We start from the raw sequence: 123,678 nt of genomic DNA on the forward strand, positions 1-123,678 counted from the left end.
AGACCGAAAGCACGGTGCTTACCTCCCGCGCCTAGCATGTCGCTAGACGATGCCGTCGCCGCCGGTGTCATCCGGCGCGAGCACGTGCTCCTGGTCAGGAGGCGCCTTGTCGCCGCCACGCTTCTCAGCCGGAACTTTTGGGCGCGGTCTCAGACCGGCCCGTCGTGCTTGGGGCGTCTTTGCCGGCGGTTCCCCGACGCTGGGCTCCGCTGCCTTCTCCCCGTCGGCCTTGGTCTCGGCGTGTGGCCGCTTCGCAGGTGTAGTCACGCCGACGTTCATGCGGGAGTCGTCCTTTTCGTCGTGGCTCTCGCTGGCGGCCTCCCGTTCCACGTGCACGGACGAGCTCGCTCCATCTTTGGGCGTTTCCACAGGCGTCGAAGATGGGTCAGTAGCTGACGACCCGCTCTCCTGAGCCACAGCCGTGTCGGTGTTGCTACTCGCAACAGCTGGCTGCACCGGCACCCCCTCCGCTTTTCCCGTGTCGTCGGCACCGCTCGCTGCCTCCTCTGCTTCGACGACGTCCATCAGTTCTGCGGAGACGCTCGCTGCTACATGCCCGGTGGCCGACGCGTAGGTACGAACGCAGTCAGCCTCCGAGTGTCCATAGCGCCGGCATTTCGAACACCTGGGCACCTTGCAATCGCGGCGAACGTGCCCCGTGCCGCCGCAACGAAGGCACTGCATCGGCCGCCCGGGAACCACCACGAGAGCCAACTCGCCAGCGACTCGTACCTGGTGGGGCAGGTCGTCCACCTTCACACCTGGCTTCAGTTTCAGAAGCACGGTCCTCGTGGTGGACCCCTTCTCCTTCATGCCGGCGACGCGCCAACGCTCCCGGGTGACCTCGGTCACGTTGCCGAACGCCGCGAATGCCGTACGGATGTCCTCGTCGGCGACGCCGTGAAGCATCCAGTGGAGGCGCAGCTTTACCTGGTGGTCTTCTGGATCGAAAACAATGCAGCGGCGTCCCTTGACTTCCAGCTCCTTCGTGGCGGCCAGTTTCTTTGCGGCGTCAGCGGTGCTGAAGGTCACCGCCCACACGTGGTTTATCTGGTACGCCCCCAACGCCACGACGTCGGGGAGCGCACCAGCGTTGGCGAGGGCGTCCCTGAAGTCTTCGACCCTGTAGGGTCTCGCACGCACGTCCCCGTGCAGAGAAACCGTGTTTAAAACCCCACGTCCGGTAGGCAGGGTAGGCAGGACGATCTCGTAATCCTTATCAGCGTCGCTGGCAAACCTGTTTCCGCAGCCGGCAACGGCCGCTATCGCCGCTCCGTGGGAGCTCATGATCCTGCGTCCGTCACGCTCGGTGGCCGGAAGTAGAATGCACTGAGCCACGGCGACGGCAGTCCAATCTGCAGCTCTCGTGGGTATTTATGTTGATTGTGTGTAAGCGAACCTTGAGAGTGTTCACCAGCGCCACCCTCGACCATAGCAGTGGACGTAGCACGTCCTGTAATACCGCGAGCGTAACGTGGAACTTTATCTAACGGCGAGGGCGGAAACTGTGCGAGAGCCCTCTTAAGCTACCTATGGCATCAAGACTGCCAGAACCGAGACCCTCGTTAAGCTATTAGCAGGAAAGTTAAAGGAAATGAGGGGCCCGTTTGCCAAACCTCTGAAGGGAGCCAACTGTCACCGAAACCAAGGTGCATAGGGGAATGTTTTTTTATAGTTGTGCTTACCAGTGGGATATTGTAGTAGTTAGATTAATAAATCGCTTAAAGAAAATTACTTATAAAGCAGCAGAAAAAACAACCATGCCGCCGGTGTTATCCGAACCCACCACCTCCGAATATCGCGTTCGGTGCTCTTACCAACTGAGCTACGGCAACGGCTCTCCAATCTGCTGCTCTCGTGGGTATTTATGTTCATTGGGTGTAAGCGAACCTTGAGAGTGTTCACCAGCGCCATCCTCGACCATAGCGGCGGACGTAGCACGTCCTGTAACACCGCGAGCGTGATGTGGAACGTCATCTAACGGCGAGGGCGGAAACTGTGCGAGAGCCCTCTTAAGCTACCTACGGCATCAAGACTCCCAGAGCCGAGACCCTCGTTAAGCTATTAGCAGATAAGTTAAAGGAAATGAGGGGCCCGTTTGACAAACCTATGAAGGGAGCCAACAGACACCGAAACCAGGGTGCATAGGGGAATGTTTTTTATGTGTTGTGCTTATCAGTGGGATATTACAGTACTTAGATTAATAAATCACTTAAAGAAAATGACTTATAAAGCAGCAGAAAAAATAACCATGCCGCAGGTGGGATCCGAACCCACGACCTCCGAATATCGCGTCCGGTGCTCTTACCAACTGAGCTACGGCGACGGCTGTACAATCTGCTGCTCTCGTGGGTATTTATGTTCATTGGGTCTAAGCGAACCTTGAGAGTTTTCGCCAGCACCACCCTCGACCATAGCGGCGGACGTAGCACGTCCTGTAATACCGCGAGCGTGACGTGGAACCTCATCTAAGGACGAGGGCGGCAACTGTGCGAGAGCCCTCTTAAGCTACCTATGCTATCAAGACTGCCACAAAAGAGACCCTCGTTAAGCTATTAGAAGGTACGTTAAAGGAAATGAAGGGCCCGTTTGACAAACCTATGAAGGGAGCCAATAGTCACCGAAAACAGGGTGCATAGGGGAATGTTTTTTATGTGTTGTGCTTATCAGTGGGATAATATAGTACTTAGATTAATAAATCGCTTAAAGAAAATGACTTATAAAGCAGCATAAAAAATAACCATGCCGCCGGTGGGATCCGAAACCACGACCTCCGAATATCGCGTCCGGTGCTCTTACCAACTGAGCTACGGCGACGGCTGTCCAATCTGCTGCTCTCGTGGGTATTTATGTTCATTGGGTGTAAGCGAACCTTGAGAGTGTTCACCAGCGCCACCCTCGACCTTAGCGGTGGACGTAGCACGTCCTGTAATACCGCGAGCATGACGTGGAACGTCATCTAACGGCGAGGGCGGAAACTGTGCGAGAGCCCTCATAAGATACCTATGGCATCAAGACAGCCAGAACCGAGACCCTCGTTAAGCTATTAGTAGGTAAGTTAAAGGAAATGAGGGGCCCGTTTGACAAACCTATGAAGGGAGCCAACAGTCACCGAAACCAAGGTGCATAGGGGAATGTTTTTTTTATGTGTTGTGCCTATCAGTGGGATATTATAGTACATAGATTGATAAATCGCTTAACGAAAATTACATTTAAAGCAGCAAAAAAAACAACCATGCCGCCTTTGGGATCCGAACCCACGACCTCCGAATATCGCGTCCGGTGCTCTTACCAACTGAGCTACGGCGACGGCAGTCCAATCTGCAGCTCTCGTGGGTATTTATGTTGATTGTGTGTAAGCGAACCTTGAGAGTGTTCACCAGCGCCACCCTCGACCATAGCACTGGACGTAGCACGTCCTGTAATACCGCGAGCGTGACGTGGAACGTTATTTAACGGCGAGGGCGGAAACTGTGCGAGAGCCCTCTTAAGCTACCTATGGCATCAAGACTGCCAGAACCGAGACCCTCGTTAAGCTATCAGCAGGAAAGTTAAAGGAAGTAGGGGGCCCGTTTGACAAACCTATGAAGGGAGCCAACAGTCACCGAAACCAAGGTGCATATGGGAATGTTTTTTTATGTGTTGTGCTTATCAGTGGGATATTGTAGTACTTAGATTATTAAATCGCTTAAAGAAAATTACTTATAAAGCAGCAGAAAAAACAACCATGCCGCCGGTGTGATCCGAACCCACGACCTCCGAATATCGCGTTCGGTGCTCTTACCAACTGAGCTACGGCAACGGCTCTCCAATCTGCTGCTCTCGTGGGTATTTATGTTGATTGTGTGTAAGCGAACCTTGAGAGTGTTCACCAGCGCCACCCTCGACCATAGCAGTGGACGTAGCACGTCCTGTAATACCGCGAGCGTGACGTGGAACTTTATCTAACGGCGAGGGCGGAAACTGTGCGAGAGCCCTCTTAAGCTACCTATGGCATCAAGACTGCCAGAACCGAGACCCTCGTTAAGCTATTAGCAGGAAAGTTAAAGGAAATGAGGGGCCCGTTTGCCAAACCTCTGAAGGGAGCCAACTGTCACCGAAACCAAGGTGCATAGGGGAATGTTTTTTTATAGTTGTGCTTACCAGTGGGATATTGTAGTAGTTAGAATAATAAATCGCTTAAAGAAAATTACTTATAAAGCAGCAGAAAAAACAACCATGCCGCCGGTGTTATCCGAACCCACCACCTCCGAATATCGCGTTCGGTGCTCTTACCAACTGAGCTACGGCAACGGCTCTCCAATCTGCTGCTCTCGTGGGTATTTATGTTCATTGGGTGTAAGCGAACCTTGAGAGTGTTCACCAGCGCCATCCTCGACCATAGCGGCGGACGTAGCACGTCCTGTAACACCGCGAGCGTGATGTGGAACGTCATCTAACGGCGAGGGCGGAAACTGTGCGAGAGCCCTCTTAAGCTACCTACGGCATCAAGACTCCCAGAGCCGAGACCCTCGTTAAGCTATTAGCAGATAAGTTAAAGGAAATGAGGGGCCCGTTTGACAAACCTATGAAGGGAGCCAACAGACACCGAAACCAGGGTGCATAGGGGAATGTTTTTTATGTGTTGTGCTTATCAGTGGGATATTACAGTACTTAGATTAATAAATCACTTAAAGAAAATGACTTATAAAGCAGCAGAAAAAATAACCATGCCGCAGGTGGGATCCGAACCCACGACCTCCGAATATCGCGTCCGGTGCTCTTACCAACTGAGCTACGGCGACGGCTGTACAATCTGCTGCTCTCGTGGGTATTTATGTTCATTGGGTCTAAGCGAACCTTGAGAGTTTTCGCCAGCACCACCCTCGACCATAGCGGCGGACGTAGCACGTCCTGTAATACCGCGAGCGTGACGTGGAACCTCATCTAAGGACGAGGGCGGCAACTGTGCGAGAGCCCTCTTAAGCTACCTATGCTATCAAGACTGCCAGAAAAGAGACCCTCGTTAAGCTATTAGAAGGTACGTTAAAGGAAATGAAGGGCCCGTTTGACAAACCTATGAAGGGAGCCAATAGTCACCGAAAACAGGGTGCATAGGGGAATGTTTTTTATGTGTTGTGCTTATCAGTGGGATATTAAAGTACTTAGATTAATAAATCGCCTAAAGAAAATGACTTATAAAGCAGCATAAAAAATAACCATTCCGCCGGTGGGATCCGAAACCACGACCTCCGAATATCGCGTCCGGTGCTCTTACCAACTGAGCTACGGCGACGGCTGTCCAATCTGCTGCTCTCGTGGGTATTTATGTTCATTGGGTGTAAGCGAACCTTGAGAGTGTTCACCAGCGCCACCCTCGACCTTAGCGGTGGACGTAGCACGTCCTGTAATACCGCGAGCATGACGTGGAACGTCATCTAACGGCGAGGGCGGAAACTGTGCGAGAGCCCTCATAAGATACCTATGGCATCAAGACAGCCAGAACCGAGACCCTCGTTAAGCTATTAGTAGGTAAGTTAAAGGAAATGAGGGGCCCGTTTGACAAACCTATGAAGGGAGCCAACAGTCACCGAAACCAAGGTGCATAGGGGAATGTTTTTTTTATGTGTTGTGCCTATCAGTGGGATATTATAGTACATAGATTGATAAATCGCTTAACGAAAATTACATTTAAAGCAGCAAAAAAAACAACCATGCCGCCTTTGGGATCCGAACCCACGACCTCCGAATATCGCGTCCGGTGCTCTTACCAACTGAGCTACGGCGACGGCAGTCCAATCTGCAGCTCTCGTGGGTATTTATGTTGATTGTGTGTAAGCGAACCTTGAGAGTGTTCACCAGCGCCACCCTCGACCATAGCACTGGACGTAGCACGTCCTGTAATACCGCGAGCGTGACGTGGAACGTTATTTAACGGCGAGGGCGGAAACTGTGCGAGAGCCCTCTTAAGCTACCTATGGCATCAAGACTGCCAGAACCGAGACCCTCGTTAAGCTATCAGCAGGAAAGTTAAAGGAAGTAGGGGGCCCGTTTGACAAACCTATGAAGGGAGCCAACAGTCACCGAAACCAAGGTGCATATGGGAATGTTTTTTTATGTGTTGTGCTTATCAGTGGGATATTGTAGTACTTAGATTATTAAATCGCTTAAAGAAAATTACTTATAAAGCAGCAGAAAAAACAACCATGCCGCCGGTGTGATCCGAACCCACGACCTCCGAATATCGCGTTCGGTGCTCTTACCAACTGAGCTACGGCAACGGCTCTCCAATCTGCTGCTCTCGTGGGTATTTATGTTCATTGGGTGTAAGCGAACCTTGAGAGTGTTCACCAGCACCACCCTCGACCATAGCGTCGGACGTAGCACATCCTGTAATACCGCGAGCGTGACGTGGAACGTCATCTAACGGCGATGGCGGAAACAGTGCGAGAGCCCTCTTAAGCTACCTATGGCATCAAGACTGCCAGAACCGAGACCCTCGTTAAGCTATTAGCAGGAAAGTTAAAGGAAATGAGGGGCCCGTTTGACAAACCTATGAAGGGAGCCAACAGTCACCGAAACCAAGGTGCATAGGGGAATGTTTTTTTATGTGTTGTGCTTATCAGTGGGATATTGTAGTACTTAGATTATTAAATCGCTTAAAGAAAATTACTTATAAAGCAGCAGAAAAAGCAACCATACCGCCGGTGTTATCCGAACCCACGACCTCCGAATATCGCGTTCGGTGCTCTTACCAACTGAGCTACGGCAACGGCTCTCCAATCTGCTGCTCTCGTGGGTATTTATGTTCATTGGGTGTAAGCGAACCTTGAGAGTGTTCACCAGCGCCATCCTCGACCATTGCGGCGGACGTAGCACGTCCTGTAATACCGCGAGCGTGATGTGGAACGTCATCTAACGGCGAGGGCGGAAACTGTGCGAGAGCCCTCTTAAGCTACCTACGGCATCAAGACTCCCAGAACCGATACCCTAGTTAAGCTATTAGCAGGTAAGTTAAAAGAAATGAGGGGCCCGTTTGACAAACCTATGAAGGGAGCCAACAGTCACCGAAACCAGGGTGCATAGGGGAATGTTTTTTATGTGTTGTGCTTATCAGTGGGATATTACAGTACTTCGATTAATAAATCGCTTAAAGAAAATTACATATAAAGCAGTAGAAAAATCAACCATGCCGCCTGTGGGATCCGAACCCACGACCTCCGAATATCGCGTCCGGTGCTCTTACCAACTGAGCTACGGCGACGGCTTTCCAATCTGCTGCTCTCGTGGGTATTTATGTTCATTGGGTGTAAGCGAACCTTGAGAGTGTTCACCAGCACCACCCTCGACCATAGCGTCGGACGTAGCACGTCCTGTAATACCGCGAGCGTGACGTGGAACGTCATCTAACGGCGATGGCGGAAACTGTGCGAGAGCCCTCTTAAGCTACCTATGGCATCAAGACTGCCAGAACCGAGACCCTCGTTAAGCTATCAGCAGGAAAGTTAAAGGAAATAGGGGGCCCGTTTGACAAACCTATGAAGGGAGCCAACAGTCACCGAAACCAAGGTGCATATGGGAATGTTTTTTTATGTGTTGTGCTTATCAGTGGGATATTGTAGTACTTAGATTAATAAATCGCTTAAAGAAAATTACTTATAAAGCAGCAGAAAAAACAACCATGCCGCCGGTGTGATCCGAACCCACGACCTCCGAATATCGCGTTCGGTGCTCTTACCAACTGAGCTACGGCAACGGCTCTCCAATCTGCTGCTCTCGTGGGTATTTATGTTCATTGGGTGTAAGCGAACCTTGAGAGTGTTCACCAGCACCACCCTCGACCATAGCGTCGGACGTAGCACATCCTGTAATACCGCGAGCGTGACGTGGAACGTCATCTAACGGCGATGGTGGAAACAGTGCGAGAGCCCTCTTAAGCTACCTATGGCATCAAGACTGCCAGAACCGAGACCCTCGTTAAGCTATTAGCAGGAAAGTTAAAGGAAATGAGGGGCCCGTTTGACAAACCTATGAAGGGAGCCAACAGTCACCGATACCAAGGTGCATAGGGGAATGTTTTTTTATGTGTTGTGCTTATCAGTGGGATATTGTAGTACTTAGATTAATAAATCGCTTAAAGAAAATTACTTATAAAGCAGCAGAAAAAGCAACCATACCGCCGGTGTTATCCGAACCCACGACCTCCGAATATCGCGTTCGGTGCTCTTACCAACTGAGCTACGGCAACGGCTCTCCAATCTGCTGCTCTCGTGGGTATTTATGTTCATTGGGTGTAAGCGAACCTTGAGAGTGTTCACCAGCGCCATCCTCGACCATTGCGGCGGACGTAGCACGTCCTGTAATACCGCGAGCGTGATGTGGAACGTCATCTAACGGCGAGGGCGGAAACTGTGCGAGAGCCCTCTTAAGCTACCTACGGCATCAAGACTCCCAGAACCGATACCCTAGTTAAGCTATTAGCAGGTAAGTTAAAAGAAATGAGGGGCCCGTTTGACAAACCTATGAAGGGAGCCAACAGTCACCGAAACCAGGGTGCATAGGGGAATGTTTTTTATGTGTTGTGCTTATCAGTGGGATATTACAGTACTTCGATTAATAAATCGCTTAAAGAAAATTACATATAAAGCAGTAGAAAAATCAACCATGCCGCCTGTGGGATCCGAACCCACGACCTCCGAATATCGCGTCCGGTGCTCTTACCAACTGAGCTACGGCGACGGCTTTCCAATCTGCTGCTCTCGTGGGTATTTATGTTCATTGGGTGTAAGCGAACCTTGAGAGTGTTCACCAGCACCACCCTCGACCATAGCGTCGGACGTAGCACGTCCTGTAATACCGCGAGCGTGACGTGGAACGTCATCTAACGGCGATGGCGGAAACTGTGCGAGAGCCCTCTTAAGCTACCTATGGCATCAAGACTGCCAGAACCGAGACCCTCGTTAAGCTATTAGCAGGAAAGTTAAAGGAAATGAGGGGCCCGTTTGACAAACCTATGAAGGGAGCCAACAGTCACCGAAACCAAGGTGCATAGGGGAATGTTTTTTTATGTGTTGTGCTTATCAGTGGGATATTGTAGTACTTAGATTAATAAATCGCTTAAAGAAAATTACTTATAAAGCAGCAGAAAAAACAACCATACCGCCGGTGTTATCCGAACCCACGACCTCCGAATATCGCGTTCGGTGCTCTTACCAACTGAGCTACGGCAACGGCTCTCCAATCTGCTGCTCTCGTGGGTATTTATGTTCATTGGGTGTAAGCGAACCTTGAGAGTGTTCACCAGCGCCATCCTCGACCATAGCGGCGGACGTAGCACGTCCTGTAGTACCGCGAGCGTGATGTGAAACGTCTTCTAACGGCGAGGGCGGAAACTGTGCGAGAGCCCTCTTAAGATACCTATGGCATCAAGACTGCCAGAACCGAGACCCTCGTTAAGCTATTAGCAGGTAAGTTAAAGGAAATGAGGGGCCCGTTTGACAAACCTATGAAGGGAGCCAACAGTCACCGAAACCAAGGTGCATAGGGGAATGTTTTTTTATGTGTTATGCTTATCAGTGAGATATTATAGTATTTAGATTAATAAATCGAATAAAGAAAGTTACTTATAAAGCAGCAGAAAAACAACCATGCAGCCGGTGGGATCCGAACCCACGACCTCCGAATATCGCATCCGGTGCTCTTACCAACTGAGCTACGGCGACGGCTGTCCAATCTGCTGCTCTCGTGGGTATTTATGTTCTTTGGGTGTAAGCGAACCTTGATAGTGTTCACCAGCGCCACCCTCGACCATAGCGGCGGACGTAGCACGTCCTGTAATTCCGCGAGTGTGACCTGGAATGTCATCTAACGGCGAGGGCGGAAACTGTGCAAGAGCCCTCTTAAGCTACCTATGGCATCAAGACTGCCTGAACCGAGACCCTCGTTAAGCTATTAGCAGGTTAGTTAAAGGAAATGAGGGGCCCGTTTGACAAACCTATGAAGGGAGCCAACAGTCACCGAAACCAAGGTGCATAGGGGAATGTTTTTTTTATGTGTTGTGCCTATCAGTGGGATATTATAGTACTTAGATTAATAAATCGCTTAAAGAAAATTACATTTAAACCAGCAAAAAAACAACCATGCCGCCGGTGTGATCCGAACCCACGACCTCCGAATATCGCGTCTGGTGCTCTTACCAACTAAGCCACGGCGACTTTTTTTTTCTTTATTGCCTGGCTTTGACACAGAAAATTGCACATAACAAACAATCAACAAAAGACAAACGCTATGTACACCCGACTCGAAGTCAGCCAGCATGAGTCTGGCTTCGTCGACTTAAAATTCACGTAGTGTACAGAGTGGCTCTAGTCTTGAGAGCCACTCCGGAGGCTCCGCTGCGGCCTTCTGAATGGCCAGAAACATGTCCATACTTTCTCGAAAGTAGATTCGGGCAGGTCTTGCGTCTCTGTCACAGTGAAAGCCTGCCATTCTCGAGCGCCATATACAGTGGAGGCCTGTCAGCATTATTAAATCATAAGGCACCCCATCCTCATTTTCAACACATAAGTAACGGATGCCATACGGGTCTAGTGGAAATTCTTTCTTTAAGGTTCGCTGTAATACATCCCAAAAATAAACCCCTTCCCAACAGTGTAAAAATACATGGTCTATTGTTTCAGGCTTTCTGCAAATTAAACAGTGAGAACCGCAGGGTAAAAATAATTCCTTTCCCTCTAAAAATTTTTTAACCGGTAAGGTTCCGGTGTGCAGCTTAAAAAAGAAGGTTTTGGTTCCTGATGGCACCTGCATGTTTTTAACTCTCTTTAAAACATCTTTGCCTTGGCCTCCACTGTACAAGGCCCTGTACAAGGGCACCGGGAATACTACATCGCACAAAGCACGGTACAGTTTCTTTCGTTTCACAGTCGACAGAAAGTCATTTGAAAACCACGCGGAAAGAAACCTTACACTGGATACGATTTCCCGGTAAAAACCGGTGACCCTACTGTAAACGTCAGCAGTTCCGACTATGTAATCTGGAAGCAGATGCCGCAGCCTAACTTGGCATACGGTACGCAAAAACGGGTCTCTTGTGTCCCGAAGAAACAAAAAACGATTGACCAGCTGTCTCAAAAACAAATGGCCCAGTCCCAGCCCGCCGTCTTGAACCCGTCGGAACAGGTTGGTCCGGCTGCAGCGCTCCCATTCAGACGACCAGACAAAGATGGCGAAAATTCGGTGTAGCTTTTGAATACTTAACCGGGAACAGTGCAACACCTGCATTACGTACCAGAGCCTGCTGATAAAGAACAAGTTGCAAACAGTGGCTCTGGCGAAAATGGACAAGGTCGTTCCTTTCCACTTATCAGCTCTTTCCCGTATCTCTTTAATCTGTCCTGTCCAATACTGTTCACTGTCACGGTAAGCAGCGAGTGGAACGCCCAAGTATTTATCTGGCGTCGTCGTCCAAGGCACGCTGGCAAACCGCTCCGGCGTAGATGCCCACCTTCCGTGCCAAAGTCCGAGGCACTTCGACCAGTTAACCCCGCTTCCAGTAGCTTGGCTGAAATCTCGTACACATTGAACGGCCTCGCTTATGCCTCCCTCGTCAACGGCAAACACAGCAATGTCATCAGCGTACGCCAGAACCTTTACTTCGGCTGCTTGTAAACTGAATCCGGTAATACTTCTGTTTTTCAGTAGCTTCAAGCAAAGGGTCTCCACATAAATACAAAATAAAAGGGGGCTGAGGGGACAGCCCTGGCGCACCGAACGCTGCACGCTAATGGGGGCCCCCAGACTCTTGTTAACGATCAATTTCGTCGTGCAGTTCCGGTACGCCAGGGCCACACCCTCGCGAATAACAGAACCAACGTTAACATGGCCCAATACTGCAAACAAAAGTTCATGGGCAACGCAGTCAAAAGCCTTTTCTAAATCGATCTGAAGAATAGCCACCTGACCATTTGTGTCATCACAGGTTTCTAAGACACTGCGCGCAACGTGAATATTTGTAAAAATAGACCGCCCTTTAATCCCGCAGGTCTGATGCGGACCAACTAAGTGATGAATCACGGTCTGCAGCCTTCGCGCCAAAATCTTCATAAAAATTTTGTACTCAACATTAGTGAGTGCTATCGGTCGGTATGCTGTCACCAGTCGTAATCTGTCTGTGTCGTCTGTTTTGGGAATCAGCACAGTATGGGACGACCCATAGGACGGAGGCCGTGCTTTGACTTTAAAGCCTTCGTTAAAGATTACCCTCAAGACCAGGAAAATTACATGTTTAAATTCTTTGTAGATTGCCGCGCTGAACCCGTCCGGTCCAGGCGACTTTCCTGGGTTTAAACTATCTATTGATTGCTCGACTTCCTCTTGATTTATCTGCTGTTCTAATCTGTCTTTAGTTTCGTCGTCCAGACGCGGCATCTCGGCTAGAAACGCCCCCTTAAATGTGATAACATCTACCGTGTGCGATGCGAAGAGCGCCTGGTAATGCTCGAAAAAGGCTCCTTTGATGTGATCGATGTACGTTTTTGAAACACCTCCCCATTCTATTTCGTTAATGTGATTTCTTTCGGCACGGGTTTTTTCCAAACCAAGTGCTCGTTTCGTTGGCGCTTCCCCTGCAGCCATGTTTTCTGCCCTTGCCCTCACCAACGCTCCCCGATAACGTTCTTCTTCGATTATCTCTAGCTTTTGTTTGGTTTTTCTTATGTCCTCCATCCATTTACTAGGCGCTCGGCATTCCTGTTTTAACATCTTCTGAAGCAGTGTCTTTAGCTCAATTTCCTGTTGTTTTGCTTGATGACGTATACAAGTGGCTCTTTCTATTGCTTTTAATTTTAAAGTTTCCTTAGTGAGCTCCCACTGCTGCCATATCCTCATGTTGCTACTTGGTTCTATTTTTGCTACTTCTTCCCTTACAGCTCGGTTATAAAATTCGTCCTGAAGTAGCTTGTCATTCAACTTCCACATTTCCCATGAAAAACCATTCCCCTTCTTAATGAATCCTATGCAGCATTGAACCAAACAGTGGTCAGAAAATGATACCGGCATAACTACATAACTATTGCATTTAGGTACAGTTTCCGCGGATGCATAAATGCGGTCTAGCCGTGCGTGACTTGTGCCCTCGAATCGTGTGTACCTTACAGCACGCGTTCCTTCAAGACACTCTGCTACATCCTCGAGGTTGCAGTTCACAATCATTCGTAACAACACTTCGGTGCTTTTGTCTCGGAAACCTCGGAGGCTTGTCTTGTCGCGCGCACTAAGGACACAGTTGTAATCGCCCATAACAATCAGCTGTCTGTCAGTGCGAAGCCGTTCTTCGACGCTTTCAAAAAACGCGGCTCGGTCATTAACCACATTAGGAGCGTAGAGGCAAACAATGCGCCAGTCTATGTTACTGAGCGAAAAATCGATGGACACGTGTCGACCCGACAAGCACGAATGATGACCGTGTACATCTATTCCCGGCAACTTCTTAACAAAAAGAATACAGCCTGCCGATGTGCCTACAGCATGGCTAACGACGGCAAAATACCTAGACGTGAAACGTCGCACCATGCTCCCGGTCTCTTCCTCACCATCGACTTTAGTCTCCTGCACTGCCAGTATATCAATATCTTGCTCCGTTATAAGTCTGTACAGCTGGCTTTCTTTTCTTTTACCTGCCAGGCCTCTGACGTTTAGGGTAGCGACTTTAAACGGAGTTGCAGAAGCCATTTTAACTTAGGAAGAAGAGACCGAAAGCACGGTGCTTACCTCCCGCGCCTAGCATGTCGCTAGACGATGCCGTCGCCGCCGGTGTCATCCGGCGCGAGCACGTGCTCCTGGTCAGGAGGCGCCTTGTCGCCGCCACGCTTCTCAGCCGGAACTTTTGGGCGCGGTCTCAGACCGGCCCGTCGTGCTTGGGGCGTCTTTGCCGGTGGTTCCCCGACGCTGGGCTCCGCTGCCTTCTCCCCGTCGGCCTTGGTCTCGGCGTGTGGCCGCTTCGCAGGTGTAGTCACGCCGACGTTCATGCGGGAGTCGTCCTTTTCGTCGTGGCTCTCGCTGGCGGCCTCCCGTTCCACGTGCACGGACGAGCTCGCTCCATCTTTGGGCGTTTCCACAGGCGTCGCAGATGGGTCAGTAGCTGACGACCCGCTCTCCTGAGCCACAGCCGTGTCGGTGTTGCTACTCGCAACAGCTGGCTGCACCGGCACCCCCTCGGCTTTTCCCGTGTCGTCGGCACCGCTCGCTGCCTCCTCTGCTTCGACGACGTCCATCAGTTCTGCGGAGACGCTCGCTGCTACATGCCCGGTGGCCGACGCGTAGGTACGAACGCAGTCAGCCTCCGAGTGTCCATAGCGCCGGCATTTCGAACACCTGGGCACCTTGCAATCGCGGCGAACGTGCCCCGTGCCGCCGCAACGAAGGCACTGCATCGGCCGCCCGGGAACCACCACGAGAGCCAACTCGCCAGCGACTCGTACCTGGTGGGGCAGGTCGTCCACCTTCACACCTGGCTTCAGTTTCAGAAGCACGGTCCTCGTGGTGGACCCCTTCTCCTTCATGCCGGCGACGCGCCAACGCTCCCGGGTGACCTCGGTCACGTTGCCGAACGCCGCGAATGCCGTACGGATGTCCTCGTCGGCGACGCCGTGAAGCATCCAGTGGAGGCGCAGCTTTACCTGGTGGTCTTCTGGATCGAAAACAATGCAGCGGCGTTTCTTGACTTCCAGCTCCTTCGTGGCGGCCAGTTTCTTTGCGGCGTCAGCGGTGCTGAAGGTCACCGCCCACACGTGGTTTATCTGGTACGCCCCCAACGCCACGACGTCGGGGAGCGCACCAGCGTTGGCGAGGGCGTCCCTGAAGTCTTCGACCCTGTAGGGTCTCGCACGCACGTCCCCGTGCAGAGAAACCGTGTTTAAAACCACACGTCCGGTAGGCAGGGTAGGCAGGACGATCTCGTAATCCTTATCAGCGTCGCTGGCAAACCTGTTTCCGCGGCCGGCAACGGCCGCTATCGCCGCTCCGTGGGAGCTCATGATCCTGCGTCCGTCACGCTCGGTGGCCGGAAGTAGAATGCACTGAGCCACGGCGACGGCAGTCCAATCTGCAGCTCTCGTGGGTATTTATGTTGATTGTGTGTAAGCGAACCTTGAGAGTGTTCACCAGCGCCACCCTCGACCATAGCAGTGGACGTAGCACGTCCTGTAATACCGCGAGCGTGACGTGGAACTTTATCTAACGGCGAGGGCGGAAACTGTGCGAGAGCCCTCTTAAGCTACCTATGGCATCAAGACTGCCAGAACCGAGACCCTCGTTAAGCTATTAGCAGGAAAGTTAAAGGAAATGAGGGGCCCGTTTGACAAACCTCTGAAGGGAGCCAACTGTCACCGAAACCAAGGTGCATAGGGGAATGTTTTTTTATAGTTGTGCTTACCAGTGGGATATTGTAGTAGTTAGATTAATAAATCGCTTAAAGAAAATTATTTATAAAGCAGCAGAAAAAACAACCATGCCGCCGGTGTTATCCGAACCCACCACCTCCGAATATCGCGTTCGGTGCTTCTACCAACTGAGCTACGGCAACGGCTCTCCAATCTGCTGCTCTCGTGGGTATTTTTGTTCATTGGGTGTAAGCGAACCTTGAGAGTGTTCACCAGCGCCATCCTCGACCATAGCGGCGGACGTAGCACGTCCTGTAACACCGCGAGCGTGATGTGGAACGTCATCTAACGGCGAGGGCGGAAACTGTGCGAGAGCCCTCTTAAGCTACCTACGGCATCAAGACTCCCAGAGCCGAGACCCTCGTTAAGCTATTAGCAGATAAGTTAAAGGAAATGAGGGGCCCGTTTGACAAACCTATGAAGGGAGCCAACAGACACCGAAACCAGGGTGCATAGGGGAATGTTTTTTATGTGTTGTGCTTATCAGTGGGATATTACAGTACTTAGATTAATAAATCACTTAAAGAAAATGACTTATAAAGCACCAGAAAAAATAACCATGCCGCAGGTGGGATCCGAACCCACGACCTCCGAATATCGCGTCCGGTGCTCTTACCAACTGAGCTACGGCGACGGCTGTCCAATCTGCTACTCTCGTGGGTATTTATGTTCATTGGGTCTAAGCGAACCTTGAGAGTTTTCGCCAGCACCACCCTCGACCATAGCGGCGGACGTAGCACGTCCTGTAATACCGCGAGCATGACGTGGAACGTCATCTAACGGCGAGGGCGGAAACTGTGCGAGAGCCCTCATAAGATACCTATGGCATCAAGACAGCCAGAACCGAGACCCTCGTTAAGCTATTAGTAGGTAAGTTAAAGGAAATGAGGGGCCCGTTTGACAAACCTATGAAGGGAGCCAACAGTCACCGAAACCAAGGTGCATAGGGGAATGTTTTTTTTATGTGTTGTGCCTATCAGTGGGATAATATAGTACATAGATTGATAAATCGCTTAACGAAAATTACATTTAAAGCAGCAAAAAAACAACCATGCCGCCTTTGGGATCCGAACCCACGACCTCCGAATGTCGCGTCCGGTGCTCTTACCAACTGAGCTACGGCGACGGCAGTCCAATCTGCAGCTCTCGTGGGTATTTATGTTGATTGTGTGTAAGCGAACCTTGAGAGTGTTCACCAGCGCCACCCTCGACCATAGCACTGGACGTAGCACGTCCTGTAATACCGCGAGCGTGACGTGGAACGTTATTTAACGGCGAGGGCGGAAACTGTGCGAGAGCCCTCTTAAGCTACCTATGGCATCAAGACTGCCAGAACCGAGACCCTCGTTAAGCTATCAGCAGGAAAGTTAAAGGAAATAGGGGGCCCGTTTGACAAACCTATGAAGGGAGCCAACAGTCACCGAAACCAAGGTGCATATGGGAATGTTTTTTTATGTGTTGTGCTTATCAGTGGGATATTGTAGTACTTAGAATAATAAATCGCTTAAAGAAAATTACTTATAAAGCAGCAGAAAAAACAACCATGCCGCCGGTGTGATCCGAACCCACGACCTCCGAATATCGCGTTCGGTGCTCTTACCAACTGAGCTACGGCAACGGCTCTCCAATCTGCTGCTCTCGAGGGTATTTATGTTCATTGGGTGTAAGCGAACCTTGAGAGTGTTCACCAGCACCACCCTCGACCATAGCGTCGGACGTAGCACATCCTGTAATACCGCGAGCGTGACGTGGAACGTCATCTAACGGCGATGGCGGAAACAGTGCGAGAGCCCTCTTAAGCTACCTATGGCATCAAGACTGCCAGAACCGAGACCCTCGTTAAGCTATTAGCAGGAAAGTTAAAGGAAATGAGGGGCCCGTTTGACAAACCTATGAAGGGAGCCAACAGTCACCGAAACCAAGGTGCATAGGGGAATGTTTTTTATGCGTTGTGCCTGTCAGTGGGATATTATAGTACTTAGATTAATAAATCGCCTAAAGAAAATTACTTATAAAGCAGCAGAAAAAACAACCATGCCGCCGGTGGGATCCGAACCCACGACCTCCGAATATCGCGTCCGGTGCTCTTACCAACTGAGCTACGGCGACGGCTGTCCAATCTGCTGCTCTCGAGGGTATTTATGTTCATTGGGTGTAAGCGAACCTTGATAGTGTTCACCAGCGCCACCCTCGACCATAGCGGCGGACGTAGCACGTCCTGTAATACCGCGAGCGTGACGTGGAACGTCATCTAACGGCGAGGGCGGAAACAGTGCGAGAGCCCTCTTAAGCTACCTATGGCATCAAGACTGCCAGAACCGAGACCCTCGTTAAGCTATTAGCAGGTAAGTTAAAGGAAATGAGGGGCCCGTTTGACAAATCTATGAAGGGAGCCAACAGTCACCGAAACCAGGGTGCATAGGGGAATGTTTTTATGTGTTGTGCTTATCAGTGGGATATTATTGTACTTAGATTAATAAATCGCTTAAAGAAAATGAGTTATAAAGCAGCAGAAAAATAACCATGCCGCCGGTGGGATCCGAAACCACGACCTCCGAATATCGCGTCCGGTGCTCTTACCAACTGAGCTACGGCGACGGCTGTCCAGTCTGCTGCTCTCGTGAGTATTTATGATCATTGGGTGTAAGCGAACCTTGACAGTGTTCACCAGCGCCACCCTCGACCATAGCAGTGGACGTAGCACGTCCTATAATACCGCGAGCGTGACGTGGAACGTCATCTAACGGCGAGGGCGGAAACTGTGCGAGAGCCCTCATAAGATACCTATGGCATCAAGACTGCCAGAACCGAGACCCTCGTTAAGCTATTAGTAGGTAAGTTAAAGGAAATGAGGGGCCCGTTTGACAAACCTATGAAGGGAGCCAACAGTCACCGAAACCAAGGTGCATAGGGGAATGTTTTTAATGTGTTGTGCTTATCAGTGTGATATTGTAGTACTTAGATTAATAAATCGCTTAAAGAAAATTACTTATAAAGCAGCAGAAAAAACAACCATGCCGCCGGTGGGATCCGAACCCACGACCTCCGAATATCGCGTTCGGTGCTCTTACCAACTGAGCTACGGCAACGGCTCTCCAATCTGCTGCTCTCGTGGGTCTTTATGTTCATTGGGTGTAAGCGAACCTTGAGAGTGTTCACCAGCGCCACCCTCGACCATAGCGGCGGACGTAGCACGTCCTGTAATACCGCGAGCGTAACGTGGAACGTCATTTAAGGACGAGGGCGGAAACTGTGCGAGAGCCCTCTTAAGCTACCTATGCCATCAAGACTGCCAGAACCAAGACCCTCGTTAAGCTATTAGCAGGTACGTTATAGGAAATGAAGGGCCTGTTTGACAAACCTATGAAGGGTGCCAACCGTCACCGAAACCATGGTGCATAGGGGAATATTTTTTATGTGTTGTGCTTATCAGTGGGATATTATAGTACTTAAATTAATAAAACGCTTAAAGAAAATTACTTATAAGGCAGCAGAAAAAACAACCATGCCGCCAGTGGGATCCGAACCCACGACCTCTGAATATCGCGTCCGGTGCTCTTACAACTGAGCTACAGGGACGGCTGTCCAATCTGCTGCTCTCGTGGGTATTTATGTTCATTGGGTGTAAGCGAATCTTGAGAGTGTTCACCAACGCCACCCTCGACCATAGCGGCGGACGTAGCACGTCCTGTAATACCGCGAGCGTGACGTGGAACGTCATCTAAGGACGAGGGCGGAAACTGTGCGAGAGCCCTCTTAAGCTACCTATGGCATCAAGACTGCCAGGACCGAGACCCTCGTTAAGCTATTAGCAGGTAAGTTAAAGGAAATGAGGGACCCGTTTGACAAACCTATGAAGGGAGCCAACAGTCACCGAAACCAAGGTGCATAGGGGAATGTTTTTTTTATGCGTTGTGCTGATCAGTGGGATAATATAGTACTTAGATTATTAAATCGCGTAAATAAAATTACATTTAAAGCAGCAGAAAAAATAACCATGCCGCCGGTGGGATCCGAACCCACGACCTCCGAATATCGCGTCCGGTGCTCTTACCAACTGAGCTACGGCGACGGCTGTCCAATCTGCTGCTCTCGTGGGTATTTATGTTCATTGGGTGTAAGCGAACCTTGAGAGTGTTCACCAGCGCCACCCTCGACCTTAGCGGTGGACGTAGCACGTCCTGTAATACCGCGAGCGTGACGTGGAACGTCATCTAACGGCGAGGGCGGAAACTGTGCGAGAGCCCTCTTAAGCTACCTATGGCATCAAGACTTCCAGAACAGAGACCCTCGTTAAGCTATTAGCAGGAAAGTTCAAGGAAATGAGGGGCCCGTTTGACAAACCTATGAAGGGAGCCAACAGTCACCGAAACCAAGGTGCATAGGGGAATGTTTTTTTATGTGTTGTGCTTATCAGTGTGACATTCTAGTACTTAGATTAATAAATCGCTTAAAGAAAATTACTTATAAAGCAGCAGAAAAAACAACCATGCCGCCGGTGTTATCCGAACCCACCACCTCCGAATATCGCGTTCGGTGCTCCTACCAACTGAGCTACGGCAACGGCTCTCCAATCTGCTGCTCTCGTGGGTATTTATGTTCATTGGGTGTAAGCGAACCTTGAGAGTGTTCACCAGCGCCACCCTCGACCTTAGCGGCGGACGTAGCACGTCCTGTAATACCGCGAACGTGACGTGGAACGTCATCCAAGGACGAGGGCGAAAACTGTGCGAGAGCCCTCTTAAGCTATCTATGGCATCAAGACTGCCAGAACCGAGGCCCTCGTTAAGCTATTAGCAGGTAAGTGAAAGGAAATGAGGGGCTCGTTTGACAAACCTATGAAGGGAGCCAACAGTCACCGAAACTGAGGTGCATAGGGGAATCTTTTTTTTGTGTTGTGCTTACCAGTGGGATACTATAAAACTTAGATTACTAAATCGCTTAAAGAAAATTACTTATAAAGCAACAGAAAAAACAACCAAGCTGCCGGTGGGATCCGAACCCACGACCTCCGAATATCGCGTCCGGTGCTCTTACCAACTGAGCTACGGCAACGGCTGTCCAATCTGCTTCTCTCGTGGGTATTTATGTTCATTGGGTGTAAGCGAACCTTGAGAGTGTTCACGAGCGCCACCCTCGACCATAGCGACGGACGTAGCACATCCTGTAATACCGAGAGCGTGATGTGGAACGTCATCTAACGGCGAGGGCGGAAACTGTGCGAGAGCACTCTTAAGCTACCTATGGCATCAAGACTCCCAGAACCCAGACCTTCGTTAAGCTATTAGCAGGTAAGTTAAAGGAAATGAGGGGCCCGTTTGACAAACCTATGAAGGGAGCCAACAGTCACCGAAACCAAGGTGCATAGGGGAATGTTTTTGTGTTGTGCTTATCAGTGGGATATTATAGTACTTAGATTAATAAATCGCTTAAAGAAAATTACTTATAAAGAAGCAGAAAAAACAACCATGCCGCCGGTGGGATACGAAACCCACGACCTCCGAATATCGCGTTCGGTGCTCTTACCAACTGAGCTACGGCGACGGCTGTCCAATCTGCTGCTCTGGAGGGTATTAATGTTCATTGGGTGTAAGCGAACCTTGAGAGTGTTCACCAGCATCACCCTCGACCTTAGCGGCGTACGTAACACGTCCTGTAATACCGCGAGCGTGACGTGGAACGTCACCTAACGGCGAGGGCGGAAACTCTGCGAGAGCCCTCATAAGCTACCTATGGCATCAAGACTGCCAGAACCGAGACCCTCGTTAAGCTATTAGTAGGTAAGTTAAAGGAAATGAGGGGCCCGTTTGACAAACCTATGAAGGGAGCCAATAGTCACCGAAACCAAGGTGCATAGGGGAATGTTTTTAATGTGTTGTGCTTACTAGTGTAATATTGTAGTACTTAGATTAAGAAATCGCTTAAAGAAAATTACTTATAAAGCAGCAGAAAAAACAACCATGCCGCCGGTGGGATCCGAACCCACGACCTCCGAATATCGCGTTCGGTGCTCTTACCAACTGAGCTACGGCAACGGCTCTCCAATCTGCTGCTCTCGTGGGTCTTTATGTTCATTGGGTGTAAGCGAACCTTGAGAGTGTTCACCAGCGCCACCCTCGACCATAGCGGCGGACGTAGCACGTCCTGTAATACCGCGAGCGTGACGTGGAACGTCATTTAAGGACGAGGGCGGAAACTGTGCGAGAGCCCTCTTAAGCTACCTATGCCATCAAGACTGCCAGAACCAAGACCCTCGTTAAGCTATAAGCAGGTAAGTTAAAGGAAATGAGGGGCCCGTTTGACAAACCTATGAAGGGAGCCAACAGTCACCGAAACCAAGGTGCATAGGGGAATGTTTTTTTATGTGTTGTGCTTATCAGTGTGATATTGTAGTACTTAGTATAATAAATCGCTTAAAGAAAATTACTTATAAAGCAGCAGAAAAAACCATGCCGCCGGTGGGATCCGAACCCACGACCTCCGAATATCGCCTTCGGTGCTCTTACCAACTGAGCTACGGCGACGGCAGTCCAATCTGCAGCTCTCGTGGGTATTTATGTTGATTGTGTGTAAGCGAACCTTGAGAGTGTTCACCAGCGCCACCCTCGACCATAGCAGCGGACGTAGCACGTCCTGTAATACCGCGAGCGTGACGTAAAACGTCATCTAACGGCGAGGGCGGAAACTGTGCGAGAGCCCTCTTAAGCTACCTATGGCATCAAGACTGCCAGAACAGAGACCCTCGTTAAGCTATTAGCAGGAAAGTTAAAGGAAATGAGGGGCCCGTTTGACAAACCTATGAAGGGAGCCAACAGTCACCGAAACCAAGGTGCATAGGGGAATGTTTTTTTATGTGTTGTGCTTATCAGTGTGATATTGTAGTACTTAGTATAATAAATCGCTTAAAGAAAATTACTTATAAAGCAGCAGAAAAAACCATGCCGCCGGTGGGATCCGAACCCACGACCTCCGAATATCGCCTTCGGTGCTCTTACCAACTGAGCTACGGCAACGGCTCTCCAATCTGCTGCTCTCGTGGGTATTTATGTTCATTGGGTGTAAGCGAACCTTGAGAGTGTTCACCAGCGCCACCCTCGACCATAGCGGCGGACGTAGCACGTCCTGTAATACCGCGAGCGTGACGTGGAACGTCATCTAACGGCGAGGGCGGAAACTGTGCGAGAGCCCTCCTAAGCTACCTATGGCATCAAGACTGCCAGAACCGAGACCCTCGTTAAGCTATTAGCAGGAAAGTTAAAGGAAATGAGGGGCCCGTTTGACAAACCTCTGAAGGGAGCCAACAGTCACCGAAACCAAGGTGCATAGGGGAATGTTTTTTTATAGTTGTGCTTATCAGTGGGATATTTTAGTAGTTAGATTAATAAATCGCTTAAAGAAAATTACTTATAAAGCAGCAGAAAAAACAACCATGCCGCCGGTGTTATCCGAACCCACCACCTCCGAATATCGCGTTCGGTGCTCCTACCAACTGAGCTACGGCAACGGCTCTCCAATCTGCTGCTCTCGTGGGTATTTATGTTCATTGGGTGTAAGCGAACCTTGAGAGTGTTCACCAGCGCCATCCTCGACCATAGCGGCGAACGTAGCACGTCCTGTAATACCGCGAGCGTGACGTGGAACGTCATCTAACGGCGAGGGTGGAAACTGTGCGAGAGCCCTCATAAGATACCTATGGCATCAAGACTGCCAGAACCGAGACCCTCGTTAAGCTATTAGTAGGTAAGTTAAAGGAAATGAGGGGCCCGTTTGACAAACCTTTGAAGGGAGCCAACAGTCACCGAAACCAAGGTGCATAGGGGAATGTTTTTTTATGTGTTGTGCCTCTCAGTGGGATATTATAGTACTTAGATTAATAAATCGCTTAAAGAAAATTACATTTAAAGCAGCAAAAAAACAACCATGCCGCCGGTGGGATCCGAACCCACGACCTCCAAATATCGCGTCCGGTGCTCTTACCAACTGAGCTACGGCGACGGCAGTCCAATCTGCAGCTCTCGTGGGTATTTATGTTGATTGTGTGTAAGCGAACCTTGAGAGTGTTCACCAGCGCCACCCTCGACCATAGCAGCGGACGTAGCACGTCCTGTAATACCGCGAGCGTGACGTGCAACGTCATCTAACGGCGAGGGCGGAAACTGTGCGAGAGCCCTTTTAAGCTACCTATGGCATCAAGACTGCCAGAACCGAGACCGTCGTTAAGCTATTAGCAGGAAAGTTAAAGGAAATGAGGGGCCCGTTTGACAAACCTATGAAGGGAGCCAACAGTCACCGAAACCAAGGTGCATAGGGGAATGTTTTTTATGTGTTGTGCTTATCAGTGTGATATTGTAGTACTTAGATTAATAAATCGCTTAAAGAAAATTACTTATAAAGCAGCAGAAAAAAACAACCATGCCGCCGGTGGGATCCGAACCCACGACCTCCGAATATCGCGTTCGGTGCTCTTACCAACTGAGCTACGGCGACGGCAGTCCAATCTGCAGCTCTCGTGGGTATTTATGTTGATTGTGTGTAAGCGAACCTTGAGAGTGTCCACCAGCGCCACCCTCGACCATAGCAGCGGACGTAGCACGTCCTGTAATACCGCGAGCTTGACGTAAAACGTCATCTAACGGCGAGGGCGGAAACTGTGCGAGAGCCCTCTTAAGCTACCTATGGCATCAAGACTGCCAGAACAGAGACCCTCGTTAAGCTATTAGCAGGAAAGTTAAAGGAAATGAGGGGCCCGTTTGACAAACCTATGAAGGGAGCCAACAGTCACCGAAACCAAGGTGCATAGGGGAATGTTTTTTTATGTGTTGTGCTTATCAGTGTGATATTGTAGTACTTAAATTATTAAATCGCTTAAAGAAAATTACTTATAAAGCAGCAGAAAAAACCATGCCGCCGGTGGGATCCGATTCCAGGACCTCCCAATATCGCCTTCGGTGCTCTTACCAACTGAGCTACGGCAACGGCTCTCCAATCTGCTGCTCTCGTGGGTATTTATGTTCATTGGGTGTAAGCGAACCTTGAGAGTGTTCACCAGCGCCACCCTCGACCATAGCGGCGGACGTAGCACGTCCTGTAATACCGCGAGCGTGACGTGGAACGTCATCTAACGGCGAGGGCGGAAACTGTGCGAGAGCCCTCCTAAGCTACCTATGGCATCAAGACTGCCAGAACCGAGACCCTCGTTAAGCTATTAGCAGGAAAGTTAAAGGAAATGAGGGGCCCGTTTGACAAACCTCTGAAGGGAGCCAACAGTCACCGAAACCAAGGTGCATAGGGGAATGTTTTTTTATAGTTGTGCTTATCAGTGGGATATTGTAGTAGTTAGATTAATAAATCGCTTAAAGAAAATTACTTATAAAGCAGCAGAAAAAACAACCATGCCGCCGGTGTTATCCGAACCCACCACCTCCGAATATCGCGTTCGGTGCTCCTACCAACTGAGCTACGGCAACGGCTCTCCAATCTGCTGCTCTCGTGGGTATTTATGTTCATTGGGTGTAAGCGAACCTTGAGAGTGTTCACCAGCGCCATCCTCGACCATAGCGGCGGACGTAGCACGTCCAGTAATACCGCGAGCGTGATGTGAAACGTCATCTAACGGTGAGGGCGGAAACTGTGCGAGAGCCCTCTTAAGCTACCTATAGTATCAAGACTGCCAGAACCGAGACCCTCGTTAAGCTATTAGCAGGTAAGTTAAAGGAAATGAGGGGCCCATTTGACAAACCTATGAAGGGAGCCAACAGTCACCGAAACGAAGGTGCATAGGGGAATGTTTTTTTATGTGTTATGCTTATCAGTGAGATATTATAGTACTTAGATTAAAATCGCTTAAAGAAAATTACTTATAAAGCAGGAGAAAAAACAACCATGCCGCCGGTGGGATCTGAACCCACGACCTCCGAATATCGCGTACGGTGCTCTTACCAACTGAGCTACGGCGACGGCTGTCCAATCTGCTGCTCTCGTGGGTATTTATGTTCATTGGGTGTAAGCGAACCTTGAGAGTGTTCACCAGCGCCACCCTCGACCTTAGCGGCGGACGTAGCACGTCCTGTAATACCGCGAGCGTGACGTGGAACGTCACCTAACGGCGAGGGCGGAAACTGTGCGAGAGCCCTCATAAGCTACCTATGGCATCAAGACTGCCAGAACCGAGACCCTCGCTAAGCTATTAGCAGGTAAGTTAAAGGAAATGAGGGGCCCCTTTGACAAACCTATGAAGGGAGCCAACAGTCACCGAAACAAAAGTGCACAGGGGAATGTTTTTTTATGTGTTGTGCTTACCAGTGGGATACTATAAAACTTAGATTAATAAATCGCTTAAAGAAAATTACTTATAAAGCAACAGAAAAAACAACCATGCTGCCGGTGGGATCCGAACCCACGACCTCCGAATATCGCGTCCGGTGCTCTTACCAACTGAGCTACGGCGACGGCTGTCCAATCTGCTGCTCTCGTGGGTATTTATGTTCATTGGGTGTAAGCGAACTTTGAGAGTGTTCATCAGCGCCACCCTCGACCTTAGCGGCGGACGTAGCACGTCCTGTAATACCGCGACCCTGACGTGGAACGTCATCTAACGGCGAGGGCGGAAACTGTGCGAGAGCCCTCAAAAGCTACCTATGGCATCAAGACCGCCAGAACCGAGACCCTCGCTAAGCTATTAGCAGGTAAGTTAAAGGAAATGAGGGGCCCGTTTGACAAACGTATGAAGGGAGCCAACAGTCACCGAAACCAAGGTGCATAGGGGAACGTTTTTTTGTGTTGTGCTTACCAGTGGGATATTATAGTACTTAGATTAATAAATCGCTTAAAGAAAATTACTTATAAGGCAGCAGAAAAAACAACCATGCCGCCAGTGGGATCCGAACCCACGACCTCTGAATATCGCGTCCGGTGCTCTTACAACTGAGCTACAGGGACGGCTGTCCAATCTGCTGCTCTCGTGGGTATTTATGTTCATTGGGTGTAAGCGAATCTTGAGAGTGTTCACCAGCGCCACCCTCGACCATAGCGGCGGACGTAGCACGTCCTGTAATACCGCGAGCGTGACGTGGAATGTCATCTAAGGACGAGGGCGGAAACTGTGCGAGAGCCCTCTTAAGCTACCTATGGCATCAAGACTGCCAGGACCGAGACCCTCGTTAAGCTATTAGCAGGTAAGTTAAAGGAAATGAGGGACCCGTTTGACAAACCTATGAAGGGAGCCAACAGTCACCGAAACCAAGGTGCATAGGGGAATGTTTTTTTATGCGTTGTGCTGATCAGTGGGATATTATAGTACTTAGAATAATAAATCGCTTGAATAAAATTACATTTAAAGCAGCAGAAAAAATAACCATGCCGCCGGTGGGATCCGAACCCACGACCTCCGAATATCGCGTCCGGTGCTCTTACCAACTGAGCTACGGCGACGGCTGTCCAATCTGCTGCTCTCGTGGGTATTTATGTTCATTGGGTGTAAGCGAACCTTGAGAGTGTTCACCAGCGCCACCCTCGACCTTAGCGGTGGACGTAGCACGTCCTGTAATACCGCGAGCGTGACGTGGAACGTCATCTAACGGCGAGGGCGGAAACTGTGCGAGAGCCCTCATAAGATACCTATGGCATCAAAACTGCCAGAACCGAGACCCTCGTTAAGCTATTAGTAGGTAAGTTAAAGGAAATGATGGGCCCGTTTGACAAACCTTTGAAGGGAGCCAACAGTCACCGAAACCAAGGTGCATAGGGGAATGTTTTTTTATGTGTTGTGCCTCTCAGTGGGATATTATAGTACTTAGATTTATAAATCGCTTAAAGAAAATTACGTTTAAAGCAGCAAAAAAACAACCATGCCGCCGGTGAGATCCGAACCCACGACCTCCGAATATCGCGTCCGGTGCTCTTACCAACTGAGCTACGGCAACGGCTCTCCAATCTGCTGCTCTCGTGGGTATTTATGTTCTTTGGTTGTAAGCGAACCTTGAGAGTGTTCACCAGCGCCACCCTCGACCATAGCGGCGAACGTAGCACGTCCTGTAATACCGCGAGCGTGACGTGGAACGTCATCTAATGACGAGGGCGGAAACTGTGCGAGAGCCCTCTTAAGCTACCTATGGCATCAAGACTGCCAGAACCGAGACCCTCGTTAAGCTATTAGCAGGAAAGTTAAAGGAAATGAGGGGCCCGTTTGACAAACCTATGAAGGGAGCCAACAGTCACCGAAACCAAGGTGCAAAGGGGAATGTTTTTTTATGTGTTGTGCTTATCAGTGTGATATTGTAGTACTTAGATTAATAAATCGCTTAAAGAAAATTACTTATAAAGCAGCAGAAAAAACAACCATGCCGCCGGTGGGATCCGAACCAACGACCTCCGAATATCGCGTTCGGTGCTCTTACCAACTGAGCTACGGCGACGGCAGTGCAATCTGCAGCTCTCGTGGGTATTTATGTTGATTGTGTGTAAGCGAACCTTGAGAGTGTTCACCAGCGCCACCCTCGACCATAGCAGCGGACGTAGCACGTCCTGTAATGCCGCGAGCGTGACGTAAAACGTCGTCTAACGGCGAGGGCGGAAACTGTGCGAGAGCCCTCTTAAGCTACCTATGGCATCAAGACTGCCAGAACAGAGACCCTCGTTAAGCTATTAGCAGGAAAGTTAAAGGAAATGAGGGGCCCGTTTGACAAACCTATGAAGGGAGCCCACAGTCACCGAAACCATGGTGCATAGGGGAATGTTTTTTTATGTGTTGTGCTTATCAGTGTGATATTGTAGTACTTAGATTAATAAATCGCTTAAAGAAAATTACTTATAAAGCAGCAGAAAAAACCATGCCGCCGGTGGGATCCGAACCCACGACCTCCGAATATCGCGTTCGGTGCTCTTACCAACTGAGCTACGGCAACGGCTGTCCAATCTGCTGCTCTCGTGGGTATTTATGTTCATTGGGTGTAAGCGAATCTTGAGAGTGTTCACCAGCGCCACCCTCGACCATAGCGGCGGACATAGCACGTCCTGTAATACCGCGAGCGTGACGTGGAACGTCATCTAAGGACGAGGGCGGAAACTGTGCGAGAGCCCTCTTAAGCTACCTATGGCATCAAGACTGCCAGGACCGAGACCCTCGTTAAGCTATTAGCAGGTAAGTTAAAGGAAATGAGGGGCCCATTCGACAAACCTATGAAGGGAGCCAACAGTCACCGAAACGAAGGTGCATAGGGGAATGTTTTTTTATGTGTTATGCTTATCAGTGAGATATTATAGTACTTAGATTAATAAATCGCCTAAAGAAAATTATAAAGCAGCAGAAAAACAACCATGCAGCCGGTGGGATCCGAACCCACGACCTCCGAATGTCGCGTCCGGTGCTCTTACCAACTGAGCTACGGCGACGGCTGTCCAATCTGCTGCTCTCGTTGGTATTTATGTTCATTGGGTGTAAGCGAACCTTGAGAGCGTTCACCAGCGCCACCCTCGACCTTAGCGGCGGACGTAGCACGTCCTGTAATACCGCGAACGTGACGTGGAACGTCATCTAAGGACGAGGGCGGAAACAGTGCGAGAGCCCTCTTAAGCTATCTATGGCATCAAGACTGCCAGAACCGAGGCCCTCGTTAAGCTATTAGCAGGTAAGTGAAAGGAAATGAGGGGCTCGTTTGACAAACCTATGAAGGGAGCCAACAGTCACCGAAACTGAGGTGCATAGGGGAATCTTTTTTTTGTGTTGTGCTTATCAGTGGGATATTATAGTACTTAAAATAATAAATCGCTTAAAGAAAATTACTTATAAAGCAGGAGAAAAAACAACCATGTCACCGGTGGGATCTGAACCCACGACCTCCGAATATCGCGTACGGTGCTCTTACCAACTGAGCTACGACGACGGCTGTCCAATCTGCTGCTCTCGTGGGTATTTATGTTCATTGGGTGTAAGCGAACCTTGAGAGTGTTCATCAGCGCCACCCTCGACATTAGCGGCGGACGTAGCACGTCCTGTAATAAAGCGACCCTGACGTGGAACGTCATCTAACGGCGAGGGCGGAAACTGTGCGAGAGCCCTCAAAAGCTACCTATGGCATCAAGACCGCCAGAACCGAGACCCTCGCTAAGCTATTAGCAGGTAAGTTAAAGGAAATGAGGGGCCCGTTTGACAAACGTATGAAGGGAGCCAACAGTCACCGAAACCAAGGTGCATAGGGGAATGTTTTTTTGTGTTGTGCTTACCAGTGGGATATTATAGTACTTAGATTAATAAATCGCTTAAAGAAAATTACTTATAAAGCAACAGAAAAAAACAACCATGCCGCCGGTGGGTTCTGAACCCACGACCTCCGAATATCAGGTCCGGTGCTCTCACCAACTGAGCTACGGCGACGTCTGTCCAATCTGCTGCTCTCGTGGGTATTTATGTTCATTGGGTGTAAGCGAACCTTGAGAGTGTTCACCAGCGCCACCCTCGACCATAGCGGCGGACGCAGCACGTCCTGTAATACCGCGAGCGTGACGTGGAACGTCATCTAACGGCGAGGGCGGAAACTTTGCGAGAGCCCTCTTAAGCTACCTATGGCATCAAGACTGCCAGAACCGAGACCCTCGCTAAGCTATTAGCAGGTAAGTTAAAGCAAATGAGGGGCCCGTTTGACAAACCTATGAAGGGAGCCAATAGTCACCGAAACCAAGGTGCATAGGGGAATGTCTTTTTTTGTGTTGTGCTTACCAGTGGGATATTATAGTACTTAGATGAATAAATCGCTTAAAGAAAATTACTTATAAAGCAACAGAAAAAACAACCATGCCACCGGTCGGATCCGAACCCACGACCTCCGAATATCGCGTCCGGTGCTCTTACCAACTGAGCTACAGCGACGGCTGTCCTATCTGCTGCTCACGTGGGTATTTATGTTCATTGGGTGTAAGCGAACCTTGAGAGTGTTCACCAGCGCCACCCTCGACCTTAGCGGCGGACGTAGCACGTCCTGTAATACCGCGAGCGTGACGTGGAACGTCACCTAACGGCGAGGGCGGAAACTGTGCGAGAGCCCTCATAAGCTACCTATGGCATCAAGACTGCCAGAACCGAGACCCTCGCTAAGCTATTAGCAGGTAAGTTAAAGGAAATGAGGGGCCCCTTTGACAAACCTATGAAGGGAGCCAACAGTCACCGAAACAAAGGTGCACAGGGGAATGTTTTTTTATGTGTTGTGCTTACCAGTGGGATACTATAAAACTTAGATTAATAAATCGCTTAAAGAAAATTACTTATAAAGCAACAGAAAAACAACCATGCTGCCGGTGGGATCCGAACCCACGACCTCCGAATATCGCGTCCGGTGCTCTTACCAACTGAGCTACGGCGACGGCTGTCCAATCTACTGCTCTCGTGGGTATTTATGTTCATTGGGTGTAAGCGAACCTTGAGAGTGTTCATCAGCGCCACCCTCGACCTTAGCGGCGGACGTAGCACGTCCTGTAATAAAGCGACCCTGACGTGGAACGTCATCTAACGGCGAGGGCGGAAACTGTGCGAGAGCGCTCAAAAGCTACCTATGGCATCAAGACCGCCAGAACCGAGACCCTCGCTAAGCTATTAGCAGGTAAGTTAAAGGAAATGAGGGGCCCGTTTGACAAACGTATGAAATGAGCCAACAGTCACCGAAACCAAGGTGCATAGGGGAATGTTTTTTTGTGTTGTGCTTACCAGTGGGATATTATAGTACTTAGATTAATAAATCGCTTAAAGAAAATTACTTATAAAGCAACAGAAAAAAACAACCATGCCGCCGGTGGGTTCCGAACCCACGACCTCCGAATATCAGGTCCGGTGCTCTCACCAACTGAGCTACGGCGACGTCTGTCCAATCTGCTGCTCTCGTGGGTATTTATGTTCATTGGGTGTAAGCGAACCTTGAGAGTGTTCACCAGCGCCACCCTCGACCATAGCGGCGGACGCAGCACGTCCTGTAATACCGCGAGCGTGACGTGGAACGTCATCTAACGGCGAGGGCGGAAACTTTGCGAGAGCCCTCTTAAGCTACCTATGGCATCAAGACTGCCAGAACCGAGACCCTCGCTAAGCTATTAGCAGGTAAGTTAAAGCAAATGAGGGGCCCGTTTGACAAACCTATGAAGGGAGCCAATAGTCACCGAAACCAAGGTGCATAGGGGAATGTCTTTTTTGTGTTGTGCTTACCAGTGGGATATTATAGTACTTAGAATATTAAATCGCCTAAAGAAAATTACTTATAAAGCAACAGAAAAAACAACCATGCCACCGGTCGGATCCGAACCCACGACCTCCGAATATCGCGTCCGGTGCTCTTACCAACTGAGCTACAGCGACGGCTGTCCTATCTGCTGCTCACGTGGGTATTTATGTTCATTGGTTGTAAGCGAACCTTGGGAGTGTTCACCAGCGCCACCCTCGACCATAGCGGCGAACGTAGCACGTCCTGTAATACCGCGAGCGTGACGTGGAACGTCATCTAACGACGAGGGCGGAAACTGTGCGAGAGCCCTCTTAAGCTACCTATGGCATCAAGACTGCCAGAACCGAGACCCTCGTTAAGCTATTAGTAGGTAAGTTAAAGGAAATGAGGGGCCCGTTTGACAAACCTATGAAGGGAGCCAACAGTCACCGAAACCAAGGTGCATAGGGGAATGTTTTTAATGTGTTGTGCTTATCAGTGTGATATTGTAGTACTTAGATTAATAAATCGCTTAAAGAAAATACTTATAAAGCAGCAGAAAAAACAACCATGCCGCCGGTGGGATCCGAACCCACGACCTCCGAATATCGCGTTCGGTGCTCTTACCAACTGAGCTGCGGCAACGGCTCTCCAATCTGCTGCTCTCGTGGGTCTTTATGTTCATTGGGTGTAAGCGAACCTTGAGAGTGTTCACCAGCGCCACCCTCGACCATAGCGGCGGACATAGCACGTCCTGTAATACCACGAGCGTGACGTGGAACGACGTCATTTAAGGACGAGGGCGGAAACTGTGCGAGAGCCCTCTTAAGCTACCTATGCCATCAAGACTGCCAGAACCAAGACCCTCGCTAAGCTATTAGCAGGTAAGTTAAAGCAAATGAGGGGCCCGTTTGACAAACCTATGAAGGGAGCCAATAGTCACCGAAACCAAGGTGCATAGGGGAATGTCTTTTTTTTGTGTTGTGCTTACCAGTGGGATATTATAGTACTTAGATTAATAAATCGCTTAAAGAAAATTACTTATAAAGCAACAGAAAAAACAACCATGCCACCGGTCGGATCCGAACCCACGACCTCCGAATATCGCGTCCGGTGCTCTTACCAACTGAGCTACAGCGACGGCTGTCCTATCTGCTGCTCACGTGGGTATTTATGTTCATTGGTTGTAAGCGAACCTTGAGAGTGTTCACCAGCGCCACCCTCGACCATAGCGGCGGACGTAGCACGTCCTGTAATACCGCGAGCGTGACGTGGAACGTCACCTAACGGCGAGGGCGGAAACTGTGCGAGAGCCCTCATAAACTACCTATGGCATCAAAACTGCCAGAACCGAGACCCTCGCTAAGCTATTAGCAGGTAAGTTAAAGGAAATGAGGGGCCCGTTTGACAAACCTATGAAGGGAGCCAACAGTCACCGAAACCAAGGTGCATAGGGGAATGTTTTTTTATGCGTTGTGCTGATCAGTGGGATATTATAGTACTTAGATTAATAAATCGCTTAAATAAAATTACATTTAAAGCAGCAGAAAAAATAACCATGCCGCCGGTGGGATCCGAACCCACGACCTCCGAATATCGCGTCCGGTGCTCTTACCAACTGAGCTACGGCGACGGCTGTCCAATCTGCTGCTCTCGTGGGTATTTATGTTCATTGGGTGTAAGCGTACCTTGAGAGTGTTCACCAGCGCCATCCTCGACCATAGCGGCGGACGTAGCACGTCCTGTAATACCGCGAGCGTGATGTGAAACGTCATCTAACGGTGAGGGCGGAAACTGTGCGAGAGCCCTCTTAAGCTACCTATAGTATCAAGACTGCCAGAACCGAGACCCTCGTTAAGCTATTAGCAGGTAAGTTAAAGGAAATGAGGGGCCCATTTGACAAACCTATGAAGGGAGCCAACAGTCACCGAAACGAAGGTGCATAGTGGAATGTTTTTTATGTGTTATGCTTATCAGTGAGATATTATAGTACTTAGATTATAAATAGCCTAAAGAAAATTATAAAGCAGCAGAAAAACAACCATGCAGCCGGTGGGATCCGAACCCACGACCTCCGAATATCGCGTCCGGTGCTCTTACCAACTGAGCTACGGCGACGGCTGTCCAATCTGCTGCTCTCTTTGGTATTTATGTTCATTGGGTGTAAGCGAACCTTGAGAGTGTTCACCAGCGCCACCCTCGACCTTAGCGGCGGACGTAGCACGTCCTGTAATACCGCGAACGTGACGTGGAACGTCATCTAAGGACGAGGGCGGAAACTGTGCGAGAGCCCTCTTAAGCTATCTATGGCATCAAGACTGCCAGAACCGAGGCCCTCGTTAAGCTATTAGCAGGTAAGTGAAAGGAAATGAGGGGCTCGTTTGACAAACCTATGAAGGGAGCCAACAGTCACCGAAACTGAGGTGCATAGGGGAATCTTTTTTTGTGTTGTGCTTATCAGTGGAATATTATAGTACTTAAAATAATAAATCGCTTAAAGAAAATTACTTATAAAGCAGGAGAAAAAACAACCATGCCGCCTGTGGGATCTGAACCCACGACCTCCGAATATCGCGTACGGTGCTCTTACCAACTGAGCTACGACGACGGCTGTCCAATCTGCTGATCTCGTGGGTATTTATGTTCATTGGGTGTAAGCGAACCTTGAGAGTGTTCACCAGCGCCACCCTCGACCTTAGCGGCGGACGTAGCACGTCCTGTATTACCGCGAGCGTGACGTGGAACGTCACCTAACGGCGAGGGCGGAAACTGTGCGAGAGCCCTCATAAGCTACCTATGGCATCAAGACTGCCAGAACCGAGACCCTCGCTAAGCTATTAGCAGGTAAGTTAAAGGAAATGAGGGGCCCCTTTGACAAACCTATGAAGGGAGCCAACAGTCACCGAAACAAAGGTGCACAGGGGAATGTTTTTTATGTGTTGTGCTTACCAGTGGGATACTATAAAACTTAGATTAATAAATCGCTTAAAGAAAATTACTTATAAAGCAACAGAAAAAACAACCATGCTGCCGGTGGGATCCGAACCCACGACCTCCGAATATCGCGTCCGGTGCTCTTACCAACTGAGCTACGGCGACGGCTGTCCAATCTGCTGCTCTCGTGGGTATTTATGTTCATTGGGTGTAAGCGAACCTTGAGAGTGTTCATCAGCGCCACCCTCGACCTTAGAGGCGGACGTAGCACGTCCTGTAATAAAGCGACCCTGACGTGGAACGCCATCTAACGGCGAGGGCGGAAACTGTGCGAGAGCCCTCAAAAGCTACCTATGGCATCAAGACCGCCAGAACCGAGACCCTCGCTAAGCTATTAGCAGGGAAGGTAAAGGAAATGAGGGGCCCGTTTGACAAACGTATGAAGGGAGCCAACAGTCACCGAAACCAAGGTGCATAGGGGAATGTTTTTTTTGTGTTGTGCTTACCAGTGGGATATTATAGTACTTAGATTAATAAATCGCTTAAAGAAAATTACTTATAAAGCAACAGAAAAAAACAACCATGCCGCCGGTGGGTTCCGAACCCACGACCTCCGAATATCAGGTCCGGTGCTCTTACCAACTGAGCTACGGCGACGTCTGTCCAATCTGCTGCTCTCGTGGGTATTTATGTTCATTGGGTGCAAGCGAACCTTGAGAGTGTTCACCAGCGCCACCCTCGACCATAGCGGCGGACGCAGCACGTCCTGTAATACCGCGAGCGTGACGTGGAACGTCATCTAACGGCGAGGGCGGAAACTTTGCGAGAGCCCTCTTAAGCTACCTATGGCATCAAGACTGCCAGAACCGAGACCCTCGCTAAGCTATTAGCAGGTAAGTTAAAGCAAATGAGGGGCCCGTTTGACAAACCTATGAAGGGAGCCAATAGTCACCGAAACCAAGGTGCATAGGGGAATGTCTTTTTTTGTGTTGTGCTTACCAGTGGGATATTATAGTACTTAGATTAATAAATCGCTTAAAGAAAATTACTTATAAATCAACAGAAAAAACAACCATGCCACCGGTCGGATCCGAACCCACGACCTCCGAAAATCGCGTCCGGTGCTCTTACCAACTCAGCTACAGCGACGGCTGTCCTATCTGCTGCTCACGTGGGTATTTATGTTCATTGGTTGTAAGCGAACCTTGAGAGTGTTCACCAGCGCCACCCTCGACCATAGCGGCGAACGTAGCACGTCCTGTAATACCGCGAGCGTGACGTGGAACGTCATCTAACGGCGAGGGCGGAAACTGTGCGAGAGCCCTCTTAAGCTACCTATGGCATCAAGACTGCCAGAACCGAGACCCTCGTTAAGCTATTAGTAGGTAAGTTAAAGGAAATGAGGGGCCCGTTTGACAAACCTATGAAGGGAGCCAACAGTCACCGAAACCAAGGTGCATAGGGGAATGTTTTTAATGTGTTGTGCTTATCAGTGTGATATTGTAGTACTTAGATTAATAAATCGCTTAAAGAAAATACTTATAAAGCAACAGAAAAAAACAACCATGCCGCCGGTGGGTTCCGAACCCACGACCTCCGAATATCAGGTCCGGTGCTCTTACCAACTGAGCTACGGCGACGTCTGTCCAATCTGCTGCTCTCGTGGGTATTTATGTTCATTGGGTGCAAGCGAACCTTGAGAGTGTTCACCAGCGCCACCCTCGACCATAGCGGCGGACGCAGCACGTCCTGTAATACCGCGAGCGTGACGTGGAACGTCATCTAACGGCGAGGGCGGAAACTGTGCGAGAGCCCTCTTAAGCTACCTATGCCATCAAGACTGCCAGAACCAAGACCCTCGTTAAGCTATTAGCAGGTACGTTAAAGGAAATGAAGGGCCCGTTTGACCAACCTATGAAGGGTGCCAACCGTCACCGAAACCAAGGTGCATAGGGGAATATTTTTTATGTGTTGTGCTTATCAGTGGGATATTATAGTACTTAAATTATTAAATCGCTTAAAGAAAATTACTTATAAGGCAGCAGAAAAAACAACCATGCCGCCAGTGGGATCCGAACCCACGACCTCTGAATATCGCGTCCGGTGCTCTTACCAACTGAGCTACAGGGACGGCTGTCCAATCTGCTGCTCTCGTGGGTATTTATGTTCATTGGGTGTAAGCGAATCTTGAGAGTGTTCACCAGCGCCACCCTCGACCATAGCGGCGGACGTAGCACGTCCTGTAATACCGCGAGCGTGACGTGGAACGTCATCTAAGGACGAGGGCGGAAACTGTGCGAGAGCCCTCTTAAGCTACCTATGGCATCAAGACTGCCAGAACCGAGACCCTCGTTAAGCTATTAGCAGGTAAGTTAAAGGAAATGAGGGACCCGTTTGACAAACCTATGAAGGGAGCCAACAGTCACCGAAACCAAGGTGCATAGGGGAATGTTTTTTTATGCGTTGTGCTGATCAGTGGGATATTATAGTACTTAGATTAATAAATCGCTTATAGAAAATTACTTATAAAGCAGCAGAAAAAACAACCATGCCGCCGGTGGGATCCGAACCCACGACCTCCGAATATCGCTTTCGGTGCTCTCACCAACTGAGCTACGGCTACGGCTGTCCAATCTGCTGCTCTCGTGGGTATTTATGTTCATTGGGTGTAAGCGAACCTTGTGAGTGTTCACCAGCGCCACCCTCGACCATAGCGGCGGACGTTGCACGTCCTGTAATACCGCGAGCGTGACCTGGAACGTCATCTAACGGCGAGGACGGAAACTGTGCGAGAGCCCTCTTAAGCTACCTTTGGCACCAAGACTGCCAGAACCGAGACCCTCGTTAAGCTATTAGCAGGTGAGTGAAAGGAAATGAGGGGCCCCTTTTGACAAACCTATGAAGGGAGCCAACCGTCACCGAAACCAAGGTGCATAGCAGAATGTTTTTTTACGTTTTGTGCTTATCAGTGGGATATTATAGTACTTAGATTAATAAATCGCTTAAAGAAAATTACTTATAAATCAGCAGAAAAAACAACCATGCCGGCGGTGGAATCCGAACCCACGACCTCCTAATATCGCGTCCGGTGCTCATACCAACTGAGCTACGGCGACGGCTGTCCAATGTGCTGCTCACGTGGGTATTTATGTTCATTGGTTGTAAGCGAACCTTGAGAGTGTTCACCAGCGCCACCCTCGACTATAGCGGCGAACGTAGCACGTCCTGTAATACCGCGAGCGTGACGTGGAACGTCATCTAACGGCGAGGGTGGAAACTGTGCGAGAGCCCTCATAAGATACCTATGGCATCAAGACTGCCAGAACCGAGACCCTCGTTAAGCTATTAGTAGGTAAGTTAAAGGAAATGAGGGGCCCGTTTGACAAACCTTTGAAGGGAGCCAACAGTCACCGAAACCAAGGTGCATAGGGGAATGTTTTTTTATGTGTTGTGCCTCTCAGTGGGATATTATAGTACTTAGATTAATAAATCGCTTAAAGAAAATTACATTTAAAGCAGCAAAAAAGCAACCATGCCGCCGTTGGGATCCGAACCCACGACCTCCGAATATCGCGTCCGGTGCTCTTACCAACTGAGCTACGGCGACGGCAGTCCAATCTGCAGCTCTCGTGGGTATTTATGTTGATTGTGTGTAAGCGAACCTTGAGAGTGTTCACCAGCGCCACCCTCGCCCATAGCAGCGGACGTAGCACGTCCTGTAATACCGCGAGCGTGACGTGCAACGTCATCTAACGGCGAGGGCGGAAACTGTGCGAGAGCCCTTTTAAGCTACCTATGGCATCAAGACTGCCAGAACCGAGACCGTCGTTAAGCTATTAGCAGGAAAGTTAAAGGAAATGAGGGGCCCGTTTGACAAACCTATGAAGGGAGCCAACAGTCACCGAAACCAAGGTGCATAGGGGAATGTTTTTTTATGTGTTGTGCTTATCAGTGTGATATTGTAGTACTTAGATTAATAAATCGCTGAAAGAAAATTACTTATAAAGCAGCAGAAAAAAACAACCATGCCGCCGGTGGGATCCGAACCCACGACCTCCGAATATCGCGTTCGGTGCTCTTACCAACTGAGCTACGGCGACGGCAGTCCAATCTGCAGCTCTCGTGGGTATTTATGTTGATTGTGTGTAAGCGAACCTTGAGAGTGTTCGCCAGCGCCACCCTCGACCATAGCAGCGGACGTAGCACGTCCTGTAATACCGCGAGCGTGACGTGGAACGTCATCTAACGGCGAGGGCGGAAACTGTGCGAGAGCCCTCCTAACCTACCTATGGCATCAAGACTGCCAGAACCGAGACCCTCGTTAAGCTATTAGCAGGAAAGTAAAGGAAATGAGGGGCCCGTTTGACAAACCTCTGAAGGGAGCCAACAGTCACCGAAACCAAGGTGCATAGGGGAATGTTTTTTTATAGTTGTGCTTATCAGTGGGATATTGTAGTAGTTAGATTAATAAATCGCTTAAAGAAAATTACTTATAAAGCAGCAGAAAAAACAACCATGCCGCCGGTGTTATCCGAACCCACCACCTCCGAATATCGCGTTCGGTGCTCCTACCAACTGAGCTACGGCAACGGCTCTCCAATCTGCTGCTCTCGTGGGTATTTATGTTCATTTGGTGTAAGCGAACCTTGAGAGTGTTCACCAGCGCCATCCTCGACCATAGCGGCGGACGTAGCACGTCCTGTAATACCGCGAGCGTGATGTGAAACGTCATCTAACGGTGAGGGCGGAAACTGTGCGAGAGCCCTCTTAAGCTACCTATAGTATCAAGACTGCCAGAATCGAGACCCTCGTTAAGCTATTAGCAGGTAAGTTAAAGGAAATGAGGGGCCCATTTGACAAACCTATGAAGGGAGCCAACAGTCACCGAAACGAAGGTGCATAGGGGAATGTTTTTTATGTGTTATGCTTATCAGTGAGATATTATAGTACTTAGATTAATAAATCGCTTAAAGAAAATTACTTATAAAGCAGCAGAAAAACAACCATGCAGCCGGTGGGATCCGAACCCACGACCTCCGAATATCGCGTCCGGTGCTCTTAACAACTGAGCTACGGCGACGGCTGTCCAATCTGCTGCTCTCGTTGGTATTTATGTTCATTGGGTGTAAGCGAACCTTGAGCGTGTTCACCAGCGCCACCCTCGACCTTAGCGGCGGACGTAGCACGTCCTGTAATACCGCGAACGTGACGTGGAACGTCATCTAAGGACGAGGGCGGAAACTGTGCGAGAGCCCTCTTAAGCTATCTATGGCATCAAGACTGCCAGAACCGAGGCCCTCGTTAAGCTATTAGCAGGTAAGTGAAAGGAAATGAGGGGCTCGTTTGACAAACCAATCAAGGGAGCCAACAGTCACCGAAACTGAGGTGCATAGGGGAATCTTTTTTTTGTGTTGTGCTTATCAGTGGGATATTAAAGTACTTAGATTAAAAAATCGCTTAAAGAAAATTACTTATAAAGCAGCAGAAAAAACAACCATGCCGCCGGTGGGATCCGAACCCACGACCGCCGAATATCGCGTCCGGTGCTCTTACCAACTGAGCTACGGCAACGGCTGTCCAATCTGCTTCTCTCGTGGGTATTTATGTTCATTGGGTGTAAGCGAACCTTGAGAGTGTTCACCAGCGTCACCCTCGACCTTAGCGGCGTACGTAACACGTCCTGTAATACCGCGCGCGTGACGTGGAACGTCACCTAACGGCGAGGGCGGAAACTGTGCGAGCGCCCTCATAAGCTACCTATGGCATCAAGACTGCCAGAACCGAGACCCTCGCTAAGCTATTAGAAGGTAAGTTAAAGGAAATGAGGGGCCCCTTTGACAAACCTATGAAGGGAGCCAACAGTCACCGAAACCAAGGTGCACAGGGGAATGTTTTTTATGTGTTGTGCTTACCAGTGGGATATTATAGTACTTAGATTAATAAATCGCTTAAAGAAAATTACTTATAAAGCAACAGAAAAAAACAACCATGCTGCCGGTGGGATCCGAACCCACGACCTCCGAATATCGCGTCCGGTGCTCTTACCAACTGAGCTACGGCGATGGCTGTCCAATCTGCTGCTCTCGTGGGTATTTATGTTCATTGGGTGTAAGCGAACCTTGAGAGTGTTCATCAGCGCCACCCTCGACCTTAGCGGCGGACGTAGCACGTCCTGTAATACCGCGACCCTGACGTGGAACGTCATCTAACGGCGAGGGCGGAAACTGTACGAGAGCCCTCATAAGCTACCTATGGCATCAAGGCTGCCTGAACCGAGACCCTCGCTAAGCTATTAGCAGGTAAGTTAAAGGAAATGAGGGGCCCCTTTGACAAACCTATGAAGGGAGCCAACAGTCACCGAAACCAAGGTGCACAGGGGAATTTTTTTATATGTGTTGTCTTACCAGTGGGATATTATAAAACTTAGAATAATAAATCGCTTAAAGAAAATTACTTATAAAGCAACAGAAAAACCAACCATGCTCCCGGTGGGATCCGAACCCACGACCTCCGAATATCGCGTCCGGTGCTCTTACCAACTGAGCTACGGCGACGGCTGTCCAATCTGCTGCTCTCGTGGGTATTTATGTTCATTGGGTGTAAGCGAACCTTGAGAGTGTTCATCAGCGCCACCCTCGACCTTAGCGGCGGACGTAGCACGTCCTGTAATACCGCGACCCTGACGTGGAGCGTCATCTAACGGCGAGGGCGGAAACTGTGCGAGAGCCCTCAAAACCTACCTATGGCATCAAGACCGCCAGAACCGGGACCCTCGCTAAGCTATTAGCAGGTAAGTTAAAGGTAATGAGGGGCCCGTTTGACAAACGTATGAAGGGAGCCAACAGTCACCGAAACCAAGGTGCATAGGGGAATGTTTTTTTGTGTTGTGCTTACCAGTGGGATATTATAGTACTTAGATTAATAAATCGCTTAAAGAAAATTACTTATAAAGCAGCAGAAAAAACAACCATGCCGCCGGTGGGATCCGAACCCACGACCTCCGAATATCGCGTTCGGTGCTCTTACCAACTGAGCTACGGCGACGGCTGTCCAATCTGCTACTCTCGAGGGTATTTATGTTCATTGGGTGTAAGCGAACCTTGAGAGTGTTCACCAGCGTCACCCTCGACCTTAGCGGCGTACGTAACACGTCCTGTAATACCGCGCGCGTGACGTGGAACGTCACCTAGCGGCGAGGGCGGAAACTGTGCGAGAGCCCTCATAAGCTACCTATGGCATCAAGACTGCCAGAACCGAGACCCTCGCTAAGCTATTAGAAGGTAAGTTAAAGGAAATGAGGGGCCCCTTTGACAAACCTATGAAGGGAGCCAACAGTCACCGAAACCAAGGTGCACAGGGGAATGTTTTTTTGTGTTGTGCTTACCAGTGGGATATTATAGTACTTAGATTAACAAATCGCTTAAAGAAATAAACTTATAAAGCAACAGAAAAAAACAACCATGCTGCCGGTGGGATCCGAACCCACGACCTCCGAATATCGCGTCCGGTGCTCTTACCAACTGAGCTACGGCGATGGCTGTCCAATCTGCTGCTCTCGTGGGTATTTATGTTCATTGGGTGTAAGCGAACCTTGAGAGTGTTCATCAGCGCCACCCTCGACCTTAGCGGCGGACGTAGCACGTCCTGTAATACCGCGACCCTGACGTGGAACGTCATCTAACGGCGAGGGCGGAAACAGTGCGAGAGCCCTCAAAAGCTACCTATGGCATCAAGACCGCCAGAACCGAGACCCTCGCTAAGCTATTAGCAGGTAAGTTAAAGGAAATGAGGGGCCCGTTTGACAAACGTATGAAGGGAGCCAACAGTCACCGAAACCAAGGTGCATAGGGGAATGTTTTTTTGTGTTGTGCTTACCAGTGGGATATTATAGTACTTAGATTAATAAATCGCTTAAAGAAAATTACTTATAAAGCAGCACAAAAAACAACCATGCCGCCGGTGGGATCCGAACCCACGACCTCCGAATATCGCGTTCGGTGCTCTTACCAACTGAGCTACGGCGACGGCTGTCCAATCTGCTGCTCTCGATGGTATTTATGTTCATTGGGGGTAAGCGAACCTTGAGAGTGTTCACCAGCGTCACCCTCGACCTTAGCGGCGTACGTAGCACGTCCTGTAATACCGCGAGCGTGATGTGAAACGTCATCTAACGGTGAGGGCGGAAACTGTGCGAGAGCCCTCTTAAGCTACCTATTGTATCAAGACTGCCAGAACGGAGACCCTCGTTAAGCTATTAGCAGGTAAGTTAAAGGAAATGAGGGGCCCATTTGACAAACCTATGAGGGGAGCCAACAGTCACCGAAACGAAGGTGCATAGGGGAATGTTTTTTTATGTGTTATGCTTATCAGTGAGATATTATAGTACTTAGATTAATAAATCGCTTAAAGAAAATTACTTATAAAGCAGCAGAAAAACAACCATGCAGCCGGTGGGATCCGAACCCACGACCTCCGAATATCGCGTCCGGTGCTCTTACCAACTGAGCTACGGCGACGGCTGTCCAATCTGCTGCTCTCGTTGGTATTTATGTTCATTGGGTGTAAGCGAACCTTGAGAGTGTTCACCAGCGCCACCCTCGACCTTAGCGGCGGACGTAGCACGTCCTGTTATACAGCGAACGTGACGTGGAACGTCATCTAAGGACGAGGGCGAAAACTGTGCGAGAGCCCTCTTAAGCTATCTATGGCATCAAGACTGCCAGAACCGAGGCCCTCGTTAAGCTATTAGCAGGTAAGTGAAAGGAAATGAGGGGCTCGTTTGACAAACCTATGAAGGGAGCCAACAGTCACCGAAACTGAGGTGCATAGGGGAATCTTTTTTTTTGTGTTGTGCTTATCAGTGGGATATTATAGTACTTAAAATAATAAATCGCTTAAAGAAAATTACTTATAAAGCAGGAGAAAAAACAACCATGCCGCCGGTGGGATCTGAACCCACGACCTCCGAATATCGCGTACGGTGCTCTTACCAACTGAGCTACGACGACGGCTGTCCAATCTGCTGCTCTCGTGGGTATTTATGTTCATTGGGTGTAAGCGAACCTTGAGAGTGTTCACCAGCGCCACCCTCGACCTTAGCGGCGGACGTAGCACGTCCTGTAATACCGCGAGCGTGACGTGGAACGTCACCTAACGGCGAGGGCGGAAACTGTGCGAGAGCCCTCATAAGCTACCTATGGCATCAAGACTGCCAGAACCGAGACCCTCGCTAAGCTATTAGCAGGTAAGTTAAAGGAAATGAGGGGCCCCTTTGACAAACCTATGAAGGAAGCCAACAGTCACCGAAACAAAGGTGCACAGGGGAATGTTTTTTTTATGTGTTGTGCTTACCAGTGGGATACTATAAAACTTAGATTAATAAATCGCCTAAAGAAAATTACTTATTAAGCAACAGAAAAAACAACCATGCTGCCGGTGGGATCCGAACCCACGACCTCCGAATATCGCGTCCGGTGCTCTTACCAACTGAGCTACGGCGACGGCTGTCCAATCTGCTGCTCTCGTGGGTATTTATGTTCATTGGGTGTAAGCGAACCTTGAGAGTGTTCATCAGCGCCACCCTCGACCTTAGCGGCGGACGTAGCACGTCCTGTAATACCGCGACCCTGACGTGGAACGTCATCTAACGGCGAGGGCGGAAACTGTGCGAGAGCCCTCAAAAGCTACCTATGGCATCAAGACCGCCAGAACCGAGACCCTCGCTAAGCTATTAGCAGGTAAGTTAAAGGAAATGAGGGGCCCGTTTGACAAACGTATGAAGGGAGCCAACAGTCACCGAAACCAAGGTACATAGGGGAATGTTTTTTTGTGTTGTGCTTACCAGTGGGATATTATAGTACTTAGATTAATAAATCGCTTAAAGAAAATTACTTATAAAGCAACAGAAAAAAACAACCATGCCGCCGGTGGGATCCGAACCCACGACCTCCGAATATCAGGTCCGGTGCTCTTACCAACTGAGCTACGGCGACGTCTGTCCAATATGCTTCTCTCGTGGGTATTTATGTTCATTGGGTGTAAGCGAACCTCGAGAGTGTTCACGAGCGCCACCCTCGACCTTAGCGGCGTACGTAACACGTCCTGTAATACCGCGCGCGTGACGTGGAACGTCACCTAACGGCGAGGGCGGAAACTGTGCGAGAGCCCTCATAAGCTACCTATGGCATCAAGACTGCCAGAACCGAGACCCTCGCTAAGCTATTAGCAGGTAAGTTAAAGGAAATGAGGGGCCCCTTTGACAAACCTATGAAGGGAGCCAACAGTCACCGAAACCAAGGTGCACAGGGGAATGTTTTTTATGTGTTGTGCTTACCAGTGGGATATTATAGTACTTAGAATAATAAATCGCTTAAAGAAAATTACTTATAAAGCAACAGAAAAAACAACCATGCTGCCGGTGGGATCCGAACCCACGACCTCCGAATATCGCGTCCGGTGCTCTTACCAACTGAGCTACGGCGACGGCTGTCCAATCTGCTGCTCTCGTGGGTATTTATTTATGTTCATTGGGTGTTGCGAACCTTGAGAGTGTTCATCAGCGCCACCCTCGACCTTAGCGGCGGACGTAGCACGTCCTGTAATACCGCGACCCTGACGTGGAATGTCATCTAACGGCGAGGGCGGAAACTGTGCGAGAGCCCTCATAAGCTACCTATGGCATCAAGACTGCCAGAACCGAGACCCTCGCTAAGCTATTAGCAGGTAAGTTAAAGGAAATGAGGGGCCCCTTTGACAAACCTATGAAGGGAGCCAACAGTCACCGAAACCAAGGTGCACAGGGGAATGTTTTTTTATGTGTTGTGCTTACCAGTGGGATATTATAAAACTTAGAATAATAAATCGCTTAAAGAAAATTACTTATAAAGCAACAGAAAAACCAACCATGCTGCCGGTGGGATCCGAACCCACGACCTCCGAATATCGCGTCTGGTGCTCTTACCAAATGAGCTACGGCGACGGCTGTCCAATCTGCTGCTCTCGTGGGTATTTATGTTCATTGGGTGTAAGCGAACCTTGAGAGTGTTTACGAGCGCCACCCTCGATCATAGCGACGGACGTAGCACATCCTGTAATACCGCGAGCGTGATGTGGAACCTCATCTAACGGCGAATGCGGAAACTGTGCGAGAGCCCTCTTAAGCTACCTATGGCATCAAGACTCCCAGAACCCAGACCCTCGTTAAGCTATTAGCAGGGAAGGTAAAGGAAATGAGGGGCCCGTTTGACAAACCTATGAAGGGAGCCAACAGTCACCGAACCCAAGGTGCATAGGGGAATGTTTTTGTGTTGTGCTTATCAGTGGGATATTATAGTACTTAGATTAATAAATCGCTTAAAGAAAATTACTTATAAAGCAGCAGAAAAACAACCATGCCGCCGGTGGGATCCGAACCCACGACCTCCGAATATCGCGTTCGTTGCTCTTACCAACTGAGCTACGGCGAAGGCTGTCCAATCTGCTGCTCTCGAGGGTATTTATGTTCATTGGGTGTAAGCGAACCTTGAGAGTGTTCACCAGCGTCACCCTCGACCATAGCGGCGGACGTAGCACGTCCTGTAATACCGCGAGCGTGACGTGGAACGTCATCTAACGGCGAGGGCGGAAACTGTGCGAGAGCCCTCCTAAGCTACCTATGGCATCAAGACTGCCAGACCCGAGACCCTCGTTAAGCTATTAGCAGGAAAGTTAAAGGAAATGAGGGGCCCGTTTGACAAACCTATGAAGGGAGCCAACAGTCACCGAAACCAAGGTGCATAGGGGAATGTTTTTTTATAGTTGTGCTTATCAGTGGGATATTGTAGTACTTAGATTAATAAATCGCTTAAAGAAAATTACTTATAAAGCAGCAGAAAAAACAACCATGCCGCCGATGTTATCCGAACCCACCACCTCCGAATATCGCGTTCGGTGCTCCTACCAACTGAGCTACGGCAACGGCTCTCCAATCTGCTGCTCTCGTGGGTATTTATGTTCATTGGGTGTAAGCGAACCTTGAGAGTTTTCACCAGCGCCATCCTCGACCATAGCGGCGGACGTAGCACGTCCTGTAATACCGCGAGCGTGATGTGAAACGTCATCTAACGGTGAGGGCGGAAACTGTGCGAGAGCCCTCTTAAGCTACCTATTGTATCAAGACTGCCAGAACCAAGACCCTCGTTAAGCTATTAGCAGGTAAGTTAAAGGAAATGAGGGGCCCATTTGACAAACCTATGAGGGGAGCCAACAGTCACCGAAACGAAGGTGCATAGGGGAATGTTTTTTTATGTGTTATGCTTATCAGTGAGATATTATAGTACTTAGATTAATAAATCGCTTAAAGAAAATTACTTATAAAGCAGCAGAAAAACAACCATGCAGCCGGTGGGATCCGAACCCACGACCTCCGAATATCGCGTCCGGTGCTCTTACCAACTGAGCTACGGCGACGGCTGTCCAATCTGCTGCTCTCGTTGGTATTTATGTTCATTGGGTGTAAGCGAACCTTGAGAGTGTTCACCAGCGCCACCCTCGACCTTAGCGGCGGACGTAGCACGTCCTGTAATACCGCGCACGTGACGTGGAACGTCATCTAAGGACGAGGGCGGAAACTGTGCGAGAGCCCTCTTAAGCTATCTATGGCATCAAGACTGCCAGAACCGAGGCCCTCGTTAAGCTATTAGCAGGTAAGTGAAAGGAAATGAGGGGCTCGTTTGACAAACCTATGAAGGGAGCCAACAGTCACCGAAACTGAGGTGCATAGGGGAATCTTTTTTTTGTGTTGTGCTTATCAGTGGGATATTATAGTACTTAAAATAATAAATCGCTTAAAGAAAATTACTTATAAAGCAGGAGAAAAAACAACCATGCCGCCGGTGGGATCTGAACCCACGACCTCCGAATATCGCGTACGGTGCTCTTACCAACTGAGCTACGACGACGGCTGTCCAATCTGCTGCTCTCGTGGGTATTTATGTTCATTGGGTGTAAGCGAACCTTGAGAGTGTTCACCAGCGCCACCCTCGACCTTAGCGGCGGACGTAGCACGTCCTGTAATACCGCGAGCGTGACGTGGACCGTCACCTAACGGCGAGGGCGGAAACTGTGCGAGAGCCCTCATAAGCTACCTATGGCATCAAGACTGCCAGAACCGAGACCCTCACTAAGCTATTAGCAGGTAAGTTAAAGGAAATGAGGGGCCCCTTTGACAAACCTATGAAGGGAGCCAACAGTCACCGAAACAAAGGTGCACAGGGGAATGTTTTTTTATGTGTTGTGCTTACCAGTGGGATACTACAAAACTTAGATTAATAAATCGCTTAAAGAAAATTACTTATAAAGCAACAGAAAAAACAACCATGCTGCCGGTGGGATCCGAACCCACGACCTCCGATAATCGCGTCCGGTGCTCTTACCAACTGAGCTACGGCGACGGCTGTCCAATCTGCTGCTCTCGTGGGTATTTATGTTCATTGGGTGTAAGCGAACCTTGAGAGTGTTCATCAGCGCCAACCTCGACCTTAGCGGCGGACGTAGCACGTCCTGTAATAAAGCGACCCTGACGTGGAACGTCATCTAACGGCGAGGGCGGAAACTGTGCGAGAGCCCTCAAAAGCTACCTATGGCATCAAGACCGCCAGAACCGAGACCCTCGCTAAGCTATTAGCAGGTAAGTTAAAGGAAATGAGGGGCCGGTTTGACAAACGTATGAAGGGAGCCAACAGTCACCGAAACCAAGGTGCATAGGGGAATGTTTTTTTGTGTTGTGCTTACCAGTGGGATATTATAGTACTTAGATTAATAAATCGCTTAAAGAAAATTACTTATAAAGCAACAGAAAAAAACAACCATGCCGCCGGTGGGTTCCGAACCCACGACCTCCGAATATCAGGTCCGGTGCTCTTACCAACTGAGCTACGGCGACGTCTGTCCAATCTGCTGCTCTCGTGGGTATTTATGTTCATTGGGTGTAAGCGAACCTTGAGAGTGTTCACCAGCGCCACCCTCGACCATAGCGGCGGACGCAGCACGTCCTGTAATACCGCGAGCGTGACGTGGAACGTCATCTAACGGCGAGGGCGGAAACTTTGCGAGAGCCCTCTTAAGCTACCTATGGCATCAAGACTGCCAGAACCGAGACCCTCGCTAAGCTATTAGCAGGTAAGTTAAAGGAAATGAGGGGCCCGTTTGACAAACCTATGAAGGGAGCCAACAGTCACCGAAACCAAGGTGCATAGGGGAATGTTTTTATGTGTTGTGCTTATCAGTGGGATATTATAGTACTTAGATTAAAAAATCGCTTAAAGAAAATTACTTATAAAGCAACAGAAAAAAACAACCATGCCGCCGGTGGGATCCGAACCCACGACCTCCGAATATCAGGTCCGGTGCTCTTACCAACTGAGCTACGACGACGGCTGTCCAATCTGCTGCTCTCGTGGGTATTTATGTTCATTGGGTGTATGCGAACCTTGAGAGTGTTCAGCAGCGCCACCCTCGACCTTAGCGGCGGACGTAGCACGTCCTGTAATACCGCGAGCGTGACGTGGAACGTCACCTAACGGCGAGGGCGGAAACTGTGCGAGAGCCCTCATAAGCTACCTATGGCATCAAGACTGCCAGAACCGAGACCCTCGCTAAGCTATTAGCAGGTAAGTTAAAGGAAATGAGGGGCCCCTTTGACAAACCTATGAAGGGAGCCAACAGTCACCGAAACCAAGGTGCAGAGGGGAATGTTTTTTATGTGTTGTGCTTACCAGTGGGATATTATAGTACTTAGAATAATAAATCGCTTAAAGAAAATTACTTATAAAGCAACAGAAAAAACAACCATGCTGCCGGTGGGATCCGAACCCACGACCTCCGAATATCGCGTCCGGTGCTCTTACCAACTGAGCTACGGCGACGGCTGTCCAATCTGCTGCTCTCGTGGGTATTTATTTATGTTCATTGGGTGTTGCGAACCTTGAGAGTGTTCATCAGCGCCACCCTCGACCTTAGCGGCGGACGTAGCACGTCCTGTAATACCGCGACCCTGACGTGGAATGTCATCTAACGGCGAGGGCGGAAACTGTGCGAGAGCCCTCATAAGCTACCTATGGCATCAAGACTGCCAGAACCGAGACCATCGCTAAGCTATTAGCAGGTAAGTTAAAGGAAATGAGGGGCCCCTTTGACAAACCTATGAAGGGAGCCAACAGTCACCGAAACCAAGGTGCACAGGGGAATGTTTTTTTATGTGTTGTGCTTACCAGTGGGATATTATAAAACTTAGAATAATAAATCGCTTAAACAAAATTACTTATAAAGCAACAGAAAAACCAACCATGCTGCCGGTGGGATCCGAACCCACGACCTCCGAATATCGCGTCTGGTGCTCTTACCAACTGAGCTACGGCGACGGCTGTCCAATCTGCTGCTCTCGTGGGTATTTATGTTCATTGGGTGTAAGCGAACCTTGAGAGTGTTTACGAGCGCCACCCTCGATCATAGCGACGGACGTAGCACATCCTGTAATACCGCGAGCGTGATGTGGAACCTCATCTAACGGCGAAGGCGGAAACTGTGCGAGAGCCCTCTTAAGCTACCAATGGCATCAAGACTCCCAGAACCCAGACCCTCGTTAAGCTATTAGCAGGGAAGGTAAAGGAAATGAGGGGCCCGTTTGACAAACCTATGAAGGGAGCCAACAGTCACCGAACCCAAGGTGCATAGGGGAATGTTTTTGTGTTGTGCTTATCAGTGGGATATTATAGTACTTAGATTAATAAATCGCTTAAAGAAAATTACTTATAAAGCAGCAGAAAAAACAACCATGCCGCCGGTGGGATCCGAACCCACGACCTCCGAATATCGCGTTCGTTGCTCTTACCAACTGAGCTACGGCGACGGCTGTCCAATCTGCTGCTCTCGAGGGTATTTATGTTCATTGGGTGTAAGCGAACCTTGAGAGTGTTCACCAGCGTCACCCTCGACCTTAGCGGCGTGCGTAACACGTCCTGTAATACCGCGAGCGTGACGTGGAACGTCACCTAACGGCGAGGGCGGAAACTGTGCGAGAGCCCTCATAAGCTACCTATGGCATCAAGCCTGCCAGAACCGAGACCCTCGCTAAGCTATTAGCAGGTAAGTTAAAGGAAATGAGGGGCCCGTTTGACAAACCTATGAAGGGAGCCAACAGTCACCGAAACCAAGGTGCATAGGGGAATGTTTTTTTATGTGTTGTGCTTATCAGTGTGATATTGTAGTACTTAGATTAATAAATCGCTTAAAGAAAATTACTTATAAAGCAGCAGAAAAAACCATGCCGCCGGTGGGATCCGAACCCACGACCTCCGAATATCGCGTTCGGTGCTCTTACCAACTGAGCTACGGCAACGGCTCTCCAATCTGCTGCTCTCGTGGGTATTTATGTTCATTGGGTGTAAGCGAACCTTGAGAGTGTTCAGCAGCGCCACCCTCGACCATAGCGGCGGACGTAGCACGTCCTGTAATACCGCGAGCGTGACGTGGAACGTCATCTAACGGCGAGGGCGGAAACTGTGCGAGAGCCCTCCTAAGCTACCTATGGCATCAAGACTGCCAGAACCGAGACCCTCGTTAAGCTATTAGCAGGAAAGTTAAAGGAAATGAGGGGCCCGTTTGACAAACCTATGAAGGGAGCCAACAGTCACCGAAACCAAGGTGCATAGGGGAATGTTTTTTTATAGTTGTGCTTATCAGTGGGATATTGTAGCACTTAGATTATTAAATCGCTTAAAGAAAATTACTTATAAAGCAGCAGAAAAAACAACCATGCCGCCGATGTTATCCGAACCCACCACCTCCGAATATCGCGTTCGGTGCTCCTACCAACTGAGCTACGGCAACGGCTCTCCAATCTGCTGCTCTCGTGGGTATTTATGTTCATTGGGTGTAAGCGAACCTTGAGAGTTTTCACCAGCGCCATCCTCGACCATAGCGGCGGACGTAGCACGTCCTGTAATACCGCGAGCGTGATGTGAAACGTCATCTAACGGTGAGGGCGGAAACTGTGCGAGAGCCCTCTTAAGCTACCTATTGTATCAAGACTGCCAGAACCAAGACCCTCGTTAAGCTGTTAGCAGGTAAGTTAAAGGAAATGAGGGGCCCATTTGACAAACCTATGAGGGGAGCCAACAGTCACCGAAACGAAGGTGCATAGGGGAATGTTTTTTTATGTGTTATGCTTATCAGTGAGATATTATAGTACTTAGATTAATAAATCGCTTAAAGAAAATTACTTATAAAGCAGCAGAAAAACAACCATGCAGCCGGTGGGATCCGAACCCACGACCTCCGAATATCGCGTCCGGTGCTCTTACCAACTGAGCTACGGCGACGGCTGTCCAATCTGCTGCTCTCGTTGGTATTTATGTTCATTGGGTGTAAGCGAACCTTGAGAGTGTTCACCAGCGCCACCCTCGACCTTAGCGGCGGACGTAGCACGTCCTGTAATACCGCGAACGTGACGTGGAACGTCATCTAAGGACGAGGGCGGAAACTGTGCGAGAGCCCTCTTAAGCTATCTATGGCATCAAGACTGCCAGAACCGAGGCCCTCGTTAAGCTATTAGCAAGTAAGTGAAAGGAAATGAGGGGCTCGTTTGACAAACCTATGAAAGGAGCCAACAGTCACCGAAACTGAGGTGCATAGGGGAATCTTTTTTTTGTGTTGTGCTTATCAGTGGGATATTATAGTACTTAAAATAATAAATCGCTTAAAGAAAATTACTTATAAAGCAGGAGAAAAAACAACCATGCCGCCGGTGGGATCTGAACCCACGACCTCCGAATATCGCGTACGGTGCTCTTACCAACTGAGCTACGACGACGGCTGTCCAATCTGCTGCTCTCGTGGGTATTTATGTTCATTGGGTGTAAGCGAACCTTGATAGTGTTCACCAGCGCCACCCTCGACCTTAGCGGCGGACGTAGCACGTCCTGTAATACCGCGAGCGTGACGTGGACCGTCACCTAACGGCGAGGGCGGAAACTGTGCGAGAGCCCTCATAAGCTACCTATGGCATCAAGACTGCCAGAACCGAGACCCTCGCTAAGCTATTAGCAGGTAAGTTAAAGGAAATGAGGGGCGCCTTTGACAAACCTATGAAGGGAGCCAACAGTCACCGAAACAAAGGTGCACAGGGGAATGTTTTTTTATGTGTTGTGCTTACCAGTGGGATACTATAGTACTTAGATTAATAAATCGCTTAAAGAAAATTACTTATAAAGCAACAGAAAAAAACAACCATGCCGCCGGTGGGTTCCGAACCCACGACCTCCGAATATCAGGTCCGGTGCTCTTACCAACTGAGCTACGGCGACGTCTGTCCAATCTGCTGCTCTCGTGGGTATTTATGTTCATTGGGTGTAAGCGAACCTTGAGAGTGTTCACCAGCGCCACCCTCGACCATAGCGGCGGACGCAGCACGTCCTGTAATACCGCGAGCGTGACGTGGAACGTCATCTAACGGCGAGGGCGGAAACTTTGCGAGAGCCCTCTTAAGCTACCTATGGCATCAAGACTGCCAGAACCGAGACCCTCGCTAAGCTATTAGCAGGTAAGTTAAAGGAAATGAGGGGCCCGTTTGACAAACCTATGAAGGGAGCCAACAGTCACCGAAACCAAGGTGCATAGGGGAATGTTTTTATGTGTTGTGCTTATCAGTGGGATATTATAGTACTTAGATTAAAAAATCGCTTAAAGAAAATTACTTATAAAGCAGCAGAAAAAACAACCACGCCGCCGGTGGGATCCGAACCCACGACCGCCGAATATCGCGTCCAGTGCTCTTACCAACTGAGCTACGACGACGGCTGTCCAATCTGCTGCTCTCGTGGGTATTTATGTTCATTGGGTGTAAGCGAACCTTGAGAGTGTTCACCAGCGCCACCCTCGACCTTAGCGGCGGACGTAGCACGTCCTGTAATACCGCGAGCGTGACGTGGAACGTCACCTAACGGCGAGGGCGGAAACTGTGCGAGAGCCCTCATAAGCTACCTATGGCATCAAGACTGCCAGAACCGAGACCCTCGCTAAGCTATTAGCAGGTAAGTTAAAGGAAATGAGGGGCCCCTTTGACAAACCTATGAAGGGAGCCAACAGTCACCGAAACAAAGGTGCACAGGGGAATGTTTTTTTATGTGTTGTGCTTACCAGTGGGATACTATAAAACTTAGATTAATAAATCGCTTAAAGAAAATTACTTATAAAGCAACAGAAAAAACAACCATGCTGCCGGTGGGATCCGAACCCACGACCTCCGAATATCGCGTCCGGTGCTCTTACCAACTGAGCTACGGCGACGGCTGTCCAATCTGCTGCTCTCGTGGGTATTTATGTTCATTGGGTGTTGCGAACCTTGAGAGTGTTCATCAGCGCCACCCTCGACCTTAGCGGCGGACGTAGCACGTCCTGTAATACCGCGACCCTGACGTGGAATGTCATCTAACGGCGAGGGCGGAAACTGTGCGAGAGCCCTCATAAGCTACCTATGGCATCAAGACTGCCAGAACCGAGACCATCGCTAAGCTATTAGCAGGTAAGTTAAAGGAAATGAGGGGCCCGTTTGACAAACGTATGAAGGGAGCCAACAGTCACCGAAACCAAGGTGCATAGGGGAATGTTGTTTTGTGTTGTGCTTACCAGTGGGATATTATAGTACTTAGATTAATAAATCGCTTAAAGAAAGTTACTTATAAAGCAACAGAAAACAACCATGCCGCCGGTGGGATCCGAACCCACGACCTCCGAATATCAGGTCCGGTGCTCTTACCAACTGAGCTACGGCGACGTCTGTCCAATCTGCTGCTCTCGTGGGTATTTATGTTCAGTGGGTGTAAGCGAACCTTGAGAGTGTTCACGAGCGCCACCCTCGATCATAGCGACGGACGTAGCACATCCTGTAATACCGCGAGCGTGATGTGGAACGTCATCTAACGGCGAGGGCGGAAACTGTGCGAGAGCCCTCTTAAGCTACCTATGGCATCAAGACTGCCAGAACCGAGACCCTCGCTAAGCTATTAGCAGGTAAGGTAAAGGAAATGAGGGGCCCGTTTGACAAACCTATGAAGGGAGCCAACAGTCACCGAAACCAAGGTGCATAGGGGAATGTTTTTGTGTTGTGCTTATCAGTGGGATATTATAGTACTTAGATTAATAAATCGCTTAAAGAAAATTGCTTATAAAGCAGCAGAAAAAATAACCATGCCGCCGGTGGGATCCGAACCCACGACCTCCGAATATCGCGTTCGGTGCTCTTACCAACTGAGCTACGGCGACGGCTGTCCAATCTGCTGCTCTCGAGGGTATTTATGTTCATTGGGTGTAAGCGAACCTTGAGAGTGTTCATCAGCGCCACCCTCGACCTTAGCGGCGGACGTAGCACGTCCTGTAATACCGCGACCCTGACGTGGAACGTCATCTAACGGCGAGGGCGGAAACTGTGCGAGAGCCCTCAAAAGCTACCTATGGCATCAAGACCGCCAGAACCGAGACGCTCGCTAAGCTATTAGCAGGTAAGTTAAAGGAAATGAGGGGCCCGTTTGACAAACGTATGAAGGGAGCCAACAGTCACCGAAACCAAGGTGCATAGGGGAATGTTTTTATGTGTTGTGCTTATCAGTGGGATATTATAGTACTTAGATTAAAAAATCGCTTAAAGAAAATTACTTATAAGGCAGCAGAAAAAACAACCATGCCGCCGGTGGGATCCGAACCCACGACCGCCGAATATCGCGTCCGGTGCTCTTACCAACTGAGCTACGGCAACGGCTGTCCAATCTGCTTCTCTCGTGGGTATTTATGTTCATTGGGTGTAAGCGAACCTCGAGAGTGTTCACGAGCGCCACCCTCGACCATAGCGACGGACGTAGCACATCCTGTAATACCGCGAGCGTGATGTGGAACGTCATCTAACGGCGAGGGCGGAAACTGTGCGAGAGCAATCTTAAGCTACCTATGGCGTCAAGACTCCCAGAACCCAGACCCTCGTTAAGCTATTAGCAGGTAAGTTAAAGGAAATGAGGGGCACGTTTGACAAACCTATGAAGGGAGCCAACAGTCACCGAAACCAAGGTGCAAAGGGGAATGTTTTTTGTGTTGTGCTTATCAGTGGGATATTATAGTACTTAGATTAATAAATCGCTTAAAGAAAGTTACTTATAAAGCAACAGAAAAAACAACCATGCCGCCGGTGGGATCCGAACCCACGACCTCCGAATATCAGGTCCGGTGCTCTTACCAACTGAGCTACGGTGACGTCTGTCCAATCTGCTGCTCTCGTGGGTATTTATGTTCATTGGGTGTAAGCGAACCTTGATAGTGTTCACGAGCGCCACCCTCGATCATAGCGACGGACGTAGCACATCCTGTAATACCGCGAGCGTGATGTGGAACGTCATCTAACGGCGAGGGCGGAAACTGTGCGAGAGCCCTCTTAAGCTACCTATGGCATCAAGACTGCCAGAACCGAGACCCTCGTTAAGCTATAAGCAGGTAAGAGAAAGAAAATGAGGGGCCCGTTTAACAAACCTATGAAGGGAGGCAACAGTCACCGAAACCAAGGTGCGTAGGGGAATGTTTTTATGTGTTGTGCTTATCAATAGGATATTATAGTACTTAGATTAATAAATCGCTTAAAGAATATACTTATAAAGCAGCAGAAAAAACAACCATGCCGCCGGTGGGATTCGAACCCACGACCTCCGAATATCGCGTTCGGTGCTCTTACCAACTGAGCTACGGCGATGGCTGTCCAATCTGCTGCTCTCGTGGGTATTTATGTTCATTGGGTGTAAGCGAACCTTGAGAGTGTTCACCAGCGCCACCCTCGACCTTAGCGGCGGACGTAGCACGTCCTGTAACACCGCGAGCGTGCCGTGGAACGTCATCTAAGGACGAGGGCGGAAACTGTGCGAGAGCCCTCTTAAGCTACCTATGGCATCAAGACTGCCAGAACCGAGACCCTCGTTAAGCTATTAGCAGGTAAGTTAAAGGAGATGAGGGGCCCGTTTGACAAACCTATGAAGGGAGCCAAGTCACCGAAACCGAGGTGCATAGGGGAATATTTTTGTGTTGTGCTTATCAGTGGGATATTATAGTACTTAGATTAATAAATCGCTTAAAGAAAGTTACTTATAAAGCAACAGAAAAAAACAACCATGCCGCCGGTGGGATCCGAACCCACGACCTCCGAATATCAGGTCCGGTGCTCTTACCAACTGAGCTACGGCGACGTCTGTCCAATCTGTTGCTCTCGTGGGTATTTATGTTCACTGGGTGTAAGCGAACCTTGAGAGTGTTCATCAGCGCCACCCTCGACCTTAGCGGCGGACGTAGCACGTCCTGTAATACCGCGACCCTGACGTGGAACGTCATCTAACGGCGAGGGCGGAAACTGTGCGAGAGCCCTCAAAAGCTACCTATGGCATCAAGACCGCCAGAACCGAGACGCTCGCTAAGCTATTAGCAGGTAAGTTAAAGGAAATGAGGGGCCCGTTTGACAAACGTATGAATGGAGCCAACAGTCACCGAAACCAAGGTGCATAGGGGAATGTTTTTATGTGTTGTGCTTATCAGTGGGATATTATAGTACTTAGATTAAAAAATCGCTTAAAGAAAATTACTTATAAAGCAGCAGAAAAAACAACCATGCCGCCGGTGGGATCCGAACCCACGACCGCCGAATATCGCGTCCGGTGCTCTTACCAACTGAGCTACGGCAACGGCTGTCCAATCTGCTTCTCTCGTGGGTATTTATGTTCATTGGGTGTAAGCGAACCTCGAGAGTGTTCACGAGCGCCACCCTCGACCATAGCGACGGACGTAGCACATCCTGTAATACCGCGAGCGTGATGTGGAACGTCATCTAACGGCGAGGGCGGAAACTGTGCGAGAGCACTCTTAAGCTACCTATGGCATCAAGACTCCCAGAACCCAGACCCTCGTTAAGCTATTAGCAGGTAAGTTAAAGGAAATGAGGGGCACGTTTGACAAACCTATGAAGGGAGCCAACAGTCACCGAAACCAAGGTGCAAAGGGGAATGTTTTTGTGTTGTGCTTATCAGTGGGATATTATAGTACTTAGATTAATAAATCGCTTAAAGAAAATTACTTATAAAGCAGCAGAAAAAACAACCATGCCGCCGGTGGGATCCGAACCCACGACCTCCGAATATCGCGTTCGGTGCTCTTACCAACTGAGCTACGGCGACGGCTGTCCAATCTGCTGCTCTCGAGGGTATTTATGTTCATTGGGTGTAAGCGAACCTTGAGAGTGTTCATCAGCGCCACCCTCGACCTTAGCGGCGGGCGTAGCACGTCCTGTAATACCGCGACCCTGACGTGGAACGTCATCTAACGGCGAGGGCGGAAACTGTGCGAGAGCCCTCAAAAGCTACCTATGGCATCAAGACCGCCAGAACCGAGACGCTCGCTAAGCTATTAGCAGGTAAGTTAAAGGAAATGAGGGGCCCGTTTGACAAACGTATGAAGGGAGCCAACAGTCACCGAAACCTAGGTGCATAGGGGAATGTTTTTTATGTGTTGTGCTTATCAGTGGGATATTGTAGTACTTAGATTAATAAATAGCTTAAAGAAAATACTTATAAAGCAAAAGAAAAAACAACCATGCCTCCGGTGGGATCCGAACCCACGACCGCCGAATATCGCGTCCGGTGCTCTTACCAACTGAGCTACGGCAACGGCTGTCCAATCTGCTGCTCTCGTGGGTATTTATGTTCATTGGGTGTAAGCGAACCTTGAGAGTGTTCACCAGCGCCACCCTCGACCATAGCGGCGGACGTAGCACATCCTGTAATACCGCGAGCGTCACGTGGAACGTCATCTAACGGTAAGGGCGGAAACTGTGCGAGAGCCCTCTTAAGCTACCTATGGCATCAAGACTGCCAGAACCGAGACCCTCGTTAAGCTATAAGCAGGTAAGATAAAGAAAATGAGGGGCCCGTTTGACAAACCTATGAAGGGAGGCAACAGTCACCGAAACCAAGGTGCATAGGGGAATGTTTTTATGTGTTGTGCTTATCAGTAGGATATTATAATACATAGATTAATAAAGCGCTTAAAGAAAATTACTTATAAAGCAGCAGAAAAAACAACCATGCCGCCGGTGGCATTCGAACCCACGACCTTCGAATATCGCGTTCGGTGCTCTTACCAACTGAGCTACGGCGACGGCTGTCCAATCTGCTGCTCTCGTGGGTATTTATGTTCATTGGGTGTAAGCGAACCTTGAGAGTGTTCACCAGTGCCACCCTCGACCTTAGCACCGGACGTAGCACGTCCTGTAATACCGCGAGCGTGACGTGGAACGTCATCTAAGGACGAGGGCGGAAACTGTGCGAGAGCCCTCTTAAGCTACCTATGGCATCAAGACTGCCAGAACCGAGACCCTCGCTAAGCTATTAGCAGGTAAGTTGAAGGAAATGAGGGGCCCCTTTGACAAACCTATGAAGGGAGCCAACAGTCACCGAAACAAAGGTGCACAGGGGAATGTTTTTTTATGTGTTGTGCTTACCAGTGGGATACTATAGTACTTAGATTAATAAATCGCTTAAAGAAAATTACTTATAAAGCAACAGAAAAAAACAACCATGCCGCCGGTGGGTTCCGAACCCACGACCTCCGAATATCAGGTCCGGTGCTCTTACCAACTGAGCTACGGCGACGTCTGTCCAATCTGCTGCTCTCGTGGGTATTTATGTTCATTGGGTGTAAGCGAACCTTGAGAGTGTTCACCAGCGCCACCCTCGACCATAGCGGCGGACGCAGCACGTCCTGTAATACCGCGAGCGTGACGTGGAACGTCATCTAACGGCGAGGGCGGAAACTTTGCGAGAGCCCTCTTAAGCTACCTATGGCATCAAGACTGCCAGAACCGAGACCCTCGCTAAGCTATTAGCAGGTAAGTTAAAGGAAATGAGGGGCCCGTTTGACAAACCTATGAAGGGAGCCAACAGTCACCGAAACCAAGGTGCATAGGGGAATGTTTTTATGTGTTGTGCTTATCAGTGGGATATTATAGTACTTAGATTAAAAAATCGCTTAAAGAAAATTACTTATAAAGCAGCAGAAAAAACAACCACGCCGCCGGTGGGATCCGAACCCACGACCGCCGAATATCGCGTCCGGTGCTCTTACCAACTGAGCTACGACGACGGCTGTCCAATCTGCTGCTCTCGTGGGTATTTATGTTCATTGGGTGTAAGCGAACCTTGAGAGTGTTCACCAGCGCCACCCTCGACCTTAGCGGCGGACGTAGCACGTCCTGTAATACCGCGAGCGTGACGTGGAACGTCACCTAACGGCGAGGGCGGAAACTGTGCGAGAGCCCTCATAAGCTACCTATGGCATCAAGACTGCCAGAACCGAGACCCTCGCTAAGTTATTAGCAGGTAAGTTAAAGGAAATGAGGGGCCCGTTTGACAAACCTATGAAGGGAGCCAACAGTTACCGAAACAAAGGTGCACAGGGGAATGTTTTTTTATGTGTTGTGCTTACCAGTGGGATACTATAAAACTTAGATTAATAAATCGCTTAAAGAAAATTACTTATAAAGCAACAGAAAAAACAACCATGCTGCCGGTGGGATCCGAACCCACGACCTCCGAATATCGCGTCCGGTGCTCTTACCAACTGAGCTACGGCGACGGCTGTCCAATCTGCTGCTCTCGTGGGTATTTATGTTCATTGGGTGTTGCGAACCTTGAGAGTGTTCATCAGCGCCACCCTCGACCTTAGCGGCGGACGTAGCACGTCCTGTAATACCGCGACCCTGACGTGGAATGTCATCTAATGGCGAGGGCGGAAACTGTGCGAGAGCCCTCATAAGCTACCTATGGCATCAAGACTGCCAGAACCGAGACCATCGCTAAGCTATTAGCAGGTAAGTTAAAGGAAATGAGGGGCCCGTTTGAGAAACGTATGAAGGGAGCCAACAGTCACCGAAACCAAGGTGCATAGGGGAATGTTGTTTTGTGTTGTGCTTACCAGTGGGATATTATAGTACTTAGAATAATAAATCGCTTAAAGGAAGTTACTTATAAAGCAACAGAAAAAAACCACCATGCCGCCGGTGGGATCCGAACCCACGACCTCCGAATATCAGGTCCGGTGCTCTTACCAACTGAGCTACGGCGACGTCTGTCCAATCTGCTGCTCTCGTGGGTATTTATGTTCACTGGGTGTAAGCGAACCTTGAGAGTGTTCACGAGCGCCACCCTCGATCATAGCGACGGACGTAGCACATCCTGTAATACCGCGAGCGTGATGTGGAACGTCATCTAACGGCGAGGGCGGAAACTGTGCGAGAGCCCTCTTAAGCTACCTATGGCATCAAGACTGCCAGAACCGAGACCCTCGCTAAGCTATTAGCAGGTAAGGTAAAGGAAATGAGGGGCCCGTTTGACAAACCTATGAAGGGAGCCAACAGTCACCGAAACAAAGGTGCACAGGGGAATGTTTTTTTATGTGTTGTGCTTACCAGTGGGATACTATAGTACTTAGATTAATAAATCGCTTAAAGAAAATTACTTATAAAGCAACAGAAAAAAACAACCATGCCGCCGGTGGGTTCCGAACCCACGACCTCCGAATATCAGGTCCGGTGCTCTTACCAACTGAGCTACGGCGACGTCTGTCCAATCTGCTGCTCTCGTGGGTATTTATGTTCATTGGGTGTAAGCGAACCTTGAGAGTGTTCACCAGCGCCACCCTCGACCATAGCGGCGGACGCAGCACGTCCTGTAATACCGCGAGCGTGACGTGGAACGTCATCTAACGGCGAGGGCGGAAACTTTGCGAGAGCCCTCTTAAGCTACCTATGGCATCAAGACTGCCAGAACCGAGACCCTCGCTAAGCTATTAGCAGGTAAGTTAAAGGAAATGAGGGGCCCGTTTGACAAACCTATGAAGGGAGCCAACAGTCACCGAAACCAAGGTGCATAGGGGAATGTTTTTATGTGTTGTGCTTATCAGTGGGATATTATAGTACTTAGATTAAAAAATCGCTTAAAGAAAATTACTTATAAAGCAGCAGAAAAAACAACCACGCCGCCGGTGGGATCCGAACCCACGACCGCCGAATATCGCGTCCGGTGCTCTTACCAACTGAGCTACGACGACGGCTGTCCAATCTGCTGCTCTCGTGGGTATTTATGTTCATTGGGTGTAAGCGAACCTTGAGAGTGTTCACCAGCGCCACCCTCGACCTTAGCGGCGGACGTAGCACGTCCTGTAATACCGCGAGCGTGACGTGGAACGTCACCTAACGGCGAGGGCGGAAACTGTGCGAGAGCCCTCATAAGCTACCTATGGCATCAAGACTGCCAGAACCGAGACCCTCGCTAAGCTATTAGCAGGTAAGTTAAAGGAAATGAGGGGCCCCTTTGACAAACCTATGAAGGGAGCCAACAGTTACCGAAACAAAGGTGCACAGGGGAATGTTTTTTTATGTGTTGTGCTTACCAGTGGGATACTATAAAACTTAGATTAATAAATCGCTTAAAGAAAATTACTTATAAAGCAACAGAAAAAACAACCATGCTGCCGGTGGGATCCGAACCCACGACCTCCGAATATCGGGTCCGGTGCTCTTACCAACTGAGCTACGGCGACGGCTGTCCAATCTGCTGCTCTCGTGGGTATTTATGTTCATTGGGTGTTGCGAACCTTGAGAGTGTTCATCAGCGCCACCCTCGACCTTAGCGGCGGACGTAGCACGTCCTGTAATACCGCGACCCTGACGTGGAATGTCATCTAATGGCGAGGGCGGAAACTGTGCGAGAGCCCTCATAAGCTACCTATGGCATCAAGACTGCCAGAACCGAGACCATCGCTAAGCTATTAGCAGGTAAGTTAAAGGAAATGAGGGGCCCGTTTGACAAACGTATGAAGGGAGCCAACAGTCACCGAAACCAAGGTGCATAGGGGAATGTTGTTTTGTGTTGTGCTTACCAGTGGGATATTATAGTACTTAGAATAATAAATCGCTTAAAGAAAGTTACTTATAAAGCAACAGAAAAAAACCACCATGCCGCCGGTGGGATCCGAACCCACGACCTCCGAATATCAGGTCCGGTGCTCTTACCAACTGAGCTACGGCGACGTCTGTCCAATCTGCTGCTCTCGTGGGTATTTATGTTCACTGGGTGTAAGCGAACCTTGAGAGTGTTCACGAGCGCCACCCTCGATCATAGCGACGGACGTAGCACATCCTGTAATACCGCGAGCGTGATGTGGAACGTCATCTAACGGCGAGGGCGGAAACTGTGCGAGAGCCCTCTTAAGCTACCTATGGCATCAAGACTGCCAGAACCGAGACCCTCGCTAAGCTATTAGCAGGTAAGGTAAAGGAAATGAGGGGCCCGTTTGACAAACCTATGAAGGGAGCCAACAGTCACCGAAACCAAGGTGCATAGGGGAATGTTTTTGTGTTGTGCTTATCAGTGGGATATTATAGTACTTAGATTAATAAATCGCTTAAAGAAAATTACTTATAAAGCAGCAGAAAAAATAACCATGCCGCCGGTGGGATCCGAACCCACGACCTCCGAATATCGCGTTCGGTGCTCTTACCAACTGAGCTACGGCGACGGCTGTCCAATCTGCTGCTCTCGAGGGTATTTATGTTCATTGGGTGTAAGCGAACCTTGAGAGTGTTCATCAGCGCCACCCTCGACCTTAGCGGCGGACGTAGCACGTCCTGTAATACCGCGACCCTGACGTGGAACGTCATCTAACGGCGAGGGCGGAAACTGTGCGAGAGCCCTCAAAAGCTACCTATGGCATCAAGACCGCCAGAACCGAGACGCTCGCTAAACTATTAGCAGGTAAGTTAAAGGAAATGAGGGGCCCGTTTGACAAACGTATGAAGGGAGCCAACAGTCACCGAAACCAAGGTGCATAGGGGAATGTTTTTATGTGTTGTGCTTATCAGTGGGATATTATAGTACTTAGATTAAAAAATCGCTTAAAGAAAATTACTTATAAGGCAGCAGAAAAAACAACCATGCCGCCGGTGGGATCCGAACCCACGACCGCCGAATATCGCGTCCGGTGCTCTTACCAACTGAGCTACGGCAACGGCTGTCTAATCTGCTTCTCTCGTGGGTATTTATGTTCATTGGGTGTAAGCGAACCTCGAGAGTGTTCACGAGCGCCACCCTCGACCATAGCGACGGACGTAGCACATCCTGTAATACCGCGAGCGTGATGTGGAACGTCATCTAACGGCGAGGGCGGAAACTGTGCGAGAGCAATCTTAAGCTACCTATAGCATCAAGACTCCCAGAACCCAGACCCTCGTTAAGCTATTAGCAGGTAAGTTAAAGGAAATGAGGGGCACGTTTGACAAACCTATGAAGGGAGCCAACAGTCACCGAAACCAAGGTGCAAAGGGGAATGTTTTTGTGTTGTGCTTATCAGTGGGATATTATAGTACTTAGATTAATAAATCGCTTAAAGAAAATTACTTATAAAGCAGCAGAAAAAACAACCATGCCGCCGGTGGGATCCGAACCCACGACCTCCGAATATCGCGTTCGGTGCTCTTACCAACTGAGCTACGGCGACGGCTGTCCAATCTGCTGCTCTCGAGGGTATTTATGTTCATTGGGTGTAAGCGAACCTTGAGAGTGTTCACCAGCGTCACCCTCGACCTTAGCGGCGTACGTAACACGTCCTGTAATACCGCGCGCGTGACGTGGAACGTCACCTAACGGCGAGGGCGGAAACTGTGCGAGAGCCCTCATAAGCTACCTATGGCATCAAGACTGCCAGAACCGAGACCCTCGCTAAGCTATTAGCAGGTAAGTTAAAGGAAATGAGGGGCCCCTTTGACAAACCTATGAAGGGAGGCAACAGTCACCGAAACCAGGGTGCGTAGGGGAATGTTTTTATGTGTTGTGCTTATCAGTAGGATATTATAGTACTTAGATTAATAAATCGCTTAAAGAATATACTTATAAAGCAGCAGAAAAAACAACCATGCCGCCGGTGGGATTCGAACCCACGACCTCCGAATATCGCGTTCGGTGCTCTTACCAACTGAGCTACGGCGACGGCTGTCCAATCTGCTGCTCTCGTGGGTATTTATTTTCATTGGGTGTAAGCGAACCTTGAGAGTGTTCACCAGCGCCACCCTCGACCTTAGCGGCGGACGTAGCACGTCCTGTAACACCGCGAGCGTGCCGTGGAACGTCATCTAAGGACGAGGGCGGAAACTGTGCGAGAGCCCTCTTAAGCTACCTATGGCATCAAGACTGCCAGAACCGAGACCCTCGTTAAGCTATTAGCAGGTAAGTTAAAGGAGATGAGGGGCCCGTTTGACAAACCTATGAAGGGAGCCAAGTCACCGAAACCGAGGTGCATAGGGGAATATTTTTGTGTTGTGCTTATCAGTGGGATATTATAGTACTTAGACTAATAAATCGCTTAAAGAAAATTACTTATAAAGCAGCAGAAAAAACAACCATGCCGCCGGTGGGATCCGAACCCACGACCTCCGAATATCGCATTCGGTGCTCTTACCAACTGAGCTACGGCGACGGCTGTCCAATCTGCTGCTCTCGAGGGTATTTATGTTCATTGGGTGTAAGCGAACCTTGAGAGTGTTCATCAGCGCCACCCTCGACCTTAGCGGCGGACGTAGCACGTCCTGTAATACCGCGAGCGTGATGTGGAACGTCATCTAACGGCGAGGGCGGAAACTGTGCGAGAGCCCTCTTAAGCTACTATGGCATCAAGACTGCCAGAACCGAGACCCTCGTTAAGCTATAAGCAGGTAAGAGAAAGAAAATGAGGGGCCCGTTTGACAAACGTATGAAGGGAGCCAACAGTCACCGAAACCAAGGTGCATAGGGGAATGTTGTTTTGTGTTGTGCTTACCAGTGGGATATTATAGAACTTAGATTAATAAATCGCTTAAAGAAAGTTACTTATAAAGCAACAGAAAAAAACAACCATGCCGCCGGTGGGATCCGAACCCACGACCTCCGAATATCAGGTCCGGTGCTCTTACCAACTGAGCTACGGCGACGTCTGTCCAATCTGCTGCTCTCGTGGGTATTTATGTTCACTGGGTGTAAGCGAACCTTGAGAGTGTTCACGAGCGCCACCCTCGATCATAGCGACGGACGTAGCACATCCTGTAATACCGCGAGCGTGATGTGGAACGTCATCTAACGGCGAGGGCGGAAACTGTGCGAGAGCCCTCTTAAGCTACCTATGGCATCAAGACTGCCAGAACCGAGACCCTCGCTAAGCTATTAGCAGGTAAGTTAAAGGAAATGAGGGGCCCGTTTGACAAACCTATGAAGGGAGCCAACAGTCACCGCAACCAAGGTGCATAGGGGAATGTTTTTGTGTTGTGCTTATCAGTGGGATATTATAGTACTTAGATTAATAAATCGCTTAAAGAAAATTACTTATAAAGCAGCAGAAAAAACAACCATGCCGCCGGTGGGATCCGAACCCACGACCTCCGAATATCGCGTTCGGTGCTCTTACCAACTGAGCTACGGCGACGGCTGTCCAATCTGCTGCTCTCGAGGGTATTTATGTTCATTGGGTGTAAGCGAACCTTGAGAGTGTTCATCAGCGCCACCCTCGACCTTAGCGGCGGACGTAGCACGTCCTGTAATACCGCGACCCTGACGTGGAACGTCATCTAACGGCGAGGGCGGAAACTGTGCGAGAGCCCTCAAAAGCTACCTATGGCATCAAGACCGCCAGAACCGAGACGCTCGCTAAGCTATTAGCAGGTAAGTTAAAGGAAATGAGGGGCCCGTTTGACAAACGTATGAAGGGAGCCAACAGTCACCGAAACCAAGGTGCATAGGGGAATGTTTTTATGTGTTGTGCTTATCAGTGGGATATTATAGTACTTAGATTAAAAAATCGCTTAAAGAAAATTACTTATAAAGCAGCAGAAAAAACAACCATGCCGCCGGTGGGATCCGAACCCACGACCGCCGAATATCGCGTCCGGTGCTCTTACCAACTGAGCTACGGCAACGGCTGTCCAATCTGCTTCTCTCGTGGGTATTTATGTTCATTGGGTGTAAGCGAACCTCGAGAGTGTTCACGAGCGCCACCCTCGACCATAGCGACGGACGTAGCACATCCTGTAATACCGCGAGCGTGATGTGGAACGTCATCTAACGGCGAGGGCGGAAACTGTGCGAGAGCACTCTTAAGCTACCTATGGCATCAAGACTCCCAGAACCCAGACCCTCGTTAAGCTATTATCAGGTAAGTTAAAGGAAATGAGGGGCACGTTTGACAAACCTATGAAGGGAGCCAACAGTCACCGAAACCAAGGTGCAAAGGGGAATGTTTTTGTGTTGTGCTTATCAGTGGGATATTATAGTACTTAGATTAATAAATCGCTTAAAGAAAATTACTTATAAAGCAGCAGAAAAAAACAACCATGCCGCCGGTGGGATCCGAACCCACGACCTCCGAATATCGCGTTCGGTGCTCTTACCAACTGAGCTACGGCGACGGCTGTCCAATCTGCTGCTCTCGAGGGTATTTATGTTCATTGGGTGTAAGCGAACCTTGAGAGTGTTCACCAGCGTCACCCTCGACCTTAGCGGCGTACGTAACACGTCCTGTAATACCGCGCGCGTGACGTGGAACGTCACCTAACGGCGAGGGCGGAAACTGTGCGAGAGCCCTCTTAAGCTACCTATGGCATCAAGACTGCCAGAACCGAGACCCTCGCTAAGCTATTAGCAGGTAAGTTAAAGGAAATGAGGGGCCCCTTTGACAAACCTATGAAGGGAGCCAACAGTCACCGAAACAAAGGTGCACAGGGGAATGTTTTTTTATGTGTTGTGCTTACCAGTGGGATACTATAGTACTTAGATTAATAAATCGCGCAAAGAAAATTACTTATAAAGCAACAGAAAAAAACAACCATGCCGCCGGTGGGTTCCGAACCCACGACCTCCGAATATCAGGTCCGGTGCTCTTACCAACTGAGCTACGGCGACGTCTGTCCAATCTGCTGCTCTCGTGGGTATTTATGTTCATTGGGTGTAAGCGAACCTTGATAGTGTTCACCAGCGCCACCCTCGACCATAGCGGCGGACGCAGCACGTCCTGTAATACCGCGAGAGTGACGTGGAACGTCATCTAACGGCGAGGGCGGAAACTTTGCGAGAGCCCTCTTAAGCTACCTATGGCATCAAGACTGCCAGAACCGATACCCTCGCTAAGCTATTAGCAGGTAAGTTAAAGGAAATGAAGGGCCCCTTTGACAAACCTATGAAGGGAGCCAACAGTCACCGAAACCAGGGTGCGTAGGGGAATGTTTTTATGTGTTGTGCTTATCAGTAGGATATTATAGTACTTAGATTAATAAATCGCTTAAAGAATATACTTATAAAGCAGCAGAAAAAACAACCATGCCGCCGGTGGGATTCGAACCCACGACCTCCGAATATCGCGTTCGGTGCTCTTACCAACTGAGCTACGGCGACGGCTGTCCAATCTGCTGCTCTCGTGGGTATTTATTTTCATTGGGTGTAAGCGAACCTTGAGAGTGTTCACCAGCGCCACCCTCGACCTTAGCGGCGGACGTAGCACGTCCTGTAACACCGCGAGCGTGCCGTGGAACGTCATCTAAGGACGAGGGCGGAAACTGTGCGAGAGCCCTCTTAAGCTACCTATGGCATCAAGACTGCCAGAACCGAGACCCTCGTTAAGCTATTAGCAGGTAAGTTAAAGGAGATGAGGGGCCCGTTTGACAAACCTATGAAGGGAGCCAAGTCACCGAAACCGAGGTGCATAGGGGAATATTTTTGTGTTGTGCTTATCAGTGGGATATTATAGTACTTAGACTAATAAATCGCTTAAAGAAAATTACTTATAAAGCAGCAGAAAAAACAACCATGCCGCCGGTGGGATCCGAACCCACGACCTCCGAATATCGCGTTCGGTGCTCTTACCAACTGAGCTACGGCGACGGCTGTCCAATCTGCTGCTCTCGAGGGTATTTATGTTCATTGGGTGTAAGCGAACCTTGAGAGTGTTCATCAGCGCCACCCTCGACCTTAGCGGCGGACGTAGCACGTCCTGTAATACCGCGAGCGTGATGTGGAACGTCATCTAACGGCGAGGGCGGAAACTGTGCGAGAGCCCTCTTAAGCTACTATGGCATCAAGACTGCCAGAACCGAGACCATCGTTAAGCTATAAGCAGGTAAGAGAAAGAAAATGAGGGGCCCGTTTGACAAACGTATGAAGGGAGCCAACAGTCACCGAAACCAAGGTGCATAGGGGAATGTTGTTTTGTGTTGTGCTTACCAGTGGGATATTATAGAACTTAGATTAATAAATCGCTTAAAGAAAGTTACTTATAAAGCAACAGAAAAAAACAACCATGCCGCCGGTGGGATCCGAACCCACGACCTCCGAATATCAGGTCCGGTGCTCTTACCAACTGAGCTACGGCGACGTCTGTCCAATCTGCTGCTCTCGTAGGTATTTATGTTCACTGGGTGTAAGCGAACCTTGAGAGTGTTCACGAGCGCCACCCTCGATCATAGCGACGGACGTAGCACATCCTGTAATACCGCGAGCGTGATGTGGAACGTCATCTAACGGCGAGGGCGGAAACTGTGCGAGAGCCCTCTTAAGCTACCTATGGCATCAAGACTGCCAGAACCGAGACCCTCGCTAAGCTATTAGCAGGTAAGTTAAAGGAAATGAGGGGCCCGTTTGACAAACCTATGAAGGGAGCCAACAGTCACCGCAACCAAGGTGCATAGGGGAATGTTTTTGTGTTGTGCTTATCAGTGGGATATTATAGTACTTAGATTAATAAATCGCTTAAAGAAAATTACTTATAAAGCAGCAGAAAAAACAACCATGCCGCCGGTGGGATCCGAACCCACGACCTCCGAATATCGCGTTCGGTGCTCTTACCAACTGAGCTACGGCGACGGCTGTCCAATCTGCTGCTCTCGAGGGTATTTATGTTCATTGGGTGTAAGCGAACCTTGAGAGTGTTCATCAGCGCCACCCTCGACCTTAGCGGCGGACGTAGCACGTCCTGTAATACCGCGACCCTGACGTGGAACGTCATCTAACGGCGAGGGCGGAAACTGTGCGAGAGCCCTCAAAAGCTACCTATGGCATCAAGACCGCCAGAACCGAGACGCTCGCTAAGCTATTAGCAGGTAAGTTAAAGGAAATGAGGGGCCCGTTTGACAAACGTATGAAGGGAGCCAACAGTCACCGAAACCAAGGTGCATAGGGGAATGTTTTTATGTGTTGTGCTTATCAGTGGGATATTATAGTACTTAGATTAAAAAATCGCTTAAAGAAAATTACTTATAAAGCAGCAGAAAAAACAACCATGCCGCCGGTGGGATCCGAACCCACGACCGCCGAATATCGCGTCCGGTGCTCTTACCAACTGAGCTACGGCAACGGCTGTACAATCTGCTTCTCTCGTGGGTATTTATGTTCATTGGGTGTAAGCGAACCTCGAGAGTGTTCACGAGCGCCACCCTCGACCATAGCGACGGACGTAGCACATCCTGTAATACCGCGAGCGTGATGTGGAACGTCATCTAACGGCGAGGGCGGAAACTGTGCGAGAGCACTCTTAAGCTACCTATGGCATCAAGACTCCCAGAACCCAGACCCTCGTTAAGCTATTATCAGGTAAGTTAAAGGAAATGAGGGGCACGTTTGACAAACCTATGAAGGGAGCCAACAGTCACCGAAACCAAGGTGCAAAGGGGAATGTTTTTGTGTTGTGCTTATCAGTGGGATATTATAGTACTTAGATTAATAAATCGCTTAAAGAAAATTACTTATAAAGCAGCAGAAAAAAACAACCATGCCGCCGGTGGGATCCGAACCCACGACCTCCGAATATCGCGTTCGGTGCTCTTACCAACTGAGCTACGGCGACGGCTGTCCAATCTGCTGCTCTCGAGGGTATTTATGTTCATTGGGTGTAAGCGAACCTTGAGAGTGTTCACCAGCGTCACCCTCGACCTTAGCGGCGTACGTAACACGTCCTGTAATACCGCGCGCGTGACGTGGAACGTCACCTAACGGCGAGGGCGGAAACTGTGCGAGAGCCCTCTTAAGCTACCTATGGCATCAAGACTGCCAGAACCGAGACCCTCGCTAAGCTATTAGCAGGTAAGTTAAAGGAAATGAGGGGCCCCTTTGACAAACCTATGAAGGGAGCCAACAGTCACCGAAACAAAGGTGCACAGGGGAATGTTTTTTTATGTGTTGTGCTTACCAGTGGGATACTATAGTACTTAGATTAATAAATCGCGCAAAGAAAATTACTTATAAAGCAACAGAAAAAAACAACCATGCCGCCGGTGGGTTCCGAACCCACGACCTCCGAATATCAGGTCCGGTGCTCTTACCAACTGAGCTACGGCGACGTCTGTCCAATCTGCTGCTCTCGTGGGTATTTATGTTCATTGGGTGTAAGCGAACCTTGATAGTGTTCACCAGCGCCACCCTCGACCATAGCGGCGGACGCAGCACGTCCTGTAATACCGCGAGAGTGACGTGGAACGTCATCTAACGGCGAGGGCGGAAACTTTGCGAGAGCCCTCTTAAGCTACCTATGGCATCAAGACTGCCAGAACCGATACCCTCGCTAAGCTATTAGCAGGTAAGTTAAAGGAAATGAGGGGCCCCTTTGACAAACCTATGAAGGGAGCCAACAGTCACCGAAACCAAGGTGCACAGGGGAATGTTTTTTTATGTGTTGTGCTTACCAGTGGGATATTATAAAACTTAGATTAATAAATCGCTTAAAGAAAGTTACTTATAAAGCAAAAGAAAAAAACAACCATGCCGCCGGTGGGATCCGATCCCACGACCTCCGAATATCAGGTCCGGTGCTCTTACCAACTGAGCTACGGTGACATCTGTCCAATCTGCTGCTCTCGTGGGTATTTATGTTCATTGGGTGTAAGCGAACCTTGATAGTGTTCACGAGCGCCACCCTCGATCATAGCGACGGACGTAGCACATCCTGTAATACCGCGAGCGTGATGTGGAACGTCATCTAACGGCGAGGGCGGAAACTGTGCGAGAGCCCTCTTAAGCTACCTATGGCATCAAGACTGCCAGAACCGAGACCCTCGTTAAGCTATAAGCAGGTAAGAGAAAGAAAATGAGGGGCCCGTTTGACAAACCTATGAAGGGAGGCAACAGTCACCGAAACCAAGGTGCGTAGGGGAATGTTTTTATGTGTTGTGCTTATCAGTAGGATATTATAGTACTTAGATTAATAAATCGCTTAAAGAATATACTTATAAAGCAGCAGAAAAAACAACCATGCCGCCGGTGGGATTCGAACCCACGACCTCCGAATATCGCGTTCGGTGCTCTTACCAACTGAGCTACGGCGACGGCTGTCCAATCTGCTGCTCTCGTGGGTATTTATGTTCATTGGGTGTAAGCGAACCTTGAGAGTGTTCACCAGCGCCACCCTCGACCTTAGCGGCGGACGTAGCACGTCCTGTAACACCGCGAGCGTGCCGTGGAACGTCATCTAAGGACGAGGGCGGAAACTGTGCGAGAGCCCTCTTAAGCTACCTATGGCATCAAGACTGCCAGAACCGAGACCCTCGTTAAGCTATTAGCAGGTAAGTTAAAGCAGATGAGGGGCCCGTTTGACAAACCTATGAAGGGAGCCAAGTCACCGAAACCGAGGTGCATAGGGGAATATTTTTGTGTTGTGCTTATCAGTGGGATATTATAGTACTTAGATTAATAAATCGCTTAAAGAACATTACTTATAAAGCAGCAGAAAAAACAACCATGCCGCCGGTGGGATCCGAACCCACGACCTCCGAATATCGCGTTCGGTGCTCTTACCAACTGAGCTACGGCGACGGCTGTCCAATCTGCTGCTCTCGAGGGTATTTATGTTCATTGGGTGTAAGCGAACCTTGAGAGTGTTCATCAGCGCCACCCTCGACCTTAGCGGCGGACGTAGCACGTCCTGTAATACCGCGACCCTGACGTGGAACGTCATCTAACGGCGAGGGCGGAAACTGTGCGAGAGCCCTCAAAAGCTACCTATGGCATCAAGACCGCCAGAACCGAGACGCTCGCTAAGCTATTAGCAGGTAAGTTAAAGGAAATGAGGGGCCCGTTTGACAAACGTATGAAGGGAGCCAACAGTCACCGAAACCAAGGTGCATAGGGGAATGTTTTTATGTGTTGTGCTTATCAGTGGGATATTATAGTACTTAGATTAAAAAATCGCTTAAAGAAAATTACTTATAAAGCAGCAGAAAAAACAACCTTGCCGCCGGTGGGATCCGAACCCACGACCGCCGAATATCGCGTCCGGTGCTCTTACCAACTGAGCTACGGCAACGGCTGTCCAATCTGCTTCTCTCGTGGGTATTTATGTTCATTGGGTGTAAGCGAACCTCGAGAGTGTTCACGAGCGCCACCCTCGACCATAGCGACGGACGTAGCACATCCTGTAATACCGCGAGCGTGATGTGGAACGTCATCTAACGGCGAGGGCGGAAACTATGCGAGAGCACTCTTAAGCTACCTATGGCATCAAGACTCCCAGAACCCAGACCCTCGTTAAGCTATTAGCAGATAAGTTAAAGGAAATGAGGGGCACGTTTGACAAACCTATGAAGGGAGCCAACAGTCACCGAAACCAAGGTGCAAAGGGGAATGTTTTTGTGTTGTGCTTATCAGTGGGATATTATAGTACTTAGATTAATAAATCGCTTAAAGAAAATTACTTATAAAGCAGCAGAAAAAACAACCATGCCGCCGGTGGGATCCGAACCCACGACCTCCGAATATCGCGTTCGGTGCTCTTACCAACTGAGCTACGGCGACGGCTGTCCAATCTGCTGCTCTCGAGGGTATTTATGTTCATTGGGTGTAAGCGAACCTTGAGAGTGTTCACCAGCGTCACCCTCGACCTAAGCGGCGTACGTAACACGTCCTGTAATACCGCGCGCGTGACGTGGAACGTCACCTAACGGCGAGGGCGGAAACTGTGCGAGAGCCCTCATAAGCTACCTATGGCATCAAGACTGCCAGAACCGAGACCCTCGCTAAGCTATTAGCAGGTAAGTTAAAGGAAATGAGGGGCCCCTTTGACAAACCTATGAAGGGAGCCAACAGTCACCGAAACCAAGGTGCACAGGGGAATGTTTTTTATGTGTTGTGCTTACCAGTGGGATATTATAGTACTTAGATTAATAAATCGCTTAAAGAAAATTACTTATAAAGCAACAGAAAAAACAACCATGCTGCCGGTGGGATCCGAACCCACGACCTCCGAATATCGCGTCCGGTGCTCTTGCCAACTGAGCTACGGCGACGGCTGTCCAATCTGCTGCTCTCGTGGGTATTTATGTTCATTGGGTGTTGCGAACCTTGAGAGTGTTCATCAGCGCCACCCTCGACCTTAGCGGCGGACGTAGCACGTCCTGTAATACCGCGACCCTGACGTGGAATGTCATCTAACGGCGAGGGCGGAAACTGTGCGAGAGCCCTCATAAGCTACCTATGGCATCAAGACTGCCAGAACCGAGACCATCGCTAAGCTATTAGCAGGTAAGTTAAAGGAAATGAGGGGCCCCTTTGACAAACCTATGAAGGGAGCCAACAGTCACCGAAACCAAGGTGCACAGGGGAATGTTTTTTTATGTGTTGTGCTTACCAGTGGGATATTATAAAACTTAGATTAATAAATCGCTTAAGGAAAGTTACTTATAAAGCAACAGAAAAAAACAGCCATGCCGCCGGTGGGATCCGAACCCACAACCTCCGAATATCAGGTCCGGTGCTCTTACCAACTGAGCTACGGTGACGTCTGTCCAATCTGCTGCTCTCGTGGGTATTTATGTTCATTGGGTGTAAGCGAACCTTGATAGTGTTCACGAGCGCCACCCTCGATCATAGCGACGGACGTAGCACATCCTGTAATACCGCGAGCGTCATGTGGAACGTCATCTAACGGCGAGGGCGGAAACTGTGCGAGAGCCCTCTTAAGCTACCTATGGCATCAAGACTGCCAGAACCGAGACCCTCGTTAAGCTATAAGCAGGTAAGAGAAAGAAAATGAGGGGCCCGTTTGACAAACCTATGAAGGGAGGCAACAGTCACCGAAACCAAGGTGCGTAGAGGAATGTTTTTATGTGTTGTGCTTATCAGTGGGATATTATAGTACTTAGATTAATAAATCGCTTAAAGAATATACTTATAAAGCAGCAGAAAAAACAACCATGCCGCCGGTGGGATTCGAACCCACGACCTCCGAATATCGCGTTCGGTGCTCTTACCAACTGAGCTACGTCGACCGCTGTCCAATCTACTGCTCTCGTGGGCATTTATGTTCATTGGTTGTAAGCGAACCTTGAGAGTGTTCACCAGCGCCACCCTCGACCACAGCGGCGAATGTAGCACGTCCTGTAATACCGCGAGCGTGACGAGGAACGTCATCTAACGGCGTGGGCGGAAACTGTGCGAGAGCCCTCTTAAGCTACCTATGGAATCAAGACTGCCAGAACCGAGACCCTCGTTAAGCTATTAGCAGGTAAGTTAAAGGAAATGAGGGGCCCGTTTGACAAACCTATGAAGGGAGCCAACAGTCACCGAAACCTAGGTGCATAGGGGAATGTTTTTATGTGTTGTGCTTATCAGTGGGATATTGTAGTACTTAGATTAATAAATAGCTTAAAGAAAATACTTATAAAGCAAAAGAAAAAACAACCATGCCTCAGGTGGGATCCGAACCCACGACCGCCGAATATCGCGTCCGGTGCTCTTACCAACTGAGCTACGGCAACGGCTGTCCAATCTGCTGCTCTCGTGGGTATTTATGTTCATTGGGTGTAAGCGAACCTTGAGAGTGTTCACCAGCGCCACCCTCGACCATAGCGGCGGACGTAGCACATCCTGTAATACCGCGAGCGTCACGTGGAACGTCATCTAACGGTAAGGGCGGAAACTGTGCGAGAGCCCTCTTAAGCTACCTATGGCATCAAGACTGCCAGAACCGAGACCCTCGTTAAGCTATAAGCAGGTAAGATAAAGAAAATGAGGGGCCCGTTTGACAAACCTATGAAGGGAGGCAACAGTCACCGAAACCAAGGTGCATAGGGGAATGTTTTTATGTGTTGTGCTTATCAGTAGGATATTATAATACATAGATTATTAAAGCGCTTAAAGAAAATTACTTATAAAGCAGCAGAAAAAACAACCATGCCGCCGGTGGCATTCGAACCCACGACCTCCGAATATCGCGTTCGGTGCTCTTACCAACTGAGCTACGGCGACGGCTGTCCAATCTGCTGCTCTCGTGGGTATTTATGTTCATTGGGTGTAAGCGAACCTTGAGAGTGTTCACCAGTGCCACCCTCGACCTTAGCGCCGGACGTAGCACGTCCTGTAATACCGCGAGCGTGACGTGGAACGTCATCTAAGGACGAGGGCGGAAACTGTGCGAGAGCCCTCTTAAGCTACCTATGGCATCAGGACTGCCAGAACCGAGACCCTCGTTAAGCTATTAGCAGGTAAGTTAAAGGAGATGAGGGGCCCGTTTGACAAACCTATGAAGGGAGCCAACAGTCACCGAAACCGAGGTGCATAGGGGAATATTTTTTATGTGTTGTGCTTATCTGTGGAATATTATAGTACTTAAATTAAAAAATCGCTTAAAAATACTTATAAGGCAGCAGAAAAAACAACCATGCCGCCGGTGGGATCCGAACCCACGACCTCCGAATATCGCGTTTGGTGCTCTTACCAACTGAGCTACGGCGACGGCTGTCCAATCTGCTGCTCTCGTGGGTATTTATATTCATTGGGTGTAAGCGAACCTTGAGAGTGTTCGCCAGCGCCACCCTCGACCTTAGCGGCGGACGTAGCACGTCCTGTAATACCGCGAGCGTGACGTGGAACGTCATCTAAGGACGAGGGCGGAAACTGTGCGAGAGCCCTCATAAGCTACCTATGGCATCAAGACTGCCAGAACCGAGACCCTCGTTAAGCTATTAGCAGGTAAGTTAAAGTAAATGAGGGGCCCGTTTGACAAACCTATGAAGGGAGCCAACAGGCACCGAAACCAAGGTGCATAGGGCAATGTTTTTTTATGTGTTGTGCTTATCAGTGGGATATTGTAGTACTTAGATTAATAAATCGCTTAAAGAAAATTACTTATAAAGCAGCAGAAAAAACAACCATGCCGCCGGTGGGATCCGAACCCACGACCTCCGAATATCGCGTTCGGTGCTCTTACCAACTGAGCTACGGGGACGGCTGTCCAATCTGCTGCTCTCGTGGGTATTTATGTTCATTGGGTGTAACCGAACCTTGAGAGTGTTCACCAGCGCCACGCTCGACCATAGCGGCGGACGTAGCACGTCCTGTAATACCGCGAGCGTGACGTGGAACGTCATCAAACGGCGAGGGCGGAAACTGTGCGAGAGCCCTCTTAAGCTACCTAAGGCATCAAGACTGCCAGAACCGAGACCCTCGTTAAGCTATTAGCAGGTAAGTTAAAGGAAATGAGGGGCCCGTTTGACAAACCTATGAAGTGAGCCAACAGTCACCGAAACCAAGGTGCATAGGGGAATGTTTTTTATGTGTTGTGCTTATCAGTGGGATATTGTAGTACTACGATTAATAAATAGCTTAAAGAAAATACTTATAAAGCAAAAGAAAAAAACAACCATGCCGCCGGTGGCATTAGAACCCACGACCTCCGAATATCGCGTTCGGTGCTCTTACCAACTGAGCTACGGCGACGGCTGTCCAATCTGCTGCTCTCGTGGGTATTTATGTTCATTGGGTGTAAGCGAACCTTGAGAGTGTTCACCAGTGCCACCCTCGACCTTAGCGCCGGACGTAGCACGTCCTGTAATACCGCGAGCGTGACGTGGAACGTCATCTAAGGACGAGGGCGGAAACTGTGCGAGAGCCCTCTTAAGCTACCTATGGCATCAAGACTGCCAGAACTGAGACCCTCGTTAAGCTATTAGCAGGTAAGTTAAAGGAGATGAGGGGCCCGTTTGACAAACCTATGAAGGGAGCCAACAGTCTCCGAAACCGAGGTGCATAGGGGAATATTTTTTATGTGTTGTGCTTATCTGTGGAATATTATAGTACTTAAATTAAAAAATCGCTTAAAAATACTTATAAGGCAGCAGAAAAAACAACCATGCCGCCGGTGGGATCCGAACCCACGACCTCCGAATATCGCGTATGGTGCTGTTACCAACTGAGCTTCGGCGACGGCTGTCCAATCTGCTGCTCTCGTGGGTATTTATGTTCATTGGGTGTAAGCGAACCTTGAGAGTGTTCGCCAGCGCCACCCTCGACCTTAGCGGCGGACGTAGCACGTCCTGTAATACCGCGAGCGTGACGTGGAACGTCATCTAAGGACGAGGGCGGAAACTGTGCGAGAGCCCTCATAAGCTACCTATGGCATCAAGACTGCCAGAACCGAGACCCTCGTTAAGCTATTAGCAGGTAAGTTAAAGTAAATGAGGGGCCCGTTTGACAAACCTATGAAGGGAGCCAACAGTCACCGAAGCCGAGGTGTATAGGGGAAGATTTTTTTATGTGTTGTGCTTATCAGTGGGATATTAAAGTACTTAAATTAAAAAATCGCTTAAAAATACTTTGAAAGCAGCAGAAAAAACAACCATGCCGCCGGTAGGATCCGAACCCACGACCTCCCAATATCGCGTCCGGTGCTCTTACCAACTGAGCTACGGTGACGGCTGTCCAATCTGCTGCTCTCGTTGGTATTTATGTTCATTGGGTGTAAGCGAACATTGAGAGTATTCGCCAGCGCCACCCTCGACCATAGCGGCTGACGTAGCATGTCCTGTAATACCGCGAGCGTGACGTGGAACGTCATCTAACGGCGAGGGCGGTAACTGTGCGAGAGCCCTCTTAAGCTACATATGGCATCAAGACTGCCAGAACCGAGACCCTCGTTAAGCTATTAGCAGGTAAGTTAAAGGAAATGAGGGGCCCGTTTGACAATTCTATGAAGGGAGCCAACAGGCACCGAAACCAAGGTGCATAGGGCAATGTTTTTTTATGTGTTGTGCTTATCAGTGGGATATTGTAGTACTTAGATTAATAAATCGCTTAAAGAAAATTACTTATAAAGCAGCAGAAAAAACAACCATGCCGCCGGTGGGATCCGAACCCACGACCTCCGAATATCGCGTTCGGTGCTCTTACCAACTGAGCTACGGGGACGGCTGTCCAATCTGCTGCTCTCGTGGGTATTTATGTTCATTGGGTGTAAGCGCACCTTGAGAGTGTTCACCAGCGCCACGCTCGACCATAGCGGCGGACGTAGCACGTCCTGTAATACCGCGAGCGTGACGTGGAACGTCATCAAACGGCGAGGGCGCAAACTTTGCGAGAGCCCTCTTAAGCTACCTAAGGCATCAAGACTGCCAGAACCGAGACCCTCGTTAAGCTATTAGCAGGTAAGTTAAAGGAAATGAGGGACCCGTTTGACAAACCTATGAAGGGAGCCAACAGTCACCGAAACCAAGGTGCATAGGGGAATGTTTTTTATGTGTTGTGCTTATCAGTGGGATATTGTAGTACTACGATTAATAAATAGCTTAAAGAAAATACTTATAAAGCAAAAGAAAAAACAACCATGCCGCCGGTGGGATCCGAACCCACGACCGCCGAATATCGCGTCCGGTGCTCTTACCAGCTGAGCTACGGCAACGGCTCTCCAATCGGCTGCTCTCGTGGGTATTTATGTTCATTGGGTGTAAGCGAACCTTGAGAGTGTTCACCAGCGCCACCCTCGACCATAGCGGCGGACGTAGCACGTCCTGTAATACCGCGAGCGTGACGTGGAACGTCATCTAACGGTAAGGGCGGAAATTGTGAGAGAGCCCTCTTCAGCTACCTATGGCATCAAGACTGCCAGAACCGAGACCATCGTTAAGCTATAAGCAGGTAAGATAAAGAAAATGAGGGGCCCGTTTGACAAACCTATGAAGGGAGCCAACAGTCACCGAAACCAAGGTGCATAGGGGAATGTTTTTATGTGTTGTGCTTATCAGTGGGATATTATAGTACTTAGATTAATAAATTGCTTAAAGAAAATTACTTATAAAGCAGCAGAAAAAACAACCATGAAGCCGGTGGGATCCGAACCCACGACCTCCGAATATCGCGTTTGGAGCTCTTACCAACTAAGCTACGGCGACGGCTGTCCAATCTGCTGCTCTCGTGGGTATTTATGTTCATTGGGTGTAAGCGAACATTGAGAGTGTTCACCAGCGCCACCATCGACCATAGCGGCGGACGTAGCACGTCCTGTAATACCGCGAGCGTGACGTGGAACGTCATCTAACGGCGAGGGCGGAAACTGTGCGAGAGCCCTCATAAGCTACCTATGGCATCAAGACTGCCAGAACCGAGACCCTCGTTAAGCTATTAGCAGGTAAGTTAAAGGAAATGAGGGGCCCGTTTGACAAACCTATGAAGGGAGCCAACAGTCACCGAAACCGAGGTGCATAGGGGAATATTTTTTATGTCTCGTGCTTATCAGTGGGATATTATAGTACTTAAATTAAAAAATCGCTTAAAAATATTTATAAAGCAGCAGAAAAAACGACCATGCCGCCGGTGGCATCCGATCCCACGACCTCCCAATATCGCGTCCGGTGCTCTTACCAACTGAGCTACGGCGACGGCTGTCCAATCTGCTGCTCTCGTGGGTATTTATGTTCATTGGGTGTAAGCGAACCTTGAGAGTGTTCACCAGCGCCACCCTCGACCATAGCGGCGGACGTAGCACGTCCTGTAATACCGCGAGCGTGACGTGGAACGTCATCTAACGGCGAGGGCGTAAACTGTGCGAGAGCCCTCTTAAGCTACCTATGACATCAAGACTCCCAGAACCCAGACCCTCGTTAAGCTATTAGCAGGTAAGTTAAAGGAAAGGAGGGGCCCGTTTGACAAACCTATGAAGGGAGCCAACAGTCACCGAAACCAAGGTGCGTAGGGGAATGTTTTTTATGCGTTGTGCTGATCAGTGGGATATTATAGTACATATATTAGTAAATCGCTTAAAGAGAATACTTATAAAGCAGCAGGAAAAACAACCATGCCGCCGGTGGGATCCGAACCCACGACCTCCCAATATCGCGTCCGGTGCTCTTACCAACTGAGCTACGGCGACGGCTGTCCAATCTACTGCTCTCGTGGGTATTTATGTTCATTGGGTGTAAGCGAACACTGAGTGTTCACCAGCGCCACCATCGACCATAGCGGCGGACGTAGCACGTCCTGTAATACCGCGAGCGTGACGTGGAACGTCATCTAACGGCGAGGGCGGAAACTGTGCGAGAGCCCTCATAAGCTACCTATGGCATCAAGACTGCCAGAACCGAGACCCTCGTTAAGCTATTAGCAGGTAAGTTAAAGGAAATGAGGGGCCCGTTTGACAAACCTATGAAGGGAGCCAACAGTCACCGAAACCGAGGTGCATAGGGGAATATTTTTATGTCTCGTGCTTATCAGTGGGATATTATAGTACTTAAATTAAAAAATCGCTTAAAAAATATTTATAAAGCAGCAGAAAAAACGACCATGCCGCCGGTGGCATCCGATCCCACGACCTCCCAATATCGCGTCCGGTGCTCTTACCAACTGAGCTACGGCGACGGCTGTCCAATCTGCTGCTCTCGTGGGTATTTATGTTCATTGGGTGTAAGCGAACCTTGAGAGTGTTCACCAGCGCCACCCTCGACCATAGCGGCGGACGTAGCACGTCCTGTAATACCGCGAGCGTGACGTGGAACGTCATCTAACGGCGAGGGCGTAAACTGTGCGAGAGCCCTCTTAAGCTACCTATGACATCAAGACTCCCAGAACCCAGACCCTCGTTAAGCTATTAGCAGGTAAGTTAAAGGAAAGGAGGGGCCCGTTTGACAAACCTATGAAGGGAGCCAACAGTCACCGAAACCAAGGTGCGTAGGGGAATGTTTTTTATGCGTTGTGCTGATCAGTGGGATATTATAGTACATATATTAGTAAATCGCTTAAAGAGAATACTTATAAAGCAGCAGGAAAAACAACCATGCCGCCGGTGGGATCCGAACCCACGACCTCCCAATATCGCGTCCGGTGCTCTTACCAACTGAGCTACGGCGACGGCTGTCCAATCTACTGCTCCCGTGGGTATTTATGTTCATTGGGTGTAAGCGAACATTGAGAGTGTTCACCAGCGCCACCATCGACCATAGCGGCGGACGTAGCACTTCCTGTAATACCGCGAGCGTGATGTGGAACGTCACCTAACGGCGAGGGCGGAAACTGTGCGAGAGCCCTCATAAGCTACCTATGGCATCAAGACTGCCAGAACCGAGACCCTCGCTAAGCTATTAGCAGGTAAGTTAAAGGAAATGAGGGGCCCCTTTGACAAACCTATGAAGGGAGCCAACAGTCACCAATACCAAGGTGCACAGGGGAATGTTTTTTATGTGTTGTGCTTACCAGTGGGATATTATAGTACTTAGATTAATAAATCGCTTAAAGAAAATTACTTATAAAGCAACAGAAAAAACAACCATGCTGCCGGTGGGATCCGAACCCACGACCTCCGAATATCGCGTCCGGTGCTCTTACCAACTGAGCTACGGCGACGGCTGTCCAATCTGCTGCTCTCGTGGGTATTTATGTTCATTGGGTGTTGCGAACCTTGAGAGTGTTCATCAGCGCCACCCTCGACCTTAGCGGCGGACGTAGCACGTCCTGTAATACCGCGACCCTGACGTGGAATGTCATCTAACGGCGAGGGCGGAAACTGTGCGAGAGCCCTCATAAGCTACCTATGGCATCAAGACTGCCAGAACCGAGACCATCGCTAAGCTATTAGCAGGTAAGTTAAAGGAAATGAGGGGCCCCTTTGACAAACCTATGAAGGGAGCCAACAGTCACCGAAACCAAGGTGCACAGGGGAATGTTTTTTTATGTGTTGTGCTTACCAGTGGGATATTATAAAACTTAGATTAATAAATCGCTTAAAGAAAGTTACTTATAAAGCAACAGAAAAAAACAACCATGCCGCCGGTGGGATCCGAACCCACGACCTCCGAATATCAAGTCCGGTGCTCTTACCAACTGAGCTACGGTGACGTCTGTCCAATCTGCTGCTCTCGTGGGTATTTATGTTCATTGGGTGTAAGCGAACCTTGATAGTGTTCACGAGCGCCACCCTCGATCATAGCGACGGACGTAGCACATCCTGTAATACCGCGAGCGTCATGTGGAACGTCATCTAACGGCGAGGGCGGAAACTGTGCGAGAGCCCTCTTAAGCTACCTATGGCATCAAGACTGCCAGAACCGAGACCCTCGTTAAGATATAAGCAGGTAAGAGAAAGAAAATGAGGGGCCCGTTTGACAAACCTATGAAGGGAGGCAACAGTCACCGAAACCAAGGTGCGTAGGGGAATGTTTTTATGTGTTGTGCTTATCAGTAGGATATTATAGTACTTAGATTAATAAATCGCTTAAAGAATATACTTATAAAGCAGCAGAAAAAACAACCATGCCGCCGGTGGGATTCGAACCCACGACCTCCGAATATCGCGTTCGGTGCTCTTACCAACTGAGCTAGGGCGACGGCTGTCCAATCTGCTGCTCTCGTGGGTATTTATGTTCATTGGGTGTAAGCGAACCTTGAGAGTGTTCACCAGTGCCACCCTCGACCTTAGCGCCGGACGTAGCACGTCCTGTAATACCGCGAGCGTGACGTGGAACGTCATCTAAGGACGAGGGCGGAAACTGTGCGAGAGCCCTCTTAAGCTACCAATGGCATCAAGACTGCCAGAACCGAGACCCTCGTTAAGCTATTAGCAGGTAAGTTAAAGGAGATGAGGGGCCCGTTTGACAAACCTATGAAGGGAGCCAACAGTCACCGAAACCGAGGTGCATAGGGGAATATTTTTTATGTGTTGTGCTTATCTGTGGAATATTATAGTACTTAAATTTAAAAATCGCTGAAAAATACTTATAAGGCAGCAGAAAAAACAACCATGCCGCCGGTGGGATCCGAACCCACGACCTCCGAATATCGCGTTTGGTGCTCTTACCAACTGAGCTACGGCGACGGCTGTCCAATCTGCTGCTCTCGTGGGTATTTATGTTCATTGGGTGTAAGCGAACCTTGAGAGTGTTCGCCAGCGCCACCCTCGACATTAGCGGCGGACGTAGCACGTCCTGTAATACCGCGAGCGTGACGTGGAACGTCATCTAAGGACGAGGGCGGAAACTGTGCGAGAGCCCTCATAAGCTACCTATGGCATCAAGACTGCCAGAACCGAGACCCTCGTTAAGCTATTAGCAGGTAAGTTAAAGTAAATGAGGGGCCCGTTTGACAAACCTATGAAGGGAGCCAACAGTCACCGAAGCCGAGGTGTATAGGGGAATATTTTTTTATGTGTTGTGCTTATCAGTGGGATATTAAAGTACTTAAATTAAAAAATCGCTTAAAAATACTTTTAAAGCAGCAGAAAAAACAACCATGCCGCCGGTGGGATCCGAACCCACGACCTCCCAATATCGCGTCCGGTGCTCTTACCAACTGAGCTACGGCGACGGCTGTCCAATCTGCTGCTCTCGTTGGTATTTATGTTCATTGGGTGTAAGCGAACATTGAGAGTATTCGCCAGCGCCACCCTCGACCATAGCGGCGGACGTAGCATGTCCTGTAATACCGCGAGCGTGACGTGGAACGTCATCTAACGGCGAGGGCGGTAACTGTGCGAGAGCCCTCTTAAGCTACATATGGCATCAAGACTGCCAGAACCGAGACCCTCGTTAAGCTATTAGCAGGTAAGTTAAAGGAAATGAGGGGCCCGTTTGACAAACCTATGAAGGGAGCCAACAGGCACCGAAACCAAGGTGCATAGGGCAATGTTTTTTTATGTGTTGTGCTTATCAGTGGGATATTGTAGTACTTAGATTAATAAATCGCTTAAAGAAAATTACTTATAAAGCAGCAGAAAAAACAACCATGCCGCCGGTGGGATCCGAACCCACGACCTCCGAATATCGCGTTCGGTGCTCTTACGAACTGAGCTACGGGGACGGCTGTCCAATCTGCTGCTCTCGTGGGTATTTATGTTCATTGGGTGTAAGCGAACCTTGAGAGTGTTCACCAGCGCCACGCTCGACCATAGCGGCGGACGTAGCACGTCCTGTAATACCGCGAGCGTGACGTGGAACGTCATCAAACGGCGAGGGCGGAAACTGTGCGAGAGCCCTCTTAAGCTACCTAAGGCATCAAGACTGCCAGAACCAAGACCCTCGTTAAGCTATTAGCAGGTAAGTTAAAGGAAATGAGGGGCCCGTTTGACAAACCTATGAAGGGAGCCAACAGTCACCGAAACCAAGGTGCATAGGGGAATGTTTTTTATGTGTTGTGCTTATCAGTGGGATATTGTAGTACTACGATTAATAAATAGCTTAAAGAAAATACTTATAAAGCAAAAGAAACAACAACCATGCCGCCGGTGGGATCCGAACCCACGACCGCCGAATATCGCGTCCGGTGCTCTTACCAGCTGAGCTACGGCAACGGCTCTCCAATCGGCTGCTCTCGTGGGTATTTATGTTCATTGGGTGTAAGCGAACCTTGAGAGTGTTCACCAGCGCCACCCTCGACCATAGCGGCGGACGTAGCACGTCCTGTAATACCGCGAGCGTGACGTGGAACGTCATCTAACGGTAAGGGCGGAAATTGTGAGAGAGCCCTCTTCAGCTACCTATGGCATCAAGACTGCCAGAACCGAGACCATCGTTAAGCTATAAGCAGGTAAGATAAAGAAAATGAGGGGCCCGTTTGACAAACCTATGAAGGGAGCCAACAGTCACCGAAACCAAGGTGCATAGGGGAATGTTTTTATGTGTTGTGCTTATCAGTGGGATATTATAGTACTTAGATTATTAAATTGCTTAAAGAAAATTACTTATAAAGCAGCAGAAAAAACAACCATGAAGCCGGTGGGATCCGAACCCACGACCTCCGAATATCGCGTTTGGAGCTCTTACCAACTAAGCTACGGCGACGGCTGTCCAATCTGCTGCTCTCGTGGGTATTTATGTTCATTGGGTGTAAGCGAACCTTGAGAGTGTTCACCAGCGCCACCCTCGACATTAGCGGCGGACGTAGCACGTCCTGTAATACCGCGAGCGTGACGTGGAACGTCATCTAATGACGAGGGCGGAAACTGTGCGAGAGCCCTCTTAAGCTACCTATGGCATCAAGACTGCCAGAACGGAGACCCTCGTTAAGCTATTAGCAGGTAAGTTAAAGGAAATGAGAGGCCCGTTTGACAAACCTATAAAGGGAGCCAACAGTCACCAAAACCGAGGAGCATAGGGGAATATTTTTTTATGTGTTGTGCTTATCAGTGGGATATTATAATACTTAAATTAAAAAATCGCTTAAAAAATACTTATAAAGCAGCAGAAAAAACAACCATGCCGCCGGTTGGATCCGAACCCACGACCTCCCAATATCGCGTCCGGTGCTCTTACCAACTGAGCTACGGCGACGGCTGTCCAATCTACTGCTCTCGTGGGTATTTATGTTCATTGGGTGTAAGCGAATATTGTGAGTGTTCACCAGCGCCACCATCGACCATAGCGGCGGACGTAGCACGTCCTGTAATACCGCGAGCGTGACGTGGAACGTCATCTAACGGCGAGGGCGTAAACTGTGCGAGGGCCCTCTTAAGCTACCTATGACATCAAGACTCCCAGAACCCAGACCCTCGTTAAGCTATTAGCAGGTAAGTTAAAGGAAAGGAGGGGCCCGTTTGACAAACCTATGAAGGGAGCCAACAGTCACCGAAACCAAGGTGCGTAGGGGAATGTTTTTTATGCGTTGTGCTGATCAGTGGGATATTATAGTACATATATTAGTAAATCGCTTAAAGAGAATACTTATAAAGCAGCAGGAAAAACAACCATGCCGCCGGTGGGATCCGAACCCACGACCTCCCAATATCGCGTCCGGTGCTCTTACCAACTGAGCTACGGCGACGGCTGTCCAATCTACTGCTCTCGTGGGTATTTATGTTCATTGGGTGTAAGCGAACATTGAGAGTGTTCACCAGCGCCACCATCGACCATAGCGGCGGACGTAGCACGTCCTGTAATACCGCGAGCGTGATGTGGAACGTCATCTAACGGCGAGGGCGGAAACTGTGCGAGAGCCCTCTTAAGCTACCTATGACATCAAGACTCCCAGAACCCAGACCCTCGTTAAGCTATTAGCAGGTAAGTTAAAGGAAAGGAGGGGCCCGTTTGACAAACCTATGAAGGGAGCCAACAGTCACCGAAACCAAGGTGCGTAGGGGAATGTTTTTTATGCGTTGTGCTGATCAGTGGGATATTATAGTACATATATTAGTAAATCGCTTAAAGAAAATACTTATAAAGCAGCAGGAAAAACAACCATGCCGCCGGTGGGATCCGAACCCACGACCTCCCAATATCGCGTCCGGTGCTCTTACCAACTGAGCTACGGCGACGGCTGTCCAATCTACTGCTCTCGTGGGTATTTATGTTCATTGGGTGTAAGCGAACATTGAGAGTGTTCACCAGCGCCACCATCGACCATAGCGGCGGACGTAGCACGTCCTGTAATACCGCGAGCGTGACGTGGAACGTCATCTAACGGCGAGGGCGGAAACTGTGCGAGAGCCCTCATAAGCTACCTATGGCATCAAGACTGCCAGAACCGAGACCCTCGTTAAGCTATTAGCAGGTAAGTTAAAGGAAATGAGGGGCCCGTTTGACAAACCTATGAAGGGAGCCAACAGTCACCGAAACCGAGGTGCATAGGGGAATATTTTTTATGTGTCGTGCTTATCAGTGGGATACTATAGTACCTAAATTAAAAAATCGCCCAAAAATATTTATAAAGCAGCAGAAAAACAACCATGCCGCCGGTGGGATCCGAACCCACGACCTCCGAATATCGCGTTCGGTGCTCTTACCAACTGAGCTACGGCGACGGCTGTCCAATCTGCTGCTCTCGTGGGTATTTATGTTTATTGGGGGTAAGCGAACCTTGAGAGTGTTCACCAGCGCCACCCTCGACCTTAGCGGCGGACGTAGCACGTCCTCTAATACCGCGAGCGTGACGTGGAACGTCATCTAAGGACGAGGGCGGAAACTGTGCGAGAGCCCTCTTAAGCTACCTATGGCATCAAGACTGCCAGAACCGAGACCGTCGTTAAGCTATAAGCAGGTAAGTTAAAGGAAATGAGGGGCCCGTTTGACAAACCTATGAAGGGAGCCAACAGTCACCGAAACCAAGGTGCATAGGGGAATGTTTATTTATGGGTTGTGCTTATCAGTGGGATATTGTAGTACTTATATTAGTAAATCGCTTAAAGAAAATTACTTATAAAGCGCTTGAAAAAAAAACATGCCGCCGGTGGGATCCTAACCAACGACCTCCAAATATCACGTTCGGTGCTCTTACCAACTGAGCTACGGCGACGGCTGTCCAATCTGCTGCTTTTGTGGGTATTTATGTTCATTGGGTGTAAGCGAACCTTGACAGTGTTCACCAGCGCCACCCTCCACCTTAGCGGCCGACGTAGCACGTCCTGTAATACAGCGAGCGTGACGTGGAACGTCATCAAAGGACGAGGGCGGAAACTGTGCGAGAGCCCTCTTAAGCTACCTATGGCATCAAGACTGCCAGAACCGCGACCCTCGTTAAGCTATTAGCAGGTAAGTTAAAGGAAAGGAGGGGCCCGTTTGACAAACCTATGAAGGGAGCCAACAGTCACCGAAGCCAAGGTGCGTAGGGGAATGTTTTTATGCGTTGTTCTGATCAGTGGGATTTTATAGTACATATATTAGTAAATCGCTTAAAGAAAATTACTTATAAAGCGCCAGAAAAACAACCATGCCGCCGGTGGGATCCTAACCAACGACCTCCAAATATCACGTTCGGTGCTCTTACCAACTGAGCTACGGCGTCGGCTGTCCAATCTGCTGCTTTTGTGGGTATTATATTCATTGGGTGTAAGCGAACCTTGAGAGTGTTCACCAGCGCCACCCTCGACCTTAGCGGCCGACGTAGCACGTCCTGTAATACAGCGAGCGTGACGTGGAACGTCATCTAAGGACGAGGACGGAAAATGTGCGAGAGCCCTCTTAAGCTACCTATGGCATGAAGACTGCCAAAACCGAGACCCTCGTTAAGCTATTAGCAGGTAAGTTAAAGGAAATGAGGGGCCCGTTTGACAAACCTATGAAGGGAGCCAACAGTCACCGAAACAAAGGGGCATAGGGGAATTTTTTTTATGTGTTGTGCTTATCAGTGGGATATTGTAGTACTCAGATTAATAAATCGCTTAAAGAAAATTACTTATAAAGCAGCAGAAAAACAACCATGCCGCCGGTGGGATCCGAACCCACGACCTCCGAATATCGCGTTCGGTGCTCTTACCAACTGAGCTACGGCGACGGCTGTCCAATCTGCTGCTCTCGTGGGAATTTATGTTCATTGGGTGTAAGCGAGCCTTTAGAGTGTTCACCAGCGCCACCCTCGACCATAGCGGCGGACGTAGCACGTCCTGTAATACCGCGAGCGTGACGTGGAACGGCATCTAACGGAGAGGGCGGAAACTGTGCGAGAGCCCTCTTAAGCTACCTATGGCATCAAGACTGCCAGAACCGAGACCCTCGTTAAGCTATAAGCAGGTATGTTAAAGGAAATGAGGGGCCCGTTTGACAAATCTATGAAGGGAGCCAACAGTCACCGAAACCAAGGTGCATAGGGGAATGTTTATTTATGTGTTGTGCTTATCAGTGGGATATTGTAGTACTTAGATTAAAAAATCGCTTAAAGAAAATTACTTATAAAGCAGCAGAAAAAACAACCATGCCGCCGGTGGGATCCGAACCCACGACCGCCGAATATCAGGTCCGGTGCTCTTACCAACTGAGCTACGGGGACGGCTGTCCAATGTGCTGCTCTCGTGGGTATTTATGTTCATTGGGTGTAAGCGAACCTTGAGAGTGTTCACCAGCGCCACCCTCGACCTATAGCGGCGGACGTAGCACGTTCTGCAATACTGCGAGCGTGACGTGGAACGTCATCAAAGGACGAGGGCGGAAACTGTGCGAGAGCCCTCTTAAGCTACCTATGGCATCAAGACTGCCAGAACCGCGACCCTCGTTAAGCTATTAGCAGGTAAGTTAAAGGAAAGGAGGGGCCCGTTTGACAAACCTATGAAGGGAGCCAACAGTCACCGAAACCAAGGTGCGTAGGGGAATGTTCTTTATGCGTTGTGCTGATCAGTGGGATATTATAGTACTTAGAATAATAAATCGCTTAAAGAAAATTACTTATAAAGCAGCAGAAAAACCACCATGCCGCCGGTGGGATCCGAACCCACGACCTCCGAATATCGCGTTCGGTGCTCTTACCAACTGAGCTACGGCGACGGCTGTCCAATCTGCTGCTCTCGTGGGTATTTATGTTCATTGGGGGTAAGCGAACCTTGAGAGTGTTCACCAGCGCCACCCTCGACCTTAGCGGCGGACGTAGCACGTCCTGTAATACCGCGAGCGTGACGTGGAACGTCATCTAAGGACGAGGGCGGAAACTGTGCGAGAGCCCTCTTAATCTACCTATGGCATCAAGACTGCCAGAACCGAGACCCTCGCTAAGCTATTAGCAGGTAAGTTAAAGGAAATGAGGGGCCCGTTTGACAAACCTATGAAGGGAGCCTACAGTCACCGAAACAAGGTGCATAGGGGAATGTTTTTTTATGTGTTGTGCTTACCAGTGGGATATTATAGTACTTAGATTATTAAATCGCTTAAAGAAAATTACTTATAATGCAACAGAAAAAACAACCATGCCGCCGGTGGGATCCGAACCCACGACCTCCGAATATCGCGTCCGGTGCTCTTACCAACTGAGCTACGGCGACGGCTGTCCAATCTGCTGCTCTCGTGGGAATTTATGTTCATTGGGTGTAAGCGAACCTTTAGAGTGTTCACCAGCGCCACCCTCGACCATAGCGGCGGACGTAGCGCGTCCTGCAATACCGCGAGCGTGACGTGGAACGTCATCTAACGGCGAGGGCGGAAACTGTGCGAGAGCCCTCCTAAGCTACCTATGGCATCAAGACTGCCAGAACCGAGACCCTCGTTAAGCTATTAGCAGGTAAGCTAAAGGAAATGAGGGGCCCGTTTGACAAACCTATGAAGGGAGCCAACAGTCACCGAAACCAAGGGGCATAGGGGAATTTTTTTTATGTGTTGTGCTTATCAGTGGGATATTGTAGTACTTAGATTAATAATCGTTTAAAGAATATACTTATAAAGCAGCAGAAAAAACAATCAAGCCGCCAGTGGGATCCGAATCTACAACCGCCGAATATCGCGTCCGGTGCTCTTACCAACTGAGCTACGGCAACGGCTCTCCAATCTGCTGCTCTCGTGGGTAATTATGTTCATTGGGTGTAAGCGAACCTTGAGAGTGTTCACCAGCGCCACCCTCGACCATAGCGGCGGACGTAGCACGTCCTGTAATACCGCGAGCGTGACGTGGAACGTCACCTAACGGCGAGGGCGGAAACTGTGCGAGAGCCCTCTTAAGCTACCTATGGCGTCAAGACTGCCAGAACCGAGACCCTCGTTAAGCTATTAGCAGGTAAGCTAAAGGAAATGAGGGGCCCGTTTGACAAACCTATGAAGGGAGCCAACAGTCACCGAAACCAAGGTGCATAGGGGAATGTTTTTTTATGTGTTGTGCTTATCAGTGGGATATTGTAGTACTTAGATTAATAAATCGCTTAAAGAAAATTACTTATAAGCAGCAGAAAAAACAACCATGCCGCCGGTGGGATCAGAACCCACAACCTCCGAATATCGCGCTCGGTGCTCTTGCCAACTGAGCTACGGCGACGGCTGTCCAATCTACTGCTCTCGTGGGTATTTATGTTCATTGGGTGTAAGAGAACCTTGAGAGTGTTCACCAGCGCCACCCTCGACCATAGCGGCGGACGTAGCACGTCCTGTAATACCGCGAGCGTGACGTGGAACGTCATCTAACGGCGAGGGCGGAAACTGTGCGAGAGCCCTCTTAAGCTACCTATGGCATCAAGACTGCCAGAACCGAGACCCTCGTTAAGCTATTAGCAGGTAAGTTAAACGAAATGAGGGGCCCGTTTGACAAACCTATGAAGGGAGCCAACAGTCACCGAAACCAAGGTGCATAGGGGAATGTTTTTATGTGTTGGGCTTATCAGTGGGATATTGTAGTACTTATAATAATAAATACCCTAAAGAAAATTACTTATAAAGCGCCTGAAAAACAACCATGCCGCCGGTGGGATCCTTACCAACGACCTCCAAATATCACGTTCGGTGCTCTTACCAAATGAGCTACGGCGACGGCTGTCCATTCTGCTGCTTTCGTGAGTATTTATGTTCATTGGGTGTAAGCGAACCTTGAGAGTGTTCACCAGCGCCACCCTCGACCTTAGCGGCGGACGTAGCACGTCCTGTAATACAGCGAGCGTGACGTGTAACGTCATCTAAGGACGAGGGCTGAAAATGTGCGAGAGCCCTCTTAAGCTACCTATGGCATGAAGACTGCCAAAACCGACACCCTCGTTAAGCTATTAGCAGGTAAGTTAAAGGAAATGAGGGGCCCGTTTGACAAACCTATGAAGGGAGCCAACAGTCACCGAAACCAAGGTGCATAGGGGAATGTTTTTTATGTGTTGTGCTTATCAGTGGGATATTGTAGTACTTAGATTAATAAATCGCTTAAAGAATATACTTTTCAAGCAGCAGAAAAAACAACCAAGCCGCCGGTGGGATCCGAACCTACGACCGCCGAATATCGCGTCCGGTGCTCTTACCAACTGAGCTACGGCGACGGCTGTCCAATCTGCTGCTCTCGTGGCTATTTATGTTCATTGGGTGTAAGCGAACCTTGAAAGTGTTCACCAGCGCCACCCTCGACCTTAGCGGCGGACGTAGCACGTCCTGTAATACAGCGAGCGTGACGAGGAACGTCACCTAACGGCGAGGGCGGAAACTGTGCGAGAGCCCTCTTAAGCTACCTATGGCATCAAGACTGCCAGAACCGAGACCCTCGTTAAGCTATTAGCAGGTAAGTTAAAGAAAATGAGGGGCCCGTTTGACAAACCTATGAAGGGAGCCAACAGTCACCGAAACCAAGGTGCATAGGGGAATGTTTTTTTATGTGTTGTGCTTATCAGTGGGATATTGAAGTACTTATATTAGTAAATCGCTTAAAGAAAATTACTTATAAAGCGCCTGAAAAACAACCATGCCGCCGGTGGGATCCTAACCAACGACCTCCAAATATCACGTTCGGTGCTCTTACCAACTCAGCTACGGCGACGGCTGTCCAATCTGCTGCTCTCGTGGCTATTTATGTTCATTGGGTGTAAGCGAACCTTAAGAGTGTTCACCAGCGCCACCCTCGACCTTAGCGCCGGACGTAGCACGTCCTGTAAAACAGCGAGCGTGACGTGGAACGTCATCTAAGGACGAGGGCGGAAAATGTGCGAGAGCCCTCTTTAGCTACCTATGGCATCAAGACTGCCAGAACCGAGACCCTCGTTAAGCTATTAGCAGGTAAGTTAAAGGAGATGAGGGGCCCGTTTGACAAACCTATGAAGGGAGCCAACAGTCACCGAAACCGAGGTGCATAGGGGAATATTTTTTATGTGTTGTGCTTATCTGTGGAATATTATAGTACTTAAATTAAAAAATCGCTTAAAAAATACTTATAAGGCAGCAGAAAAAACAACCATGCCGCCGGTGGGATCCGAACCCACGACCTCCGAATATCGCGTTCGGTGCTCTTACCAACTGAGCTACGGCGACGGCTGTCCAATCTGCTGCTCTCGTGGGTATTTATGTTCATTGGGTGTAAGCGAACCTTGAGAGTGTTCACCAGCGCCACGCTCGACCATAGCGGCGGACGTAGCACGTCCTGTAATACCGCGAGCGTGACGTGGAACGTCATCTAAGGACGAGGGCGGAAACTGTGCGAGAGCCCTCTTAAGCTACCTATGGCATCAAGACTGCCAGAACCGAGACCCTCGTTAAGCTATTAGCAGGTAAGTTAAAGTAAATGAGGGGCCCGTTTGACAAACCTATGAAGGGAGCCAACAGTCACCGAAGCCGAGGTGTATAGGGGAATATTTTTTTATGTGTTGTGCTTATCAGTGGGATATTAAAGTACTTAAATTAAAAAATCGCTTAAAAATACTTTTAAAGCAGCAGAAAAAACAACCATGCCGCCGGTGGGATCCGAACCCACGACCTCCCAATATCGCGTCCGGTGCTCTTACCAACTGAGCTACGGCGACGGCTGTCCAATCTGCTGCTCTCGTTGGTATTTATGTTCATTGGGTGTAAGCGAACATTGAGAGTATTCGCCAGCGCCACCCTCGACCATAGCGGCGGACGTAGCATGTCCTGTAATACCGCGAGCGTGACGTGGAACGTCATCTAACGGCGAGGGCGGTAACTGTGCGAGAGCCCTCTTAAGCTACATATGGCATCAAGACTGCCAGAACCGAGACCCTCGTTAAGCTATTAGCAGGTAAGTTAAAGGAAATGAGGGGCCCGTTTGACAAACCTATGAAGGGAGCCAACAGGCACCGAAACCAAGGTGCATAGGAGAATGCTTTTTTATGTGTTGTGCTTATCAGTGGGATATTGTAGTACTTAGATTAATAAATCGCTTAAAGAAAATTACTTATAAAGCAGCAGAAAAAACAACCATGCCGCCGGTGGGATCCGAACCCACGACCTCCGAATATCGCGTTCGGTGCTCTTACCAACTGAGCTACGGCGACGGCTGTCCAATCTGCTGCTCTCGTGGGTATTTATGTTCATTGGGTGTAAGCGAACCTTGAGAGTGTTCACCAGCGCCGCGCTCGACCATAGCGGCGGACGTAGCACGTCCTGTAATACCGCGAGCGTGACGTGGAACGTCATCAAACGGCGAGGGCGGAAACAGTGCGAGAGCCCTCTTAAGCTACCTAAGGCATCAAGGCTGCCAGAACCGAGACCCTCGTTAAGCTATTAGCAGGTAAGTTAAAGGAAATGAGGGGCCCGTTTGACAAACCTATGAAGGGAGCCAACAGTCACCGAAACCAAGGTGCATAGGGGAATGTTTTTTATGTGTTGTGCTTATCAGTGGGATATTGTAGTATTAAGATTAATAAATAGCTTAAAGAAAATACTTATAAAGCAAAAGAAAAAACAACCATGCCGCCGGTGGGATCCGAACCCACGACCGCCGAATATCGCGTCCGGTGCTCTTACCAGCTGAGCTATGGCAACGGCTCTCCAATCGGCTGCTCTCGTTGGTATTTATGTTCATTGGGTGTAAGCGAACCTTGAGAGTGTTCACCAGCGCCACCCTCGACCATAGCGGCGGACGTAGCACGTCCTGTAATACCGCGAGCGTGACGTGGAACGTCATCTAACGGTAAGGGCGGAAATTGTGAGAGAGCCCTCTTAAGCTACCTATGGCATCAAGACTGCCAGAACCGAGACCATCGTTAAGCTATAAGCAGGTAAGATAAAGAAAATGAGGGGCCCGTTTGACAAACCTATGAAGGGAGCCAACAGTCACCGAAACCAAGGTGCATAGGGGAATGTTTTTATGTGTTGTGCTTATCAGTGGGATATTATAGTACTTAGATTAATAAATTGCTTAAAGAAAATTACTTATAAAGCAGCAGAAAAAACAACCATGAAGCCGGTGGGATCCGAACCCACGACCTCCGAATATCGCGTTTGGTGCTCTTACCAACTAAGCTACGGCGACGGCTGTCCAATCTGCTGCTCTCGTGGGTATTTATGTTCATTGGGTGTAAGCGAACCTTGAGAGTGTTCACCAGCGCCCCCCTCGACCTTAGCGGCGGACGTAGCACGTCCTGTAATACCGCGAGCGTGACGTGGAACGTCATCTAATGACGAGAGCGGAAACTGTGCGAGAGCCCTCTTAAGCTACATATGGCATCAAGACTGCCAGAACCGAGACCCTCGTTAAGCTATTAGCAGGTAAGTTAAAGGAAATGAGGGGCCCGTTTGACAAACCTATGAAGGGAGCCAAGTCACCGAAACCAAGGTGCATAGGGGAATGTTTTTTTGTGTTGTGCTTATCAGTGGGATATTGTAGTACTTAGATTAATAAATCGCTTAAAGAAAATTACTTATAAAGAAGCAGAAAAAACAACCATGCCGCCGGTGGGATCCGAACCCACGACCTCCGAATATCGCGTTCGGTGCTCTTACCAACTGAGCTACGGCGACGGCTGTCCAATCTCTGCTCTCGTGGATATTTATGTTCATTGGGTGTAAGCGAACCTTGAGAGTGTTCACCAGCGCCACCCTCGACCATAGCGGCGGACGTAGCACGTCCTGTAATACCGCGAGCGTGACATAGAACGTCATCTAACGGCGAGGGCGGAAACTGTGCGAGAGCCCTCTTAAGCTACCTATGGCATCAAGACTGCCAGAACCGACACCATCGTTAAGCTATAAGCTGGTAAGATAAAGATAATGCCGGGCCCGTTTGACAAACCTATGAAGGGAGCCAAGTCACCAAAACCAAGGTGCATAGGGGAATGTTTTTTATGTGTTGTGCTTATCAGTGGGATATTGTAGTACTTATATTAGTAAATCGCTTAAAGAAAATTACTTATAAAGCGCCTGAAAAAACAACCATGCCGCCGGTGGGATACTAACCAACGACCTCCAAATATCACGTTCGGTGCTCTTACCAACTGACATACGGTGACGGCTGTTCAATCTGCTGCTCTCGTGGGTATTTATGTTCATTGGGTGTAAGCGAACCTTGAGAGTGTTCACCAGCGCCGCCCTCGACCTTAGCGGCGGACGTAGCACGTCCTGTAATACAGTGAGCGTGACGTGGAACGTCATCTAAGGACGAGGGCGGAAACTGTGCAAGAGCCCTCGTAAGCTACCTATACCATCAAGACTGCCAGAACCAAGATCCTGGTTAAGCTATTAGCAGATAAGTTAAAGGAAATGAAGGGCCCGTTTGACAAACCTATGAAGGGTGCCAACAGTCACCGAAACCAAGGTGCATAGGGGAATGTTTTTTTTGTGTTTGGCTTATCAGTGGGATATTATAGTACTTAAAATAATAAACCGCTTAATGAAAATTACTTATAAAGCAGCAGAAAAAACAACCATGCCGCCGGTGGGATCCGAACCCATGACCTCCGAATATCGCGTCCGGTGCTCCTACCAACTGAGCTACGGCGACGGCTGTCCAATCTGCTGCTCTCGTGGGTATTTATGTTCATTGGGTGTAAGCGAACCTTGAGAGTGTTCATCAGCGCCACCCTCGACCATAGCGGCAGACATAGCACGTCCTGTAATACCGAGAGCGTGACGTGAAACGTCACCTAACGGCGAGGGCGGAAACTGTGCGAGAGCCCTCATAAGCTACCTATTGCATCAAGACTGCCAGAACCGAGACCCTCGCTAAACTATTAGCAGGTTAATTAAAGGAAATGAGGGTCCCGTTTGACAAACCTATGAAGGGAGCCAACAGTCACCGAAACCAAGGTGCATAGGGGAATGTTTTTTATGTGTTGTGCTTACCAGTGGGATATTATAGTACTTAGAATAATAAATCGCTTAAAGAAAATTACTTTTAAAGCAACAGAAAAAACAACCAAGCCGCCGGTGAGATCCGAACCCACGACCTCCGAATATCGCGTCCGGTGCTCTTACCAACTGAGCTACGGCGACGGCTGTCCAATCTGCTGCTCTCGAGGGTACTTATGTTCATTGGGTGTAAGCGAACCTTGAGAGTGTTCACCAGCGCCACCCTCGACCATAGCGGCGGACGTAGCACGTCCTGTAATACCGCGAGCGTGACATTGAACGTCATCTAACGGCGAGGGCGGAAACTGTGCGAGAGCCCTCATAAGCTACCTATGGCATCAAGACTGCCAGAACCGAGACCCTCGCTAAGCTATTAGCAGGTATGTTAAAGGAAATGAGGGGCCCGTTTGACAAACCTATGAAGGGAGCCAACAGTCACCGAAACCAAGGTGCATAGGGGAATGTTTTTTATGTGTTGTGCTTATCAGTGGGATATTGAAGTACTTAGATTAATAAATAGCTTAAAGAAAATTACTTTAAAGCAACAGAAAAAACAACCATGCCGCCGGTGGGATCCGAACCCACAACCTCCGAATATCGCGTCCGGTGCTCTTACCAACTGAGCTACGGCGACGGCTGTCCAATCTGCTGCTCTCGTGGGTATTTATGTTCATTGGGTGTAAGCGAACCTTGAGAGTGTTCACCAGCGCCACCCTCAACCTTAGCGGCGGACGTAGCACGTCCTGTAATACAGCGAGCGTGACGTGGAACGTCACCTAACGGCGAGGGCGGAAACTGTGCGAGAGCCCTCTTAAGCTACCTATGGCGTCAAGACTGCCAGAACCGAGACCCTCGTTAAGCTATTAGCAGGTAAGTTAAAGGAAATGAGGGGCCCGTATGACAAACCTATGAAGGGAGCCAACAGTCACCGAAACCAAGGTGCATAGGGGAATGTTTTTTTATGTGTTGTGCTTATCAGTGGGATATTGAAGTACTTATATTAATAAATCGCTTAAAGAAAATTACTTATAAAGCAGCAGAAAAACAACCATGCCGCCGGTGGGATCCAAACCCACGACCTCCAAATATCGCGCTCGGTGCTCTTGCCAACTGAGCTACGGCGACGGCTGTCCAATCTGCTGCTCTCGTGGGTATTTATGTTCATTGGGTGTAAGAGAACCTTGAGAGTGTTCACCAGCGCCACCCTCGACCATAGCGGCGGACGTAGCACGTCCTGTAATACCGCGAGCGTGACGTGGAACGTCATCTAACGGCGAGGGCGGAAACTGTGCGAGAGCCCTCTTAAGCTACCTATGGCATCAAGACTGCCAGAACCGAGACCCTCGTTAAGCTATTAGCAGGTAAGTTAAACGAAATGAGGGGCCCGTTTGACAAACCTATGAAGGGAGCCAGCAGTCACCGAAACCAAGGTGCATAGGGGAATGTTTCTTTATGCGTTGTGCTGATCAGTGGGATATTATAGTACTTATATTAGTAAATCGCTTAAAGAAAATTACTTATAAAGCGCCTGAAAAACAACCATGCCGCCGGTGGGATCCTAACCAACGACCTCCAAATATCACGTTCGGTGCTCTTACCAAATGAGCTACGGCGACGGCTGTCCATTCTGCTGCTTTCGTGAGTATTTATGTTCATTGGGTGTAAGCGAACCTTGAGAGTGTTCACCAGCGCCACCCTCGACCTTAGCGGCGGACGTAGCACGTCCTGTAATACAGCGAGCGTGACGTGTAACGTCATAAAATGTGCGAGAGCCCTCTTAAGCTACCTATGGCATGAAGACTGCCAAAACCGACACCCTCGTTAAGCTATTAGCAGGTAAGTTAAAGGAAATGAGGGGCCCGTTCGACAAACCTATGAAGGGAGCCAACAGTCACCGAAACCAAGGTGCATAGGGGAATGTTTTTTTATGTGTTGTGCTTATCAGTGGGATATTGTAGTACTTAGAATAATAAATCGATTAAAGAATATACTTATCAAGCAGCAGAAAAAACAACCAAGCCGCCGGTGGGATCCGAACCTACGACCGCCGAATATCGCGTCCGGTGCTCTTACCAACTGAGCTACGGCAACGGCTGTCCAATATGCTGCTCTCGTGGGTATTTATGTTCATTGGGTGTAAGCGAACCTTGAAAGTGTTCACCAGCGCCACCCTCGACCTTAGCGGCGGACGTAGCACGTCCTGTAATACAGCGAGCGTGACGAGGAACGTCACCTAACGGCGAGGGCGGAAACTGTGCGAGAGCCCTCTTAAGCTACCTATGGCATCAAGACTGCCAGAACCGAGACCCTCGTTAAGCTATTAGCAGGTAAGTTAAAGGAAATGAGGGGCCCGTTTGACAAACCTATGAAGGGAGCCAACAGTCACCGAAACCAAGGTGCATAGGGGAATGTTTTTTTATGTGTTGTGCTTCTCAGTGGGATATTGAAGTACTTATATTAGTAAATCGCTTAAAGAAAATTACTTATAAAGCGCCTGAAAAACAACCATGCCGCCGGTGGGATCCTAACCAACGACCTCCAAATATCGCGCTCGGTGCTCTTGCCAACTGAGCTACGGCGACGGCTGTCCAATCTGCTGCTCTCGTGGGTATTTATGTTCATTGGGTGTAAGAGAACCTTGAGAGTGTTCACCAGCGCCACCCTCGACCATAGCGGCGGACGTAGCACGTTCTGCAATACTGCGAGCGTGACGTGGAACGTCATCTAAGGAGGAGGGCGGAAACTGTGCGAGAGACTTCTTAAGCTACCTATGGCATCAGGACTGCCAGAACCGAGACCCTCGTTAAGCTATTAGCAGGTAAGTTAAAGGAAATGAGGGGCCCGTTTGACAACCCTATGAAGGGAGCCAGCAGTCACCGAAACCAAGGTGCATAGGGGAATGTTTCTTTATGCGTTGTGCTGATCAGTGGGATATTATAGTACTTATATTAGTAAATCGCTTAAAGAAAATTACTTATAAAGCGCCTGAAAAACAACCATGCCGCCGGTGGGATCCTAACCAACGACCTCCAAATATCACGTTCGGTGCTCTTACCAACTCAGCTACGGCGACGGCTGTCCAATCTGCTGCTTTCGTGGGTATTTATGTTCATTGGGTGTAAGCGAACCTTGAGAGTGTTCACCAGCGCCACCCTCGACCTTAGCGCCGGACGTAGCACGTCCTGTAATACAGCGAGCGTGACGTGGAACGTCATCTAAGGACGAGGGCGGAAAATGTGCGAGAGCCCTCTTTAGCTACCTATGGCATCAAGACTGCCAGAACCGAGAGCCTCGTTAGGCTATTAGCAGGTAAGTTAAAGGAAATAAAGGGCCCGTTTGACAAACCTATGAAGGGAGCCAACAGTCACCGAACCCAAGGTGCATAGGGGAATGTTTTTTTATGTGTTGTGCTTATCAGTGGGATATTGTAGTACTTAGATTAATAAATCGCCTAAAGAATATACTTATAAAGCAGCAGAAAAAACAACCAAGCCGCCGGCGGGATCCGAACCTACGACCGCCGAATATCGCGTCCGGTGCTCTTACCAACTGAGCTACGGCAACGGCTCTCCAATCTGCTGCTCTCGTGGGTAATTATGTTCATTGGGTGTAAGCGATCCTTGAGAGTGTTCACCAGCGCCACCCTCGACCATAGCGGCGGACGTAGCACGTCCTGTCATACCGCGAGCGTGACGTGGAACGTCACCTAACGGCGAGGGCGGAAACTATGCGAGAGCCCTCATAAGCTACCTATGGCATCAAAACTGCCAGAACCGAGACCCTCGCTAAGCTATTAGCAGGTATGTTAAAGGAAATGAGGGGCCCGTTTGACAAACCTATGAAGGGAGCCAACAGTCACCGAAACCAAGGTGCATAGGGGAATGTTTTTTATGTGTTGTGCTTACCAGTGGGATATTATAGTACTTAGATTAATAAATCGCTTAAAGAAAATTACTTTAAAGCAACAGAAAAAACAACCATGCCGCCGGTGGGATCCGAACCCACGACCTCCGAATATCGCGTCCGGTGCTCTTACCAACTGAGCTACGGCGACGGCTGTCCAATCTGCTGCTCTCGTGGGTATTTATGTTCATTGGGTGTAAGCGAACCTTGAGAGTGTTCACCAGCGCCACCCTCAACCTTAGCGGCGGACGTTGCACGTCCTGTAATACAGCGAGCGTGACGTGGAACGTCACCTAACGGCGAGGGCGGAAACTGTGCGAGAGCCCTCTTAAGCTACCTATGGCGTCAAGACTGCCAGAACCGAGACCCTCGTTAAGCTATTAGCAGGTAAGCTAAAGGAAATGAGGGGCCCGTTTGACAAACCTATGAAGGGAGCCAACAGTCACCGAAACCAAGGTGCATAGGGGAATGTTTTTTTATGTGTTGTGCTTATCAGTGGGATATTGTAGTACTTAGATTAATAAATCGCTTAAAGAAAATTACTTATAAAGCAGCAGAAAAAACAACCATGCCGCCGGTGGGATCAGAACCCACAACCTCCGAATATCGCGCTCGGTGCTCTTGCCAACTGAGCTACGGCGACGGCTGTCCAATCTGCTGCTCTCGTGGGTATTTATGTTCATTGGGTGTAAGAGAACCTTGAGAGTGTTCACCAGCGCCACCCTCGACCATAGCGGCGGACGTAGCACGTCCTGTAATACCGCGAGCGTGACGTGGAACGTCATCTAACGGCGAGGGCGGAAACTGTGCGAGAGCCCTCTCAAGCTACCTATGGCATCAAGACTGCCAGAACCGAGACCCTCGTTAAGCTATTAGCAGGTAAGTTAAACGAAATGAGGGGCCCGTTTGACAAACCTATGAAGGGAGCCAACAGTCACCGAAACCAAGGTGCATAGGGGAATGTTTTTTATGTGTTGTGCTTATCAGTGGGATATTGTAGTACTTATATTAATAAATACCTTAAAGAAAATACTTATAAAGCAGCAGAAAAAACAACCATGCCGCCGGTGGAATCCGAACCCACGACCGCCGAATATCGCGTCCGGTGCTCTTACCAACTGAGCTACGGCGACGGCTGTCCAATCTGCTGCTCTCGTGGGTATTTATGTTCATTGGGTGTAATCGAACCTTGAGAGTGTTCACCAGCGCCACCCTCGACCATAGCGGCGGACGTAGCACGTTCTGCAATACTGCGAGCGTGACGTGGAACGTCATCTAAGGAGGAGGGCGGAAACTGTGCGAGAGACTTCTTAAGCTACCTATGGCATCAGGACTGCCAGAACCGAGACCCTCGTTAAGCTATTAGCAGGTAAGTTAAAGGAAATGAGGGGCCCGTTTGACAACCCTATGAAGGGAGCCAGCAGTCACCGAAACCAAGGTGCATAGGGGAATGTTTCTTTATGCGTTGTGCTGATCAGGGGGATATTATAGTACTTATATTAGTAAATCGCTTAAAGAAAATTACTTATAAAGCGCCTGAAAAACAACCATGCCGCCGGTGTGATCCTAACCAACGACCTCCAAATATCACGTTCGGTGCTCTTACCAACTGAGCTACGGCGACGGCTGTCCAATCTGCTGCTTTCGTGAGTATTTATGTTCATTGGGTGTAAGCGAACCTTGAGAGTGTTCACCAGCGCCACCCTCGACCTTAGCGGCGGACGTAGCACGGCCTGTAATACAGCGAGCGTGACGTGTAACGTCATCTAAGGACGAGGGCGGAAAATGTGCGAGAGCCCTCTTAAGCTACCTATGGCATGAAGACTGCCAAAACCGACACCCTCGTTAAGCTATTAGCAGGTAAGTTAAAGGAAATGAGGGGCCCGTTTGACAAACCTATGAAGGGAGCCAACAGTCACCGAAACCAAGGTGCATAGGGGAATGTTTTTTTATGTGTTGTGCTTATCAGTGGGATATTGTAGTACTTAGATTAATAAATCGCTTAAAGAAAATTACTTTAAAGCAACAGAAAAAACAACCATGCCGCCGGTGGGATCCGAACCCACGACCTCCGAATATCGCGTCCGGTGCTCTTACCAACTGAGCTACGGCGACGGCTGTCCAATCTGCTGCTCTCGTCGGTATTTATGTTCATTGGGTGTAAGCGAACCTTGAGAGTGTTCACCAGCGCCACCCTCGACCTTAGCGGCGGACGTAGCACGTCCTGTAATACAGCGAGCGTGACGTGGAACGTCACCTAACGGCGAGGGCGGAAACTGTGCGAGAGCCCTCTTAAGCTACCTATGGCATCAAGACTGCCAGAACCGAGACCCTCGTTAAGCTATTAGCAGGTAAGTTAAAGGAAATGAGAGGCCCGTTTGACAAACCTATGAAGGGAGCCAACAGTCACCGAAACCAAGGTGCATAGGGGAATGTTTTTTTATGTGTTGTGCTTTTCAGTGGGATATTGTAGTACTTATATTAGTAAATCGCTTAAAGAAAATTAAATATAAAGCGCCTGAAAAAAAACCATGCCGCCGGTGGGATACCAACCAACGACCTCCAAATATCACGTTCGGTGCTCTTACCAACTGAGCTACGGTGACGGCTGTTCAATCTGCTGCTCTCGTGGGTATTTAAGTTCATTGGGTGTAAGCGAACCTTGAGAGTGTTCACCAGCGCCGCCCTCGACCTTAGCGGCGGACGTAGCACGTCCTGTAATACAGTGAGCGTGACGTGGAACGTCATCTAAGGACGAGGGCGGAAACTGTGCAAGAGCCCCTCGTAAGCTATCTATGCCATCAAGACTGCCAGAACCAAGATCCTGGTTAAGCTATTAGCAGATAAGTTAAAGGAAATGAAGGGCACGTTTGACAAACCTATGAAGGGTGCCAACAGTCACCGAAACCAAGGTGCATAGGGAATGTTTTTTTTGTGTTTGGCTTATCAGTGGGATATTATAGTACTTAAAATAATAAACCGCAAAGAAAATTACTTATAAAGCAGCAGAAAAAACAACCATGCCGCCGGTGGATCCGAACCCATGACCTCCGAATATCGCGTCCGGTGCTCCCTACCAACTGAGCTACGCGACGGCTGTCCAATCTGCTGCTCTCGTGGGTATTTATGTTCATTGGGTGTAAGCGAACCTTGAGAGTGTTCATCAGCGCCACCCTCGACCATAGCGGCAGACGTGCCACGTCCTGTAATACCGAGAGCGTGACGTGGAACGTCACCTAACGGCGAGGGCGGAAACTGTGCGAGAGCCCTCATAAGCTACCTATGGCATCAAGACTGCCAGAACCGAGACCCTCGCCTAAACTATTAGCAGGTTAATTAAAGGAAATGAGGGGCCCGTTTGACAAACCTATGAAGGGAGCCAACAGTCACCGAAACCAATGTGCATAGGGGAATGTTTTTTATGTGTTGTGCTTACCAGTGGGATATTATAGTACTTAGAATAATAAATCGCTTAAAGAAAATTACTTTTAAAGCAACAGAAAAAACAACCATGTCGCCGGTGAGATCCCGAACCCACGACCTCCGAATATCGCGTCCGGTGCTCTTACCAACTGAGCTATGGCGACGGCTGTCCAATCTGCTGCTCTCGAGGGTATTTATGTTCATTGGGTGTAAGCGAACCTTGAGAGTGTTCACCAGCGCCACCCTCGACCATAGCGGCGGACGTAGCACGTCCTGTAATACCGCGAGCGTGACATAGAACGTCATCTAACGGCGAGGGCGGAAACTGTGCGAGAGCCCTCTTAAGCTACCTATGGCATCAAGACGGCCAGAACCGACACCCATCGTTAAGCTATAAGCTGGTAAGATAAAGAAAATGAGGGGCCCGTTTGACAAACCTATGAAGGGAGCCAACAGTCACCGAAACCAAGGTGCATAGGGGAATGTTTTATGTGTTGTGCTTATCAGTGGGATATTATAGTACATTAGTATAATAAATCGCTTAAAGAAAATTACTTATAAAGCAGCAGAAAAAACAAACATGCCGCCGGTGGGATCCGAACCCACGACCTCCGAATATCGCGTTCGGTGCTCTTACCAACTGAGCTACGGCGACGGCTGTCCAATCTGCTGCTCTCGTGGGTATTTATGTTCATTGGGTGTAAGCGAACCTTGAGAGTGTTCACCAGCGCCACCCTCAACCTTAGCGGCGGACGTAGCACGTCCTGTAATACCGCGAGCGTGACGTGGAACGTCATCTAAGGACAAGGGCGGAAACTGTGCCAGAGCCCTCTTAAGCTACCTATGGCATCAAGACTGCCAGAACGGAGACCCTCGTTAAGCTATTAGCAGGTAAGTTAAAGGAAATGAGGGGCCCGTTTGACAAAACCTATGAAGGGAGCCAACAGTCACCGAAACCAATGTGCATAGGGGAATGTTTTTTATGTGTTGTGCTTACCAGTGGGATATTATAGTACTTAGAATAATAAATCGCTTAAAGAAAATTACTTTTAAAGCAACAGAAAAAAACAACCATGTCGCCGGTGAGATCCGAACCCACGACCTCCGAATATCGCGTCCGGTGCTCTTACCAACTGAGCTATGGCGACGGCTGTCCAATCTGCTGCTCTCGAGGGTATTTATGTTCATTGGGTGTAAGCGAACCTTGAGAGTGTTCACCAGCGCCACCCTCGACCATAGCGGCGGACGTAGCACGTCCTGTAATACCGCGAGCGTGACATAGAACGTCATCTAACGGCGAGGGCGGAAACTGTGCGAGAGCCCTCTTAAGCTACCTATGGCATCAAGACGGCCAGAACCGACACCATCGTTAAGCTATAAGCTGGTAAGATAAAGAAAATGAGGGGCCCGTTTGACAAACCTATGAAGGGAGCCAACAGTCACCGAAACCAAGGTGCATAGGGGAATGTTTTATGTGTTGTGCTTATCAGTGGGATATTATAGTACTTAGTATAATAAATCGCTTAAAGAAAAATTACTTATAAAGCAGCAGAAAAAACAAACATGCCGCCGGTGGATCCGAACCCACGACCTCCGAATATCGCGTTCGGTGCTCTTACCAACTGAGCTACGGCGACGGCTGTCCAATCTGCTGCTCTCGTGGGTATTTATGTTCATTGGGTGTAAGCGAACCTTGAGAGTGTTCACCAGCGCCCACCCTCAACCTTAGCGGCGGACGTAGCACGTCCTGTAATACCGCGAGCGTGACGTGGAACGTCATCTAAGGACAAGGGGCGGAAACTGTGCCAGAGCCCTCTTAAGCTACCTATGGCATCAAGACTGCCAGAACGGAGACCCTCGTTAAGCTATTAGCAGGTAAGTTAAAGGAAATGAGGGGCCCGTTTGACAAACCTATGAAGGGAGCCAACAGTCACCGAAACCGAGGTGCATAGGGGAATACTTTTTTATGTGTTCGTGCTTATCAGTGGGATATTATAATAATTAAAATAAAAAATCGCTTAAAAAATACTTATAAAGCAGCAGAAAAAAACAACCATGCCGCCGGTGGGATCCGAACCCACGACCTCCCAATATCGCGTCCGGTGCTCTTACCAACTGAGCTACGGCGACGGCTGTCCAATCTACTGCTCTCGTGGGTTTTTTATGTTCATTGGGTGTAAGCGAACATTGAGAGTGTTTCACAAGCGCCACCTCGACCATAGCGGCGGACGTAGCACGTCCTGTAATACCCGCCGAGCGTGACGTGGAACCTCATCTAACGGCGAGGGGCGGAAACTGTGCGAGAGCCCTCATAAGCTACCTATGCATCAAGACTGCCAGAACCGAGACCCTCGTTAAGCTATTAGCAGGTAAGTTAAAGGAAATGAGAGCCCGTTTGACAAACCTATGAAGGGAGCCAAGTCACCAAAACCAAGGTGCATAGGGGAATGTTTTTTATGTGTTGTGCTTATCAGTGGGATATTGTAGTACTTAGATTAATAAATAGTTTAAAGAAAATTACTTTAAAGCAACAGAAAAAACAACCATGCCGCCGGTGGGATCCGAACCCACGACCTCCGAATATCGCGTCGGTGCTCTTACCAACTGAGCTACGGCGACGGCTGTCCAATCTGCTGCTCTCGTGGGTATTTATGTTCATTGGGTGTAAGCGAACCTTGAGAGTGTTCACCAGCGCCACCCTCGACCATAGCGGCGGACGTAGCACGTCCTGCAATACTGCGAGCGTGACGTGGAACGTCATCTAAGGAGGAGGGCGGAAACTGTGCGAGAGACTTCTTAAGCTACCTGTGGCATCAGGACTGCCAGAACCGAGACCCTCGTTAAGCTATTAGCAGGTAAGTTAAAGGAAATGAGGGGCCCGTTTGACAACCCTATGAAGGGAGCCAGCAGTCACCGAAACCAAGGTGCATAGGGGAATGTTTCTTTATGCGTTGTGCTGATCAGTGGGATATTATAGTACTTATATTAGTAAATCGCTTAAAGAAAATTACTTATAAAGCGCCTGAAAAACAACCATGCCGCCGGTGTGATCCTAACCAACGACCTCCAAATATCACGTTCGGTGCTCTTACCAACTGAGCTACGGCGACGGCTGTCCAATCTGCTGCTTTCGTGAGTATTTATGTTCATTGGGTGTAAGCGAACCTTGAGAGTGTTCACCAGCGCCACCCTCGACCTTAGCGGCGGACGTAGCACGGCCTGTAATACAGCGAGCGTGACGTGTAACGTCATCTAAGGACGAGGGCGGAAAATGTGCGAGAGCCCTCTTAAGCTACCTATGGCATGAAGACTGCCAAAACCGACACCCTCGTTAAGCTATTAGCAGGTAAGTTAAAGGAAATGAGGGGCCCGTTTGACAAACCTATGAAGGGAGCCAACAGTCACCGAAACCAAGGTGCATAGGGGAATGTTTTTTTATGTGTTGTGCTTATCAGTGGGATATTGTAGTACTTAGATTAATAAATCGCTTAAAGAAAATTACTTTAAAGCAACAGAAAAAACAACCATGCCGCCGGTGGGATCCGAACCCACGACCTCCGAATATCGCGTCCGGTGCTCTTACCAACTGAGCTACGGCGACGGCTGTCCAATCTGCTGCTCTCGTCGGTATTTATGTTCATTGGGTGTAAGCGAACCTTGAGAGTGTTCACCAGCGCCACCCTCGACCTTAGCGGCGGACGTAGCACGTCCTGTAATACAGCGAGCGTGACGTGGAACGTCACCTAACGGCGAGGGCGGAAACTGTGCGAGAGCCCTCTTAAGCTACCTATGGCATCAAGACTGCCAGAACCGAGACCCTCGTTAAGCTATTAGCAGGTAAGTTAAAGGAAATGAGAGGCCCGTTTGACAAACCTATGAAGGGAGCCAACAGTCACCGAAACCAAGGTGCATAGGGGAATGTTTTTTTATGTGTTGTGCTTTTCAGTGGGATATTGTAGTACTTATATTAGTAAATCGCTTAAAGAAAATTAAATATAAAGCGCCTGAAAAAACAACCATGCCGCCGGTGGGATACCAACCAACGACCTCCAAATATCACGTTCGGTGCTCTTACCAACTGAGCTACGGTGACGGCTGTTCAATCTGCTGCTCTCGTGGGTATTTAAGTTCATTGGGTGTAAGCGAACCTTGAGAGTGTTCACCAGCGCCGCCCTCGACCTTAGCGGCGGACGTAGCACGTCCTGTAATACAGTGAGCGTGACGTGGAACGTCATCTAAGGACGAGGGCGGAAACTGTGCAAGAGCCCTCGTAAGCTATCTATGCCATCAAGACTGCCAGAACCAAGATCCTGGTTAAGCTATTAGCAGATAAGTTAAAGGAAATGAAGGGCACGTTTGACAAACCTATGAAGGGTGCCAACAGTCACCGAAACCAAGGTGCATAGGGGAATGTTTTTTTTGTGTTTGGCTTATCAGTGGGATATTATAGTACTTAAAATAATAAACCGCAAAGAAAATTACTTATAAAGCAGCAGAAAAAACAACCATGCCGCCGGTGGGATCCGAACCCATGACCTCCGAATATCGCGTCCGGTGCTCCTACCAACTGAGCTACGGCGACGGCTGTCCAATCCGCTGCTCTCGTGGGTATTTATGTTCATTGGGTGTAAGCGAACCTTGAGAGTGTTCATCAGCGCCACCCTCGACCATAGCGGCAGACGTGCCACGTCCTGTAATACCGAGAGCGTGACGTGGAACGTCACCTAACGGCGAGGGCGGAAACTGTGCGAGAGCCCTCATAAGCTACCTATGGCATCAAGACTGCCAGAACCGAGACCCTCGCTAAACTATTAGCAGGTTAATTAAAGGAAATGAGGGGCCCGTTTGACAAACCTATGAAGGGAGCCAACAGTCACCGAAACCAATGTGCATAGGGGAATGTTTTTTATGTGTTGTGCTTACCAGTGGGATATTATAGTACTTAGAATAATAAATCGCTTAAAGAAAATTACTTTTAAAGCAACAGAAAAAACAACCATGTCGCCGGTGAGATCCGAACCCACGACCTCCGAATATCGCGTCCGGTGCTCTTACCAACTGAGCTATGGCGACGGCTGTCCAATCTGCTGCTCTCGAGGGTATTTATGTTCATTGGGTGTAAGCGAACATTGAGAGTGTTCACAAGCGCCACCCTCGACCATAGCGGCGGACGTAGCACGTCCTGTAATACCGCGAGCGTGACGTGGAACCTCATCTAACGGCGAGGGCGGAAACTGTGCGAGAGCCCTCATAAGCTACCTATGGCATCAAGACTGCCAGAACCGAGACCCTCGTTAAGCTATTAGCAGGTAAGTTAAAGGAAATGAGAGCCCGTTTGACAAACCTATGAAGGGAGCCAAGTCACCAAAACCAAGGTGCATAGGGGAATGTTTTTTATGTGTTGTGCTTATCAGTGGGATATTGTAGTACTTAGATTAATAAATAGCTTAAAGAAAATTACTTTAAAGCAACAGAAAAAACAACCATGCCGCCGGTGGGATCCGAACCCACGACCTCCGAATATCGCGTCCGGTGCTCTTACCAACTGAGCTACGGCGACGGCTGTCCAATCTGCTGCTCTCGTGGGTATTTATGTTCATTGGGTGTAAGCGAACCTTGAGAGTGTTCACCAGCGCCACCCTCAACCTTAGCGGCGGACGTAGCACGTCCTGTAATACAGCGAGCGTGACGTGGAACGTCACCTAACGGCGAGGGCGGAAACTTTGCGAGAGCCCTCTTAAGCTACCTATGGCGTCAAGACTGCCAGAACCGAGACCCTCGTTAAGCTATTAGCAGGTAAGCTAAAGGAAATGAGGGGCCCGTTTGACAAACCTATGAAGGGAGCCAACAGTCACCGAAACCAAGGTGCACAGGGGAATGTTTTTTTATGTGTTGTGCTTATCAGTGGGTTATTGTAGTACCTAGATTAATAAATCGATTAAAAAAAATCACCTATAAAGCAGCAGAAAAAACAACCATGCCGCCGGTGGGATCAGAACCCACAACCTCCGAATATCGCGCTCGGTGCTCTTGCCAACTGAGCTACGGCGACGGCTGTCCAATCTGCTGCTCTCGTGGGTATTTATGTTCATTGGGTGTAAGCGAACATTGAGAGTGTTCACCAGCGCCACCCTCGACCATAGCGGCGGACGTAGACGTCCTGTAATACCGCGAGCGTGACGTGGAACGTCATCTAAGGACGAGGGCGGAAAATGTGCGAGAGCCCTCTTAAGCTACCTATGGCATGAAGACTGCCAAAACAGACACCCTCGTTAAGCTATTAGCAGGTAAGTTAAAGGAAATGAGGGGCCCGTTTGACAAACACATGAAGGGAGCCAACAGTCACGGAAACCAAGGTGCATAGGGGAATATTTTTTTATGTGTTGTGCTTATCAGTGGGATATTGTAGTACTTAGATTAATAAATCGCTTAAAGAATATACTTATAAAGCAGCAGAAAAAACAACCAAGCCGCCGGTGGGATCCGAAACTACGACCGCCGAATATCGCGTCCGGTGCTCTTACCAACTGAGCTACGGCGACGGCTGTCCAATCTGCTGCTCTCGTGGGTATTTATGTTCATTGGGTGTAAGCGAACCTTGAAAGTGTTCACCAGCGCCACCCTCGACCTTAGCGGCGGACGTAGCACGTCCTGTAATACAGCGAGCGTGACGAGGAACGTCACCTAATGGCGAGGGCGGAAGCTGTGCGAGAGCCCTCTTAAGCTACCTATGGCATCAAGACTGCCAGAACCGAGACCCTCGTTAAGCTATTAGCAGGTAAGTTAAAGGAAATGAGGGGCCCGTTTGACAAACCTATGAAGGGAGCCAACAGTCACCGAAACCAAGGTGCAAAGGGGAATGTTTTTTATGTGTTGTGCTTATCAGTGGGATATTGTAGTACTTAGATTAATAAATAGCTTAAAGAAAATACTTATAAAGCAAAAGAAAAAACAACCATGCCGCCGGTGGGATCCGAACCCACGACCTCTGAATATCGCGTCCGGTGCTCTTACCAACTTAGCTACGGCGACGGCTGTCCAATCTGCTGCTCTCGTGGGTATTTATGTTCATTGGGTGTAAGCGAACCTTTAGAGTGTTCACCAGCGCCACCCTCGACCATAGCGGCGGACGTAGACGTCCTGTAATACCGCGAGCGTGACGTGGAACGTCATCTAACGGTAAGGGCGGAAACTCTGCGAGAACCCTCTTAAGCTACCTATGGCATCAAGACTGCCAGAACCGAGACCCTCGTTAAGCTATTAGCAGGTAAGTTAAAGGAAATGAGGACCCCTTTTGACAAAACTATGAAGGGAACCAACAGTCACCGAAACCAGGAAGCATAGGGGAATGTTTGTTTACGTTTTGTGCTTATCAGTGGGTTATAATAGTACTTAGATTAATAAATCGCTTAAAGAAAATTACTTATAAAGCAGCAGAAGAAACAACCATGCCGCCGGTGGGATCCGAACCCACGACCTCCGAATATCGCGTCCGGTGCTCTTACCAACTGAGCGACAGCGACGGCTGTCCTATCTGCTGCTCACGTGGGTATTTATGTTCATTGGTTGTAAGCGAACCTTGAGAGTGTTCACCAGCGCCAACCTCGACCATAGCGGCGAACGTAGCACGTCCTGTAATACCGCGAGCGTCACGTGGAACGTCATCTAACGGCGAGGGCGGAAACTGTGCGAGAGCCCTCTTAAACTACCTATGGCATCAAGACTGCCAGATCCGAGACCCTCGTTAAGCTATTAGCAGGTAAGTTAAAGCAAATGAGGGGCCCGTTTGACAAACCTATGAAGGGAGCCAATAGTCACCGAAACCGAGGTGCATAGGGGAATGTTTTTTTTGTGTTGTGCTTACCAGTGGGATATTATAGTACTTAGATTAATAAATCGCTAAAGAAAATTACTTATAAAGCAACAGAAAAAACAACCATGCCACCGGTCGGATCCGAACCCACGACCTCCGAATATCGCGTCCGGTGCTCTTATCAACTGAGCTACAGCGACGGCTGTCCTATCTGCTGCTCACGTGGGTATTTATGTTCATTGGTTGTAAGGGAACCTTGAGAGTGTTCACCAGCGCCACCCTCGACCTTAGCGGCGGACGTAGCATATCCTGTAATACAGCGAGCGTGACGTGGAACGTCATCTAAGGACGAGGGCGGAAAATGTGCGAGAGCCCTCTTAAGCTACCTATGGCATGAAGACTGCCAAAACCGAGACCCTCGTTAAGCTATTAGCAGGTAAGTTAAAGGCAATGAGGGGCCCGTTTGACAAACCTATGAAGGGAGCCAACAGTCACCGAAACCAAGGTGCATAGGGGAATGTTTGTTTATGTGTTGTGCTTATCAGTGGGATATTATAGTACTTAAATTAAAAAATCGCTGAAAAAATACTTATAAAGCAGCAGAAAAAACAACCATGCCGCCGGTGGGATCCGATCCCACGACCTCCCAATATCGCGTCCGGTGCTCTTACCAACTGAGCTACGGCGACGTCTGTCCAATCTGCTGCTCTCGTGGGTATTTATGTTCATTGGGTGTAAGCGAACCTTGAGAGTGTTCACCAGCGCCACCCTCGACCATAGCGGCGGATGTAGCACGTCCTGTAATACCGCGAGAGTGACATGGAACGTCATCTAACCGCGAGGACGGAAACTGTGCGAGAGCCCTCTTAAGCTACCTATGACATCAAGACTGCCAGAACCGAGACCCTCGTTAAGCTATAAGCAGGTAAGTTAAAGGAAATGAGGGGCCCGTTTGACAAACCTATTAACGGAGCCAACAGTCACCGAAACCAAGGTGCATAGGGGAATGTTTATTTATGTGTTGTGCTTATCAGTGGGATAGTGTAGTACTTAGATTAAAAAATCGCTTAAAGAAAATTTCTTATAAAGCAGCAGAAAAAACAACCATTCCGCCGGTGGGATCCGAACCCACGACCGCCGAATATCACGTCGGGTGCTCTTACCAACTGAGCTACGGTGACGGCTGTCCAATGTGCTGCTCTCGTGGGTATTTATGTTCATTGGGTGTAAGCGAACCTTGAGAGTGTTCACCAGCGCCACCCTCGACCTATAGCGGCGGACGTAGCACGTTCTGCAATACTGCGAGAGTGACGTGGAACGTCATCAAAGGACGAGGGCGGAAACTGTGCGAGAGCCCTCTTAAGCTACCTATGGCATCAAGACTGCCAGAACCGAGACCATCGTTAAGCTATTAGCAGGTAAGTTAAAGGAAAGGAGGGGCCCGTTTGACAAACCTATGAATGGAGCCAACAGTCACCGAAACAAAGGTGCATAGGGGAATGTTTTTTTATGTGTTGTGCTTACCAGTGGGATATTATAGTACTTAGATTAATAAATCGCTTAAAGAAAATTACTTTAAAGCAACAGAAAAAACAACCATGCCGCCGGTGGGATCCGAAACCACGACCTCCGATAATTGCGTCCGGCGCTCTTACCAACTGAGCTACGGCGACGGCTGTCCAATCTGCTGCTTTCGGGGGTATTTATGTTCATTGGGTGTAAGCGAACCTTGAGAGTGTTCACCAGCGCCACCCTCGACCTTAGCGGTGGACGTAGCACGTCCTGTAATACAGCGAGCGTGACGTGGAACGTCATCTAAGGACGAGGGCGGAAAATGTGCGAGAGCCCTCTTAAGCTACCTATGGCATGAAGACTGCCAAAACCGAGACCCTCGTTAAGCTATTAGCAGGTAAGTTAAAGGAAATGAGGGGCCCGTTTGACAAACCTATGAAGGGAGCCAACAGTCACCGAAACCAAGGTGCATAGGGGAATGTTTTTTTATGTGTTGTGCTTATCAGTGGGATATTGTAGTACTTAGATTAATAAATCGCTTAAAGAATATACTTATAAAGCAGCAGAAAAAACAACCAAGCCGCCGGTGGGATCCGAACCTACGACCGCCGAATATCGCGTCCGGTGCTCTTACCAACTGAGCTACGGCAACGGCTCTCCAATCTGCTGCTCTCGTGGGTAATTATGTTCATTGGGTGTAAGCGAACCTTGAGAGTGTTCACCAGCGCCACCCTCGACCATAGCGGCGGACGTGGCACGTCCTGTAATACCGCGAGCGTGACGTGGAACGTCACCTAACGGCGAGGGCGGAAACTGTGCGAGAGCCCTCATAAGCTACCTATGGCATCAAAACTGCCAGACCCGAGACCCTCGCTAAGCAATTAGCAGGTATGTTAAAGGAAATGAGGGGCCCGTTTGACAAACCTATGAAGGGAGCCAACAGTAACCGAAACCAAGGTGCATAGGGGAATGTTTTTTTATGTGTTGTGCTTACCAGTGGGATATTATAGTACTTAGATTAATAAATCGCTCAAAGAAAATTACTTTAAAGCAACAGAAAAAACAACCATGCCGCCGGTGGGATCCGAACCCACGACCTCCGAATATCGCGTCCGGTGCTCTTACCAACTGAGCTACGGCGACGGCTGTCCAATCTGCTGCTCTCGTGGGTATTTATGTTCATTGGGTGTAAGCGCACATTGAGAGTGTTCACCAGCGCCACCCTCGACCATAGCGGCGGACGTAGCACGTCCTGTAATACTGCGAGCGTGACGTGGAACGTCATCTAACGGCGAGGGCGGAAACTGTGCGAGAGCCCTCTTAAGCTACCTATGGCATCAAAACTGCCAGAACCGAGACCCTCGTTAAGCTATTAGCAGGTAAGTTAAAGGAAATGAGGGGCCTGTTTGACAAACCTATGAAGGGAGCCAACAGTCACCGAAACCAAGGTGCATAGGGGAATGTTTTTTTATGTGTTGTGCTGATCAGTGGGATATTATAGTACTTATATTAATAAATCGCTTAAAGAAAATTACTTATAAAGCACCTGAAAAAACAACCATGCCGCCGGTGGGATCCTAACCAACGACCTCCAAATATCACGTTCGGTGCTCTTACCAACTGAGCTACGGCGACGGCTGTTCAATCTGCTGCTCTCGTGGGTATTTATGTTCATTGGGTGTAAGCGAACCTTGAGAGTGTTCACCAGCGCCGCCCTCGACCTTAGCGGCGGACGTAGCACGTCCTGTAATACAGTGAGCGTGACGTGGAACGTCATCTAAGGACGAGGGCGGAAACTGTGCGAGAGCCCTCGTAAGCTACCTATGCCATCAAGACTGCCAGAACCAAGATCCTGGTTAAGCTATTAGCAGATAAGTTAAAGGAAATGAAGGGCCCGTTTGACAAACCTATGAAGGGTGCCAACAGTCACCGAAACCAAGGTGCATAGGGGAATGTTTTTTTTGTGTATGGCTTATCAGTGGGATCATATAGTACTTAAAATAATAAATCGCTTAAAGAAAATTGCTTATAAAGCAGCAGAAGAAACAACCATGCCGCCGGTGGGATCCGAACTCATGACCTCCGAATATCGCGTCCGGTGCTCCTACCAACTGAGCTACGGCGACGGCTGTCCAATCTGCTGCTCTCGTGGGTATTTATGTTCATTGGGTGTAAGCTAACCTTGAGAGTGTTCACCAGCGCCACCCTCTACATAGCGGCGGACGTAGCACGTCCTGTAATACCGCGAGCGTGACGTGGAACGTCATCTAACGGAGAGGGCGGAAACTGTCCGAGAGCCCTCTTAAGCTACCTATAGCATCAAGACTGCCAGAACCGAGACCCTCGTTAAGCTATAAGCAGGTAAGTTAAAGGAAATGAGGGGCCCGTTTGACAAACCTATGAAGGGAGCCAACAGTCACCGAAACCAAGGTGCATAGGGGAATGTTTATTTATGTGTTGTGCTTATCAGTGGGATATTGTAGTACTTAGATTAAAAAATCGCTTAAAGAAACTTACTTATAAAGCAGCAGAAAAAACAACCATGCCGCCGGTGGGATCCGAACCCACGACCGCCGAATATCACGTCCGGTGCTCTTACCAACTGAGCTACGGCGACGGCTGTCCAATGTGCTGCTCTCGTGGGTATTTATGTTCATTGGGTGTAAGCGAACCTTGAGAGTGTTCACCAGCGCCACCCTCGACCTATAGCGGCGGACGTAGCACGTTCTGCAATACTGCGAGCGTGACGTGGAACGTCATCAAAGGACGAGGGCGGAAACTGTGCGAGAGCCCTCTTAAGCTACCTATGGCATCAAGACTGCCAGAACCGAGACCCTCGTTAAGCTATTAGCAGGTAAGTTAAAGGAAAGGAGGGGCCCGTTTGACAAACCTATGAAGGGAGCCAACAGTCACCGAAACCAAGGTGCATAGGGGAATGTTTTTTATGCGTTGTGCTGATCAGTGGGATATTATAGTACTTATATTAGTAAATCGCTTAAAGAAAATTACTTATAAAGCGCCTGAAAAACAACCATGCCGCCGGTGGGATCCTAACCAACGACCTCCAAATATCACGTTCGGTGCTCTTACCAACTGAGCTACGGCGACGGCTGTCGAATCTGCTGCTTTCGTGGGTATTTATGTTCATTGGGTGTAAGCGAACCTTGAGAGTGTTCACCAGCGCCACCCTCGACCTTAGCGGCGGACGTAGCACGTCCTGTAATACAGCGAGCGTGACGTGGAACGTCATCTAAGGACGAGTGCGGAAAATGTGCGAGAGCCCTCTTAAGCTACCTATGGCATGAAGACTGCCAAAACCGAGACCCTCGTTAAGCTAATAGCAGGTAAGTTAAAGGAAATGAGGGGCCCGTTTGACAAACCTATGAAGAAAGCCAACAGTCACCGAAACCAAGGTGCATAGGGGAATGTTTTTTTTTTATGTGTTGTGCTTATCAGTGGGATATTGTAGTACTTAGATTAATAAATCATTTAAAGAATATACTTATAAAGCAGCAGAAAAAACTACCAAGCCGCCAGTGGGATCCGAACCTACGACCGCCGAATATCGCGTCCGGTGCTCTTACCAACTGAACTACGGCAACGGCTGTCCAATCTGCTTCTCTCGTGGGCATTTATGTTCATTGGGTGTAAGCGAACCTTGAGAGTGTTCACCAGCGCCACCCTCGACCATAGCGGCGGACGTAGCACGTCCTGTAATACAGCGAGCGTGATGTGGAACGTCACCTAACGGCGAGGGCGGAAACTGTGCAAGAGCCCTCTTAAGCTACCTATGGCGTCAAGACTCCCAGAACCCAGACCCTCGTTAAGCTATTAGCAGGTAAGTTAAAGGAAATGAGGGGCCCAATTGACAAACCTATGAAGGGAGCCAACAGTCACCGAAACCAAGGTGCATAGGGGAATGTTTTTTTATGTGTTGTGCTTATCAGTGGGATATTGTAGTACTTAGATTAATAAATCGCTTAAAGAAAATTACTTAAAAGCAGAAAAAACAACCATGCCGCCGGTGGGATCAGAACCCACAACCTCCGAATATCGCGCTCGGTGCTCTTACCAACTGAGCTACGGCGACGGCTGTCCAATCTGCTGCTCTCGTGGGTATTTATGTTCATTGGGTGTAAGAGAACCTTGAGAGTGTTCACCAGCGCCACCCTCGACCATAGCGGCGGACGTAGCACGTTCTGCAATACTGCGAGCGTGACGTGGAACGTCATCAAAGGAGGCGGGCGGAAACTGTGCGAGAGCCCTCTTAAGCTACCTATGCCATCAAGACTGCCAGAACCGAGACCCTCGTTAAGCTTTTAGCAGGTCAGTTAAAGGAAATGAGGGGCCCGTTTGACAAACGTATGAAGGGAGCCAACAGTCACCGAAACCAAGGTGCATAGGGGAATGTTTCTTTATGCGTTGTGCTGATCAGTGGGATATTATAGTTCTTATATTAGTAAATCGCTTAAAGAAAATTACTTATAAAGCGCCTGAAAAACAACCATGCCGCCGGTGGGATCCTTACCAACGACCTCCAAATATCACGTTCGGTGCTCTTACCAACTGAGCTACGGCGACGGCTGTCCAATCTGCTGCTTTCGTGGGTATTTATGTTCATTGGGTGTAAGCGAACCTTGAGAGTGTTCACCAGCGCCACCCTCGACCTTAGCGGCGGACGCAGAACGTCCTGTATAACAGCGAGCGTGACGTGGAACGTCTTCTAAGGACGAGTGCGGAAAATATGCGAGAGCCCTCTTAAGCTACCTATGGCATGAAGACTGCCAAAACCGAGACCCTCGTTAAGCAATTAGCAGGTAAGTTAAAGGAAATGAGGGGCCCGTTTGACAAACCTATGAAGGGAGCCAACAGTCACCGAAACCAAGGTGCATAGGGGAATGTTTTTTTTATGTGTTGTGCTTATCAGTGGGATATTGTAGTACTTAGATTAATAAATCGTTTAAAGAATATACTTTTAAAGCAGCAGAAAAAATAACCAAGCCGCCAGTGGGATCCGAACCTACGACCGCCGAATATCGCGTCCGGTGCTTTACCAACTGAGCTTCGGCAACGGCTCTCCAATCTGCTGCTCTCGTGGGTAATTATGTTCATTGGGTGTAAGCGAACCTTGAGAGTGTTCACCAGCGCCACCCTCGACCATAGCGGCGGACGTAGCACGTCCTGTAATACCGCGAGCGCGACGTGGAACGTCACCTAACGGCGAGGGCGGAAACTGTGCGAGAGCCCTCATAAGCTACCTATGGCATCAAGACTGCCAGAACCGAGACCCTCGTTAAGCTATTAGCAGGTAAGTTAAAGGAAATGAGGGGCCCGTTTGACAAACCTATGAAGGGAGCCAACAGTCACCGAAACCAAGGTGCATAGGGGAATGTTTTTTATGTGTTGTGCTTATCAGTGGGATATTGTAGTACTTAGATTAATAAATAGCTTAAAGAAAATACTTATAAAGCAAAAAAAAAAACAACCATGCCGCCGGTGGGATCCGAACCCACGACCGCAGAATATCGCGTCCGGTGCTCTTACCAACTGAACTACGGCAACGGCTGTCCAATCTGCTTCTCTCGTGGGCATTTATGTTCATTGGGTGTAAGCGAACCTTGAGAGTGTTCACCAGCGCCACCCTCGACCATACCGGCGGACGTAGCACGTCCTGTAAACCGCGAGCGTGATGTGGAACGTAATCTAACGGCGAGGGCGGAAACTGTGCGAGAGCCCTCTTAAGCTACCTATGGCATGAAGACTGCCAAAACCGAGACCCTCGTTAAGCTATTAGCAGGTAAGTTAAAGGAAATGAGGGGCCCGTTTGACAAACCTATGAAGGGAGCCAACAGTCACCGAAACCAAGGTGCATAGGGGAATGTTTTTTTTATGTGTTGTGCTTATCAGTGTGATATTGTAGTACTTAGATTAATAAATCGTTTAAAGAATATGCTTATAAAGCAGCAGAAAAAACAACCAAGCCGCCAGTGGGATCCGAACCTACGACCGCCGAATATCGCGTCCGGTGCTCTTACCAACTGAGCTACGGCAACGGCTCTCCAATCTGCTGCTCTCGTGGGTAATTATGTTCATTGGGTGTAAGCGAACCTTGAGAGTGTTCACCAGCGCCACCCTCGACCATAGCGGCGGACGTAGCACGTCCTGTAATACCGCGAGCGCGACGTGGAACGTCACCTCACGGCGAGGGCGGAAACTGTGCGAGAGCCCTCTTAAGCTACCTATGGCATCAAAACTGCCAGAACCGAGACCCTCGTTAAGCTATTAGCAGGTAAGTTAAAGGAAATGAGGGGCCTGTTTGACAAACCTATGAAGGGAGCCAACAGTCACCGAAACCAAGGTGCATAGGGGAATGTTTTTTTATGTGTTGTGCTGATCAGTGGGATATTATAGTACTTATATTAGTAAATCGCTTAAAGAAAATTACTTATAAAGCACCTGAAAAAACAACCATGCCGCCGGTGGGATCCTAACCAACGACCTCCAAATATCACGTTCGGTGCTCTTACCAACTGAGCTACGGCGACGGCTGTTCAATCTGCTGCTCTCGTGGGTATTTATGTTCATTGGGTGTAAGCGAACCTTGAGAGTGTTCACCAGCGCCGCCCTCGACCTTAGCGGCGGACGTAGCACGTCCTGTAATACAGTGAGCGTGACGTGGAACGTCATCTAAGGACGAGGGCGGAAACTGTGCGAGAGCCCTCGTAAGCTACCTATGCCATCAAGACTGCCAGAACCAAGACCCTCGTTAAGCTATTAGCAGGTAAGTTAAAGGAAATGAGGGGCCCGTTTGACAAACCTATGAAGGGAGCCAACAGTCACCGAAACCAAGGTGCATAGGGGAATGTTTTTTTTATGTGTTGTGCTTATCAGTGGGATATTGTAGTACTTAGATTAATAAATCGTTTAAAGAATATGCTTATAAAGCAGCAGAAAAAACAACCAAGCCGCCAGTGGGATCCGAACCTACGACCGCCGAATATCGCGTCCGGTGCTCTTACCAACTGAGCTACGGCAACGGCTCTCCAATCTGCTGCTCTCGTGGGTAATTATGTTCATTGGGTGTAAGCGAACCTTGAGAGTGTTCACCAGCGCCACCCTCGACCATAGCGGCGGACGTAGCACGTCCTGCAATACTGCGAGCGTGACGTGGAACGTCATCAAAGGACGAGGGCGGAAACTGTGCGAGAGCCCTCTTAAGCTACCTATGGCATCAAGACTGCCAGAACCGAGACCATCGTTAAGCTATTAGCAGGTAAGTTAAAGGAAAGGAGGGGCCCGTTTGACAAACCTATGAATGGAGCCAACAGTCACCGAAACAAAGGTGCATAGGGGAATGTTTTTTTATGTGTTGTGCTTACCAGTGGGATATTATAGTACTTAGATTAATAAATCGCTTAAAGAAAATTACTTTAAAGTAACAGAAAAAACAACCATGCCGCCGGTGGGATCCGAACCCACGACCGCCGAATATCGCGTCCGGTGCTCTTACCAACTGAGCTACGGCGACGGCTGTCCAATGTTCTGCTCTCGTGGGTATTTATGTTCATTGGGTGTAAGCGAACCTTGAGAGTGTTCACCAGCGCCACCCTCGACCATAGCGGCGGACGTAGCACGTTCTGCAATACTGCGAGCGTGACGTGGAACGTCATCAAAGGACGAGGGCGGAAACTGTGCGAGAGCCCTCTTAAGCTACCTATGGCATCAAGACTGCCAGAACCGAGACCATCGTTAAGCTATTAGCAGGTAAGTTAAAGGAAAGGAGGGGCCCGTTTGACAAACCTATGAATGGAGCCAACAGTCACCGAAACAAAGGTGCATAGGGGAATGTTTTTTTATGTGTTGTGCTTACCAGTGGGATATTATAGTACTTAGATTAATAAATCGCTTAAAGAAAATTACTTTAAAGCAACAGAAAAAACAACCATGCCGCCTGTGGGATCCGAAACCACGACCTCCGATAATTGCGTCCGGCGCTCTTACCAACTGAGCTACGGCGACGGCTGTCCAATCTGCTGCTTTCGTGGGTATTTATGTTCATTGGGTGTAAGCGAACCTTGAGAGTGTTCACCAGCGCCACCCTCGACCTTAGCGGTGGACGTAGCACGTCCTGTAATACAGCGAGCGTGACGTGGAACGTCATCTAAGGACGAGGGCGGAAAATGTGCGAGAGCCCTCTTAAGCTACCTATGGCATGAAGACTGCCAAAACCGAGACCCTCGTTAAGCTATTAGCAGGTAAGTTAAAGGAAATGAGGGGCCCGTTTGACAAACCTATGAAGGGAGCCAACAGTCACCGAAACCAAGGTGCATAGGGGAATGTTTTTTTATGTGTTGTGCTTATCAGTGGGATATTGTAGTACTTAGATTAATAAATCGCTTAAAGAATATACTTATAAAGCAGCAGAAAAAACAACCAAGCCGCCGGTGGGATCCGAACCTACGACCGCCGAATATCGCGTCCGGTGCTCTTACCAACTGAGCTACGGCAACGGCTCTCCAATCTGCTGCTCTCGTGGGTAATTATGTTCATTGGGTGTAAGCGAACCTTGAGAGTGTTCACCAGCGCCACCCTCGACCATAGCGGCGGACGTAGCACGTCCTGTAATACCGCGAGCGTGACGTGGAACGTCACCTAACGGCGAGGGCGGAAACTGTGCGAGAGCCCTCATAAGCTACCTATGGCATCAAAACTGCCAGACCCGAGACCCTCGCTAAGCTATTAGCAGGTATGTTAAAGGAAATGAGGGGCCCGTTTGACAAACCTATGAAGGGAGCCAACAGTAACCGAAACCAAGGTGCATAGGGGAATGTTTTTTTATGTGTTGTGCTTACCAGTGGGATATTATAGTACTTAGATTAATAAATCGCTCAAAGAAAATTACTTTAAAGCAACAGAAAAAACAACCATGCCGCCGGTGGGATCCGAACCCACGACCTCCGAATATCGCGTCCGGTGCTCTTACCAACTGAGCTACGGCGACGGCTGTCCAATCTGCTGCTCTCGTGGGTATTTATGTTCATTGGGTGTAAGCGCACATTGAGAGTGTTCACCAGCGCCACCCTCGACCATAGCGGCGGACGTAGCACGTCCTGTAATACCGCGAGCGTGACGTGGAACGTCATCTAACGGCGAGGGCGGAAACTGTGCGAGAGCCCTCTTAAGCTACCTATGGCATCAAAACTGCCAGAACCGAGACCCTCGTTAAGCTATTAGCAGGTAAGTTAAAGGAAATGAGGGGCCTGTTTGACAAACCTATGAAGGGAGCCAACAGTCACCGAAACCAAGGTGCATAGGGGAATGTTTTTTTATGTGTTGTGCTGATCAGTGGGATATTATAGTACTTATATTAGTAAATCGCTTAAAGAAAATTACTTATAAAGCACCTGAAAAAACAACCATGCCGCCGGTGGGATCCTAACCAACGACCTCCAAATATCACGTTCGGTGCTCTTACCAACTGAGCTACGGCGACGGCTGTTCAATCTGCTGCTCTCGTGGGTATTTATGTTCATTGGGTGTAAGCGAACCTTGAGAGTGTTCACCAGCGCCGCCCTCGACCTTAGCGGCGGACGTAGCACGTCCTGTAATACAGTGAGCGTGACGTGGAACGTCATCTAAGGACGAGGGCGGAAACTGTGCGAGAGCCCTCGTAAGCTACCTATGGCATGAAGACTGCCAAAACCGAGACCCTCGTTAAGCTATTAGCAGGTAAGTTAAAGG

At 49.2% G+C, this 123,678-nt stretch overlaps 1 protein-coding gene and 28 non-coding genes across 29 annotated transcripts in view; all 29 read right to left on the bottom strand.

Annotated features, from left to right (window-relative positions):
- LOC144129116 (uncharacterized) overlaps window positions 1–1,304 on the bottom strand; it is a 1,344-nt gene extending 40 nt beyond the window's left edge. Inside the window, exon 1 of the mRNA XM_077663038.1 lies at window positions 1–1,304. This exon is cut by the window's left edge and continues 40 nt beyond it. Within this exon, the coding sequence (XP_077519164.1) occupies window positions 43–1,287 (1,245 nt within the window). The 5' untranslated portion in view covers window positions 1,288–1,304 and the 3' untranslated portion in view covers window positions 1–42.
- Window positions 1,305–29,716: 28,412 nt separating this feature from the next.
- TRNAS-UGA (transfer RNA serine (anticodon UGA)) lies at window positions 29,717–29,790 on the bottom strand. Its single transcript has one exon. It is a non-coding gene; the product is annotated as a tRNA-Ser (tRNA).
- Window positions 29,791–31,190: 1,400 nt separating this feature from the next.
- On the bottom strand, window positions 31,191–31,264 carry TRNAS-UGA (transfer RNA serine (anticodon UGA)). The gene has a single exon. It is a non-coding gene; the product is annotated as a tRNA-Ser (tRNA).
- Window positions 31,265–35,117: 3,853 nt separating this feature from the next.
- On the bottom strand, window positions 35,118–35,191 carry TRNAS-UGA (transfer RNA serine (anticodon UGA)). The gene has a single exon. It is a non-coding gene; the product is annotated as a tRNA-Ser (tRNA).
- Window positions 35,192–36,100: 909 nt separating this feature from the next.
- Window positions 36,101–36,174, bottom strand: TRNAS-UGA (transfer RNA serine (anticodon UGA)). Its single transcript has one exon. It is a non-coding gene; the product is annotated as a tRNA-Ser (tRNA).
- Window positions 36,175–44,452: 8,278 nt separating this feature from the next.
- On the bottom strand, window positions 44,453–44,526 carry TRNAS-UGA (transfer RNA serine (anticodon UGA)). The gene has a single exon. It is a non-coding gene; the product is annotated as a tRNA-Ser (tRNA).
- A 3,855-nt stretch (window positions 44,527–48,381) lies between these two features.
- On the bottom strand, window positions 48,382–48,455 carry TRNAS-UGA (transfer RNA serine (anticodon UGA)). The gene has a single exon. It is a non-coding gene; the product is annotated as a tRNA-Ser (tRNA).
- A 417-nt stretch (window positions 48,456–48,872) lies between these two features.
- TRNAS-UGA (transfer RNA serine (anticodon UGA)) lies at window positions 48,873–48,946 on the bottom strand. Its single transcript has one exon. It is a non-coding gene; the product is annotated as a tRNA-Ser (tRNA).
- Window positions 48,947–52,801: 3,855 nt separating this feature from the next.
- On the bottom strand, window positions 52,802–52,875 carry TRNAS-UGA (transfer RNA serine (anticodon UGA)). Its single transcript has one exon. It is a non-coding gene; the product is annotated as a tRNA-Ser (tRNA).
- A 1,395-nt stretch (window positions 52,876–54,270) lies between these two features.
- TRNAS-UGA (transfer RNA serine (anticodon UGA)) lies at window positions 54,271–54,344 on the bottom strand. Its single transcript has one exon. It is a non-coding gene; the product is annotated as a tRNA-Ser (tRNA).
- Window positions 54,345–55,737: 1,393 nt separating this feature from the next.
- On the bottom strand, window positions 55,738–55,811 carry TRNAS-UGA (transfer RNA serine (anticodon UGA)). The gene has a single exon. It is a non-coding gene; the product is annotated as a tRNA-Ser (tRNA).
- Window positions 55,812–56,226: 415 nt separating this feature from the next.
- On the bottom strand, window positions 56,227–56,303 carry TRNAS-CGA (transfer RNA serine (anticodon CGA)). Its single transcript has one exon. It is a non-coding gene; the product is annotated as a tRNA-Ser (tRNA).
- Window positions 56,304–56,713: 410 nt separating this feature from the next.
- Window positions 56,714–56,787, bottom strand: TRNAS-UGA (transfer RNA serine (anticodon UGA)). Its single transcript has one exon. It is a non-coding gene; the product is annotated as a tRNA-Ser (tRNA).
- A 2,377-nt stretch (window positions 56,788–59,164) lies between these two features.
- TRNAS-UGA (transfer RNA serine (anticodon UGA)) lies at window positions 59,165–59,238 on the bottom strand. The gene has a single exon. It is a non-coding gene; the product is annotated as a tRNA-Ser (tRNA).
- Window positions 59,239–60,636: 1,398 nt separating this feature from the next.
- Window positions 60,637–60,710, bottom strand: TRNAS-UGA (transfer RNA serine (anticodon UGA)). The gene has a single exon. It is a non-coding gene; the product is annotated as a tRNA-Ser (tRNA).
- A 419-nt stretch (window positions 60,711–61,129) lies between these two features.
- On the bottom strand, window positions 61,130–61,203 carry TRNAS-UGA (transfer RNA serine (anticodon UGA)). Its single transcript has one exon. It is a non-coding gene; the product is annotated as a tRNA-Ser (tRNA).
- Window positions 61,204–62,601: 1,398 nt separating this feature from the next.
- Window positions 62,602–62,675, bottom strand: TRNAS-UGA (transfer RNA serine (anticodon UGA)). The gene has a single exon. It is a non-coding gene; the product is annotated as a tRNA-Ser (tRNA).
- Window positions 62,676–64,556: 1,881 nt separating this feature from the next.
- On the bottom strand, window positions 64,557–64,630 carry TRNAS-CGA (transfer RNA serine (anticodon CGA)). The gene has a single exon. It is a non-coding gene; the product is annotated as a tRNA-Ser (tRNA).
- A 902-nt stretch (window positions 64,631–65,532) lies between these two features.
- On the bottom strand, window positions 65,533–65,606 carry TRNAS-UGA (transfer RNA serine (anticodon UGA)). The gene has a single exon. It is a non-coding gene; the product is annotated as a tRNA-Ser (tRNA).
- Window positions 65,607–67,492: 1,886 nt separating this feature from the next.
- On the bottom strand, window positions 67,493–67,566 carry TRNAS-UGA (transfer RNA serine (anticodon UGA)). The gene has a single exon. It is a non-coding gene; the product is annotated as a tRNA-Ser (tRNA).
- A 415-nt stretch (window positions 67,567–67,981) lies between these two features.
- On the bottom strand, window positions 67,982–68,055 carry TRNAS-CGA (transfer RNA serine (anticodon CGA)). Its single transcript has one exon. It is a non-coding gene; the product is annotated as a tRNA-Ser (tRNA).
- Window positions 68,056–68,957: 902 nt separating this feature from the next.
- Window positions 68,958–69,031, bottom strand: TRNAS-UGA (transfer RNA serine (anticodon UGA)). Its single transcript has one exon. It is a non-coding gene; the product is annotated as a tRNA-Ser (tRNA).
- Window positions 69,032–70,917: 1,886 nt separating this feature from the next.
- Window positions 70,918–70,991, bottom strand: TRNAS-UGA (transfer RNA serine (anticodon UGA)). Its single transcript has one exon. It is a non-coding gene; the product is annotated as a tRNA-Ser (tRNA).
- A 419-nt stretch (window positions 70,992–71,410) lies between these two features.
- TRNAS-UGA (transfer RNA serine (anticodon UGA)) lies at window positions 71,411–71,484 on the bottom strand. Its single transcript has one exon. It is a non-coding gene; the product is annotated as a tRNA-Ser (tRNA).
- A 415-nt stretch (window positions 71,485–71,899) lies between these two features.
- On the bottom strand, window positions 71,900–71,973 carry TRNAS-CGA (transfer RNA serine (anticodon CGA)). The gene has a single exon. It is a non-coding gene; the product is annotated as a tRNA-Ser (tRNA).
- Window positions 71,974–74,346: 2,373 nt separating this feature from the next.
- Window positions 74,347–74,420, bottom strand: TRNAS-UGA (transfer RNA serine (anticodon UGA)). Its single transcript has one exon. It is a non-coding gene; the product is annotated as a tRNA-Ser (tRNA).
- An 8,246-nt stretch (window positions 74,421–82,666) lies between these two features.
- On the bottom strand, window positions 82,667–82,740 carry TRNAS-UGA (transfer RNA serine (anticodon UGA)). Its single transcript has one exon. It is a non-coding gene; the product is annotated as a tRNA-Ser (tRNA).
- Window positions 82,741–89,518: 6,778 nt separating this feature from the next.
- Window positions 89,519–89,595, bottom strand: TRNAS-UGA (transfer RNA serine (anticodon UGA)). Its single transcript has one exon. It is a non-coding gene; the product is annotated as a tRNA-Ser (tRNA).
- Window positions 89,596–116,480: 26,885 nt separating this feature from the next.
- On the bottom strand, window positions 116,481–116,554 carry TRNAS-UGA (transfer RNA serine (anticodon UGA)). Its single transcript has one exon. It is a non-coding gene; the product is annotated as a tRNA-Ser (tRNA).
- Between the last annotated feature and the right edge of the window lie 7,124 nt (window positions 116,555–123,678).

This window comes from Amblyomma americanum, chromosome 1 (assembly GCF_052857255.1).
Source record: "Amblyomma americanum isolate KBUSLIRL-KWMA chromosome 1, ASM5285725v1, whole genome shotgun sequence".
Taxonomy (NCBI): domain Eukaryota; kingdom Metazoa; phylum Arthropoda; class Arachnida; order Ixodida; family Ixodidae; genus Amblyomma; species Amblyomma americanum.